The 144179-nt window shown below is 37.1% G+C and overlaps 1 protein-coding gene across 12 annotated transcripts; it reads right to left on the bottom strand.

Moving 5' to 3' along the window:
• Window positions 1–1529: 1529 nt before the first annotated feature.
• Window positions 1530–117712, bottom strand: LRCH1 (leucine rich repeats and calponin homology domain containing 1). Of its 12 annotated transcripts, none has more exons than XR_015801470.1 (21): window positions 117448–117712; window positions 64050–64194; window positions 61043–61169; window positions 55632–55737; window positions 55008–55144; window positions 53727–53854; window positions 51769–51853; window positions 47307–47412; window positions 46128–46240; window positions 44553–44620; window positions 43582–43668; window positions 40648–40684; window positions 39849–39962; window positions 37806–37853; window positions 36504–36576; window positions 30695–30799; window positions 26325–26434; window positions 22855–22992; window positions 21277–21354; window positions 13398–13655; window positions 1530–4153 (listed from the first exon to the last, which is right to left on the bottom strand). XR_015801470.1 is itself a non-coding variant. In XM_088159678.1 (21 exons), the coding sequence occupies exons 1-21, from the start codon at window positions 117695–117697 to the stop codon at window positions 4040–4042; spliced, it is 2259 nt and encodes a 752-aa protein (XP_088015804.1). In that variant the 5' UTR covers window positions 117698–117712; the 3' UTR covers window positions 1530–4039. The 12 variants fall into 12 exon arrangements, 6 of the variants coding, with proteins under 6 accessions (XP_088015804.1, XP_088015802.1, XP_088015801.1 ...); XR_015801469.1 differs by having other exon boundaries at window positions 30695–30802; XR_015801474.1 differs by lacking the exon at window positions 117448–117712 and adding an exon at window positions 69642–69659 and having other exon boundaries at window positions 30695–30802.
• Between the last annotated feature and the right edge of the window lie 26467 nt (window positions 117713–144179).

A 144179-nucleotide genomic window follows, 5' to 3' on the forward strand; every position in this document is an offset into this window, starting at 1 on the left:
TTGAGAATACAGATAAAAGCCTGCTTTGCACAGGCTTACTGTCCCCTGTGCATTATCAAGCAGATGATCTGAAGTATTTAATGGATGATACTTATAGAAAAGACCTGTTAAAAAACATGTGAAGGAAGCTGTCTGTAGTAAAAAGGATTTTTTCTCCACTTGCCTTTGAGTCTTAGAGTGTGAAAGACTTGTACTGTGTATCTTAGATTTGACAGGACTGAGAGGAAACTGCTAAGAGAGCTGAAAAAAGCAATTGCTATCTAGATGATCTGATACCTCATTGCTGAAATCAAGTGTGCTTATTTTACAAAAGATTTTAGTCCTGACAGTTTAGATCTAAAATAGTTCTTGGTGGTGTAATTCTGCCAGCTGCCTTGGACAAGAACACAGATTGTTCCAGTTAGCTGCAAGTAATCACTTGTAAACTCAGCTTTCTCATGGTTCAGCTGGACCTGAATCATTGCTCAAAACTTGACTCACTCTTGCCAGAGTGTAGATGTAGATGTAGAATGTGTTTCCTTTTTTAAGCAATGCTGAATGCTCTCCTGTGTCTCTGGCTCCTGCTGGATTCTAGGTTACAGGGAGGCTGGTGCTGGTGACAGCCTTAAACTATGAATTAACTTGTATCAATCTTGCATCTATTTATTTTATATAATATTTATTTTTATTTATTTGATTTAGATTTATAAATAATAGATATTTTATTTGATATTTTGTATCAGTTTTGCATCTGTTTATTTATTAAGTAAGCTCTGAAAGCTGGAAAGATACAACTGTGTGCATTGCAAGAGCTCTCTAGAAGGAAATTATTGCAGAAAGATCCTCTGCTTCCAAAATGCCATATCAAATGTGAAAAAGTACAGCCCATAAAGTCAAGTCGCCTGTTCACTAAGGCAAAGACACTACATTAGAGGAATTGGAATCTAGGAGGATCCGTACTTGGATGACTTCAGAAACCTGCATGGGCAAGAGAAGGCTGGATGCTGTGACCTGCTCCTAGTTTCTGCAGCCAGGGGCAGAGCAAAGCAGCTGAGCCCAGCCCTGGCTCACACTGGGTTATCCCTGGGGCAAAAGGGGTTACTGTGTTTACTGCTTGGACTCAGTACTATCAAGGAATCTTCAGGTTTTGTTTGCTGAAGTAGAAAGCTGCAGAACAATTTCATTTCAGGAGGAGAAAAGGCTGCCCTGTAGAGAGAAGCGTTAGCAGTAAAATGAACAACTCTCATACACCAACGTGAGCACGAAGTTCCCCCCATCTCCCTGAGCCCAGCCCTGCAGCAGAGGGCAGATAATTCACTGCCACTGCTGCACTGGCAGGAGGCCCTCACAACAGGAGCAGCAGAGCTGCAGGGAGAACACTGCAGGTACCCAATGGCTACCAGCTGGATCTTATGCCTACTTTAGCTGCAAAATTCCTTCATTTGCATCACATCATCATCTTCCCCCATGCCCAAACCCGTAATTTCCAGTGTTACACTTTCCAACTACCATCTCTTTTACAAGAAATCATCAGTCACAGGGATAAGGCATTAAAGGGTTTCTGCAAATAATATAGTTTAATTGTAACTACAGTAAAGACTTTCTATATACATTATGTTCACTGTGGAGGATATTACAGATTTGCCATGCATGTCTTATTGCACATATAAATATTGTACAAAGGATCATGAAGATTCTCTTTTTAGCCGTACAGGTTAAGACTGCATAAAAAAAGCTGTATTACAAAATACTTAGAGCTATTTACAGCCAACTTCAAGCAAATACTGAAAGACACTAGCAGGAGAAAAACAGAATTTTAATTATGAAAAAACAAGATTTGTCAAAATAATAATAATTACAAAGCTTCATGTTGCCATATATACATTGTAAAAAAATACTCAGGAAACCTGCATTTTATCCCTCAAGATGCAGAAATCAATATTCCTATTTTTATACTTGACCCTTGAATGCTTCTAAAATTTGATAAACTCTGACTTGAAAACTTATTTTCTTTACATTGCTCATGCTTTTTGACAAAACAGATATTTGTGCAGCTCTGTAAAATATTAAAATACATTTTCATTTAGTGTTAAAGTGCACAGTACATTTTATAGGAAACAATATGCTAGCTGCCAATCAAATTACAATTTAAGTCAATGTTCCCTCTACAAAATAAATGGTTTTGCTTTGGTTGAAGTAACTGGATATTCCATGCATACTCTCTCACTGTCTGTGAGTCCACCTCCCTCCTTCTCACACGCTGCTGTCACTACCTCCCAGCCCCTCAGCAAGTGGTGGTGTTGAAGTGTCTGCTCTGCCTTCAGACACCATCTGAAGCTCAGCAGATCTGCTACTGAACGTGGAGGGGTTTAAAAGCAGTGCCTGGGAGCGTGTGTGCAGCTGCCTCGAGAGGGGGTGGTGACAAGTATGCATCACTGCCCAAAAGCCTTCATACAATAGTTCTCTCCACATTCTCTTGCTTAAATATCAATCCTCTCACCTCCTTGCCTCTTTTTTTTGCCACTCTACATTTCAAACTCCCTGCTTGTGTGGCCCCAGCCAGCTTCCCTTTTCGCTACATGCAGCTGCCCTGTCCTGCTTGCCCAAACCCCAGCACTGGCTTCTTGTGTGAATGAAAATGGGATGTTCCAGATAGCAGAAGAATCACTGTGCTGGAACTTTTTGATCTAAAATGCATGATGTCTTAGCAATAAATTATGCTTTTAAAAATCTCTGAAAAATGTAAAGTGGTGATAAGGAGAAGAACTTTTATTTCCTATTGCTGACATGGAAGTAGAGGTCTGATGCTGCAAATGTGCACTACAGAACATTGTGCTTAATTCTGTGGATACTTTTAAAGAGAAGCACTGTACCCAGGCAGGTTGGATCTGGAAGATCAGGTCTTTGAGACTGCCTTTGGCTATTTCAGTCATTTTACCTCCTCTTGACAGAATCACTGAAGAAAACAATTTTTTGGCTGTCTGGTGAATTTTGTTAATGATCTTGTGCTATTTTTTATTATTGGTTCTGTAGTGCTGTAATCTTTAAAAAGAAATCAAGTTACAGTGCAAAATTACATTTCAAGACACATGATCCTAATACACATAATTCATTTTGTTGTGGCAAAAGTTAAATGTCTTGTGCATAGTAAAATAAGCAATCAAAAATATTTGTTCACATTTATTTTTCAAGTTTACATATTTCCTTTTGTTTTTTGTTTTTAAACATCTATATACAAATAAAATGGGTGTGCTTTCACTTTCAGCCAATTTAGTCTAGTGAGGGGAGAGGTGTTACTGGAATGTATGTAGGAAACTCAATGGAATGCAGACATTTTTTACCAATGTTCCACAGATTGAAGAAATAAAGAATGCCATTCCAGCTAGCTGTTCTTTTAATAGAAGCACCTATTTTGTTTGCTTTTTATCTTACATATTAGAAAATACAATTTATGGAGATCTAGAGCTACTGCACACCAAGTAGAATAAAAAATAACTAAGTATTTATATTAAAATAAAGTGTTTAACCACAAAAAAAGCAGTAATAAAATACAGTTTCCTAATATACATTTTGCATCCAAAGGATGAATAACAACTCACTAATAAATAATATATATATAAATATTTTATGTCTGGATATTTTTAAAAGGCAATAGCCTGAAGCAACTGCAGAAAAACCTAAGGTGGTAGCAGTCTGATTTACCCTCCCTTCTCCCTCCCCCCAGGTGATTACAGTGATTCTTAGTTTAGTAATACAAAGGTATCTTGCTGCAAGACAGCTGTGTACTCCACACAATTTTAAGTGGCAGAGAAGTGGTTGTTTTAATAAGTACTGTACAAAGTGAGCTATAAAAGCAGTGAAGCGCCAACTTCCTCTAGAAAATGTTTCTGTTCAGTTTCTGCTTTTTAGTTCGACACATACGTACAGTCTGAAAATATGAGTTTAAAATCATAAGAATACTCTTGGAGTACTGAGTTGTTTTCAATGCAGTTTGAAAAAATGGGCAGTTTTTTGATTCTTTCATGGCACAGTGTAGCTGGTAACAGCAGAGAGAGTAGTTTCATGTGAATAAAGCTTGTTTCACTGTGGTTACATCTAGCAATGCTTGAACTGTTATGCTCACTTTTACCAAGCCCTTTTCTTCTAGGATGTGATGTGGTAGGCAGAGCTTCTCCTAGAAAAAGACAAAAAAAGGAGTAAAAATTAGAATATTTAGTACTCACTGCAGAACCTCACTTCACATGATTACATTTGGAACACAAAGCCCAGCAAGCAGGAATCGTTTCCTATTTTTAATTAAAAAGAACTTCCTGTTATTTTGACAGAAAGCCTCTGATTTTGCTCCTGCTACACCTAAGAGTTAGTGAAAGATTTGTTAATATTCTGGGCCCCAGAACCAAGTTGTTCTGTGGTCATTACAGCATGTAAACAGCTAAGAGGGAGGGCCAGCAAGCATACACCAAACTTTCACCGACAAAGCAGGATAACACGGCATTTGCTTTATTATATGTGTGAGATGGGGGATGGAAGGCTGAATTTTTTTAAAAAAAGCAAACCAAAAAACCCCCATTCTCTCACTCAGCTCTAGACAAGTCCCAGGATATGCACATTGAAAATTACACACTAGCACATAAAGGGAAGTGTGTGCAATGGTGTGCATTCAATGGGCAAAGTATTTCATTCCAAGTATTTTCACCTTATTTGAAACACCCAGGAATCAACTTTATTCACCATAAGGACACGGCAGTCATGGCCAGGATGGAACTCACTAGCTGTCCACAGAGGCTGTTACAGCAGAAGACAGTTAAGTCAAATACTGTATCTCCTACAAGGGAGAGCAAGACACCCACCCATGAATAATTAGAGAAAGCCTTAGAGGGGCAGCCTTGTGTCATGACTGGCCCTTTCTTTAAAGAGTTGTTCTCAATGTTACTGGGTATTCTTGTTAAGAAATCAGGCAGCAGGTCTATAATAAATAAATGGAAAAGCCAGACTACATCACATAAACCATAATTACAACTGTGAGACTCACTGCCACAACATGGAAGCCAAAAGCATAAGTGGGATGACAAAAATATACAGGTAAGAGAAAAATCCAAACAGAGCTATTAAACACAAACACATGGAAACAGTGTCTGGCTCACGAAATCCTTCAGTTCTATGTCACTGTTTGAAGCATAAAAAAGGCACCATCTATGTGATCTAACCTGTTCCTTCCCTATACATCCATACCCGACCATCAGCAGACTTGGAATACTGATTTTTTGGAAAGAGAGGGTAGTTTTAATATTCTCATTATTGAATATCTTAGTTATTCAATAAACTTTCAGCTTTTAAAACTACTAATGCATTTGAGAAGATTTTAATTAATTGCCTGTCTTCTATTCAATATTCTTCTTGTGTCTGTAATGTTAACTAAGGGTCAATTCATGGTCCTTTTCCACATTTCCTCATATTGATTACTTCTTCAATTTAAACCTCACTGATCTCTTCCACCTCTTTTCTCATGACACATTCTTTCAACTCTAGTCCCTTCCTAGACTCCTGTGGAGCCTTAAAACTAAGTATAATGGAACTGGTACACACAGGAACAATTCATACAGTCTTTATTACGTTATGAACCTATGTTTAATTGTTTTTATCTCCTTCCACTCTTGTCTAGTCCATGCTCAGGAGACCTCCTCTAGTGGGCCACAGCTCCAGAAAAGTATCAGTTCTAAACAGCTGTTCCACTGCTTCTGATATTTATAACTTTCTTCTGTTAATGAATATTTCCTTAATGCATAATCAACATTTAGCTTGCTTCTTGTGAATTTCCTCACACCCCACTCCAGCCTCAATGAGAGGAAAAACTGCAAAACATACCTATTAACTACTGAACCTGAAGATAAGAGACAAACTTCATTCACAATCATGGCATCTGATACTGGTAATTTTTACTGTAATTTATCTATATTTGTTTACATTTTATATTTACTACTGAAGTTGTTTTAGTCTTTATTATTTTAAGTTTGAAAGATTTCTTTATGATCCAAGAAACAACTTCAAACAGATAATTTTCAAGGAGTTTGGCTGAGTAGGTCTGCAGGAGATGGACAACACACATTTCTCTACATGGAAGCTGCTGTAATATTCTTGCTAAAGCTGAGTTACTATTCCACTGAGTTTGTGGATTCTGATTCACACTGATCAAACTGTGGCAACTACCTCCTATTTCTGCTGGCCACCCTGCCCCTCTCTGCAGCAACTATTTGTCCAGCCAGGCCAAGGAACTACTCCCATCTTGCAGCCATTCCAGGTCATCACTCACATTTCCACTCCAAACCTACCTACCATAAATGGATCATTTAAGACGCTGAGTTCTGCAGTTCATTCTCGTTTGTTTTTCTGACTGAAATGTTGACCTGAAAGCTGTCAGAGATGGTTCCCCCCAACTTCTATTCCTCTGGAAAAAGTGTCTTTTCCAGAAAATCATATCGTTTAGGATGCAAACTCCTAAACTGATACCGATTGGCACCAAAATGGCTACGTAAAAAGGTAGATACATTAATATCAAATAAAAGGGAAAAAAACCCCACCTCAATATTCTTCTACTTCAAAAGTGTGATTTCTACTAGACATTTTGCCAATCTACTGTCCTGGGAGTCAGTTCATCTAAAAATCTACAATGCTCTAATTTTGATCATTTTTACAAAAAAATAATTATATTAATCTTATCTGAGAATACAAATCACACATCCAAAGTGAAATGTTATTCTTTCCACACTTTTCTACTTCTTTCTAGTGTCTTTGTACAGTAAGCTCTTGTTTCACAGATTTGGTGGCCCTTAGCATGCCAGTATTTCATTATTCATCTATGCTAGACAAAAGGCATTTAATAAGAAGGCCTGTGGAATCCAGTATCTGAAAACTAAGAGACTGGCATTACGTGGCTGAAGGGTATGTACTGAACCCAAAACCTCAACTCCTAAGAAAACCTACCTTGCTAGATATTTACTTTTGAAAATATTCCACATTTTGCTATTGAAGTCTGATTTGCTTGAACCACCACAGTTAAGGATGCTTACTTAAGAAAAATTTAAATTCCAAATCCACTATTTTTGTGGCACCTTCTAAGCACTCACTGAGCTGTTCTGTCATGCTCTCTTGCTAAGGTTTTTGCAGTTGTTCGTAAGTACATTTGCACTAAATGCATAAGGGAATGCATGCCCCATTTCCAAAAAAACCCCCATCCAATATGTTTTTTTTCCTGTTTTTATAGCCAAGCATTATCTAATCATTTTAAATGCAGCATAGTAATTTAGTTTGTATGAAGCAACCTCTCTCCACCTGCTGTATTTACAAGATGCATATTCCAATCAAGAAAGCTATTCTAGGTCTGTAAAAAAATAGGACCATACAACTGTGTTATAGGAGTGAAAAGTTTCCCACCATATAACTTTTTAATGTATCATTCTATGTTAGTGCTCAAAACATATACACTTGGCAGCCTTCTCTTATGAGGCACACAGAACTTGGCTAATAATTTATAATTCTGCAGCTAAACACATGGCTACGATGAACTTTCCAAACTTGACAATGAGACAGATGCCATCTCCTAAAAATGACCAACTTCTCTTAATGCACCACAAATCAGTTCTGATATGTAAGCCCCAAACACTATCTTAAAAGCTTTGTAAATGGCTTTCATCAACCCTGTATCACATACTTCTCAAATGTGAGTTTTTGAGTCACATATTTACTTCTCAGACTCAGAAAAGTCAAATCTTGCCAAGGATGGAATCCAAAGCACAAACAAAAGTTTTCCATAACAGCAGTAACATCCCAGGTGTCTCCATACTTAAGTTCAGCTCCTGTCCCTGCTTTTCCATGCTTTGTCTCATTTCCTCACCAGATACAACTGCTCTCTGGAAACCACCGACAGCAGAGCTGTGAAGCTGCAGGCCATGGAGATTTCAAAGCTTTCCTTAAATCCTTGCATTTTGAAGCAAATGCCTGACCAACCAAGAGGAAAACTTGCCCAACTTTGAGGAGACTCAACTTACCCACTTCCCCTCACATTTAAGAAAATTTCTGTCCCAATTACAATAGATTCAAATGCATAACACTTCTGTATAGAAGTGTGAATTCTCTCTCTAAAAACGCCCCTGTTGAAACCATCACTGAACAAACTTCAAAAGATGGAAGAAATGGATACTAATTCTACAGAGCAGCCTAAAACATCTGTGGTGGGAAGGGCTGCCACTCCTCTCATAGCAGCACCAATCTCTCTATTCTCTATCCACTACAAAAATGAAGGTCTGTATGTATTTTTACTGTCTTTTTTCTCTCTAAGAACACAAAGGAACTTATATTACTTGTTGCAAGCAAACCACCTTCTACAGACACACAGCCATTTTGAATGGATAACGATGTTTTCAAACTCATCACGAAGCAAAAGAACGAACTCCTCCTGAAGGAAAAAACGTTAAGAAATGCACAAAAAGGAGGCAGCAGCAGGAGGCTGAATCACAAAGCAGCACAAAGAGACAGTACCACAGGTGTACCCACAAACGTGCATGTATGCATGTGCTTGCCATAGCAAGTTTCTAATCCTAGAACAAAATGTCTGAATTAGGATAGAAGAAAGCCAGGAATACACAGTGACATTAATCCCTCAAGAATATGTGACACACTTCACATACGAATCTATTTTCTTTGACTCTAGATGACTTCAAAGTGAAGACAACTGTTTGAATTAGTTTATGGCAGGGCAAATTCAGATACAGTAAGTACTTATAAAAAAGACATTGATGCTATAGTATCAGATTGGTAAGTGGTAAAATGACTGTATCATGATAAGAGCAGGGCCCAGCTCTCTGTATTTGTTAGTAAAAATACAGAGAAATGGAATCACACAATTTGGCAAGAGCCTCTTTCTTGTATTTCTAGAATATGAGATTTCAGATCTACAGGGGAAAAATATTAATAAAACAATGAATACTGGAATGTGCAATTTCTCACAGCACAAATTAAAAAAATTAAGTCCATATAATGCCCATAATTTCATATTTTTAGCCAAGTATTTTGAAGTGGGAAGTCAATAAAAGAAACTTCAGGGCATTACACTTAAGCAAACTTATGTCCAATATACCCAACCTCTAATTTTTTTAGGTCAAGGCCAATTTTCTTTCTAAAGAGCCGGACAAGAAAGCTGTAGCCAATATTTACTTTTTCATATATCTAAGGCAATTTTAAATGATGTCCTTTTACATATTTTTTTTCCTTTTCCACTATTATTGTTGATATTTGTATATGCCAGTTAGACATCTAGATAGGTGCATCTTCTGCACATTCAATAAACTGGAAATATTTGCAAAACTGTAATTGCCAATGATGGGCTTTGGATTCTTCATTAAATCATGACGTTGAGTCATAAAATGTAAAAATAGACCACATATTTTACAAAATCCCCCAGAGTTTTATTCTAACATGCTTAGAAAATGGTGACCAGAAACTTCAAGGAACAAAAATCTTAATAAAGACAAGACACACATGAAACAGTAAGAGAAAACATAATCTTACAAGGGAAATACCAATTATACCATAAACTTACATATTAAATTCAGAGAAAGTGATGAGTGTTATGTATCATCAAAGCAGAATAGGTCATTACCTTACAATATCTTTCTACTGCTCTTTCTGCATAATACAGCTTATGTTCTAGAAATGAAGGAAATGGCAAAGGTTCACAAAACCAGCTGTACCTTTTTTTTCTCAACCTGCATGTATGACTGTGTTTTTTGCTTTTGTTGGGTTTTGTTTTTTTTTTAAACAGGAGAGAAATTTTAATGAAAAACAATGATATGGCAATTCTTTGGTAACTTATTTATGTATACTGAGTAGAACTGTACTGAATATTTGCTCAGATCTAATTCAGTCCCCATTCACATAAAGTTCAACTTTCAGAACACTTATTAGGAACACAATGGGACCTATATACAGTTTTCAACTATAAAAACTTGTTAATATACAAGAGGCATTTGAAGGACTACTATACTGCATTACACTGAACTTGAAAATATTTCCTTTTTTCTGGATCAAGGAAAAAAGAAGTCAAATACTCCCATCAAAATGCCAGTGCTCGTGATCCAGTGCAAATGCATTTTGCCTGCAAGAATATCCACTACAAGCTATATTTATTATTTTATTGCAGCATGGATGAGATGACCTCCACAGGACATAAGAGTAATTAATATGATAGGCACAGACCACACTGGAAACCAATTTATTAGGAAACCATGGTCTGAAAATGATGATCACTGCAATGTAAAAAAATGAATGGGAAAAGAAACAGAGGAGCAAATATAATTAATGCTATTAATGAATATAGGGGTGAACTAAAGTGCACTTCTTTTAAAAACTCAAGGCAATCAACTTAATTATATGACTGGCTAAGAGCAGTAAGTACCAACTATATCTAACTGGATATCTCAATATTGACATCTCCTCAGAGGTGAGGAACTGAGTTGAACTGTTTGGTTCAGAAGTACTAAAGCCACAGAAGAGTAGCACAGAAACAGGACTCTGAATTTATGAGAAGCTATTAGAGTTAATGATGTTTTAGTTTCCAGTTCACCATTTAGTGTAAGAATTACTGACTTCAGAGATGGAAAGACAGATATTTTTCATATTTGCATTACGTTTTAAATATATTTTGAGAAACTTTATTATATTCAGACTTAGAAAATGTAATGGTAATTTCATTATTTCTTTGCCTGTAATATTTACAGATATTTGGAAGTGTAATCAATAACAACTCCCAAAAAATACCAAACTGGATAAGCTTCACGTATGGTAGCACAGCTGTGCTTGCCAAGAACCAAGTATGTTTGGTGTTTCTCATAATCTGTTTCAAGACAGCTTCACAACTTCTAACTACCAGAAACTGCACATAATGCTACACTTTAAATACCAGACATTGTCATAGCTGAGAACACACAGAAAATGGTCCCTAAGTAACTAAGTGATGACTCTTTGCATGGTAAGCAGATACAAAGTTAGGACTTTGGACAAGTTTGAGAGTTAAGTGTCACTGTGACTAGGGGATGTTCACTTGGTCCACACTGGCACAACAGTTGTTCAGTTTCTAGCCCAGTCTCTACTCTGATAGAGCATTCAAAACCACTGAAGACATGAACTTCCATTTCCACACACTGAAAATGCAAAACACACTGATTACTCCTCTTACCGCCTTCCAGACTACTGGATACAGTGGATAATCAGACATGCTATTAGACAACAGGACAGATGTGTATTATAGGATGGTAGCAAAACCTTTCTCCACATGATTTTCTAATTTGAAAAGATGAAATCGTACATGTTCAGCACCATATAAGGAGGGCACAACACAAAGCAGACAAGAGACCTATTTACCTATTTATGGGAGCAATAACAAAACCCCAGCCCTACAGAACATATCACTTCTGTCTCAAATGCCAACACTGGATTATAGAGAAACATTGATAGATTCTGAACTTACTCAAGCCATATGTCACTCAGTTTCATCAGAAAAGCAAAACAGTTAGAAAAAGACTACAAAAATCAAAACAAAGATCTGCTTGAAGTGAAAACTTAAATGCCAATTTGTGACTGAGTAAACAAATGTCTGGTGCTAAAACTGCAGAAATTAGGAACACATTTAGAAGACAGGTCTGTACAGGATGAGGGCACAGGTCTATAACTATACACCAAATAAAAAGCTTTGAAGCACTCACTGAGCTCTCGCCTGGTCACAGATGACATTCTTAACAATAAAGTTGTTATATGTATGTACTGGAAGCTGCCAGACACCAAAGCCTTTAAAAATTTTGATTTATCCATTGTCTGAAATTGATTTTTCCATTGTAAAATGTGTATCTAATAACATATTTATTACTTTTTATCTATATCTATCTATACCTATATATTTAAGCCACAGAAACCAGGAATAGAACTGCATTTAAAAGTTTTTTAATAAAATTTCACAAGTATCTGTGGAGTGGGGATATTTATAGAGCAGCATTAAATAATAACTGTATGGCCAGAATAATCAGTAACATACAAATTCTTATCCTAGTTATACTCTAAAAGTCTATAGCTAATTTTATTATATACTAGACAGGGGGAAATGAATGCATGTATTTTCAAGACACAAAACTGAGATCCTTTGGTTAGCTAGCCTGAGACTGAGTTACAAATTTAGGCAACAGCATCTAGGCCAATATTGCAACATCAATATAGATTTATACTTGAGGGTTTGTATTTTTCAATCAATTTTCATTTGTATATTTCATATCAATAAGGAAAAAACCCCAAAATTGTTTCATTTTAAGTTTTAGAGTAGATGAACAGAACACAGAACTGGAAGGGAAATGTAAGTCATTAGTCCAGCAGTCTAACCATAGGCAGAGTTCAAACATACCAAAATAGCTCTTGGCTAATGTATGTCTAAGCTGCTCTCTAAAACTTCCTAGGATGGAAAAGTTAGAGTCCTTCCCAGAGGACCTCTTTTCCTAGCTACATTGTCTTTGCTCCATTGGTTACACAAACAAATAAACAAACAAACAAACAGTATCTGCATTTTCACAGGTGATGCAACAGAGAAGATAATGATGGGGCTTCCTTGACGCCACACTAAAGAATAGTGGGTAAAGGGATCTAACAGCTTATTACCAAACTGTCTCACTGTACTGCATGATCTTCATCCTGTAACATTCTAAAGTCCCTTGGATTCTATGGCTTGGTCACACCCACTGCTAATTTACAGTCACCTTTGGGGTCTAACATAGCAAGTGTTTAAAAGGAGTTCAACAGTGTTTTGTGTGACAGAAGAAAAAGATTATTATACCATAGGAAAACGTAACTACTCCAGTATGGAATTTAATCAGAACAGTAGAGACAAACACTACTCTTTCAAGTTACAGTAGTCTTATTAATATATAAGAATCAAAAAATCACAGTAATTTGAAAGACAGTTCTCTAAGTGCTCTTAACATAGTATGTGCAGAGATAATTGGCACCCACTCAGAAAATACTATCACCTGCTGGAAGTACCACCTGAAGCTGCTTCAGTATCTGCAGTGTTCTTGGATTTTCACAAAAAGAAAGAGGCTCAGTTCTATTTAGCTTGTGACAGACATCTAGCCTACATGCAAAAATGGAGTAAGAGGAGCTTCACTGCTTTAACATATTTAACGAGTAGTCTAGGCAACATGAAAGAAAAACTATAAATAAAGATGTACATAAGTTCTTAAACTATAACTACCACTGGAAGACATGGGACTTGCCTTCAAGATGCTACTTCTCTCTCCTATTTCAAGAGATTAATAAAGATATTACAAGGAAGGGAAGCAAGGGAAAGGGAGAAGTTTGTAAGGCAAAGGAAGGAAATTAAGTACCTGTAATTTGTCAGAGACAAAGCAGAAAGTTTGTGCGCACATGCGAACAGGTTATGCTGTTAGCAAATTCCAGTGATAAGTTATATACATCAAGACTATAAAAAGTATATGGAAAAGACAAAAGCCTAATAGATCCCAGGAGCGAAAAGTAGAAGTTGATTGTGGGGGTTTCTCCCCGAGGGCGAGCAGAGTGTCAACAGTCTTTCGAATGTGACGAATATCCGACTGCAGGATGTCATACGGAGAGCAGAGGTCAGCCTATCCCGAAGGGCAGCCATTAGAACAGAAAAAGAGTGCAAAAAATTAAAAATACAAAAATAGAAATATATTGATAAATAAGTTATCACAATATTCTAGCATAAACATGTAGGAATAGTTTTTTCCTAGTATTGCCTTAGTCAGCAGACATCCCAGCTTTCCTTTATTTCCTCTACCGAAGCTATCGTATAACATCAGAAGGTTAAGATAGAACAGCTCAAGCCTTCTAATCCTTCCAAAATTATGCCCAAGTTCACAAGGCTGAGGAAGCACATGTGATCCACTCATTCCAACGAGGTCTGCACACCTTTGTCCATCTGGACCTTATTCAAAAGCTTAACTGGAACCAGCTGAAAAAACTAACTTATAATACAGCGAACAGTGGGTTAGAAAGCTGTTAAAAGCACAAGCAGCAGCAATATGAAGTCTCAAGCAAAAGTACTTACAGAAATCATTAGAAGTATGAAAAAAATCTCTAATATAATAGTCTAAAACTTAGTATTCAAATATCACCTCAAATGATATCCTGGGACAGAAACTTAAAAAGTCATTGTAGCACTAAGTATACTTAATTTTAATAAAATTTCTAAAGTGAAGAATTGGACACTAAATTCCTTACATAGCATTTTTAAAATTACTAGGTTAGATTTCCATATCTTTTTTAGAAAGTATCAATGATTTGATGTGGCAACTTACTCTAAGCTTACTCTAGACTAGCTATACAATATGAAGTGTAATATGTAATAGTATCAATATGTTCACACAGATATTTAACATTTAAATCCAACTAAGCAACACTAGTACTTTGGAAATGCAATCTAAGATATACCATTTCATGTTGCAAATAAGGCCTTACTGAGATAATGAATACTTACTGAACAAAATTACAGGCGAATTACAGGATTACAGGAAAATTACAGTAAGAGTTTGAGAGAACACTGTTCCTGTGGAAGCTTTTCAGTCTCACTTCCTTAATGAACTGACATTACACCAAATAAACCAGGACATGGAAGTTCAATGTCTGTTTTCTGTTAGTGCAATGTTTCAAGATCCAATTTGAAATAAATTAAACTTTAAAATATTTCAAATGTCTTTCTATCCTGAAAAGTGGCAAGTGAAACTGGAAGTCAAAACTGTAGGTAATACAAAATTTCTTTTCCCCCTTTTACCATGACTGATTCTAGCTTTACCAGGAGTCAAAAGCTGCAAAATTTTGTTACTTAGGCCAGCAGATAGAGAGCATGGAACCAACCTGCCTAGCCATAACACGTTTTTTGCAGTAATTTCTCAGAATTTTTTAACTCAAAACTCTAATGTGATAACGAAATTCAATGCAATTCTATTAGTTTTTAGAATATGAAAACTCACAGTACAAAACATGCTGATCTTGCTTAAAAATGGGATAGAACTAGTACAGTATTTGAGAACACCTACATTCACAAACTGCTTACCACAGAGACAAGTTTTAGTAGAAACTGTTCCTGACTACCAACTACATAATATATTGCATTTATACAAAAGACACCAACAAACCCAGTAAATGATGGATTAATTTTGGAACAACATCCAAAACTCAATTCCTACTTATGGCAAACACATACCAAAAGTAAGCATCTAAGATACATTCAACTTGTATTTTAAAAAGAAAACACCAGAACTTTATAACAAGGACTTTTAGAAATTTTTGTCCAAAAAAGCCCCAAAACAATGTCAATAGTCCCTACTGTAGTAAAATGGAGAAGGGAATAATTTCAGAGTTTTGGGACTGAATGCTGGTAATAGGTTGACTTTTTGCAGATACTGATGAAGTTGCTAACTCAATATTAACATACTAAGCAGCATAAAGAGAAGCCAAAACATAAAAAAACAGCCAACACATGCAGAAAACTTTCTACAGAAACTGCCGTGATGTGTTTTAGTTAAATTCAGTAAAACTTGGGGAAGCCTTAGGAATGTCTATTTTTGTGTGTTCTGTGATGATAGATAATTTGGTATTATATTCATACCTTATAATGTAAAATATATATAGTTTATGTATTTTAGATTTTTGTAATGCAACTGTAGATGAAAAATATTTAGCTCTTCTGTAATGGCAGATGTATTTCCACTTATTGCAGTGATATTGTGCAATAAAACTACAAAACTAAAACATGACATCATGAAATAGTGAAAAAGCACATGACTCCCACACAAAGTCTCCAAGATAATCACCCATCCATCCATCTATGGCAAACACCGCCCCTCTCACTTAAGGGACTGAAATTATTGCTAGTAATAACTACAAAGATATACCTATTTAATCATTACATTCATGGACTGACATTTTACATCTATGAAGCTGTATGATTAAATCATACAGCTGTCAATCATGCACAGAGAATAAACACTGTAAGACAGAAATGGGACAGCAAAAGCATAATCAGCTGTTTGTGTGCACAAACCACCCTCATTCTGCATGCCCCTGCAGTGACTTAAAACAGGATTTCAGAACTGACCTCCTCGGACTTGCACTCTGGTAAAAAAAGTCAAGAGTAAGTCCACAGAAGTGCATTAAAGAAAGAAATCCATAGTGCATATGCACTATTCTCAAAACACAAATGAAAAAAACCTCAGAACTCTGGTTTCAGGACTGTGAGTGTATTGAACTCCATACCATAGGCCAAACACTGTCCATTACCAGGTCCAGAGGGAAAAGGTGGAGAAAGGAGTCATACCTGATAAAACTTACTGCAACTTCATGGATGTCTCATGATGAAACTATGGAGAAGTAACTGATTATGTGAAGTGATTAGAAAACAAGCATAAGTGGCAATGATAATATACCTTGCATTAAACTGAAAACATTATCACCAGTTGAACAACTAATAAGTGGATACAAGATAAAACACAGTCACTGCCTGGCTGACTCCTTTGTTTTGCTACACTCTTAGAATACAAAAGCCTCCTGTTTTTTCTGTCTTTATTCTTGTTTTACTTAATTTGCAATTTCCACACTAACTCAAGTCACACTGATTTTTAGAATTATTCTGTCTGACATTGTTACACAGTGGATGTCATTATCAGAGAAGAGATTGAAACACAGTATTAGTTAGGTCCCGTTTGCAGGACTCAAAAGTCACTCAGAAGGGGCACAGCTAAACCTTTCATAGTCTGCATCTTCATAAAACGACTTGAGATCCAAAAAACCATTCCTTATCATCTCCCTCTTTTCTGCTCAATATCTTTACACGATGTAAATGACCGAAAATATAAGAGATATGGCAGAAGTCTCTCATTCCTACCCAAGATATTATTTGTCTCACTAAATCATGCTGCATCACTGCTGATGTGCTGGAACACAGACATTTGGTAAACCTGCTGGAGCCTTTGGCTGTGAAAGATTTCATTTTATCACTGCCTTTTATCAATAGAAATTACCATTCTAGTACTAATCATGACAACTTCAGTCTATCTTTTTTTTTTAAAACTTTATGAAGATCAACACAGTATGTTACGTGGCAAAGTCTTTCTTTCCTTTTTAAAAAGATAAATCTTATTTCCCTCACCTGACCCCGTAAAGGGTCAAAATATGCTCAAGTGCCTAAACTGTTAAGATATTAAATCAGTGTAAGCTGCATACCATAAAAATTCATTCCTGTCTTTGCAAAAAGCTGATTTCGCAGACGTTGAAAATATTTTATTTTCTTTTTCGAAAAATGCTTAGCAGATCCTATTTCTGATATCCCTTATTTGTTCATAACTGAGAACCAGAAAAAATGCACACCAAAACTTTTGTCTTTCAAACATATTGCATGTACAGCTTTGCTTTGGTCTAAATCTTGCTTGTAGTAAAGTATCATTCAACCCACCACAATCCATTATTTTTAACTTTTGAAAGGAGTACTGGTTAACATTACTGAAATTGCATAATACCCTGTAATATGGATTACCAGGAATAACAGCTACCAAGAATAAAAGCTCAAATTTAATTAAGTTATTAATTTGTAGGTTAATATAAGAATGCCAACATCCTTGCTCCTAGTACGAATACTGATTTGGCAATGACAAGTTGAAAAAATCTGCATGAACATTTTTGCCTTTATTTACATACATTGTTACTGGTTTTACGAAAGAGCAGTTGTAAACAAAATACTTCCATAAATTCACATACAAGGTAATGTGCTAATAATTCACTCTTCTGACAATTTTTAATATCTCTGGGATGAGATGTCACTAGGAAGAGTAGAACTGCAACAGAACCATTACATTTGACACTTTAGGGGCCACACTTTCATGCGGAAGAGAAGTAAAAAATCCAGCTTTATTTTTCAAACCCACAAAGTATGAGAGAGGGGGGGTGCAACATGGATGAGCTGAGTAAGCAGTGAGGGTGGTATTATTTGTGGGTTCATGTGACATTAACAATGTAAGTCCAGTGAATGGCATCATCCAAGTACTGCATGTCACTGAAAAATGCAGCAGGACCTCAGCCCTGCTTGCCACACATCTACCGCCACTTGCTTATTCAATCTGTATCAGCCAAAAAGTAGGAATGTTTGTCACTGTTGCTACTATAGAGGAAATTAGGTAATTTGATGGGTTTTAGTTAACAACGTAAAATATTCTTTAGCAATTTTCTAAGAGACAAAGACTGAACCTTTTTGTCATACAACTCCTGAGGGGCACAGCAAACATTTTATGCATCTTCCTGCATTCAGATACTTACCTGACAACATCCCTTTCTCAAATCAAACAAAAATGTTGTGTTGTCTCAAAAAGTTGTCTAAAAGGTTCTCTGATAAAGTGCTACAGCAAAGCCTAGTGGCAAAACTGGACACAAGTTGATTGTCACACAATTCTCTACACTTTTGACAGCCTCCTGGTGCAGCCAGAGCATTGCTATTTAGTTGCTTACTAAGGGTCAGACTCCAAACCTTCCTTTTGCATGTGATCCAGCACGTTCCTTCTGCATGCAATCAGGAGCATCATATGGCTGTTAACAGAAATCAATTTCAATGTGTCCCCCAGTGTATTGAAATTCTCACCTGGCAGATGATAGGTTTTCATAGTCATCTACATACCAGTCATTATAAAGAAACACTGATGTTCCTGAATTTTGTATTTGCAATTCTTTGGTCAAGATGCCAACTCCTGATACTCAGTGTGACACATTTAGATAGCAACTGCATTGTTCTACATTTGTATGAAATATCCCAGGTTCATTCTGGGAAAGTAATTTTGATCCAAGAATTGAATGCTGAAAACCAGAGAAGTAAGAGACCATGCACATCAGCACACCACAGCAATTACTTAGCTATTTTCTTATTTTCATTTTACATAACACAAAATTGTTCCAAACCTGTGGAGTTCAAGAAACAGCACATACTCTATTCCTTAAATAACTGAGAAAAAACCAACACAAATTATGACCATTTTAAATCCTTTTCAAACCAATGCAGCAGAATTTCAAGTCAATTCTCAGGAACGAGACAGGGGTATAAGCACCACAGAAAAGCCCAATACCTACAGGTATAAGGAGTCAAAAGTAGAACCCATCACTCCCACATAAGGTGCTTGTTTTAAAAAAGAAGTCATTCACTGCACTCCTTTTCCTGGTTTCTCCAGAGACAGTTAGGCACTGCACAACTCAATCTGAAGCAGCATGAGCACGCCATCTGTAGTTCTTTAAAAACTTTTGACAGCTGACTGTCATACTCGCTATTATACAATTTTGCATTCCTAATCCATGTCCCTGCAACACACAGCAAAGTTCCAGCATCTACCAGCTAGTTCCACAACACGATGTGTTTTCACATAATATAGCAAATACACATTTGCAAACTACCAATGGTTAATCAAACAGAATATCCTCAGAGTACTTAAAACGTATTCTGAGTTTCCAATTGCAAGCAATTCATTTAATGTTTAAGCAAATGAGTTTTTCCCTTCAAGATAAGTTAATGCTTATTTAGATACATAGATACTTAGTTCACAAATCAGACTCGTAAGATGTGGCTTTGTGCCCAAACCTCCATGCAACTCTTCAACAAAAACTTGAATAAAATTTAAAAAAATCCTAAAGAATTCAACAGTAATTTTGATGGAAGCATTAAAAAACAAGGGTAATAAATAAATAAATAAATAAATAAATATAGAAATGCCAATTCACAAAATACCAAAAAGGTATTTCTCTGGAGAGCTTACTTATAGAAATCCAAAATCAAAAAGAAGGAAAGATTTCTGAAAAATTCCATAACAGCAATGAAGACAGATCTTAGCCTTTTCTTTCCCAAAAGGCAACAGACAGGAAAATCTGACCAGTATTCTATTTATTGATAATTTATGATGCATCAGAAGAATTTTGGGGCAGCTTAACAAATACTCCATGTATAGACGTCCACAACAATGAGATTTTGATATTCTCTGATGTGAAATCTTACCTCTAATATGAAATCATTTTAACATAATAAATTACATAACTAGAAGAACTAAACGAACCATTACAACTTAAGAGACCCAGCCATTACACTGAATTGTCAAACTGACTTTATGATGAACCATTCATTGGAACTGTAAGAAAGTCTCCCCCTCAAAATTCCTACAAATAGCAAAAATGAACTGTCACTTTTGCTGTCCTCCAAATCAAGTACTAAAATACAGATAAAACAAAGAATTCTTTTCCCAATGTGAAATCTTTGCATTACCATCTGCTCCCCAAGGGGATGGTGGTAGAACTCACAGAAAATATATTTTCATTTCAGCATTCTTGAAACAGACTAAAAAGAACTCAGCCTTCATTACACTGTCATATGTAGGCACCAGTGAAAATACATAATGCAATTTTCCTGTGTTCAGTTTAAAATGACCTTATATAACATTTTACCTTCTTTTGAGGCTCATATATTTGAAATTTAACTTTTTCTTAATAGATTCTTCTAAACCATACAGGAGTCTTTGAAATAATCCCAATGCAACTCCAATATTCACTGCATTAGTTATGAAGATGAGAATAAATTAAATGATGAGAGATACTATTTTACATGAAAATCAGAAAACACCAAGCACTGCAATTTCCCTGTTTCCAGCTACTAAAACACTTATAACTAGATTATAGAATCTTACACATACGTGCTTTCCATACTCAACATACAACGCTTTTCTTCAAATCACTGCAGAAATGTTTCAATACAAGAGATGAGTCTGTTATTAGTCACCAATGCAGAGTACTTAACATTGTAAAAAAAGGAAGTATTGCAAAAAAAAGAAAAAATTTAAAAGAATGAAGTTCATATTCTAAAAGCATGAGGTAAAAATGCAGTTATGTTGTGAAATGAAAAAAATTAGCAAGCTTTTCGCTACTTACATAATATATTACCATAATTTCTTATTTATTTTCCATGGCAAAGAAAGAGGTATTAGAGATAATAGTGAATCACTCTTTTGAGACAACACTTGCAATTTTTAAGTGCTATGAAATAAGCCATTTAAATGCACTACATTAGTATTAAACCACACTATTCAGCTCAATTTTTAAATTCTGTGTCTTTATTGCTAAAAACCTGTAGTTCATAAAGTTATCCTTCAACTTATTAATGTGGTTTCATGTTTGAACATCTAGAATTGACAGACTTAATTAAATTACCTCTGGTATCCCCAGTTTTCTACATGCATCCAAAAAGTTTTCCACGTTTCTCCTGCATTTGGCCATGCTAAGTTTAGGCTGTAGAACAGAAAAAAAAATCGTCTATGGTAAAAGAAGTCAGGAATAACAAACTTAACTCCAATTAACAGGTGCACTCCTTTTAAGTTTTTTATGTACCCACCAATTTATAACAGTTATACACAATATTAATGTCTCTGAAGAATCAATATCCTATTACTCTAGAATCTCAAACGCTTCTATAATTTGTCTCACTCAGGACTATTTGCCAAGTACTCACAGAAGTATCATGTTATTAAAAACAAAAACCAAAACCCAAACTCCTCACTATTTTACTTTTTCAATATCAGATGTGAAACAACAGTAATTCACGAATATCCACTTAAACCAAGAATTCACTGTAGTAGTAAGGCATTTAAAAAACTAATTTTCCAGGCTAAAGTAACTTGAAGGCTGTTTCAAGGAAGGGAACATCAATATAAAGTTGAAACAAAATGGAAAAAAAATTAAAATATGTGCATTTTTTTTTTTACAGAAAACACCACAAGACACTTATTTTAAAAAATCGTCATGAGAAGATTTTATCCCAGAAATTCAAGTTTGCATATTTTGGCAATGTCATATTTTTACCAAAGATAGAAATTATTTTATGTCAGGGAACAGCAAAAGAAATTCCACTAGAATATCTGAGTAAATGTATTTTTCTCAAATCTATCTTCTTGGAAGTTCTTACAGATTGCCTCCAAAATCCACATGGTATTCTCAGAATCGAGTATAAGGGTGCACATGGCAAATTTTTACCAAAATGTACATTAAAAAGAGAAAGGCATATAGTCTGAAAATACACAAAACCTCTTCAGAACCAGACTGTTAGCAGAAATCTGAAACAATGATCTATTCAAGAAATAGACATGAAGAGAGAGAACACAACACTCTTTCCCTAAGTTTCAAGAAGCGCACACAGAGTTTATGTTCAGTAATTTTCAGAAATTTAGATTTAGGCAAGCCTATATTAAATCACTACAGTGCAAGTTTCTGTTCTGTATGCAGGTAAAAGGAATCACTTCTACATTTAACTCAACAGGACAAATATGCTAATAAGTGTTTTAAGTGCTTTAGTAATATGATATCTGCTAAGCCACCCACTGCTCACTGAAGCCAACCTCACATTTTTTCCATCAACAAAGGAGGGCCTAGTTTTCTTTTTTAAGGGTGTACTAGAATAAAAACTTGTAATCAAAGCATTTCATACTGTTATGAACAGAAATGCCATTATGAAAATACCTGATCTTGATGCTAGATCAGGAACAAGGCAGGATAATTTTGTTCATTTATAGATGTGCTTGTATATATACATACTTATACCTAGACGATATATATAAATGTATCATATATAAATTAGTGAACATTTGAATTTACAATCATATAAATGTTGCCCTTAACAGCAGAGATCATTCATTGAACACTAACATGGCTTATTAATTCTTATGTTACCCAAATATCACTTGGAATGAAACAGTAATCAAAACCTTTCAATGCAGCAAGAAACATGCAACTTACTACTGCTGGTGAGGGTACATGAATACTCCCGACAGACCGAGGGCGAACGTGATTTACTAAATGGCACAGAACGACACCATCCATCAGAGCTGAGCCCAGGTCTTCAGGCAAACAAATCTTTAGCCTTGTTTCTATGTTCTGCAAAGGAAGAATGCAGGCACACTTTGATATAGAAATGGATGAATGGGGCAAAAAGGGAATTAATAAATACCCTCATCTCCTATGCTGTAGGCACATAGCCAGGTTTAGAGTTTTTACTACAAAAAACCCACTATTCCTTTATATAACTAATTCTTTAGAAACTAAACCACAACATTGTTTATGCTGGTCACCGAACTACATAAAATTCCTTAAAAGAACTCAACACTGCAATGCTGCTGCCACAATATGCATCTATTTTTATATAGAGAGGTATAAAACACATCTGCATGCAATTAGTCATGTGACTCAACTACATGTAGCTCCTTCCTTTCACCGTTCCCCCAAATCTTCTACTTATCCATCTTAAATTTTCTTTATCAGCAGCTCATTGAAACAGAACTACATTGTGTTAATGACTGAACAAGAAGAGAATAAAAGGCAATCTTTCCCTAGTAGCCTAAAAATTACTCAGGAAACAGTAAGAGTGATCAGAAAAATAGGTAAGGGAAGGCAAAACATTCAGATGTAAAAGAGAAATTCTGGATACCTGTTAAGAAAAACAGAAGTCTCAAAGAAAATATTTAATTAAAAAAAACTCACCAAACCAAATAGATTGTTATACGTGATGAGTTTCCTGAATTGTGCTCCAGTCTTGAAAACATTCCAACTCTACACTCAGAGATAATTACTCCCATTATCTTTAAATAGGTATTTCTTAGTTGAACCTCTCTATTAATATGCTCCTTCAACCTATACTGGTTGAATATGATTATCTATTAATAGATAATTATTTTTTAGAATAAAAGAAGTAGGTTGGATGGGATTTTTGGAGGTCACAGTCTAACAAATCTAAAGTGACACCAGAGCCCTGGTTAGTTAAGTTTTGGATATCTGCAAGGACAGAGAGCCCTCAAAATCTCCAAGCAACTTTATCAAGTGTTTCACCGCCCTTATGGCAAAGACTTTTTTCTCCTTATAACTACTTGAAATGTCTTTCTCTGCAATTTGTGCCACTGTTTTTCATGGGTTCACTGGTAATCTTTGAAAAGCCTAGTTTTACACCTTCCCTTTTACTACCCTTCAGCTAGCTGAGGACAGTCATATGATGTTCTAGCACTAAAGCAAGAAATCCAATCTAAAGAAATCCAACTCTGCACTTCTTCCTGGTTTTGGGTGGTATCACCATGAAATAGCCTCCACTGAAGCACTCCGGTATTTCACTATGTTTTCAATTTTTTGTTTTACTAGACACACTGCTCAAGTATTTGCATGTAGGTTTCACAAGCTGCAAATAGGGGAGCATATCATGTTCACTAATATAATGTTTCACTTTCACCTTGGTTTAATTCACAAATCAGAAAACGTTTTTGGTATATATGTACATAAAAGAATACACTTTGAGACTGTTTTTCCAAAACCTGTTACAAGAAGATTTATATAAACTAATAAATTAAAAATTCATTTGTTAGAACACTAATTTCTCTGTTGGGAGGCTATTCAGCATAGATCAGGGTACACTTTTTATTGGAGCACAATGCATCTACAATGTCAACTCAATGCCATTTCATGCTGGAGTTCATGGCTCTGTGGAATCTCACTAAATGCTAACTTACCATTAAACAATTCAAAAGCAAAACTTACTAATAAATATCTATTTATTGATTAAAGTACACACTTAATGACTTATGTGTTCTGGGCTATTTTCCACTAAATGCTCTGGTGGTTACTAATGTCACTCAAGAAACCAGTATACCTAAAGAAGTTTTATTAATTTGAAAAACTCACTCTGTGTTTTCAAACACCGTCAGTCTTCTACCTCACTGACTTGTAATCAAATTTCTCACAAGAAACAAAATAATTTGCATTCCAGGACATGATATTTCAGGGTGAGAGCATGGAAGATGAAGGTCAGCAACATATTAAACCAACATTACTGGTAATACCTAATACTGCATAGAGACATCCTTATCACTTCTCCACAATCATGCCTGATATGGTGAATAACCTTGTTCTACTCTTTATTGTGAGGATTAACTGAAATAATGCACAAGGCAGGAATCTTGCAGAAATTATCTATGATTATTTTTAAGAACTTGGGGACTTGCTACATACTTGTGGCAACTCTTCAAAGAAAAGTTAAAAAGCTTCATTGATGCTGCTGAACAGACTAGGCTCAGAATAACTACAAACTACAGCAGTTTATTACTGCTACTTCCCCATTACCAATAAATTTGTCTCATGTAATTCCTGCATCTTGTCCTTTTGGCATCATTCAAGTTCAGAATTTATAGTATACTACATTCTATCAACTATGTTAAATCTTCAACAAGATCTGTTCTGTTAAAAAAAAATCTGCAATAGGCAAAGTCAGGTTAATTCACACTTAGAACAGGTGAGGGCCTGAGGAAAGACAATGTAAATCTAGAAGTCCATATAGTTCTACATAAAAAAATCTCACCTTTCAAACACTTTTTGGTAAAGAGAAAAAGGTGAATCCTGCTACTTTAAAATTGGGTAATAGTAGATACGTTATTTAAAACAAACTGATAATTTTTCAATTAGTCATTCCATGAACAAATAATCTTGTAATTCAGCTGTGAAGTTAAAATTACCTATCACTATCAGGATTTGCAGTAATAGCCTCTGTTCTGTTACTGGGATATAACTGGAAACCTTGACAGATTCAGGCTTGTGACATTCCTGGCAGCAAAGGTTATCTTTTTTTTTAAGCACAACAAGGTGTCACACAACATTGCTACTGAGGTATTAGTCGTGTAACACAAATCCTATGCATCAAATTTTCCATCAGGCTTCAGCTTTTACATTAAAGACAATGTATCAGGAAACCACCTTCTGAAAATCTATTTCGGATTTTCCACTGATGAAATATTGATTTAATTACTAAGAAAGCTGTATCAAGCATTAGTTACCTACTTTCAGCTTTAACTAATTAATTTCACGGTGTCTTTTACATGCAAAACTGAAGATTTTTCCAGTTGCTTGGAAATAGCTCCAAGACCTCTCTCTCTCTCAAGTGCTCACTTCATCCTATCTGATTAAATTAATTCCACCAGTGCAAGGCATGCTAATTAAATGGATGTTATTCAGGTAACTCCCATTATTATTTCTCATTTTTACAAAATCTTTTCTGAAGTACAGAAATCCAATTGTGATAAAGAACTTCAGCAATAGTCTCATCAATGTGATGTGCAGAAGTAATATTGCCTCATTTAATCTTTCTTATATTTTCCTCCTTAGGCAACTTTCCCAAGGAAAAATTTAAAAAGACATTCCATCAGCATAAATTAATTCTACCAACACTCACATACCTCACGTAGCTGTTCCACAAGCTCTCTTTCTTCTCTCATCTGCTCCATTTTCCTTCGAATTGTGAACTGTGGATCTATTGATTCCAAATTTCTTTGTGGTCTTAAGAACACTGTGATTTTTATAAAGAGAGATTTTAGTTTAAGAACAAACACTTTGATTTATTTATTTCTAAATTAAGCAAAATCCTTATGCATTGCCTCCAGCAAAAACAGTTAGAATTTTTTTTTGTCCTCAGGATGACAAAAAAATCTGATCTTGAATTACAATTAAGAATAGCTGCTTTTTGGATATTGCTCTGGACAGTGTCCTGAGGCATCAATAGTGTGGATAATTTATCATCCAAATCCTAATATCAACAGGCAAGTTTTGTCAGATGATTAAGCACCAGCAGTGTCCCTTAGAGAGTCTGATCTGTACAACACTTTGCATTTAACATGGTAGGAAGCACCTTTTAAGTAGAACTCTCTCCTAACAAGATGCTGTATTGCGTAAAAAGCTGTGACAAGCCTCCTACACAGAACAAAATGCCTACTAGATAAGGTTATGCTAAAAAAAAACCCCAAAACCCCACCAAACAAAGAGGAATGTAGGAAGACTCAGCCATTCACTAAGAGCCTACACGAAGAAGTCATATTGCAAACGAAGCACTGCACAAACTCTTGGCACTTCTCCTTCCCACCAGTCCCGTTGACTCTATCACTTTGCCCACAATACAGTTCCTTGAAAACATTACATGACATTTCTGCAAACATGCACACCCTTCAATTTCTATGATCACTGACTGCTTTGAATGGTTCAGAAGAACAAGATGTACAGCCAAAATTCAACTGTCCCTGTTTGTGACTTTGTTTGCCATCTCACACAAGTGTAGCCACGAGGAATCCCAACTGTGTGCAGGCTAACCTGCATGCAGACTGTTTAAGTAATGAGATGATTGATCTAAGTTACTTCTCTAGCTGAAGGGACAGACAGACCCTATGGCACTTCAGCCAAAAGGCAGAGTTCCTTCCCCTAGTTACTATAAAAAGCTTAAGGCAACAAACTCCTTGTGAATCTTGAGGTTATTCAACTGAAGGATCAAGATAGAATAAACCATGGCCAGTTACTTCAGCAAGGAAACTTGCTTCCTTCCACTACTTGACTCATACAGTCTTAATTTAACTTTCTCAGGGAACTGAAGTTTGCTATTGCTGTTAAATCAGTGATTCCTGGAATGCCATATTAATGCTATTTGTTAAACACAACTGTTTTAAACAGAACATCTAATACTACAGTTCTATATTAGAGTTCTATATTAGTAAACTCTATTCTTCGTAATGTTATCAGAAATCCCAGGGGCAGAATGGGAGAGCATACTGTAGATAATGTGCAGGACTGAGAAATACAGAGAGTGACTGCAGTTCAGTTCCCTTCTCCAGGTAGACAACACATCTTCATCAGTGTCACCATTCACAAGGATCTGATGTGCAGAGATCCACACATCATAAATAAAAACATTCTTCATGCTGACCTGCTACACAATGCATGAGAGTAGCAGACCCATGCCTTCAGATGCAAAAGGCCCACAGTTTTATTGATATTCAATCTTTTGCTTTGTAGAAAGCAAACTGGACATTTGAAATTGAATTCTCTATCCAAAGTAGAGTGTATGAACAGATCCACACTTCCTAACATTTTGTAGAAAAGTGACACATGACTATGACTGTACATACCCAAAAACACAGAGGCTGCTAAAACACTGATATATGGTGGAAAATATCTAAAATGTTGCTTAAGAATAGTATCATTTAAGATGGCTACAATAACAAAAAAATCAAATCCCAAGTTTTTGAAGAGCAGAAACCCTTATCAAGGCCTTCTATTAACTCCAGAACTGTACTGTATTAGCATTTCTGCATTTGCAACTCTCTAAGAATTTACTGGAGACTTTCTAAATTTTTAAGAGGTGAAATAAAAACTCTTATCACATTAATTAAAAACAGTCGCTGTAATTACTATGATTTTCTAGTTCACTGTACAAGTCTAACAGTTGAGTTTTGCTGCTTCTTACAGATGAAATACCTAGATAAAAATCCCTCTTGAAGAGTAAAACCATGGTTTAAAATTCTATTTAAAAGCCACTGTAGCTTTAACAGTAGCAACATTTCAAATAATTATCTACAAAAACAGTAGTACATAATTATGTTCAATTTCCATAGAATTAGAGTATAATTATGGTCTTCATTCACTTTGGCCACATATATCCTTTTTTAGGCCTTTGTGAAGTCAAAGTTCCAAGATTTACTTCCTTCCAATTTCAGATTACAAACATCCCTTAGGGAAAGATATCAGCATTACTTTGTCAATTCCATCAGAAGAAAAAGGCAGGCTAATCTCAGGCAGTGAGAAACTACAATTGGAAGCTTTTCAATAAATAAGTTAAATTGATTAAAAAACAAAATTAAAATACCTCCACACTCTAAACCATTAACTATAAAAGTTTTAGTTATGTACTGAATTTTTTCAAAAAGTGTTCCCAGAGAGGAAGTTGTGACAGTCCTAGTGTTGCTTGCTTCTCAGCATTACACACAATCTCCAGCAAGGGGAGCCCACACCTCACACACACCTGAATGTCTGTCTATTTTTCACTCTTTAGAAGAGTCAGTTTCTGCTTTCTGAATCCATGCTCAAGCCAAGTTATTAAGCAGTACTTGCTCCAATAATTTTTTTTAAAAGTATTTTGCACAAACATCAACAAGTTAGATGAAGTAGTTAATAAAATAGTATGTACTCAACATACCACTGTCAAGGACAAACTTCCTGGTGAAAATTTTCATTTCTGCACTCAATTTCAATGCACATTTGTGCACTATTAATCATACATCAAGGAATTCAGTGTACTGAATACTTAGCGTGACAACATCATCCTTCAGGCAAAACACAAAATAATTTAGCCTGATTCTAAAAATAACGGACAAAAAGAAGGTTGGACAATGACAGGCAGAGTTTAAGTCAGGCAGAAAGTTTATAGTTACATTTCTCTTTTATTGACTCATTCAGTCTAAATTTAAGTAACAGAACTGCAATAGCCCCAATTAAAAAAAATGCACAGTTCCTGCTGTAACACTCCAAGATAATAAACGCTAACATTTGCATTTGGCTTAAGATTTGATTTGACAGGATGTTTCTATCTGTCCCAAACACACAAGCTAGTCTGTGCCACTCCTTTCATTTAGAAGATTAAAACACTAACAAATATAGGTTAACAGAGATGAAATTTTGCACTGATAGAAGCACCTCTTAAGTTTCTCTGTTACAATAGTCATCAGTGAAATGCTAACTTTGCTTCACACTATCATGAACTAAATTCAGTTTTTTCAACTTACCAGTTCTTATATTCCTTATTTCTTACCATTCTAATATTCCACGCTTATTTCCCTTATGGAGCCGATTCCTCATAGGCTATCTTTTATAGTTTTATAACCAAGAACACTGAGGCAAATAGGAAATACTCTCAACTAAAGAACTGAACTAAGAACGAAATGCCCTCTGTGAAGGGGCTTCAGTCCTGAACTCTTGGGTGGTACAAGTGTGACTTTCAGAGTAGCATCTGGATAGTCAGACAGGAAAGTTTCCTTAACAGTAAGCTAAATGTTTGCCTTTATCATTCAGTATTTGTGGTCTTGGTTTCAATCTGATGCTTTTGACAGTACTGCAACCTTTGAATACCTAAACACTTTCCTACTTTAGGGCAACTGACAAAACATGGCCCACTTTGCAAAGTAGTGCTGCCTCAGTGTATTATGACAATAAAACCCTGGAGAAAAACAAAACAAAGGCAGCAATAACAGAAGTCCATTAATGTACCTGACCTTCACTGTGAACAGCTTATTAACAGTTTCTATTGGACACAAATCACTATTTTTGCTTAGCTGATTGTTTCAGCTTTGTTTCTTTATGGATTCCTCTATGCTAGTTGTGCACCTGCACCAATAAATGCAGATGGAAGCAGGATATTTTAATAGTTCAGTAACTTCCAAACAGTAATAAATAAAAAACTGCAGAAGAGAGAGAGGCAAAATTAACTGCTGTTTGAGTACAACTTTTACAACTCTTGAAAATATACCAAGTAAGCCTACACTGAAAATAGTTCTTGGAATTAATATCATGGGAAAAGCAGTTTTGCCAGAGTAGAAAAGAGTGAAACTTCACTCCTTGACTTTTGACACTACATATTCCAGAGCAAATTAAAGTGCATCCTCTGAGGGATTTAGTCTTACAAACATTCCCTGGAGAGTACTGTCTTTTGCCCTTAGCAACAAAGGGCATTCACCACATACTCATATTTCTGAAAACACAAAATTAAGTAAATTATATATGGAACACCTACCATTGTCACTGTCTCCTTCAGATGGGATACTGTAGCTAAAGTTGTCCCATGTTTGTGCCTGTGTAAGTGTGTTGAAGGAGATAGGAGGAAAACTGAGGGATGGGTCTGCTGGAGGGGAGTGATAACCAGTCCAAACACGGTGGTAATAAGGACCGGATTGGGGATAAAAGTGGGCAGCAGCATTTCATATATGGCATTAGGATTGTATGGTAATGGCAAAGATGTAATTCAAAGGTGATTAATACAAAATGCATAAATTTTGAGAAAGAATGAAAGATGGTGCAGAATAAAAAGAACGAAAAGTTAAATGTTAGTACTTGCAAATCATACATTATATGTGCAGTTAAGGCTGTTAAGCTTAGCAAGATCATTGTAACCATAGCACTTAAAACAACTTGTTACAAGTTTTAGGAAAAAGTACCCATAGATTTTACATTATAGCCTGATAAAAACCTTGACTCTGAATCAGAAGGTAAATATACCAGCTGTGAAGTTTCAGGAAGGAAACTTCTACAGAATAAGAATTTTTATATATTTGTGTAACTACATAATAAGACCCTTTCTCACAAAGACAATTTACATCCATATGAAAATATTAGTACAATTTCACAGCTGATTTTGGAAGTAGCAACTACATTATCACTTGGAATCTCATTTTGTGGAAGGATGTGCAGTAAGTGTTATGTACCACAGATGCTTTCCTTCCATTTTAATTCACTTAATAATAAATAGCTAACTTTTTTCCTTGCTAACTTCCCCACAATAAACTCAAATCTAAAACGGGTCCACCACACTGTGTAAGTACTGGTCCTTCACAACAGGCTTCCCAGGGACATGAACAGGCACAGAATACTCCTAAAGGCTAATCCTGAGTTTGTGCAACCAGCTTTGGCAAACTTGCATCACAGTCTTCTAACAAGCACAACATCATTAATTATGTGACTGGGGTCCCTGAACTACACAAAAGCTGCTACAGTCTGCAGACTATTCACCAGATGACTGTAAAAGCATGTCATGCCTACAGTTCATGACCACCCATGAACTCATTATGGGGCTAAACTGGGGCACTAAAACAGCCCCTGTTCTCTCCATCCATTCTGCCTTCTCTCCTTTAACTAGTCACAACACCTCCTCTTACTGATCCTCAGACCCTTCTCCAGAAAGTTTTATTCCTTCCTTATCACATCTACTCTGCACTTCTGTCTCTTTTCCTGATTGTGGCAAGGATTTCTGCTGAAGCTTTCCTCAAACCTCCATTCTACAATGTTTCAGAATTGGATACTGACACCCTTAAAATATCTCCTTCCTGAATCTCTTCAGTATATCATCCATCCTTTCAAAGCTTCACACCGGTTTCCTATTTTCTGACAGAGATTTAAATCTCTCTTCGGCCTTTCACAGTGATGTTGTTCCTTAATGAACTCTTCCTGTGTCTGATCACAATGTTCCTTATCACTCCTGCAAAAAATATTATTAATTCACTCATTCCACAGGCAACATTCATGTTCCTCAGATCAAACTAGACATTATAAACTACCTCCACTCTAAATGCTAAACTATAAACACAAATCAACTTTAGATTGCTGTGTAGATCTAAAAGCAACTAAAACCACTTAGCCACAAAGTGAAGTTTCAGAAAGCACAGAAAGTCCCTCTTTTCCACCATTCCAAACAAATATTCAGAAGGAACTTAATAATGTAGGATTTCTCCTTCCCACAATTTTGGAATCTGTATTAACATGATAATAATTCAGACAGTGTCACATAAAACTTCACCTTAAACTTCTTTTCAGAGTTCCACAGCTCTCTCTTTAGACTTTCCCAAGGCTGGGTCACTGCTTCTGGCTATTGCGATATCAGATCACAATTTAAACTCTGAGCCAATATGGGGTAACAGAACACAGATTTATGGCAAAAGATAAACAGTTTGACTCTGGTAGCAATTGGGATTCTCAACTATTTTCTGAAGTACACAGATAATGCAGTTAGGGAAGAAAATGGAAGGAATAAATATCCAGAGATAGAAAACCAGTAACTAGCACTCAAATGAGAGAAAAATACTGTCAAGTTTCAATGATCATTGTATGTTCCAACTAACTTGAAATACAAGCATGTCTACCACAGATACCAACATTGTGCTTCAAGCTCTCTACAAGTCACCCAAATTGAAGGCACCAGATTCACAGTAATGTTATGCTACATGAACAGTTGCAAGAGAACAACTTCTCACTCCAGAATACAAAGTGCTTTGCGATTTCATGTTTTGTCAGTGCTTGTGTCAGCCTCTGACAGTAGAAGTTTTTTTGTCTGTTTCTGTCATTTTGCTCAGCAAAAACTAAGAAACAGAGACCTAGAAATGGCACAACACAAAAGGAGAAACAACTCTCGATTGCAAGATGTATTAGAAGCTGTTCAGACTTGAAGGTCTGGCATATTAAAGATACCACAAGACCTTGGCAACTCTCAGTTTCAACAATTAGCACCCCTTCGAAGATCTTAATCAATTCATGGATGAAGGAGGGATAATTTAAATTTATTTGCTCTTTTGAGTGATTACTTTTCAGAGAGCTAATGCACTTCCTAAGAGGAAAACTACAGCTCTAAGGAAATGGTTTCTGTTCAATGATATTTTTTAAGGTTTTCAAAATTAATGTGAATTTGGAAGTCCATACCCCCTGAAAATATTTAAAACACAGAAGGAAATAATCTGAAAAATTAAAAAGTCCCCTGTCCTTTTACATTAAATGTAAACTTCTGACCCTTGGAAAAAATCGTTCAAAAAATATAAACACATTCATTACCTTTCAAAACATTTTCTTTGAGTATTTTGGATTCTGTAAGCCATCAGATATGAATTTTCCCAATGTTTTGCCTAGCTTAAAAATGAAAGCATAAAAGGAACTTCAGTCTTGAACACATATCAGTATGTACTAACACAGAAGTTTAAGCCACTATGGTTTATCCTCTGGAAGCACTTACATTTCTGTGTGTACTTCAAAAAACTGGAATCTTTACCAGAAGTCTAGAACAGTTTACTTTCACCTTTCCAAGAGACATAAACCATTACGAAATAATGAGGAGGACAGAAAGTCAAACAAAAAGCAACATTCATTTTAAATAGATGAAAATAAACACGGTGAAAATAAACTCTCAAATTTCAGAAAAAAATATGGTTGTATATATTTTCATTGAAAATTTGCCACTATTTTTTCCACCAAACATGGTAGAAAAAAGATGGACACCTTTTAGTTAGAACACTTCAATGTTCTTTAATGTTGCACTTGGATTTAAGAGATTTATAGAACCAACTAATTCAAAGGTAAGCTCTAACAAAATTAAATAGTTAAAAGGCATTAAGACTATTTAACTTCGTTAGAGCTTACATTTCCAGTAAGGTTAAACATTTCCCCTAAGGCCATTAAGAATTGAAATGAAAAAAATTATTAAAATACACTACAAACTAAGCTGAAAAGCTTTCCTGGGTCACAGAAATGCTGGACCTCTGCACTAGCTCAGGTCTCAGCAGTATATAATTAACAACTACAATTTTCCAGAGATAGAGTGGTTCAAATGCACAAAACTTGTACAAAGTTTTAAAGGAAATATAATGAAGAAACTACAGACCTGCCAAGCAAACCAGCTTTAAAAGGAAGAACATGCAGATTTCACAAACATGCCAGTATTTTCAGTCACATACAACTTCTATTTGTAAATATTTCTTATGTGTTAGCAAAACAGCAGAAGATGAAGCAATACGAAGCTTTACTATGCCTTTGCAAGGTTTCATTTTGCTACGTGGTGCTACATAACTAATATACTGTATTTTTATTTGAAACTGGACAAAGTTCTACTATTGCCAAGTTCCCCTATCTTACCATAGTATAAATTCAAGGTAAATTAGACATGATCAGGTAAGAAATTGTGCATTAATAGGTCTTAGTGCCTGTAGTGTCTCATATGGAAAAGAAAATTAAGTCATATTATCAAGTTTAATGCGACCATAATATGGCCAAAATACACTACAGTACTGGCATGCTCAAAGCTTTTAGAAGATATGAACTTCAATTAGTACAGAGCAGAAAATCAGCAGGTTCTAACCAACTGCCTTTGGTATTCAATGAGGCTATGCACAGCTGCAGTATAATCAGGGGATGAACTGTAGGACTTGTGGAGATGTGCACCTATGGTCTTGAATCATGTGACTTGGAGGTTTTGTTGCAAAGGACTGCAAACATTGCAAACCAGCCTTTCTAGAAATTCTCTCCAAAAAAAGAGTCACTAGGCTATTTTGTCCGGCCCTATTCTAGTCATTAAGTATAAGAAACTTGGGCACAATATGCCAAGATTCAGAAGTGCACATTAAACACTTGAACAAGAAGTCACAGTCTTGCATATTCTTCCACAAAGCAGCTTCCAGTCCCCGCAGCAGATTTCACTGTGGGCTCAGAACACAGCCCACATCCTGTGATAGCAGCAACATGGCCTGGGCCCCTTTGCTTTCACACACTTTTCTTCTGACAGTGATATTGTAATATTGCCACTGGACTATGCAATATCACTCGATGTGTAATTTTCAACAGATCAGCCTGGAAGGACCCATTTGCTCATCATTTAACCCATATTTTAAATTTATGTAGAAATACCAACATTTCTAAATCATCAGGAACAAGACAAACCCAGCATTTAACATTCCAACTAACAAATAAATCCAGCTGATCAGATCTAACTGTATATCCCAACTACATGAGAAACTTAAAATATCTTCCTTCATAAAAACAGCTTTTTAACACTTAAAAGAAACAACAAAAACCAGCTAAATCTATGGGTACAATTTCATAAATATTTTTGCAATGTTTCACCAGCAGTTTCACAAACTGCTGCCATTATTACCAAGTATATTGTTATGTAAACTACAAGCTTGTAGGGGTTTACCATCACTTGACTAAAAGCATTTGTGGCGAATGAGAGAAACCAGAACTATGGTCTTAGTATGCTGAAACATACTGAAAACCTACAGCTACTATTCAGAAGTGACATGGCATGACTTAATATTGACTACCTCAGCACAGAGAAGACAAAAACTGAATTAAATCATTTAGCTAATCCAGTTTTTAAAGGAAGCTGTTATCCAAGCCCTCAAATACATCTCTAAGTTTGGGAGGTTTTTTGTTGTTACTTGCTTTTAGGTTTAGTTTGTTTGTTTTCAAATAAACTGCTGCGTGTATAAAAAGACCGGTGGTTTTGCTGCTACAGTGCATTGCAAATTCATTGAACTCAGTTGCTGGCTGAAATAAGGACTGTAAGCTTTCCATGATGCTTGATGTTTACTCAAGTGTAACTATTAAAAGACTCAATAAAGTGAAAAATTTTCAGACACAAATCTTTTCCAAAATAGCCTAATTATTCATATATATTATTCAACAAAATTTAAACTGCATCACCACATATTGATCAAGCAAAATGACATACTAATTATTTCAATTAGTATGTCAGCACAGATGATACATATGTGTATGCATATAAAATATGTGCAGTTATATCCAAACACATATTTTTAATATACATACAACTTTATAAAACACCCAATTTAATAGTAATGGATGAAAATTGATCCATATATAATGTGCCAAATAAATACTTGTTACAAATTCAAAACTAGAGTGCCTTAAAATGTTCTAAGCTTCTTCTAACTGTTGTACAAAAAATGTTACATTGCTTACTTCTTAAGGGGAAAAAATAGAGATATCTAATACTAATAGAGATGTAAAAAACCCCAAACCAGTACACACAAACTGGTTTCCCACATTACCTGATCGTGGCTTCAGACCAAAAGGGATTGTGGTATTTGTAGTAGGAGACATTGTTGGACTTTTATCCTTATTCTGTGTAATTCAAGAACATACATCAAAGTTAGAATAACAACCAGAATGCATCTCAGCATATCCGACCATGCAAAATGCAAAAATTAACAACACTGCAAGCTATAACTATTCCACCATAATCTGAACACAATATAGTCTCCAACCTATGATCTTTTTTATTGCACCCAATTTCTCTCCTAGAAAAGATGAGTTTCTGACAAAAGATAGCAAGATATTCCCCCAGTTATAAATAAGCTCAATTACTTCTCAGTAATCTTCCATATCATCACTTGGTTCCATCAAACATAGATTTTGTGGCAGAGTACATTTAAAAAAACAAAGCAAAGGCATGTTTTTTCTTAAGATACGTTTGTTTCTTTCACAGAAATAACTACAATTCTGTATGGTATTTTGCATGCAACACTGAATTTCTACATTAAAAACAGAAAAGAGGAAATTAAGCTTACAGCTCAGAGCAGGATCTCCCCTGACACTGAATGAGGCTAAGAGTTTAGTCGTCTTTCAGCAGGAAGAATGGAGCAGCAACATACAGGAGAGGGGAGGTATAATCATCATATCACCAATGGCACCATTGAAAGAGTCCTAAGACCAAACTCCATAATGGGAATCCCATTTAAAAAGTGATTCCACTGGCAGCTGGCAACTACAGAAGTCTCATCACCAAGACTGGTGGATGGTGGCTGGGTGCTCACGAATTTGCAAGATGCTTATGGTGAATGCAATATAGAGAGAGAAGCCCCATCTCTGCACCAAAAAAATATGAAAGTAAATCTCCATAAGGAGCTCCATAGGGTTTTTACACTTTTGATCTTCCAATGAGATTTGCACTAGAAAGCTAGAGGATCAATAGTCAGATTCCTCTCTGAAAACTAATCAGACATGACACAACTGTGCCAAAAGAAATTGCACTAAAATCAATAGGAAATCTTGTTGAACAAAGAAGGCTTAAAGAAAAATTGTGTCTGAATGAAGAAAAAGTGTGTCTGAATGGAGAAAATGTAAAAAAATCAAATGTTCTATACTAAACTGCATAATTCTGAAGCAAGCTGATCAGAAAGTATATTTTTATAACCTAGTAAATCTCTGAGATGACAAGATTAAACCACACGCCAAGCAAACCACAATCATTTCTGATTAAAATCTCAGTCATATGTTCTGTGGAATTCAGTTATGTTTCATTTAGTCTATGAAACATTGACATAAAACATATAAAACAAATGACATCTTACCTCATTGTGAGAGGTTTGCCCACTTGTGTTCCAAACAATTAGATCATTCTGCATTGGAAAGCAAAAAAAAAAAAAAAGAAAAGAAAAATTAAAAAGAAAAGACAAAAACATTTCAGAACCTATATTAGTGATACATTGCAATGGAACATTTTACTAATTATAGTCAGATACACATTAATACCTCATAAATACTTCTACTGATAGCCAAATAACTCTTCTTAAAAAGCACGTGGAAACTATTCACAAAGATCTGTCATTAACTGTTTTGCTTCAATACTAAGGGATTATAACTGCATTTATAAGATTTCAATGTTTGTTGGTTAAAATGCAGCATATTTTTAAATTAAACTATCTCAAAGATTGCATTTGCAAATACAGATTTTCAATACAGATTTGAAGAGAGAAGTATTCTGTAAACAATTAAATTTATAATTGCAACATCACATACCTTTTGTTACCATTTCTGTAGTAGATAGGAAACATGTACACCATATTAATAAATATGAAATAAAATCATTAATTCATCAGCAATATAATTTAACAGAAAGACAACTGGCATAAGTGAAAGTATATTATAATTCAATCCAAAACAATTTCCCTAGGGCAATTATTTTTTAATTGACAAAAAATGGAAACAAAAGAGAGCACTTGGAACACTAGGTCCCAACAGTCACACAGCTTTCCAAAAGTTAGCACAATGGGAAGGAAGACGACACATCCCATTTTGCTTCATGACCTTTCTTGGCCACTTTACAAGACTAAAAAAAAATTCTTCAGCCTTAGACATCTTTCATAATATTAGCTCAACTACTGTATTACCTAGAATAAATAGAGAGAAATCTTACTCATCTGATCCCAGCCAGTTGCACCTGGGAACTTGCATGCTTGGGCTCTTCTATTTTATTTTAGTCAGACTTTTGAATTTATGCTGAATTGAATTCATTTAGCAACATGAGCAGCAACACAAGTGCTTACTGTACTACACAGAGCATAGCATGATTAAAAACTTGCTCTTCCAGTAAGTGTCTCCATTTCAGAGAGAGTGCCTAGTATTTTCACCTGCATAAGACAGTCCAGATCAGACCCCCATAAGTGTTCAGGAAGATTTTTCCTCTCTTGGAGAGGTGAATCTTTACTAAACAGATCATGAAAACACAAAGACCAGTTTGACACTGAATTAGTCTTATCTGTTAATCTCACCAATGAAATAAGAGCTGCTCCAAATAAAATGTCGTAAATCAAATGTAAAATAATATAACAAAGAAAAATAACCAACTCCTTTTTTTTGATGTTTTAAAGAAAAAGTAAAGACAAAGTTAGGTTAACAAAGTCACACATTTATCACAGGAGAATTTGATATTATGATGATGATTATATATAAGAATATTTGAAAAGCGCCAAGATAAACCATAAAACACCCCTATTTCTGGATAGAACAGACAATATTAAGGCACTGCCAATATAGACAGCATCATCTGTAATTTTCTTCTCACAATCTGCTTGCAAAGTGCAGTTACAAAATCCCTATATAGCAAGTTCTGAAGTAACATATGTCCCAAATATTTAATTTTTTTTGTAGTTCTACATTTCTGGATCATTACACTATACAAATCTTAAAATATTTTTTAAACTTTAAAAACTATCATCTCAACCTATATACAGTCTGCTTGCATATTAAATACAATAAAAAACTGCTGTTAACATAAACTTAGAAACTTACATAACTACAAGAATTTTTGGGGTAGGGGGATGAAAACTCAAGTGCTACATTTTCTTTGACTTAACTTTGAGAAGGTATTTTTTCCAGGGGAATACAAGACCTGCAACTACTATCCTTATTGGATATATTTATTATCTAAATTCTTTCTGAAGGGATAAGTCTTAATCAACATGCCATTTACAGTCAAACCTTGAGATTCATGCTAAGGCAAAAAAAATGCCCAAACCCTACCCTGCGTCTAAACCCATTGTCCTCACACACAAACTGACAGAGTGATCCATTCCAAATGTTACCACATTTATTGCATCTGGACACCTCCGTACCTGGCTCAGTGACCATTTTTCACCCTGTTCACAAGTTCTCGCTTCAGGCTTTGCTTTCTCCATAATCAACTCCCTCCTCCTCTGGAATTCCAGTTCTTCTTCAGCATTTTCTCTCTGTAAGATAAATAACTCTTCTGTCTGTACCACTGGAAATAGAAGTTTTTTTTCTTATTTTTGCATAACATTACCTTGAAGTATTTCTTACAAATACTGTGACAAAAAGCAGACAGAGAAGTAAGTAGATATTATATAAGTGCAGTTCCAACACTAACAGCTGGATAATGTAAATGTAAACCAACTACTTCATAAAAAATATCAATTCACCAGACAGGATACACAACAAATAACAAGCAACATATATTACAATGTAAAACTCAAAACCCATACTTTACCTATACTCTCCATAATTATAGTGACAGTACTCTGGAAAAACACTAACTTATATTTTACAAAATATTTTGGGGTTATCCTTAATGAATATACTGTTTTCCTATAACAAAAGGTGGTGATAGGAGGTCAAATGGCAGATGATTCATAGCTGAACTGACATACAGGGATACAGGGTGGGGATACTAAAATGTAAAAGTAACAGAAAAACACAGAAAAATTTTACATATACAGACACAAGCAAACAAATCCCACAAGACTTCCATAAATACGTTAAAGAAGAATTAGTTCTGCCCTTCAGCCTATTTTTTTTTTGCCTTCCCTAATTGGCAGATTATTAAATGATGAAACGTGGCCTCATTTTCTGTCTTTCCCCCCAGAATATTTTGGAATTATATACTAATTAACATACCTGTCCAAGAGAAGACATGTCCATCTGTATTTGACCACTATATATATAAAAACAAAGGCAAATAAGTAATTCATTGTGCAGCAACTTGAACATGATGCATCTAACAATTTTTTTTCTAAAGAAGGTATATAAACACACGTTACTGTAGACTCCTGAAATTCTAAAACTGTTGCTGGCTCTGTGGCATACAGACTCACAGCATTGCTCTCTGAAATATCCATGCTTAATCTGCAAGGTTTGAAATAAAAACATTATACTGGGCTATAGCTTTAGTAATCACTCTGTTCAATATTTAATTTCTGACAAATATATACATGAAATACTTTTATAATTATCATTTTAGCTTGTACAGTGTCACCTCTTAAGAGCTTTTGGAAACGCCTCCTGATGCTTCAGTTCAGTCTGAATTATCATTCATGGTTTTATCTCCAAAACAATGACTTACACGCCTGAGTAATGGCTTGTATCAAAACAAAAGGACTTATTTACTACCAACAACCATGTCGTTACCTAGAAGCCTGCAGATTTCTGTATCTAACCTCTAGAACTCAGTGTTCAAATGGAAGCCACAGCCCTGCATAGACATTTCCACTTAATTTACACTGGCTGAAAATAAAACGGTGAAACAGAAAACAAAAGAAAGCAGAAAATATAGGAAAGCAAATATAGAAATACAACGGAAACATTAAAAATATTAAAAAAGGGTCAATCTGAAATCTTTCTTCTAAGAAATAAAACGCTGTCTTTGTGCAATAGATTATGCAGATTTTAAATTCTGCACAACACTAAACCAACCATAACGAGACAAGCATTTTACAAGTTTAATAATCACATCCACTAGCAAAAACAGCTTGAAAAATTCCAGTCAGTGCACTTTAGGTGTACTATCATCACCAGTTACTTCAGCCCCAACACTGTTTTCTCTTAAAGGGTCTTCAGTGTGAGATAAGGATGGTCCTGGATAGAGTTAGTTCTTCCAACCAGGTTACCTTGACTAGGCCACCAGGATGTACAAAGGAAACTAGAAAAAGTTAAACCTATAGCATGTCAAACGTTGTAAGTTAAAAACAAATGCCAGTCTTGTGCATTTTAAACTAAGGAGCAACAGAAGCATTTAAATTCCTATCTGGATAAACACAAAACCGCTTGAGTATGAAAAAACATTTCTCACACTGTTTATGTAAAGCAACTATATTTAAAAATGCCACAAAATCCAGTAATTATTTTAAAAAAGAAATTATGAGGAACCCATGGCTCAGAGGACTGAAAGTCTATAGCATCATTTGACAAGTACTGGGCACTCAGATGTATCTTGCTGCTTAGGTCTAGATGTTAATAAACAGGAGGTATATATTGAAAAGCCTATATGGCACTCAGAAACTTAAATATATATGCTCATATTTTAAGGTTAAAAAAAGAAAGTGCAGCCACAAACCCCCCAACATGCTGTAAAAAACAACAAGAGAGAAATACAGACATATTTGACACGATTAGCCACTTCTAAAAGTGATTTTGGAAATTTACTGTAGTGTTACTAATGAAAGTATATCTGTATGCAAACAAAAACCAGATTTTCTCTATTTTACTGACCCTCTTAATTTAATAAAAGTACCTAAGTATGTAGGAAATATTCGGGAAATGTCTGGAAACACAACAAACAAAATGACAGAATTCATCAGGCTAAAAACTAAAATATTTTTGCTCGTGTTTTTTCCAAAATAAAAATTTTCCTTTTTTAACTACAACATTCTTCTGCCAAAGTAATAAGCCTCATATGAGACGCAGAAGCAATGGTACTAGGAAGCTAAAGGAACTAAAGAGATTTCCTAATTATCTATTTCCTAATTTTACAACATTTTATTAAGCAAAAATATTTTAGTGTATGATTTTAGTGTATTTTAGTGTATGATTCAAGAACTCAAGTATTTTTTACATGACGCAAAAAGAAGTCTGCAAAATGTCTCTCTAGAAATACTAAGAGGAATCAAATTCTGTCCTAAAAGTACAAAAGTCTGCTAGGTGAAAAAGCAGTATAAAGTAGGCATTTAAATTAAAGAACAGTGTAGTCACAAAAGCAAGCGGCTATCAAGGGAGGAAAGAGAACTCAAGGCTGAAGTGACAAGGAGGTTTCTACTCTTCAGAGAAATGAAGCTGTAAACCAGCTACCTCATAGAAGTAAGAATTAAACTGAGTTTTGAAATGATCTTAATTTCTGAAGGTGATTACACTAAAGAAAAGCAATAGCAAGCATCTGGACAGACAGAACTACAGGCACTGCTATTTTCACACTTTGGCAGCAGGGCAAGCACTTGTTTTCTTTTAAATGCTTCTTTTGTTTAGCCACAGTTCCAGAGCCATTCTATGTGACTCTAGCCACTTAAAATGGGCATCTAAATTATAAAAACTTGCCTTCCATATTCAGGGGAAATCTAAATAATTTGATTTGCCTCTTCTTCTCTCTCCTTTGGATTTCAGAAAACTAAAGAAACTCCACCATTAATTCAGGCACCTCCTTTATGTGCTTCATTGAATTGGCAAGAAGATGGGCCAGAAGCCCTTCTCATCCCAACAACATACACCAAGCATAAGTAAGAGGAAAATTTATAGCCCCTAAAAGAAATCTGAGAATCCTAGACAAAACTTCAGATAATCACATTAGTGTACATGAGACGAATGGTTAAGGGGTGTCCCCAGCTCTGATTTTAGGTTTCTTTTATCACTTCTTAATTTACTGGGAATCTTGTCTAGATACTCGAGAGCGAATGCGAGTTTCCTTCTTAACTACCTTGCACACACTGGTATGCTAACAAAGCACTTGGTAACTCCATAGAGCTTTCAGGTGTCAGTTAAAAGAGAACTCTAACCTAATACACAAAAAACTTGAAAATATATTACATTATTATAATATTATTATATCAGCTATTGTAAGCATACCTGTTGGAATCTTGCAATAAATCTACAGCTTCTCTTAGTTGTTCTATCATTGCTATATCAATAGTTTGCTCTTCTGATAAATTTATTCTATAACAGAAAACAAAAACATTCAAAAGAACGTACAACAGCAATTATCAAAGGTAGTCTGAATTTCAACATGAGAGCTTCACCTTCCAGCTGGCATGCAAACGTTATGGGGGAAAAACAGTCTCTGCACACTAGGATGTGCTGAATTTATGGAAAGAGTTGCTTCTGAGAAAAACTCTCCAACACTTTGTCCTTAACAAAGCTCCCCAGCCTAATACATACATAAAAAAACGTGATGAAGAAAAACTTTTAGCCTTCAATTAAACAGAATGACTTCTAAAATTGAAAATTTATTTGCCAATATCTGACAAAGGCACTCATCCCATGTATTGTTTCAGTATGAATAGTAAACACAATGTATTTTTATAAGGGCCAGCTTGCTTTCTTTTGCTTTTCAACATTTATCATTCTTTTTGTGTAGTAGAAATATAACCTCCCACTAGTTCTGCCAGTAAGGCTCTTTCAGAAAGTACTCATTCTTTCCTCCCTTCAGTTTTGGGTCTTTTTTCAATATCTTACAGGACTACACTGCTCTGATGAGTGACAACTTCACAGTACAGTCATGTTGAAGTCCCTTTCCTTATACACTTACCTCAACAACTGATGTTCACCTGTTCTATTCTGGAATTAATACCTATAAACTAATGATTGCTTCAAGGTTAAAATTATGACAAGTGATTAAAAAAAAGATATGTTTTTGAATTAAATTGTAACATCCGCTCTATTCAGCAATAAAATGTAAAACACTGAGCACATAGAAAGTGCAAGGTTATGCTATTGTCATGCCTCCAAACCTACAAAATTATTAAACAGCAAAGTCATACCAGTCCTGGTCAAACTAAATGACATAGCTAATTATTAATAGATACATAAAAAATACTCACATTTCGTCTGCTTGCCATTGCGTGTCCTCTTCTATTCTCAATAATTCATCACACTCTGCTGCTCTGCTCTGTAAGCAGACAGAAGTGACAATGAGAACTGAACTTTGCAATTAAGCAGGCAGATAAATTTTGCTTTCTGACTCAGCACTGACCTAATTTATGTAACATTTTAGGTTGGCTGTTTGAAGCAGTCCAACACTTCTGCTCCATTCCTCACTCTACCCCCTTGTAAGATACTGATTACAAGATCTTCTATTCAGAAGATTTTATTGAGGTCAACAGCCCTTACCCTCCTTTAACTGTAAAAAGAAAGTCAAGCAGCATAAGAATTCTTTGTTCTATGTCCCAGATTCCATCTGTGACTTTCTGGCATATAGAAACAATGCTTCAATTAACCATGATCCCAACTCTCCTCCTACTTGCTCTCCTCCTGCAGCCAGATTTGTTTACAAAGCAAGGAAATTCCAAACATGTAAACAGTGGCAATCATGTACTTCATGCATAATCATTAACAGGATTCATATTTGACAATTTTGACAGTCATGAATCATTTCTTTTTTGTTTCAATTTGTTCCCTTTAAAAGTTGCATACAGGAATTCATCAGTCAGCCAGTTATTTTGGGTTCAATGTAATCATAAAATGGATCCCCCACACCTGTAAAAAGGAAGTACTACTAATTTGAAAACCTGAACCTCTTTTATGCTTCCACTTGGTGTTTTGCAACTCTTTCATCTCAGACAAGCAGAAGCACTGAAGTATTTCAGCCAGTAAAGACAGAAGCTCTCAGAATGAATGTGTATTTGTACTTGTAGAGAGGGAACAGCAGAAAACAGAGGCTTGGCCTCTTTTGTGTCATGTGTTTGGCACATCAGTTGCATCATCCTGTACCAATAAATTCTACCCAATTCTGCTGTATGTGACACTGAAGAGTGTACCAGCTTCTCTAACACTCTCCAATGATGGCTCATTTCCCAGTGACAATCCCTAGTAGAATGAATAAAGCCATTCTTTTTCATCTTTCTTCACCTTACAGGAATAAAGACCATGATGTTTTCCTAAAACAAGAGTACATACCATAAGATAAAAATGCAATACTTATTCTAGAAGGGGATTTGATATAATTTGTCTTTAAGGATCTCTCAACTGCTACTATAATGTTTAAAAAATAAAGAAAATGTATTTTACTACCATAGCATTACTTCAAAATCACTTTAGCCACCACAGCTAGCACAAAGTCATCTCACATTTTAGCAATGTAGCAAACACAGTATATTGCTCAATTCAAAATATAAAGCAAATAGTACAGAACAAACCTGACATTTCTCTTAAAGCTTTAAACATAGTTAAAGGATAACTTTCACATATCCTAAATAGAGTTCTGGGTAAACTGTCCTCGATCAATTGTAATACTTTTAAACCACCTCCTTATTTTTGCTTTCTGTATGTTTTTAGAATAATGAATATCAGCTGCAGTCTCTTATTCCTTAAAATATCTGCTGTTTATCATTCCTGTTTACTCTGCACTTATGAAAGTAGAGGAAATATTTTCCCACTTAACATTGTCACAAACTTGCCTTAATATAGCTCATAAATTCAGTAGTAAGAGTATCCGATTCATCAAACTGGTTTCCTGTTTCTCGTGACTGATCATTGATAAACGCATGTGAAGATCCTTGATGGAATTCCACTAGGAACAGCAATGAAAAAAAAAAGATAGAAGAATGATTTCAAAAACGAAGTTTGAGTTCACATTAAACATTTCAAACAGGTTAAGATCTTTTCATTGTAAACAGTGATGCCAATTAATTTCTAAGTTGCAATGAATCCATTCTTGGGCATATACAATTGTATATCAGAAGCACCACAGCTGGCATTGATGGAGCCAGTTTTGAACTACACAAAGTCTGTCTTGCTAGCGCCAATACAAGAACACAGCTGGACAACTCAATGTCTTAAAACACTGCACAGAAGTCTTAGGCAGTGACTTGCAATTGAACGCAATTTCAGAGTTACGCTGCTGTAACAAACCATCAAACAGCCACAAAGTTATTCAGAGCCTGTCCCAATCTCTTGCCTATATATACTATTTCCAAGGATATAATCCTATGATTTACCCTCTCCAGTTTGCTAATAAACATTGTAGGACATAATCCTGTTATTTCCCTTCATATTCTACCAAATTCTGGTGAGTATCTCAATGGAAGTTCATTAAGGTGAGTAACACCGAGGGTGTGCCATGTCGTTTCCATATGCAATTTGCTGACTTCATCCTGCCATTTATTAGTAGTATGTGCAGAACTTGGAGAACCATTGTTTATCAGCATGTAGTGTAATTTAGAAAAGTATAAGTTACTTTTAAAAATTGGATAAAATTTGACCTCTCACAAATACAAATATTTACAGAGGTGATGCTGACTGACTAAAAAAGCTCTACATACACACTAACTCCAGTTATAGAAGTAGACTCGATTATTACACTTTGATATTAGTTTCTGGATAGCACAGCTCAAACTTTTTCCTTCCCCCAGTCAGAATCAGATCTTATTAACTCTTGAGATAAGGTACAGCAGGCTTTTTGGAATTGCAATGGAAAAATACTAGACAGACTCAATTCAGTATAATAAAGATTTTCTAAGTAGCAATTTTTTCATTTTTACACAACTGCATATGCATGCCCAAAGCCAAAGTAGGTAGGCATGGAATCAACAGCAGAATTTCTCTGTATTTAACTTCCTTGTTTTTGACATTCCAACCTTTTCTTGAGTTAGCATGGTGACCTGAATCATCCTTTATTATATGATCTTCTTCCACAATATCTGACATTGGAACATTAAAGCTGATAGTATCTTCATCAGATGGCTAGGAAAAAAAAATAAGAGAAACACTAGTCCCAGCTCAAACCAAGAATGATAAAAATGTACATGTTAACAAGAGTGCTCACTAAAGAGCTGCAAATTAGCATGAGAGAGGATACCAGAGCATCTAACATGACCACATCCTGTTGTAAAAAGTTGTAGTCATGCTGAATGCATCCTCACAGGAGGTTTGCCAAGTAGAACAATTCACATGTCCTCTTTTCCTGTCCTACTCACTGCACTAGTCCTCTCCTGGCACTGACACCACTGCACTGTGCTGCTCTCTGTGCTTTCCCAGGGGCATCTGAAAATGGGGCCCCCTTGTAGCCACCAAACACTGTGGAAGAAACACTGAGCCTGATATCACAGCCCTTTTTTTCTTTCCCTCCATGACTCTTCCTCCCTGTTGTACCATGCAGCTTTTGAACTGAATGCCTACAGCAAGCAACATCAACATCAAGCAACGCAACACCTTTAATTATATTAACTGACAGAGCTGGGAAAAAAAAGTATGGACACTAAAGTACACTAGCTTTTTCTGACTTAAAAGCTCATCCATTTTTTCAGCTGTATCAGCTGGTACACTAAAACACAAGACTTGTATCTACAAGCCCATCCTGTCTATGGCTTTACAGATAGCAGCTGCACAAGGCAACACAGACACAATTCTGTCCTAGGCCACTACAGCTCTGTTTCTCTGCAGGGCCAGCAGTGACCTGCTCAAGTGGGATCTGCTCACATCCCCTCCTGAGGTGAGCTAGAGTAAAACCACAGTTTGCAGGAGAGGCCAAGTTTTTATTCTTGCTCCCCTGAGACAGAGAACTTACCACTATAACAGTCTCAGAACTTGGCAAATATACTTTCCAGTAAACCCATAGATGTTGCTCATTCTTTAAATGCTACGTGTTTCTATAACTTGCTACTCTGTGCTACATTTTCCATACATGTATTCTGAAATTATAACTGCTATAATACATATAGCACTTGGTTCCATATCCTTGAAGAATATATATTTTTAAGGAAATTATATTCCCCATTTTATCAGTTCAGACCACTGTAACAAAAAGGATCTGCAATGAAATGTGTTACATACAATTAGTTGTTTAACTCTAGCTAGCGTCTAGTAGAAGTTTGCCATTCCCGCTACTTTTATATGCTCCTAATCTACGTAGAAAGCATTTTTTCTAACTCTTGAAGCTAAAGTTCGTGTTAAAGGATGGAGCAAATCCACCTTGCTCTTAAAAATTCTATCAAAGATACATGTGGTCATTCCTACTTTCCAAGAATACCTTGGATTCAAAACAAATTGTAAACATAGACCATGATGAATGTTCTTTCTGATTAATAAACTGCATGTTATTAACTCTATAAATTCACTGGCTGTATTCTTTGGCTTAAGGAGAAAAAATTCAAAAGGGCGTTCATGGGCTTCATAAAGCCTTTTCAAAATGAATTTTAAATTTTAAAATTAATGATATTTTAAAATGAAACCAAGAGAAAATAAATGACACTTCAAATACCACAGAAGTCTTTTAGATCTGAAGCAATGACAACCCAACAGCTTAAAACTAAAAAAAAACCAAAAAGGATAGGTAGAATATAAATTCATTCAGACAACCAAGGCTACAGTGAAGTTCCTTCTCTTTCAGGCTGTATCTCATATGACATTTAAATAGTAAATTTCATTATTTTAGATCAAAGTTCATGTTGTGTTAATTTTTCAACTATGCTTTGAAAATATTACAGTAAAATGTCTCTACACACATTATTAGAAGTTCTGGATCTGAAACCGGTATAATTTTTTTTTTCTCAACAGAGAAACACACACTTCAAGGAAAGTATGTTGGAGTGTTAGCATAAAAAAGGAACAAACCATTCAATTTGGAAACAAAAAAATATTCCTTTAACAGGCTGTATCTCACTTTCAGGACCTACGGAATTCTGCAATTAATTTTCCAGGTGTTTCCTACCACTATACTATGAAACAAAAACTATCCAAAGCAGTCTTGGATAATACAAAAGTATTGCTCCTTCACAGGTGGAATAATGTATCCAACTTCATTCTTCCACAGTTTTATTTTTTCATTCAGACAGCAATAGAAGACAACAGACATGTAATATTCAAAAATACCTAACATTATTCTAAGACAGAATTGAGATTATGCACCTTGAAAGACTCTTTCTATATATTTCTGCTGGTACTAATATATCACTCACATGGGAAATAAAGCACAGATACTATTCTAATATTCCAATGAATTTTAACAAAAGAAAAAAATAAGGCCAAATGAAAGGGGGAAATTAATCAAAATGCTGTGTTTTTCCTAAAAGATGAGGTAGATGGTACATTGCCTTAAGGCAGAATTTGCCTTCAAGTTGCAAGGATCAATTTTACAGTAACACAAGATATCTTTCACTTGAAATACCTGAGATGGCTATAGCTGGGAAAACTGATGCTGTAAGGACCCTACCAAGTCTGAGAGAGATACGTAAACAGCTCATTTCATCAAGTACTCCCTCCTCTGTGTAGTCATTCAAAGTCAATTAGCAAGCTTCCTAAAACTTACATTACTGTTCAAACAAATGATCCATTTATGCTATTAAGTTACACATGAAAAATGACATTGTAGTATTTTCTGCAAAAAAAATAGAAACCCAATAGCCACTACACTCCAAACTAAACAGTAGTTTATATTCATAAAGAAAACGCCCAGAAAAGTGTTTTAATGATTGTTTTATAACTGATCATTTAATGTTTATCCAATGTTTGGTATGTAATTTTCTGACTGTAATTAACAACAGATGTGAACCTGTATTTGCATCATGCTAATATTTCTTGCACAATTCCCATATGTTACACAGGTATTAAAGGTCACATCAAAAGGAAAGTGAGTGGTAAATTTACTACCAAATCCATTTGGGATTACTGATCTTGGCATCTATTTCTCCTTAAAAGTAGTAGCAGTCAGGTGGGGATAGAATGAGTAAATTGTTCTCATATAAAAAAAGCTTTGTGCTATGAAAAATGTATTGGTTCACTCTTGGTAGTTTTCAAAATATTTTTGCAGCATTTCAATTGCTATATTTTGATTACAGGCAACAAGATCTATTTTCTAAAGGTGATATTTATAGCTAAAGAGAAAATTCTGGGATAACAGTTTCATTAACAAGCCAACAGAGCTTCAGGAAGTGTAAGACCAGAAAAACAGTTTGCAAACATTTCTGAACAGACTGAATGCTCTTAGAGGTAAACCATTACAGATTTGGCTAGAAATCATAATTATTCTGCTTCACTTCCATCTACCATGAAACTTGCCCAAACACTCGGAAATTCACATGGGTTTTTTTAAAGTACTATTGTATATAAAGGATCAGTCAGTGAGTAAGTGGATTCATGTTCAATTTGCTTTTGAGTAACTATAAATTCAGTACCTAAGCTTGATTCTTCCTATCTTTGTTTCAAAAGAAACAAAATCCCTTTTCCTCAAAGAAGAAAAACAGTAAAGAATCAGTATAAAACTATTTTAAGTAGCAAGAAGGTCATCCTTTTATTGTGAGGCATTTCCCATTAGGTCAGAGCACAAAACCCATTATTGTGCATTTCAGAAAGATCATCATCACACACTTATACTGCTAATTATTTACTTATTTATCATTATCTATCCAGTTCAACTCCACGTAGATTTAGTGCCCTGTTCAGTTAAGCAGTGCCTCAGAAAAAAAATCTTTGTGAATCAGTTCTAACTGCATAGGACAACACTAGTCCCACAAAGCTATCCTTTGTCTTTGCTCAGCCAGACAGCAAAGTTCAGGAAAAGATCTGAAGGTTTATTTTCAGCACTGTCTAGCTGCCAGAACATCTAAACACGTTAAAATCTGTGAAGTTTCTACACTACAGCAATCTGCCATAACCCATATTGGGGCTGGGCACTGTAAACTCCCAACAGGAAAGAGTAATCAGGCAAATAGAAAAACATGTGAGAAGTCATCAGCTTGTAACCTGTTAACACGTTTACTTTGTTGAAAACAGAAGACTTGAATTCTGGTTTGTTTCTCATTCTCTAGACTATGTAAACTGCCAGAAAACTGTAGAGAATTTTCACTATTGGCAAGTCTGTAACCATTTGAAAATAAGTATCTCACAACCCACTCCAGTAAAAAAAAAAAAAAAATTAAAAATTAAAAAAAAACCCAGACTCCTTTTATCTTTGTTTTAGCCATTTCTTAGCGTAAAATTCACGTCAAGGATATGATTGCAGAGTTTTTAAGCCTAAAAATCTTTTCACATTATTACTGAACTTAAAACAGTCAAAGTAAGATTGCTGGGGGAGGAGTTTGACACAAAAGGCAGGTAACTCACCTCTGTTGCTGACAAACGTTTATCACCATTATCACTACCAACACCTGAATCTGAGTCCTTTTTACTCGGATAGATGTCATCAATGCTAGATGTGAATAATAAAAATTAAAAGTCAGTAAAAAGCTACCATAACATTCACATTCCATTCCAATTCTTTTCTGCTTTCACCTAACTCTGAGCAAATGTCAAACAATTCTCAATGGCAGAAGGTGGAATAGCCTAATACAGTAAAACACTAAACATTTATAATCTGGTGATGGTAAAACAGATCAGATTGAATAGCTAGTTAGCCTAAGGATTAATGAAACAACAGAAATCATCTGCTATCAGCTTGCTTTTGTCTATACAGTAAGAAAAACTGCTTAGTTACTACCTAAGCAGCACAGGACTAAATTAACCATGGAGAAGAAACCAAAATAGTAAAACTCAAAGTGGAGTCAACTGATTTAATTGTAACCATTGATCCATTAAAACAGAACTCATATCTCCCTCAGGCTTGAAGTAATTATTAACACAGAAACCCTCTTTGGGTGCCTTAAAATAGACTTTGGAATTTAGGTTTTTGATAAAATTACTATAATAACAGCAAATGCTCTCTATTCTGGTTTCATTACCCAGTATGACCTCTACTCATTTTAAAGTGCACTATTAGATGCAATACTCTTACCACTTAACTTTTCTTTTTTTTAATATACCTTATTATCCCTTTATTTGCTATCCTGAAAGCTGTGATACTGAAATCAGATTGACACAGCAATTTAAGAAAGGAGCTTTATCAGTCTTCACATGAATAAGGTATCTGATTCATTAATCCTACTCTTAAAATTACCTCTCATGAGTCAACACTTGAGATTGTTTTACAGAAATTGCCTTTGGAAATCTACTCTGTACCATCCCCTTACCATAACCAGTATTCTTCATTATGAACAAAATACCAGACAGGACATGACATTCCTGTCAATTTTCTTGTATACTAAAAGAACAAACCAGAAAACCAGTAGGTGTTTCCCAAATGGGACATGTACTCCTCATCCTGGATTCTTCTTGACTTTGACATTTATCTGATAGGAATTCACAAAGAGATCTCCAAAGGTACTTGGAGGAAAAAAAATTGATTCAAACCTTATTGAGATGACTGAAAGGGGGATTCTGTAAAAGCTCTTGGGTTTTTTTTCCTCCCAGGTTTTAGCACTAACATCTCTACTATTATTCATAACACTTTGTTTTCATCAAGTATTTCTCTTCAAAGATATCATACTTTCTCTGATTGGTTATATTACATTGCCCGGGCTAGCAAAGAAAGACTGGGCTAAAAGCTGATTTCCAATCAGGTATGGAGATTCTCATAGAAAGGGGCTGCTTTGTATCTGGCTCCTGTCCTTAAACCATGGTACAAGATGCCATTTCCTACAAGTCTGATGCAAAACACAGAATATTTTGCCTCATTTTACTAACAAATCAGCACACTTAATTTTAAAAGCTTCTCGACATTCGTGCAGTTCTCTTCATTTGACAAATGACTTTGGATGAATCAAAAAAGATGAAGATGTCACAAATGTGTAAACATACAAATCACATATAAATCATAAATCACAAAACAACACATGAAATTAAAATTTATTTAATGCATAGATAGATAGATCAAGCCAACACCTATGTAACTACCATCTGATTATTTCCAATGTATTCCAGGAGTCCACTAGAAAGAGCTGAGATTTAAACTAAGGTTCACTTTTAAACTCTTAACTCATGTGCTGCTAATTTTAATCAGAATTGATTTTTTACTTTCTGAACTGTTATGGGGATTTTATTAGAATAATAGCAAATGAAATCTCTGTGCAAAAAAAGTACACTCTGAATAACATCTAAAGAAACAAAACTGTGGAACCCAGAGATAAATACTATTTTATTGTTTGTAAGTGTTACATGGAAAAACCAAGTGAGACATTCATACATACCTCTCTTCCACAGGTTGTGGCAAATGCTGTGGTTCTATGGCATTAAGATACAGTGAGTCTGCTGTTTTAATCTGACAGGCTTGTACAGTCAGATATTTGAATATATGCACCCTACCCTTTGTACAAATCTGTGGAACAAGAAAAAAATTAGGTTTATAATTAGAAAAAAAAAGTAATTTATTCCAAGTGTCACTTAGTGCAAACCTCCCTGAAGTTCAACTAATATTATAAATTTCACCTAAAAGAAAATAGATTCTTTTTTAAAATTACTAATACTTCAACTATCTACTCAACTATTTGTATGTACCAGTATAAATACCCTCAGAGATTAAGACAGAAAACAAGAAAATAACGGATTCTGCTTTAAAAAATCTATTACTAACTAGAAATTGAGTAATTATTTTTCAAAATTAGTGTCATGACATTTAATCAACCAATGTACTCTTTATATACTAAAAACAATGTGACCAAGAAGTGTCCAAGCACATTCACGATGCAATTCATCTTCATTTTAGAATTTTCTTTTTCTTTAGGTGCACACTTCAATTTGCTTTGTACTTTTTAGATTAAAGGCAGCATCACTATTGATTATGAAAACCATTTCTCTAATGTAATAAAAATTAAGTATTTCAACTGCTGTTGATCTAGAAAAATTATAGCTTTCAGAGATGCAGTTTGAATCTACTGTCCACTAAGTAAACAACAAAATTGTCCTTAAGCAGCCAACACAGGTTGCATTCATTTATCTTTATTACTCAGTGCGGTCTACAGTTCCAAACAGGAATTTTATTTCTTTGTGTATCACAATCTATAAACTTACAATATAAAGTAAGATAAACACATGGATTGTTTTAGACCATCTGCATATTTTTTAAGTTAAAGCTGGCAAATCACTGTAGAACGTTCTAGAACTGGATTCCTTTTAACAGAAAGAAAAATTACCCAGGAAGTTTATCACTATTCTTTTCCAAAATTATACACATATTGCAACATGAGCTTTCATATGCAGACAGAAGTCACAAAAATAAACAGCTAATAGAATGGACATCTTCTAGATGTGTGTTGGTTTAAGTGCCATACAAATTCATACTGAGAAAAGAGGATATTTTTATGTCTTATTTAGAAACATCCTATGTCTTATTTAGATATCAACAACTATAAACAGTCTGTGATGACTGAAATTCAGAAGCCTGCAATTGCAGAAGGTGACATTTTATACTCTAAAATGTGTTAGCAGCCATCCAATATTAAGGTATAACTTAAATTATAGCTGTTACTTACTTGTGCTGGTGGAGATTGCAAAGGATTATTCTCAAGCAGTAATACTTGTAACTGCACCATCTTTCTAAAACAAATTGGAATCACAAGCACTTTATTGCAGGAAAAGTCAAACTTTACCAAGGGAAGCTGTACTAGTTCTAAAAGTAATAAAAAGAAGAGAAGGTGTTACATCTCTTTTGATTTTTGGCATAAAATAATAACATATTTCTGAATAACCCTTCTTTTGCATTCAGGAAAAATACAAACTCAGGGAGGAAGATCAACATTTACTCTATTTTATACTGCGAAATAGAAGAGTGTTGTTGTTATACAAGTGACAATAAATTCTAAAATAAATACTTCGAAATTTTTTTTCCTGAATCTCAGCTGACAGTTCCCATACTGCATTCAGACACTTCTTCAACTTAAAAGTTGCCTAAAATCATAAAGATACATTGAAGAAACCTCACACACTGTTCTTCAGTGGATACCATTGAATGTTATATTCTGCAGACCCAAATGGAATAAATTTGAACACAAGGTAATAGCTGCTTTTTCATCATATATATTTATATGATTAAAAATACTTTCAAAATTATAATAAGAAGAACGACTGTAAATCTTTTTTTGTTCACTTGCTTTTACCTTGGGGTAAAACTTCAAGGTAATTTCTTCTGACATTCAGTTCTTTTAAAGATTTCAGCTGGCCTATCTGCTGTGGCAAAGCTGTGATTTCATTACAGCTGACATCCTACAGTAAAAGAGTAATAACAAATAATAATGAACTTTCAGCTCCTACATGCTCCATAATACAAACATAGCTAATTTGCTATATCATTGTGCCATTTTATTAACCTGAAAAAAATGCAACAATCTATGCCCTGTAGTCACAACAAAAAATAAAGATACATGGGAAATTATTTGCACATTACTTAAAACCAGACCAAACTCTTATTTGAAGAACAAAGTAATTTTGAAAGTTAATTTAATTTCTATAGAAATATTCAAAACTATTTACTTAAGAAGTTCTATTTTTTTCTCTTTTCTTCACATGAAGAATTCAGTACAGTGATTATATAAGCAAATATGTTAGGATGAAAGGTAAAAATCCTAGTGTGTGGATCTTAGTTTTTAAAAAGGTTCTTGTTCTTCTAGATAGCGTTTAAGCAAAATAAAATAATAATTCTAATAATGCTCAGTAAAGGCATATATTTGATCATCATAGCACATAGTAGGCCATAATGAAAAGGGACAGCTTGTTTAGCATTACTTAATCATTTCAAGCAAGAAACTGCTATGAATGCATATGAAGGATCAACTTCTTGGATTAAGTCAGTCTGCAAGGAGAATTGTTAAATACTGGCTGCCATTTTTGATGCCAAATGGACACTGAAACGTCTGCTTACATCCCAGGCAACCTGTGAATTTGAGCAATGTCCCAGTTATGCTGTCATTTCTGTACTAAAAGAAAGAAAGAGTATTTCACAGTATGAAAGCTAAATGGAGTAATGCCCAATTTTCCTGAAAAACCAACAGAATAGCCCTATTCTCTCAACTGTTTGAAATGGATCTATAAAGTATCTGGGAACTCTTAGACTAGAAAAGTTTGAGAAGCCAGATTTCCAAGTCATGTCTTTGAAAGTGCTTGCTTTAATACCAGTCAAAAGCATTATATTAACTCCCTATATTTGAGCCTAAAATCTAGTTAACAAAAAAAGATGGTAAAACCAAACCATGATCTAGCAATGCTGTTCTCTGTATCTGACAAGTTTCTTCTTGTAACAAAGTCTTATTGTCACTAAGACTTCTTTCCCTTCTCAAAACAGAGTCAGGAAATTACTGTAGCTTTTAGACAAGGAAATTAAAAATCCCAGCTAATGAGTGCATTTTTGCCTAAGTTGTCACAAAGTTTGGTTAATTGCACTGCTCCCTGATAATTTATTTTTAAAGCTTTACTGTCCTATTTTCAACTTACAGTCTTTAAATTACTTCATAATTAGATACTTGATTTTTAGAGCACAGAATTTAAAGTCACCTTGCGGTAAAGAAACTCTAGACCAAGTGTACTTAGGTGTACCTAAGAAAAGGATTATTCTCAAGCAGCAATACTTGTAACTGCACCATCTTTCTAAAACAAATTGGAATCACAAGCACTTTATTGCAGGAAAAGAGACACAATTCTAGAGGAAGCACCAAAAAAAGAAAAAGAAACCTGGCAGTGTGTAACCTCAAAAGCAAAGTCCACCTCCACTTACAGTCTTTCAAAACATCCTCAATAAGACTGATCTGTTGTGACAGCCTGTCAGTATTCACAAAATCTCTAGAGACAGCAGTATCCTTTATCCCACTAAGCACTGTAGCCCAACTTGCCTTTTTCTATTACTTTGTTTGAATAGCCATGGAAAACAAAGACCTGTAACATTAATTCGCAGTTATGCTCAACTTATTATTAGACTTCATGAGTGTGTAGGTGACAGAGACAGTGTTAAACTTTGCCATTACTTTGGTAGTAATGGTCCTATGGCTTCCAAGACAGCAATTTTTAAAGGAATTATGCAACCAGCAGTTTGGAACTCAGCTTCAGGGACATTTCCAGATAACTGAAGTGCAAACACTCGAGTTCCATGGGGAACTAGTATTTGCTGAGGTCAGATGTCTTGTATTAATTCTATTTTGTTCTCACCAGATAGGCCATGTCCTGTCATTACAAGGTAATTTGTCAAAATTAGAGAAATGTAAGGTTTTTACTTAACATTTATTAAATTAAGGAAATTTAACGTTAATTTCTGTGGCATGAAAGCAAAATCATTAACTGTTTCCCTTTGTTTATGGCCTTAAACCAATAAAATTCAGCATGTATGTTCAGCAAGATAAACAGAAGAAACATTAAGGTACTCTGACTCCATATAAACCTATTTCTTCAGACACACATGGAAGTTTATGCAAGCCATTCAAATTGAGGCAAACTTCCTCCTTACATAACTTTAAACTCGGGACTCCTGACTGAGCCATGATTCCTAAAAGCACCTGTGTTCAGTCAGAACTTGTGACACAGAAACCATACTGAACAGTGAAAAGAAACTACACGGTACATGAGCACATGGATCCTTTTAGGAAACAGCAGGCAGAAAGTCCCACATGGTCAGGCTGCTGTCTCTGATGAGATGAATGAGGTAAAGGACATAAATCCCAGGTGAGAAATTTGAAGGTTTCCAACATGAGATAGGAGCATCCCAGAGATGGAGAGGGCTGTCATCTGAAGAAGGCAGAAGTGCAATACTGCTTGATAGGATGGAGAACAGAATTTTACTGTACATCTGATAGTTTTGGGTACAAGTACTGAACCATCTCTGCCTAATTACTTTTCCTTGGCAGAAATTAAGTTCCAGATTATCTTCACACTAATTTTGTGCTCTCCTGGCTGACAGTAGAGGTGTGATTAAATTAAACATTTTTTGTGCAGCAAATAAAAGTAAATTTCCCAACCAAATTTTTTGCCAAATAATAGCAACGTATTTTGCAGGGAGAAAAATGTATGTTACAAGCACCAAAGTAAGTTAGCTGTCAGAAGCCTAAATTTAAAAGAATATCTGAAAGTTTTCTGCATGCCATATCGGTGTTAATTCTATGCCACAGGTATGAAATTCATAAAAATACATACCTGTAATAGGAAAACCATTACCCACCCCATTTTGGAGGATAGAAGGGAAAATGTAGAGTTTATTGAAAAGCTCTAATTTGCAGCAAATTATGCTTGTATCATTCCACAGTGACTACAGGGGTAAATTTTGAATTAAAAAGGTAGATAAAAAGAACCCTTTGCTATGCACACCCAGATCTCACTGCATGCAGCTTGTGAAATATTTGGGGAACTTGAGGTTGCTCCGAAATGTCCTATTGATAGGAGAACTGCATGGAGCCAGGTGGCATCTCAGGGTCAATCTCCTGACCCAGGCCAGCAACAGCACAGTGTACACACCAAAACAGCACTCCCTGCCAGGGGGCTGGGTGATGCTGCTGCTTGAATCTCAAGCTATTCAGGCTGGCATTGCCCTCACACAGCTGAATTTTTTTGTGTAACAACTGCAATATGACTTAATGTTTTTTGTTTGTTTCTTTTACTCATTTTAGAACAATGATCACCTTGTTATCTAAAGTGCTTTATATTATACATGTCAACACAGAACTCCACTCTCAATGCTACCACTATTTGCTTTTCCCAATACATCATAGTTATGTCATTTCCAGTTAAATAGTGCAACTCATTTCACTAGAAATGTACCAAACACACATGGTGGCATCAAACTGTGTCATCTGAACAGACTCACGCTCAATTTAAGAAAAACTTGTTTTTCATTCAGCCCCCCTTCCCAATGCCTAAATCACAAAGAACAAGCATCAGACCTTCTTCAATTTTCATACATCTTCTAGGCTACCAAAGTGACATGTAGCTAGAGCTCTCGTATTAAATACTTTAAGAGCAAGAATTGTTTTACTCTTCATGACAAACAGTAACATTGAAACTATAATATAACTAGAAAGCAATATTAAAATCCAGAATTCCAGAATTCAAATACATGATATGCTTGAACTAAACCAACCCAATATGCTTTGGGTATAATCAACATTGTTTTCAAGCTTTTAGTTTTAGTAAAAAGTTTTTATTAAATTTAACTTAAATTATTTATAAAACTGGAACCATCATTTTTTATCATGTCTATTTTAAGCACAACAAAAACAGCACTATAACCTAACATATTTTTAAGAATAATTAAATCAGAACCATCTGTGTAAATCTCACTAAACCCATCATACACACACAAAAAATTAAAATATTTGTTAAGATAAATTAATAATGCTCACCAAACAAAACAAACTTGATAGTCTTGAACTCAGTCATAACTCAGAAAGGAAAAGCTAACTACTACCCCTGCCATCCTCATCAACAGCCATATCCATTATCATGTATAACAGAAGCCTGATACCACAGCATGCTGTTCAAGAATATGAGAAGGAAAAAGGCCCACAGTTGCCACTTCATACCACCTATGAAGAATCAATAGCAGGGTTGGGGCCTCAAGCAAGGTTATTAATTTCTGTAACATAATTTACTGTAGGAACTACTATTATAAAAACAAGAATATGATAAGAAGACACTTTCAGGTACAGAAACAATGTCCAAGGTAACTGCTGTCAGTGGAGATACCAGCAGCTGGAAGGAAGTTTAAATCAGTTTTTTACTATGCATAAACTAGCAGTGTCACAATGCAGTTTATTTGCAAATTTATATCTCAAAAGGTCAAAATCAATAGAAATAATCAAAACACTTATCATAAAGAATTCAGAGTCTCAGCTTACAATATATAGCAGAGGAAGATAAAGGGAGATAAAGGGAAGCGTATTCTTATCTATATTTTCCACAAATGTGCAATTAAATCAATTTTATGCTATAGTACCAAATAAGTTTTGCTTTTTCAGACCATCACTGACTTGACAATATATTCTAAATGATCTTCTGCTCGTAGAATCAGTATTCGTGTGGACAGCTTTGAAAACAAGAGCATAATCGTTTTGTAGATCTATTTAGACGGGTGTTCCAGGAAAGGAAGGTTGCATGACAAATGTAGTAAAATAAAATGAAAATAAACTGATAAGACCATCAGTATCAGGAGTGGAATGCAGAGTGGTAAGCAGACAGCAAAAACACAGAGAGGAAGCAACAGGGGGATACAACCTTACAGAGCCAGAACTTAAGAACTTGATACAGTGAAACAGGGAGCCAGGGCAGGCAGTGAGCAAAAATGGTGAAGATTAGGAACTTTGAGTTTTGAATGCACTGAGGGCAGTGATGTTATTTAAAAGAGTCCTGAAGAACATAAAGGAAATTCTTATTTTGTTGCTAGCTAACACACTTGAGAAGTTAAAAAAGTAAGTTTTGCAAACTACATTATACTATTAAGCAGTTGTTCAAATATTTGTGAAAAGTGAATTTTACTGCTTCTATTTAAACTCAAAAGAAGTCAAAATAAAAAGTGAAAAAAAGATCAGTAACATACCAATTCCATTAACTGTTTTAGCTGACCTATCTCTTCTGGAAGAGAACCTAGCTTATTGTTACTTGCAATTAAGACTCTTAGAGGAAGACCACACAGGCAAGCTGGCAAAGAAGAAAGCTGATTTCGACTGCAACAAAACAAAACAAAAATATTAAAACCATCAGTGATGTACTACTGTTCTACTGTATATTCACAGAAACTCTGAGAGCTGCAAAATTTCTTCATTTTCATGGGTCATATTTTATGCAAATAAAATTGAAATTTTCAAATGGCAATCATTAAGAAGACATTTGCACATCAAAAATACCTGATTATTGACTAAAAATATTGAGGAATTTGCCACTCTGGAAAAAATGCATTGTATCAGTTTAACAACATTGTAACTAATCTGTTAATCACACATAGAACAGCTGTTCCCCTTCTTAATGAATACAGGAAAGTCAACTGAGACAGTATTTTGCAAGTATTTAAACATTCCTGTGATTTTACATGCCATTAAAATGAATGCCTTTTGTTACAGCTCAAAGACAAATATATAAATCACAGACAAAATGGTTATTTTCTCGATTAATTTAAAGCACATTTATAGTTGAAGATAACTTGGTACATCTTGTTCTCTGGTTCTGTGCTATTAACCCAGGTAAATACAGCAAAAATTTCCGTAACTACCAGTGGTTCATTTTTTCCCAAGATTCATAAGCTAGAGCTTAAAGATGACAAATGTCATGACCCTTTGTGATGTCCACAAGACTAAAATCAGTGAGTTGTAGCTCAATTCCCAGAAGAAATTTTATGCTCATCAGAATAACATAGTATTTACTCTCTCCTAGAATATTTAAAAGTTTTCTTAAAATATAATTTTTATGATTTCTAGTGACTACTAACCTGTAGTAAAACAATGAACAATAACTTAAAGTGGCACCCCAGTATAAACCATTTTAATTAGCTCCTGTCTACATGTTAAGGCTTCAGAAAGCAAAGATAGATGACTGAACTCTGCAAGCACATAGCAAAAAAACTGTCCTGTGTAATTTCAGTAGGAGTTGCAATATTGAGGTGAAACAAAAACAAACAAAAACCAAATTCCACAAGTTGCAATTTCTTCACCTGCCAATCCAGCAGTGTGCTACAAAGCTGCATAGAGAGACACATATTCATGCTCCACACAACAGTCTCAAAATATTGTACAAAGGAGACCACCATCATATCTGTTGCACACACCAGGATACAGACAGATATCAATATCCCAAAGAAAATAAAAATTAGAAGTCCAATTACTAATCAGCAGCAGGTGAAAAATACCTATTGTGGACGCAGTTTTCTTAATTCTAGTGTCCTTACAGAAGGCAAAAACACAACTTTTTCAAAAAATTACTTGGAAATAGTTTTTCAAGTTCTAAAGAACTCAAATTGAGGAACCTTAGACTCTAAAACAGTAACCCTATGCCAGAGATCAGACACAGATAAAAAAGTAAGTAAAAACAACTTTCAGACTCCACAGAACTCAGAAGTAACCCACTAAGAGATAAGGAACAAAACATAACCAGGGCAAGTGAGTAATAAATCATCATTAGATTCAAAGGAATTTCTTTAAATAAAACATGAACAGTATCCACCAAGGCCCAAAGACTATATATAGATCTCTTGGCATCACTTTCTAATGCTAGTCAACATATGGGCTCTGCTGGTAACAGGCAGAAATATATGCATTTTAAAACTATTATGTATTTCTTGCCAAGAAACAACGTGGTTAGAAAGTCAAGAATGTATTTCCTTGTTCAGACTGTTCACTACGTCCAACTAACACAGGGAAGGGAACATTCAAGTGAAGAGGGGATTTTAAACTGAGAAATGTCAGTTACTTAATCAAATGAAAAAATTCCTTTTATTTTGTCCAATTTACTGTCATATGTGATATAAAATCTATTATGGTTTTGTGATGACTCAGACAAATTCTATCACTACCTAGAGTCCTAATTCACGGTTTCATTAAGTTCTAACCAAGTTAATTCTAATTCCTAAATTTACCAATGTTTTATGTATATTCAATAACTTAATCCAGTATTAAGTTTTTTTATGTATATCTAACAGACACTAATTCAAAATCTCAAGTCCTATTTCTTGTATGTATGCAGATACTCAGGACACACTATTCCACTTCAATTTTTAAGAGCCAAAATAGTGTTCTACACTGGCCAAAACTGTAGTACAGTAGCAATACAGACTTGAAAAAGATCTTAAGTGTTGATAAAACTGATGATCAAACCTTCATTCCCTGAATTTAAAAGGCCAAGAGCCACTTCATCGTCTACTCAGACCTCATTCTTGCAAAGACCAGACTGTTACATCTTCACTATTACAATTTTTATACCTTTAACTGCAAAGAAAATTCCACACCTTGTTCCAACTGAAAAAGGGCTCACCTGCCCTCCATCAAGAGCACATATGCATTCAGCTGCACTTGAACTAACAGCAATTCTCTGTACTGATTATTATTCACATAGATTTTGCCTGGAAAGGAGGCAAAGATGTCTAATTTTTTGCCACTTACTCCTAAAAAAGACTGTAGCTAGATTTCTTTCATAATATGACTATGCTAGTGATAGATACAGTTCACACCCTTCCATTCCATTCCCCATAGTGAAAAATATAGATCCTCTGTCCCTCTATTTTTAACTAAAAAATGTATGTCAAGCTTTACAAAATTTGTCATCAGAAGTGAATTAAAAGAATACAACTGTGTGGATGTGATGAGCATTCTGGATTTGTTAAAAGATTAAGGGACAGAACTGGATTAATGTTGCTTGGTTTTCTTTTAATAATTATTTTTAAATTTAGGCATTGACGATGCTTCATACAGAACTGTCTCTGCAGCCAATGAGCTTTTGCATTACCCTTTCCAGTAACATGAAAAAATGCAGTCAATTGTTCCAGAACCTTAAAAAGTACAAACACAAAAAGCTTTACATATTTGCAAATAAACAAAAAGTGGCAAAGATAAACTTACCTCAAATTTAAGTAAGTTAGCATTTGCAAGTTTACTATGGCATCTGGTATAACTTTAATACAATTGTGGTATAGATTTAGTGTTTCCAGTGACACAAAATGGCACAACTCCGTAGGAACTTCAGTTAACCGATTCTTGGATAAATCTGAAAACAGGAAAAAGAGAGAATGTACATTTTTGAACCATTACAGAAGCTGCACTTTATTAAAATAAGTGAATAAATGTAATTTACAGGGAGACCGCAAACTAGATCAGTATCTTTATCATGCAAAGTAAAGCTAGTGCAAACTTGGACAGTTTTGAAATGGAACAGGCTGCATATAAAAGAGCAAACATTCAATTAGGATTTATTTGGTCTAATAAAAAGTAATTATTTGCAGGACTCAATATGCTGAGGAAATAGTTGCAAGAAAATTCCAAAGCTCATATAATACACCCAAAGATCTAGCCAATACACAGGCATCTGCAAACAATGACAGCATTGAGAGAAAACAAGCAACCAGGATTATATCTTTAATTTCTTTAAATAAATAAATAATTCAGGTAGTTCTTCCAACTGACTTGCATTTCCTGGCTCTAAACCATTTATAAATAAATGCTACCTAAAGAAACTGTGAAGGTCTTCAAAAATGGATTTTATATAAATACGTACAAGACAACAATGATGGATTACAATCCTCTAAGCCACTACTTGTACCCACAGGACAAAAGCTTTTGACTTTTGATTAGTTATTCATTCTTCATTTCCCATTTTAAGCACACAGACACAAAGGAAAATAAGGAGGAAAAAATGTTACTGAGCTTTGTTACTTAAGTACCATTGTATGAAGAACGAGGCATCCTAATACTGATGTGAGCTCAAGTCATAAAATATTAGTGCATGCCAGTATTCAAGTGCATCAACTGAGTTCAAATCACTGTTTAAGTAGTGTTGCAGAACAAACATCTTATCCTCAGAAATGAAACAAATGCAACCTACCATGTCACCAGTCAGATAACCTGACCTGAAGAATGGTCCTGTTAAGTGGCAGGAACAGGAATGTCCCTATGCAAAAAGTGAAATGTCTGATGGTAAGGGAAAAATATAACTTAATGATCTCCTCACTTCACTGCTGCTATTTTAAGCCTAGTGCCTCATCATTCAAAGCTTATTTCAAAGCTTATTTAAACTTAATAGGGAAAAGCAGCCAAAGTATGGATTATTTCCACAGTCCTGATGATCTGTCTCCTATCTTTAGGGCCATAAATCATATTTTTGTTTTTTGTGAACAAATAGGTAGAAGTCTGAAAAATTTTTTAACTTCCTTTGAAGTTCGTGGTGCAGAAACACAGCTTGAATTCAAACCTATCACCAGTCAGAAGGTCTTATTACTTTTGTTCTTGTCTCCTGCAATGCAAGCTGAAATTCAGCACATTCTATTCTTGTCAGCCTCCACTTTGCTTCATCTCATTGCTTCCAACAAGAAGTTGGTTTCATTATTCCATCCCCTACCAAGACAATTGTGATGGCTTACAGGCACAGTAACTGAGAGCAGCTCTGCTGACCCTAATGGTACCGTGATTGAATTGAGCACCTCGACCAAAATTATTCACTTCTAAGTTACTATACAACAGCAACTCTGATTGCTCTGCTTTCTCTTACCAGGTTTTGCTGGTGGTTAGATGTGGCATCACCTTAGCTTCTTTTCCCTTCATTTCTTACATCAAACATAAAGCAATTCCTGCTGACTCTTACTACTGTTTCAAAGCAGAAGAAAGCTCTTCATTGTTCCTCTGGTTTAGTGCTTTAATTCTCTACTGTTTTCTGTTTATCCTGAGAGCACTTGTTTACCAGCATGGCATTCCAAAAGAATTCTGCTGCCTTTCTAGCTATGTTTATTATCAGATATTAACAGAAGACTGCCATGTTGTAACTTTTTGAATCATGCAGAGGCTATTCATATTTTACAATTCAATTGCAAAAAAACCCTCACTTTTTAAAAATCATTCTTTTCTGTGGTGACATTGCCAGGAACATCCTGCTCACTTTCTCCTTTGAAGTGGAAGGATCAGCAAAATCCAGGTGAGTGAAGTGAACTCTCTGTCAAGGGTGAAAACAACCTTTATAGCACTAGATGGAGAGTAACAACCCATCCTTCACCTGATCCCTCTCCACTGAGGCACAAATCAAAACCTGTGAACCCTAAAATGTTACTTCTTCTCAAGCTCCTAAAAGAAGCAGTCTGCCACCTTAACTCCCTCTTCATGCCTGTTCTCATTTATCTTCACATCAAATAAAAGACTGCTGCCACAATATTTGACTCACTCTTGAAAAATGCTAGTATCTCAAAAAAGCAAAATGGCAACTAGATAGACCCTGCTCCTAAAACAGAATTACTAACACAGTTAAATGCCTTTAAAATATTTTTTTTCATTATTTATTGCTATCTTTTCTTCTCAAGGTTTAAACTCTGTTAAACTGATGAATGAAAAACAAAAACCACACAGATCATAACAGACAAATCCCTTCCTGTCATCCATAGGACCATGGGTTATAGGACACACTACGTGCACAACAAAGGAAGTCAATTATTTGTTGCTATCTAGTTATCACAGCATGATAATTTCAACACTTGTATCTACTGTTCCTTCCTAAATAATTATTATGATGACAACAAAAATAATTTTAAAAAATATAATCTATTCATAGTATAAGGCAGAGGAATAAAAACTGCACATTTTATTTAAACTGTTGTAACATAACAGAAAAAGCAGAAGTTTGTCACTATAATTTACTGATAGAAGGTATCATTAATAGGAAATCTGAATGTCTTTGTGGAACACAGTACTGGAATGGAATCTGATATACAGAATGCCCATCACATTTTTAACTAGTGGTGAAACTTTTGCCAAAAAATAGACCTCCCTGATCATATGGAAGTTAAAGAAGAAAACAGATTGCTTTTATACAATCCTAGATAGAATGTGAGCCTCTGAACACGATGCAGCTGTGAAGAAGGTTTAGCAGCTTTCTGCAAACTCCACACAGGAAAGCACATGTTGCAAGAAACTAAAAAGAAAACAGCCTGCATAACAGTTTTATATCTTTACACCTAACAGGTTTTGTACTTTATAAGCCCATACAAATATGTAGAGAAACCTCTGAAGTTTACATAATTATTTTTATAATACTTTATGTGAAGGTATTTTTGCCTCAAATTTCTGCATCTTACAGTAAGTCTGTATAGAACTCCGAGTTAACCTTAAATACAAGTTCTGGAATAAAACACAAAGGTTAAGACCTTAGGAAACAGCAGAACCTTTTGAACATACTGAGAAAAAACAGTATGCACATATCTTGGTTTTGTCACCATTCATAAACTTTCTGAAAAATATTTTGCAAACACATTCTTGGGTGATTTACGGAAAAGGAAGACTGCAGAAATTACACTTTTCAACAACTAGTGAAAATACTTTTAAAGTAAAGAAACAACTAGCTGGCAAACCTTTAGTTTCTTCCTGCAATTCTTTAACTTTACACTTCCCAAATTACTAAGCTACACATCCCCCTTACATCACTAACTTGAAGAATAACACTTCATGGTAATTACTAATAATGAAGTTACTGTACAAACTGGCTTTTGCTGCAGAAATGAAAATGAACAGAGGAATGAACTTCCTGGTGTTTAAAAGAATTTGGAACAACTTGCTTATACTACACAACACAAGAGAGATCTAAAAAATTTATGAATCTATGATAACACAATGACATTTCATGGCTGCCCAAGGCAGTACAGGTAGGTTTCACCTGAGGTCATTATTTCCTGTAACTTCCATTATGAAATAGCTGACACAAATATGAAACAATGGGGCAGGGGGAGTCCACGCAATGGAGTGAGCTTCCTGTTACAAATTAAATACACCATTCATTCATTATTTGTGACATCAAGATATTTTCAAACTACATCTGGCTTTACTTCATCTTTCCCTGCCAAGAACAAGTTTGTTAGAACTCCAAAATAAAGTAACAGAACACAAAAAAATAAGCAAGCCAGTTTAGAAAAATATTAGGTGGATTCTTGATCTTTAAAAGAGTCAGCAGAATTCTGGCACAATGACATGGCTTTTGTATGAGAAATGTTACTATGTTGGAAGCCAGACAGGAACTACACAAAATAAGCACTTCCTTAGCTAGGAGCTAACAATAAAAAGCAAAAAAGTTCACACTGGCAAATAAGCATTTAACAGAAGACTCCAAGCCTTGTTTGGTGACAGACACACTGCATGGCCAGGAATCACGCTGCTATTACAGCAATAATTACTGGCCCCCATCCCTGCAGCAAAACCTTTTCATTCCTACAGCTCTGACAACCTCCCTCACAATGAAGAGCCACCACCGAGTAGGATCTTCCTGACTTCACACTTTACAGCCAGATAACCAAGTGCCACTATGCATATATATACACTGTATATAAAAAACTGCACTGCAGAAACCAAAATAGTTTTGTCAAAATATCCAAAATAATATTCGAAGTCAGATAGTTACATTTCTTTTACTAAAGCTACTGAAGTGCTCCAATTTTAATACTTTCCAGTGATTAATGTATCATTAAATATCATTTACTAAATTAAAATTGCACGCTATTCATGGGAGAACTAAACAACTTAAGAATTTAAATTTTAAAAGTAATTCCTTAAACAAATATGTACATGCACAACTACATCATAAATCTTGACAAAGAAATCAGTTTATTAAAAAGAAGTGATTTGCAAATTTCAGATGTTAGTCAAATTCGTTATAAATTTATGTTTCTAGCACTCAAACTTGCAATAGACAAAAACTGAAATTGTGCTATAAGCATCAATCCACCGTTGAATAGGAAAAAATAAAAATTACCTATCTATATATATATGAAATCTGTATTTGCTATGAAGTTCTGAAATCGAGAAATTGAAAGGGAAAAAAGTCGCCCAAACAATCTTAATTCCAGCCCACTAAGTTCCTTTTTTTTCTGCAAGATTCAGCAATTACTGAAAAAAAGACAGAAATCATATTTGACAAGGAATTCAAATAATTCACAGTAAAAGCCTAAAAAAAGTAAGTTCAACCCTAATTTCATCATGCAAATAAGAACGTTAGAAAATACATAAAGAAGTCTATAAAGGCATAACCACATGGAGCTCCTCCTTTTATACTGTAAGCTCCCCACAGTTTTATGAGGCTTTGAGGAAGCTTGCATTTCCTCATTAGCAAGGTACAACTTCATTGGGAACTGAAGCCACAACACGGCACTGTAACTTGGACGCCTTTTAGAATATCTCCTTAAAGCTGCTTCAGATCTTTGGCAACGCTGTTGCCCACTTTGGCAAAGAAGGCAAGTCATCTAAAGTCAGTACAATTGCACCTATGAGAATCAATCAAATGCCAATGCTCTCTAAGGAAGCAATTACTTTGGTTTAGCCTTCCCCCCAAATGGTAGGAAAATCCACCATTCCAGAGACAAATGCTATCCATTAGTCATGAAAACATTAACAGAACTATGAAGTGCTATGTACTTTTAAGACATGCCCTACAAGTTGCCATTATCTCCATACTCATGGCACGATCCCTACCTGCCTTCTCCCTTCACCAGAATTTATGAATAATATCCTGGGTGTACAGCTAGCTTTTACTGCAGTCAGCAGCTTCTAGGACTGTGATGCTACATGAGTGAAAAAGAAGCAGCAGAGACCTCCACTGCCTCTGGCATCAAATGCATTCTGCTTTACTCATGAAAATTATGCCAAAAAAATGCATGGCATTTCTTCACTAAGAAACATTTCTATTTCAGTTATTTAGCAAACAGAATAACAAATAACAGAAGACAAAGACCATTCAGTAAAGTAAAAAAAATTCTGCTTTTCTATTAGATAAAAACATGACATAGTAATGCACAGGCTCAAAGTTTTTTTTTTCTGAAAATACAACTTATATCAGATTGAAAAAAGGGTACCTCTAATGTTCATTCCTAGCAAAGCCATCATTACCGATCCCACAGTATGCAACAAGAGCATCTGAACATTGACCAACACTGAGTCCAGATGTACAGCTGCTGACTCAAAATATGTAGAAAGTGCATCTGTCTCACGCAGAAAGACATAAAAACATACAGATCTTGCAAGACAAGTATTTTGAAGAGATTATGAAGCCATCTCATACACTTGGTAAGCACTACTTTTAGCACTGTCAGCATGTTGTCCATTTCCATCTGTCTCCTATTCATTAATTTAAGAACCGACATTAAAAATCTCCACCTCAAAGCCACAGATAAATTAAGATTACACTAGAGATTTTAGGAAATTGCAAAGTGATCATACATATACTTTTGTATCCACTTTTCTTTTAATCATTAGATTTAACACATCAAAAATTTTTCCTTTACCACTATAATAAGTGGGCAAGTTAAAGGGCTAATATAGAGAGGAACTAAATGGGAGATTTAGAGAAAAGGGGAGAAAAATCCCGACTGAATAAAAACAGGCTGAGAGCAGTAAATTGTAGAGCCTGGCAGAGATGTCACCACTAGAGGGGGCCCCGATTTCACAGACTCGGCCACCACCCTGCAAGGGTGTTTCTCCTTTTGCTTCTTTCAGAGCCCATCCCCAGCGGATGAAGGGGGCAGAAACAGGAAGATTCACATTAACACCACCCCGGACACTCCTGTGAACCTGTCACATACCACAGCTTTCAAAAGATTACAAATGTGGCTGTTCAGTTGCAACCCTTACTGCAGGAAACAAACACGTACACTGATTTCCAATAGGGCTAAGTCCTTAAAAACAAAGTCTGAAAGTCACATTGAACTACTTTTCCCCAACCTTCACTCAGATGATGCAAGAATGTAAGGCATCCTTGAACGCTCTGTAGTACAGCAATAGCAACGTTTGGCCAAAATGATGATACATTTGACAAAGACCCTGCCTGCATCCCACCCCAGCAATCCTTTTTTATTCTATTCCATCCATCACTCCACAATGGAATACACAGCTTACTTTTCCATGGTGACCTGCAATAAAGTACAGCCAAATGTAAGAAACATGCATCCTACATTTTTTTCTCAGGTAGTGCACTAACTAGCCCCGAGCAAACCAGCAGCATAAATTGGCTCTCCCAGTGATCCCAAAATTTTGTGCAAGCATCACTGTTTCCTCTGTGTGAAGTAAGAGGGGAAGGAGGGAGCAAAATGCTAGCTCTGTGGCACACTCCAGTTCCAAGGAGACAAAATGAAATTTCTCTGCAAGAAACATGTTCAAAGGAGTATCACAAGTCTAAAGGAATAAAAACAAAAATGAAGGTTACTATAGTACTCTGCTTCATTATTGTACCTTCTTTTAGATGACAACATATAACATTTAAATTTCTCATTTATCTTCTATTTCTTCCTCTTTAGGACAACAATGGTTTGGGGTTAAGATTATGAGAAAAAAACCCAAAAAACTGTTGGGAGATTAATCTGGTGTGAAAGTGCATAAGACTCCCTAAAAATATACAGTAAAACGACAGGATTACGCCTGCAGACCTCCATGTGGGTGCAAACAGACGTGGACTGTAGTGGATTGACCCTGGCCAGCCACCAGGTGCCCACGCAGTGGCTCCATCACTCCCATCCTCAGCAGGACAGAGGGAGAGAACACAAAACAAAAGCTCCTAGATGGAGATAAGAACAGGAGAGATCACTCACCATCATGGGCAAAAAACAGACTCAGCTTGAGGAATGTGATTTAATTAATTAATTAATAAGAGAGGAGGGTAATGAGAAAAAATAACAACTAAAATCACCTTTCCCCTTACAACCCTTTTCCAGACTAAGCCTCTCTAAGGATTCTCCTATTTCTCTTCCAGCTTCCACGTCCCTCAGTGATGCAAGGAACAGGGAATGGGAGTTGTGGTCAATCCATAAACACTTAGTTTCTGCCACTCCTTCCTCCCCTTACTCCTCCCCTACTCTAGGACAGGTTCACCCCATGGGATACAGTCCTTCATTAACTTCTCCAACACAGGTCCTTCCCACAGGCTGTAGTACTTAAAGAACTGCTCTTGTGTGGGACCTCTTGCCACGTGAACCCCATACAGGCACCCAAACACTTGTATTATGAGATGGAAAAAAAGTATCCGGCAACGAACATGTTCTATCAACTCAACAACCATTAATAACATCTGGTATGAAACCCACTTCATGGCCCATGAATAATTCCTTCTCCCACGCCTTCCGCACAAGAGGGAGGATACAAGTAATTAATTTTCACTCCTCAACAAACAACCAGCCCTAAGAAGGATCAATGGATTGTATCCTGCTAGTATTGTACACATCAACCCGAGCAGCACAAATATTTCAGGTGTTTTCTCAGACACAGCAGCAGTAAGAAGAAATCTTCATTCAACTCTAGAAACTTTAAAAACTGCCATCTATCTCCCGTTTTTAGCCTTTATAGTAGGTTGATTCAGGGCACTGGAGAAAATAACTGAAGTGTTTACATCATACACTATCCAGCTGAATCCCTTTACGGTATGGAACTATATTTCCATCATCTGTCTGAACTGCTCCTACTGGCACGTGAAAGAAAATTTCACAGTGAAGACCCACAAACAAGGGCAGGGCTTACACTATTTGTTTCCAAAGAGAAGGCAGGGAATCTCGATACTTGAAAAGTCTTCAAGATTAGTTTCTGCCACCAGAGATACACTTTAATTATTAGCATGGAATGATGAGAGATCAGCTAAACTGCAGGCTATAAGGGGGACTTCCAGGTATATTAGACATGTCTAATAGAACTAAGACTTGTATTATGAAATTCTTTTCTGAAGTAAGAACAGTGACCACTACTTTCACCAAATTCAAAAGAAAAGTTGAAAAACACATAAATTTCATTTGCATGTATATAATTGTGCAGGCACACAAGCTTATTTCAGTCAATCATCTTCTACCTATTGGAGAACTGGAAAATATATTAAACAAACCCAGGAATTACATTCTATCCCAAAGAAGGCAGTGGATCCCTGAACATATATCTTCTAGTACAAATCTCTTGTTTCAGCCACAGAGATCTTCTTAAAGCTGTCTACTTTAGAAGTCAACACCTTTCATCTTCATGGGGGAATTCCACATGATATTCTCAAAACCAGCAGGATGTAATCTAACGGTCTAGAACCTTTTCCAATCCACAGACAGCATTAAGAAGAAAAGCTGAATGCAATGTCCAGGTTTGTTTTTCACTCCATTCTCTCTTTTAATAACTATTATTTATTTTTTATTGTCAGTGTGAAGAGAGGACACTGTTTATGCTATGCATTATCTGCTTCAGTGACCTGCTCAAAGAGGAGTTACCTCACACCTACCATCTGGTGTAAGCAGCACATAAACCAATCTCTGTGAAGTAGCTCACTTGCCTGCACTTTGAGGATGATTATTTTTCACACCTGACAGATTTAAACACTACATTTGCTTATTTTAAATTAATTTTACACATGAACAGTCTTACTGTTCAGCAAGAAAATTTGCTACAATCATGGAAACAAACAAAAGTTATATTGATCTTTGAGTATATCAAAGGCATGAGGGTAAAGACATGAGAAAGCTACCTGATGCTAATTTACAGTGGCCTGGAAAGCAGAGTATTACTCATCTAATCACTTCCCTTTCTGTCTGCCCATCTCCCACAGATGTCAGGGTTAATCTCCCTTATCTACATTATTCATGTCCTTCTCCCACAAGGGTTCTTGAAGTCAGCTCAACATAATTGTAACATTTTATCAGCACAAATCTGTTTTGTACCATGAAAGCTGACTTACACTATTGAGCATTACCTTAAACAATGAGGTAATTATATGGCTGTTACACAGGAGGTACAACATCTGAAAGAATGGCTAAGAAGTATTTCAGACTTCTAAACAGAACAGAAATCCATGAAAACATTATCAGAAAGTAAGGTACCAAGAAAAAAATCCTGGAATAAACAAATTAAGTTGCAATAAATAATCAAAAATCAGATATCTATTCCTAGACAGAGGGGAAAAAATAAGAAAAAAAAACTTCCTTGAACTGAAAGCAAAATGAGTGCAGTATATATTTTATCCATCCTTAAAAAAACCCCAAACAAACTAAAAACCACATAGCTGGAACCACTAGAGCTACAGACTTGTAATTTCTGCACTAAGATTTCTATCCTATGTAACTGTTCCCATGGCTTTTAAGTTTAAGACTATGTTTCTCAACCTTCTAATTTTTCTTTCCTTCATAATCAAAGAACCTTGCCTTCTTTGGGGAAAACAAAACTACAACAGACATCCAGTATGCTGCTTGTCAGTCAGGGAGCAGCTGGATGGGTAACTTCTTTTTTTAACTTGTTTTAACAAGTCATAGTTTAAAACAGGATTTTAATCTAACATCTTTACAAGATCAGACACATCAGATACACAGACTCCAAAAAGACTTGGGAGGGGGAAGTTAAATTCACATATACAACCTCTACTTAATAAACAACCAATGCCTGTGACTGGGCAGGCAGAAACCACTTAATGTTTGCCATCATTCTTGCTGGGGGATACAAGTGGGAGTAAGCCAGCAGGCACCAACAGCACTTGTGGGCAGCCTGAAATCAGAGGTGTCAGTGCTATTGCTGTGTAACAACTGCATGGCAACGTGTATTTTGGACAGACAAAAGAAAGTCTTCTTCTGGTCCAATTTCTTCCATTTGGTGGGTTTTTTTGGGAGGGTACACTTCATAGATAGTCTTCTGAAATGCACAAAATAAATAAATGCTCATCAGTATAGCTTACTAAACCTGGCCTACAATGTCTGCTTCTGGTGTAAATTAATTTCTATTTCCTTATTAATTTTCCTTTCAAACTATCTTTCATGAGGTCAAAGTTCCACTTTACAGGCTAAGTATTATCATGATATTATTCTGTAGGACTGATTTTAGGCTGAGTACTCCTTCTGAAGGAATTCTGTTGTGCTTTTACTTTTGGTCGTATCTTACCTCAGACTTTCCTCTTAGTTCGACGGCTTGTGTGCCCTCACTGTGTAAACACTGGGATATCACAGACACAGAAGAGGTTGCATAGAAAGCAGGGAAGAGACAGGAAGGTGTTAATTCACGATGCCATCCCTAATAATAATTAAAACAAAATGTAATGAACTACAGACTCAGAAGTCTTATCCTGAAAAGGCTACAAAAGTTCGTTTATTTATGCCCAAATGAGACCCCTGCAAGTTGATAATGAGGAGTCCTGTGAAGAGCTGATGGACAGCACTCAATTATTACAGCCTGATGGGTAGACAAAGTCTAAGCAAGATTTAACAGATCTCAGATTTAATAAGTCCAGTAACTGCAGTGTTATAACACTGTTATATTAAAAAAAAAATACAAAACCAAAACCCTTTAACTCAATCTGCTTTCTTCATGGTGATAAACTACAAAAATGCTTTAATTAAACAGTTGGGGTTCAATTACCCTTGTCTGAAGACGAACGTCTTCATTGTACAAGCTGTGAACCCGCTAAAATTAGTGACAACGTTTTGATACATATGTTGCTGCAAATTCAGGTCAGGTTTTGTGAAAAACAGAATTAGGCCTAGAATGTGAAAGACCTGGGAAATACACTTTAAACTGTGGCAGCAGAAAGTGCAAAAGATTTTTTGGGCGGGGAGGTTAAGAACTTTTTGGCTTGATTTGTTTATCAAGCATATACATTTTAAAATCTTTACTATGAGATGAACTGTTAAGTTTTCCACCAGAGGAGGTGCTGAACCTGGTTGTTCAGAATGCTGAACCTGCTAACCTTATACTACCACTACTATGACTCAAAAGCTAAACATCTACTGATATCATTAATTCCAAATGTGCAATTTTGAGTTAATTCAATTTTTAAGACAATGCAATGCAAACCTCACTGATTTAATAACATACTTTTAACTGTACCCTCTAAACATTCTGACTAAATAACTGATATTTCAAATGTACTCCCAACAAGTTCATTAATATACAGGTAAAGAGATCCACTGGTGATTTAGACAATTTTGTGACTTTTCAGATAACATTAAAAGTCATCCTGTCAGGATTTTGAATCTTACCAAATCTATTCTCATGACTCAGTATCTCAGTGTCAAGTAGTTCAGTCATGCCCAGGAAGAAGAGGTTACTGCTACTGAGAAAACAATGGTTTTAATCAAAGAAGTGCCTGGCATTCTCACATTCCAATTTCTTTTCTGCGTTCAAGAAACAACAGGCTCACATTTTTATCTAACTCACTCCCAATTCAGCATCCTTTCACCCAGAAAAAGAAAAAAAGAACAGGAAAAAAGAAAGCCAAGACTTCTCTAGAGGCTCTAAAATTTTTACTTGGACTTATTCCAAAACTGGGTAATCCTTGTGAATGACATATACCCTCCTCAGCTCACATTCCCTCTCCCTCTGCATCATCAAAACATTCAGATAAGAAATTCATTCTTTTGGGAAGAACTTCTAAAGAGATTCACCAGCAAATGTGCAATTATAAATGCATTTTCCTTCAGAAAAAAAAAAAAAAAGCTCTGATTATGCAGAAATTATGAATCATTTCAACCACCAGTTTTTTCTCTGCAGAGATGACAATACCACATACCCCCAATGTGTTTCCTATGCTTACTTAATGGAAGACTCATCTCTGAAGTTTGTTTATTCCAGATTAGCAGATAGCAGAAAATCAACTCTAACACAAAAAGCTTCTAATGTGGCTTGTGCTGAGCTCTCTGCCAGCACACCTGCAGATATACTGAAGGTGTTATTCCAGACTATTATTCCAGTTATATACTCTGTGCAAGATAGGAGACAACTGTTGTGCTATAAGCTGTCAGTTGCTCTGTTTTCTGTACATAACAGGATTTGATTTCACAGAAAGCTAATTTTAACCCTTGACTGAGGACAGAAATATCCATTTTATACCATGCTCTTGTAACAAGTTAAAGCAAAAGTAAAGTAAAAGGTTAAAAGCTTCTAGAACTTTGTTAAGAGTTCAATTGTTAAAAGGTTAATTTACGCTTTAAAATCAAGCATCTCAAAATTTTAAAATGCCAGGAAGCTTAAGTTATATTCTGTCAAGGTCTGCTGTATCATCTGAAATCTTTTGTCAGATGCAATTGTGAATAATGAATTCTCCCATAGCTTTTCCCAATGCCTGACATGCAGGAGGCTTTTTTCTTGATTCTACTTGATTCACTTGCTACACAACCACCCACATGGATATGTAACACTAAGGACAAAGACTGCCCTTCTAAGAGTTCCTCCCCACACTTTTTCCCAGTGCTATTAATGAGAACATTATTTTCTCCCAGTCATTCTTCTAAAAACCTAATAAGGAAGCTGGCTTCTTCTAGTTTCCTCTTGCTGCTGTTTTCCTGACCATCCATGTCCTCCACTGCAGCTGTTCCAAGTTTCAAGTCATCTTCCTTGAACATGAATGTGACAGAAACTGTAGAAGTTTTATTTGCCATGCATAAAATCATGAAGAATTTCTAATCTGCATTGAAACACATCTTTTGATAAAGTCTCAAGACAAATCAGATGGTTACAATTTGTCACACTGGTGGCTTGTGACCACCTTTACAAGTATCATATCGAGGCTTTCTTCCTTTACTAATTATCAGCAATGAAATCATAACTTAGAGCAGCCACTTCATTTTGTGACCCTTTAAATTTTCTTCTGAAGCATTCTTCACAGAGCAACGAATGTCTCAAGTGCTAAATGTACCTTGAGTGTCATAAATCAGTGCTCTCACTATAAAGAAGTCAAAGTGCTCAAGAAACGCAACACTAGGTAGGGAAAAAATAAACCCCCAAATCCTGACACTAGGAAATACTTTGTTTCTATAAAGAAGTTTCAGGTCACAGAACTAAGTTACCTACTTAGCTGAAATTAAAGAAAAAATAAAACAACCAACACCATAAAAATAAAGAAGGGAAAAAATACCATCAACACTTTTGTTCACAAGTAGGCTGTAAACCACAGCATTTTCTGCTACAAGTTTGTAACAACAAAGTGTTAGGCAAGTATCTGCAAGCATATCTGCCATTACAAATCTCAGCTGTAATTCCAAAGATAAAAGCTATGATCCTTCAGTAAACTATGCCAATAGCCAGTAGATTATCAGTAGATTATTTGAAAACACATGTATTGCCATTTGTCACTGTTGCCCGAGGTCTGCTTTTCTCAAACATCTGAGGAGAATCTTGCCCACGCGCTTCCTTCCCGCCAATACATCAGCCATATCTTAATAATGAAACAAAAAAACAGGTTCTTGACATTTTCCACTAAGAAAGCCCATTTCAGAGGTTAAATAAACCTCCGAAAAAGAAGAAAAATTTATTTAGGCTTACTTTAAGGTTTGTTTTAGATTAAAGGTCTAAAGCAATGTTTATTGAAACAAATCTCTTTCACAACATAAAAAACGCCTGAACTAAGTATGAACAGATTAAACTTACTTTAATAAAGTATGCATATGTTATTAAGAAATACTTTTTTATATAAAGCATATATAATTTATAAATACACTTCATAAATTAATAATGCATACTACATTCATGGGTCAGTCTGCTGATGTGAAATGACACCAGCAACTGCTCATCAACAACTCAGAGGTATGCACTAGCATTTCCATTTCATGTTGCACCTTTTCCAATGTGACAGAATCCATGCAAACAACCTCAGCAACTCCCATCAGTGAAGACTCCTTTTTTATCTCACAATTAATTTTTTATTGGAAAACAAGAAAAGATGCTTCAAAGAGGCAAGGTAACTTGCAAGTCTGGACATTATAGCCAAATTCCAAGAGCATTATTCATTAACTATATACACACTGGATTTATAAGCAAATACTTTTCGAAGAGGAAAACAAATACTAGCATGCACAGAGGAAGGAGGGAACTTAGCCTTTCCTTCAGGCATGATGGGTGGCATTCATTAGTGACTGTGGCACAGAAACTGGGTAATGTGTGCACATCTGCAGTTCCCAAACACAGCAGCTGTAGAAGGGGACACTGCCAGGAGCATCTGGCACAGACCTGGACCATCATCCCCTTCATCAGGCAACACTGTAACAAAAAATACAGCCTAGTCCTGCTGGAGTCCTGTTTGCATACCTTGGAGACAAAGTAGGAACAGTGAACAACAGCACCCAAGGTGGAAAACTCTTACTTACTTAGTTCCAGTCAACAAGTGATCTTCAGCACCATGATACTTAAAAACATTTCAGGGCCATGAATCAAAGAATTACTCAGAGTTATAAACAGATCAATGAGATCATTGCCCTCGACAGAAAGGAAGGGAAGGCAGAGCCAGAGTTCTGCTGTCTTTCTTTCAGCAGGTGAATAGTCAATGTAGACTGTCTTTGTTTTTCCAAGCACATAAAAGCAGAGATGATTTTTCCCAATTTTTTCCAAATATAAAAGTTAAAAGATAATAACAGAGACAGAGCATTTCTCCTCTAACTGTAGTTCTACTTCAGATAAGCAGTGAATACAGACTACTTGCTTCTGCTACAGTAGGTTGAGTTTATCCTTCTGTATTATTTCATGATAATGAAGAGGAAAAATAAAAATTGGTCTTTGCCATCCATTCATCAGCTCTTGAATGCTTACAGACAATGTCAAAGATGAAAGCAGAATTTGTCTTCTAGGATAATTTATTAGTCATAGGATAGTCTAGGATCACTGGGTAAAATGCATCTGGTTTAGGTAAAACCTGAACAAATTAAGAATCCAACACAGATACGTGCTTTAGAGGAAATAAAATCCTTCTACAAATAAGACTGCATTATTTTAAGGAGATATTAAAAAGGTTGGTCTAAGGTGCGGGGGTTTTTTTTAAGCATTGTAATTATTATACTTGTTCCTCAGGGGATATTATCATAGTCTCAATGCACCCAAATGGCTTCGGATTTTTTAAAACAGAAATAAATTTCAATTCAGACATTGCATGACTACTACAAGAAAAAATTGTCATTGACTGGAACAAGAAAACAGGGGAGAAGGAAATTTCAATCCTTGCACATGCTACACTCCTAAATAAGCATGGATAAAAAAACCCCTCTCAAAAGCACCAATGTCACTAACATACTAACTCTTTAGATTATAATAGTCTAAGTATTATTATTATACATGTAATATTGTATGTGTTTAAGCGATGGCATGAAAAAAATCTCCTTAAGCATGGAAGCAATTACTTGAAGTCTCTTAATACATATTTCATTTCTTTTGGCATATGAACATAAAGCAACTGATAAAAAGCATATCACTGAGTTGCCTCAAGCTGCTTCTAGATGTAGTCAGGGGAATTTATTGCCATCAGGAGCAGTCTACATTTTTTAAATTGTTTCTGCATTCTCTGTATACAGATTGTCAAATTATTTGCATGTGGTAGACTCATGTCATTTCCAGCTGCTCTTTGGTCCTTACTGTTTTGCACCAACATATAACAACTTTCAGTACAGCTTATTGAAACTTGGCCACTGAGCAACAGTATCTTCCAAAAACCACAAACAAACATGCAAAACCTCTCTCCCAGTCATTAAAAGGTAAAACAAACAAGAAATATAGCCTTTCCTTAACAGCCAAAGCAAACAACTCAGTAGCTTTCATTCATTGTGCTTTAGCAGCTTTCACTGCCCAATTCTGACAGGCCAAAAGCCCCTTTTAGGCCTCAAAGTTTGCTTAAAACTAATTAAGCAATGGTGTAAAGTGCCTTTTGAGACTTCTGTGAGTCCTTCATATATTTTCAGTAAGTCACATACTGATTTTACAAAGTCTTACAACAAAAAACTTGTATCTAATAAATGAATTTCAGTTTCTGTACATAAGACTGCACTACAAAAGCGGCCAGTGAAAGTTTATCAGAGCTCTTCAAAATTTATTTCCAGACTTTCATATAAATGTTTTAGTTATTCCTAGAAGTCTTCTGGTCTTAAGTACTTTCAAGAAAGTCCAGCTGTACAACTATAAATTCTTTGCCTTCACGTGAGTTTCCAGTGTTGACTTTGAAACATGACTAATCTTGCACTGACTTAGGAAAATAGTGTTTAAATAACTTATATACTGATTATACATCATAATTTTTCAGAGTCCTAAGTTCAGTGAGCTATAAAGTTCCTGTAACTGCACTGCAATGATCAATGAACTGTAAAGTTCACTAAAAAGTTAACCAAATCACTGTCTAGGTACTGTACACAGGAGAAGGATCACACAGATTGACAGGTAATCTATACAATACTCAGATTATTAATTCAATAAAAAAATCATGAAGCAACGGAGAAAACACTCTTGATTTTAGACTCTGCTCTAAATTATTCTCTTTACAGCATGATAGAGATAAATTGGTGATTATCCTCTTTGGAGGAAATGGATGAGGTAAAAAATATTCTATTCAGCAATCTAGTATATACTTGAGTCAGAAAGAAAGCATTGTGATTTCACATTGCCTCTCAGAATTAAAAGTTTCTTAAATTCAATTAAACCACCAATAGTATTTCTCTTCCAAATTTCTACACAAATCCTCTCTGATTTGCTTTGGCTACATTCTTTGGCTGAACCCTCTTGACCAAGGTTATATGACTCCTAATAGTATTCTGCCATGGCAAATTCCCAAATACACAAGCCAGACACTTGGATTCCCTAAGATTTTCCTACCAGCTACCTGAACCATTATTAATACAATGAGTTAATTCCATTTTAATTTCTCACACAATTTTGGCCTATTTTCTACAGAGAATTACCCATCCTATCAGCAAGAAAAATAGTATTTTAAAAATTTTAATTGAATTATTTGAATTATTTTTTTTATTTTCTTAACAGGAGTTTTAGGTATGTGCAATATTAAAACAAACAAAAACACCAAATGACTGAAGTAGTTTGGAAAGGCCAAGGAATTGTAAAGTTCAAGGTATCCTCTTCAAACATAATGTGTAGGGCTCACAGGACTTCTTCTTCATAACTACTTTGTAATTTGGTCTGGAACTCTGGTATGTCCCTGACATTCAGGGACACACATATGAGAGCAAGAGGTCATAGGACTTCATCATGCTCTTGGGTCTACACAAAATCTATATTTTGATATACATGTGACAGCCAATTACAGCACTCCATTTTCTATTTCATACCAGCACTGCTCTGATTCCTCTTCAAGACAGTTTAACTCACCAGTGATTACTCAGATATCTTCAACAGAGCCATATAGTCCATGAATATTCCCCAAGAACACGGCAAACTAATCTAAGTCTGAAAACCAGAACATTTGCCCAAAATAAAAAAAAAAAATCAAGAAAAAATAACCAGCACCTTTTCTTCCAGCTTTTACCAGTAAAAGTAAAGCTTCACAAACATGCTATTTTATGGCTCTAGAAACAGCTAAATCATAGGCAGATCAAAGTGGCTGTCTATATGAACACAATGTACAAAATTCAGGAGGAGTTTAAATGTCTTCACTGTAAATCACAATCAGTAGATTGTGACTACCAGTAGACACAGATGAAAACAAGACCATTATGATATGTCGTTTTCAACTTCTGTAGTTATTGTCCAAATCTATTCAAAGTGGAGAGTTTGAGGGAAAAGTGTTGACTATGCTACTATTAGCAATACTGCAAATACATTTATTCCCAGACAACTGAACTATCTCAAATGTTGTTTTGAATGCTTAAGCACGAGAACTATAGCAAACACTTATGGCAAATCAACTCAAAACAAGTAAAGAAGACATGCTCCTGACAACTGCTTAAATTCAGTAGAGACAAAATGAAAAAAAGAGAGAAAAACCACATCCAGAACTCCATAAGACACAACGGAAGTTTAGCTTTATTTTACACTGTTGTTTTCACGGTACTACAATTAATTTATTAAAGTGTGCTGTGTACATCCAAAGTATACTGCATTTTACTCTACATTGAACAAAGAACTTCTTAAATAAAAACTAATGTACTATTATTCCCTCCAGAAAACAAACTTCAGTGTCCCTACCTTGCTGTCAGGAAGCGAGAAGTTGTTTAGATATAATACTCTCTACAGCTAAACACAGTTGAATGAATTCACATTACATTGACATCAAACATGCCCAACCATCTAAACTGCTTTAACCGGGAGTCCCAAAAAGAATGTCTGAGTTACTATAAACGTCTATGTAAAATAAAGTTAAACAGAACTGAAGTTCAAATTAACATCACAGAAACCTAACACAATTTTCTCTGCAGAAGTATCTAAATCAAGAAATAAAAAACACTTCAAAATAATGTTATGAGAAGAATCTGCAGGTATTGCTTTTTCTTACCATTCCATCTTAGTGTGATCTCACAATTGAGAAGTTCTCACTAACATGATTTTCAACAATATCTTTCACCACTATATCAAAGAGGTTGTTTATCCTCCATGAATTTAGTTCCAGAATTTTTAAAAGTTAGGACTGTCCCAACATTCCCCTTATTTTAAATCATTCAAATTGGTAAGAGGCTATCATGTCCATAGAGTAAAAGAGCAGAGCACAAGGCCTTTGGCTTTATTCCTCTAGCACTACAAGATGAAAAAAGGACATTAGAAGAAGGAATGTGAAGAAGGTATGATAAAGTCATCAGGGTCAGATCAAAGCAGCTTTATAAGCTTTTATCTTTCTAAATGAGCTCAGCTTTTAACATTTATTTTGCAAGGTGTAATTCTAGCCTGACTAAAGGGAGAAATTGAGAGCAGCTGTTCAGGCGTACATACATAGATTTCTCTATATTCTTGGTAAGTCAATAACGCTGCTTGCATTCTGTTAGTCAAACAGTGGCGTGCCAGATCATGAGCTAGTTAACCATTGCAGCCTCACAGGTGATAATACTACGCTTCTCACGCCTGTACAGACAAAGGTTAAAAGAAGTGTTGTCAAACAACATGAACACTGCACAACCAGTGCTACATGGGAAGATGAATGAAGCATAAAAATAATGCATATGGTGGGTAGAAAACTGATTTAACACATCAAATAACGAGATTTAAGGCATGGGAAAATAAAATCTTCATCCAATGCAGCATATTAGGGTGACATACAAAGTCCCCAAGAAATGCAGAGTACTGATATAAGATTTGCAGTATTTGAGGTGTGTTTAATACTTTCCCAAACCCTAGAAAGAGCCATTCAGTAAGCAAAGCTGGATGACACTTTTGCCCCCTTTTTCTTCACTCTATGCCACTTCAGAGGATAGAGATTTCAAGTTAAATAAGATTATCAAAGAGCAGCACTCAGCAGTGCTCATTATGAATTGTAAAAGTAATTAAAACATTTGGAAAAGCAAGCAAGGAACAATACATAAACAGACTATGTAAATGTAAACGAATATGTCACCAAATAAATCCACAGAGTGATGGATCTATTCTGAAGACTGTATATGGTTCTAGCAGACTGTACCAAAAGAATATGGCTCCCCAAAATACAAAAAAAAAGGCCAAAGAAGAGAAAAAAAACAATGAAAAGGAAGATTGAGTTGTTTAAGATTGTTTGGGATGGAGACAACCTGCTGGAAGAGATATAAGAGTCAAAATCAGGAATGGAACCAACTTAATCAGTGGGGAATGGTAATTCAACTGTGTCTCTGTAATATAAGACAAAAAAAAAAACCCAACAAAACAGAACAAGGCATGGGATTCCTTACAAGAGTCTACTGGAATTCAAAAAAGAACTAACAAATTTGCTGAAAGAAATAGCCACCAAGGACTTAAAGGTGACACTTCTGCCTCATGAAGACCCTCAACTGCAAATTTTTTAAAACAGGCCGTATGCTCTGGGGGTAAGAACACATGCCTGGCTAATCAGTTCCCTTCTCCAGCACACATGCTGAGCCACTGGGACAGGGCTGCAAAAATTCAGAGAAATGGCTTTGATAAAACTGCCAATAGACAGTCATACATTATGACTAATGACTCCAGTTCACTGATTTACCATAGTCCCTTTGCTGCACAACAATGGACAGCAAAGCCATTAGTCTGTTTTATAGCCCAAATCACACTTTTGTCATTTCACTGTGCTATCTGCACTGCAAACCTGCTATACAGCACTTTCTACTTCAATGTCAGTTATTTTAAGGTTAAAGTAGGTATTTAATATACCTCAATATACTTCAAGACTTTAAAGCCTAAGATCTGTATGCAGAATCTGCTTGATATCTGCTTGATAATTTAAGATGACAGACAAATGAAAATAAGACTTTTGAAGGAAAATGGTTGAAGCCCCTCTGTCACTGTAATGATGGCTTACAAGTTTGAATGGAATATATATGAACTCTCCTAAAAACAGACTGGAAAAGAGCTTCTTCACATGCCAGCAATATACTCATTTAATAAGATAATAAACAATATTGTTTTAGGGGCATATCAGTATAAAAAACCCCACAACCTCTACGAAAGAGTTGTTAACTTTATATGAATAATGAACGTGTGTTACTCAAAGAACAAAATCATCTCTTTTCTGAAAGGTTATTAAATCTAGATATAGACACACACAGAAGATGTGTAACATGCACAAGATTACAGGAAAAGTTGTCAATAGACCTAAGGTTTACATGAACTATGCTTTCCTATAATAATCATCCACATCATACAGTATTTCATACAGAAGCCAGTAAATTGCACAATATTGGTTTTACCAGCAGACAACTAGAAACACAAAAAAAGGAAATGTAGCCCACCTGCCTTCCTTCACAAAAACTGGCAGATCCCTGTTAGAATTATTTTTATCAACAGATAAAGGGCAGGCAGCAAAAAGTGCTAAGACAGACACTTTTCTGATAGGCGACACATGTGACAATAAATGAATCACAGCATCATTTAGTTCAGAAAAGAACTCTGAGATCAAGTCCAACCTATGACCAAACATCACCCTGTCAACTAGACCATGGCACTAAGGACCACATTCAGTCTTTCCTTACATAGCTCCAGGGATGATGTCTCCATCACCTCCTAGAGCATCCATTCAAATATCTCATCACCTTTTCCATGAAGAAATTCTTTCTGATATCCAACCTAAAACTCCCCTGCCACAGCTTAAGACTGTGTCCTCTTGTCCTGTCACTGGATGCCAGAGACAAGAGGCCAACCTGGCTGCACTCTCCTTTCAGGCGTTTATAAGGAGTGATAAGGTCCCACCTGAGCCTCCTCTTCTCCAGGCCGAACACCCCCAGCTCTCCCAGCCTGTCCTCGTAAGGCTCATGAAGTTATAGGCTGAAATTCCCAGCTTTGTGAGATTTCAGAATAGGAGAGAAGTTGAGACAAAGAATATACATAGCATCTCAACTTGTCAGCCAGAGACTCAAGCATTCTCCAAAACTCTCCATAAATTATATGTAATAAAGCAAAACATGCTTTATTAAATTAATACAGCAATTACACTTAAGAAGGTGATGAACCTGAACCTGCATCTTAACACCTTTGTGGGCACTTGTTTACAAGCACAATGGTGACAGTGAGCTTAACACAGGAAACTGAGCTCCTATGAAGAACCAAAGGTACACTGAATTTATTATGCCAAATATTTGACTCAATTACACTATTTCACAGCAACCACATTAATAATATATTCACCATTCTGCAAATATGAGAGAGTTCAAGTGTAACTATTCCCATTTGCTTCACCCTTTGGCATGAACATTATGAAAATTCTGTCTAAGAAAACCATGACCTAAATAAAATAAACTGGTTAGACAGAAAAACAGTTGCTTAGTAATTTTGGGTAAAATCAATCCCTTGCAACAATTTTTTTTTAGCAGCAGGTGACAAAAATGCAAACCTCACGATGGATCTATGAAAGGTGATGAATTTTTGTAAAGCTTTTAAAGAAAACCGGGCTGGTAAAAACTTAAATTAAAATCAAGCACAGCTTTCAGCAAGGTCACCCACCTACTGACAAGATCTGAAATAATAAATAAATAATAATTTAAATTCAATTATTGTCAAATTTATTTTTATGTAAAATGTTGCCTAGCTTGTATCTATGATATTAATTTTTATACAGAATTACTTTAATGCAGGCTGACAGAGTAAAACTAATTCTACCTGGAATGGAACTTGATCAACCTGAAAAAAAGTAAGTGCAAACTAGACCTCAAGTGACTTTTTACTGAAAAAACACATGATGTTGCCTAAGAGATGCAGCAAGAATGTATGTCACATATAAAGACTGATTTTAATAAATGTCAAAACATTTAAAGATATGTGCCTAGATACTTTAGGAGACCAAATTCCACCTTCAGCGATTTCAAAGTCTAAAATCACTAACAAAGCTAGTGCTTTGAAGAAGTCCACCTACATACATAAGCAATTACCATATAAATAACAGTCCAAAAGGCTTTCAAATCAGAGGAAACTCAATTTAACTCAGCAGGTCAAAACACTGCATATTAAGGCACAGGGCAAGAGAAAGCCCATTAGATTATTTCGGTAATTCATTACCAAACTACAACATTGAAAGGTCAAAAAAGCAGCGTGCTTGATTACAACGTTCTCAAATCAGTTTGCTGTAAAAATGCATTTCTAGAAGAGCAAAGTAGTCTAAACCATTTTAACAGAGGCAGAATCATGTCCCAGATTTTACACTACTGAAATCCTGGATATAAAATAATCACAAGATCAGCGCTTAAAGGGTCATCTTGAAAAGAAGGACAAACATGTGTGCTTTGTTTATAATGGAGGAGAGGAAGAACCACATTGTGGCAAGAGAGAATCACCAAAGCCTGACCAGAGGATGGAGAAATCACCCCACATCCTTCTCAATCCATCACACCCTCCTCAATGCCTTGGGGAGCAGCCTCCCCACAGAGTGTCATGGGCAGCCACACTCCAGTCAGCACAGAGGCAGTTGAGAGGGCAGGAAGTGGAGGAGTCCATGGCTTGGTGGGCTGTGTGACTTGGGATGGAGAACACACTTTACTGCCAGCCTACAGCTTAGCAGATTGAGTGGCCCTGCCATAAAGCTATGACATCCATACTGCCAGGAAGAGGTGTGTGAACTCACAATCCTGGAAGAGCAAGCACTGCTTGCAACCCACACAGCCCATGGAGCCTGGGCACCAATAACTGTATGCGGCAAGAAGGAGATCAGAACTTCTCGTGAAAAGTTATGAGAAGTGTTTAGATATTTGTAGATGTAATTTCTCTAATGGTCTGACACTCTGGTTTATCTGTTGTATTCTTCATATCAATACCAAGTATACAGTTTCCTGATTGCAGTTTACATTGTATTAATAAGTCAGTAAATTGCATTTCGTAGTTTACACAATCTGAGCATTTTTTCCCTGCAACAGTCAGCAATATGAGTCTTTGAATATATCAATCTTTACATTAATTTCTATTGTTTCTTAGCAGCTATGCATAGCTAATACAGACCAAACAAGCTTTTTTGCAGGAAAAAAGAAAAAACCCAAAACATTTCCTCCAAGATTATTCATTATTCAGCTACATCCATTTAACTTAATAAGACACATCTTTCAACTAGACTCACACTGAGAAATGCAACCCAAAAGAGGCATTCAATACCTTTTTGAACTCTCCAAATTCATTCACCTCTGATGAAATTCAAGGTGGACCTCTCCATCAGTTGAGTCTTTTAAAATCTTATGCTAGCCTGTTTTCACAGCATGACATTACATTCAGCATAATCAGAAATCTCATACATAAGCATGTTAGTTAAAAAGAGTTCTAAAAGGAAAGGAAATATATATTGAAAATGACTAGACAGCAACCATGAAACTTCACACTGCAGAGAAACAGCTCATATACAAACAAACAAACTGGAACAGTTCAAAACACCTGCATTTTAACAACTTAATTCCAAGCTGGTTTTACAGCCTCAAGTTCTCAGGTTTGTTCAACACTGCTGAGTAAGGCAGCAAAATTTTTACCTCTAGGGAACTAAACACAAGGTCAGTCTCAGAAATACAGGTCTTGCCTCAGCAAGTTTACCTTAGCAAAACAGAAATACTTGTCCTCACTGTTTTGCCAGCACTGCCCACGCACAGTTACCATGGTTAAAAAAAATTGAGCCCATGCCACTCCTACTACTATTTTTCTCTTTTAACTATGAAAGCAAAGCCTCAGTCTGGCCAGATGGCTTCAGGTCTCCTGAATCAAAACGTCTCTGCCGTGAAGAACTACTTCATTATACACATAATATCAGAAGATAACATAACTTCTGCTTGTAGAAGAAGAACATATGATACTCAACAATACCTTTACCCAACTATCACCTTCACAAATGGAAGCTAGGCATTGTAAGCAAGGCAGACTGATGCACAACTCCCACCTCCCAGATCACACAAGGCTTTGTTTCTCACAGTCATCTACCTCAGAAGTGCCTGGCAGGAACAGAGTGAGTTTTAAAACTACATGAGAAAAAAAAAGAAAAAGAAAAATCATGACTCACAGGAACAAATGCAGATCTAAAGAAAGAGAGAGAAGGTGACCATGTAGTTACAGAAGTTTTTGGTGGTTTGTCCTGTGTGGTCCATCTTACAATCAAAATAAAAGCATCAGAAGAATAAATAAGCCCAAATTTAAACTGGCTTTGTATCTTCTGGTACAAGCACAGTGCTCAACCCCACCTAACATTCCATCAGGCAGTTTCTTTGAAACGCACAACTTTTAACAAAAAGCTGTTTAATAATTTCTCTGATGAAAAAATTTTAAATGGCTGAGACTTGAAAAACAACCCAACTCCGTTCTGAATTTCCTTTCTGCACTTCTAAAACTACAATCCTACAAACTCAGCTCTTTCAAAATCCTTCCAGAAAAAGCTACACCTGAATTTCTAACATGAAGACCAAAGGGCAAGGAGACAAAAATCATTCAAGACAGATGTAAGGAAGTATTTCCAAGTTTTACATCAGACTGGTAAAACTAAAGAAACAAACAGAAAGTGAGCAGCTACCATATACTAATACCAGTTTACACATCTGTATTTTGAAATAACAACTCGAGTAAAGAATTAGTTGGAAAACCCTGCAGAAAGTCATTTATATTGCACAAAAAGTGCAGTGTTTAATGATATGTTATACATATAACCACTTTTCAAATCCACAAGAAAAAAAAAAAAATAGGTGTAGAATCCATTAAAACATATCTGTAGTATGATTTACAGTTGGGGTATGAATTGCTCACCTATAAATCTTTTTCCTTCAGCTCTTTCCAACTAGTGCAACTGGCCCCCAGCAAACTTTTTATGAACATTCACCAAACAGTCTCAATGCCAGTGCTAGCTAAAAAAATCCAGCCAAACACAATCCATTTCTTCAAGGTCAAATATAGCTGTACAACAAAAATACAAAATACTTAAGGCTTTGAAATTCTAGGATTTGTGTGAGGTAAAACAAGTTGATGAGAGTCAAGATTTAGCTTTTTTGTGTTTGACACTATTCCAAGTATAAAAAACTCTCATTTCCTGAGGAATGTAATTAAGTTGTAGAATTCTTGTACCACAGTAGAACAACTTCAGTTAAGAGAACTATAAACAAAACTGAATGAATTATTTTTAAAAAGTAAATATAGTAGCATAAAGATTCATCAGCCTTTTTAAAACTGTTAGAAATACAATGATGCTAAATATTAAACAAGAATCAAATCCATTAGTGAATTGCATTTTCAGCCCTGAAACTTAAGAGAACTGCTCCTGCCAGTTGCAGTTTTCAAAACAGTTTTCAATGGAGGAAAAAACAAAACAAAACAATGAAAAGCAGAAACAAAAAGAAATATTTACTGTAAGGGAATTCCTAACAATCATTATACATGGCAAAACAGATTTGTTGTTATGAACAAAGTTCTTTAAAATTAATTTCTTAAAAGTCTGAAATGGTCAGTAGCTATTCTGAAAAATAATTTTTTGCAATTCCTTCAAAATTCCCTGTTTTATCACCTCATTAGAGAGACAAGTCAAAGAATCTGTGGTATGCCACTGAAATGTACAATTTACATACCAAAAGATTAGTTTCTAAAGTGTCTTTAGAAGGCTACTAAAACATAACTTTTGATCAAATTCAATTAGGCTTTTTAAAATTCTGGCACACACAAAAATAAAACCAACTGAATACAAAAATAAAGCTTAGATTTTTGTTCTGGTAAATTCTGATTCTGAAATTCCATCTGAACCAACGGACTTCTCTTTTGTTAAGTAAAAAGGATAACATGATAACCATATGACTATTCCAAACACATGGGAAATGTTACATAATGGATTGCTGAAACAGGAAAACTAGAGTCACCCATTCATCAGAAGTTTAAATGTTTTCAGAGTACAACTGAACAATCTACAAGCTACCCACATCATTTATTTCTGAGAGGTCAATGTGATTGTTTGTTCTATTTTCGATTGTCTTAGCACTAAGTATTCAATAAAGAAAACATGTTGAAGAGAGTGAACGTACACTGTACACAATAAAATGCAGTATAGGCAACATACCCACAGGAAATGCTGATGGGAAACAAATTGCCTAATTCTTGGAATTTTGTAACTACCTCTGCAAACATACTATCAAGCCAGTAAGACAGACTGGCTAAGTAAGTCCATCAATGATACTCTCTTGGTTACACCAACAGGGTTGCCTCTACACTCGTTCATATTCATTACACCCAGATTTTGTTGTACTAAGTTATTCAGTAACCTCCTCATATAAAGGAACATACTCAACTCAGAGGATACACAAATTTTGCACCCCATGTTAAATTTCTAACTTCTTCTATCTGATAAAATATCACACTCTACACTTCAGGGACTTCTTTTTCTGTTCGACATTTATTAAAAAATTTGGAAGATCTTGACAGGGCTTTATGGCAACAGTTATGTTAGTATAATATGTTAGTATTGCAATGCTGTGGACTTGCAAAAAAATGAGTAAATAAAGATTGATAGCACATAATAGGAGAGAGCATTACTGGAGAAAACTTAGTTTTGAAAAACTTCCAGTCCTTCCTGGCTGGAAAAGTGGCCCCACATAATAAATAAAAACAGTGTCTTCCTTTAATGCAACACCACATAGCACGCTTCTGATGTGCCTTATTTTTTTAATTTTGTTGGCTGCAATTCCAACAGGCAACTGAAAATCAAGATTATTTAATAGCTGAAAAAGGATGACCTACCATAACACCTTAATGTTAAATACTACTGTTCTGAAAACAAAGGGTGACCCATCCTAACAGAAATGAGATTAGACTTTGGGCTTACATACCTGCCGGAAGATGAGAAATTCCAGAGGGGAAAATCTAAGGCAAGGCTGTAAGTCATGAGCTGTGTGCTCATGAAGCAGAGTCCATGAGAGACAGTGTGACTGCATGAACTACAGGAAGGCTAAATTGCAATCTCAGGTAAAAGCATGCTCTGGTGAGTGCATCCTTTAGGAAAAGAAAAGCTCGAATTGTCCATGGCTGTCAGTGCCATAACACAGCTGTACAAAAACCTGGTCAAAAGTCAAGTCCATTTTTCTAAAAAGTGGGGGGGTTTTTGGGTTTTTTTGGGGTTTCTTTTGTTTTGTTTTTTTTTTTTTTTTAATATAGCAACAGTGCCAGCTTGACCTAAATTTTCATTTCCTCATTGTCTTTTTGGGCCCTCTTTTTTTCAGCCAGCTGGCCGGATAGCAGTCACTTCCATGGCAGCACCACAGCTTGCCTTTCATCAGCCATTTCCTAATGTAAGGCTTATGTTTTGGGTGCTGACAACAATCACTGCATTTACTGCTTTATTATTGAGACTATGGCTTATACATTGGTCTTTTTAAGTCCTAAGAATTCTGCAGTTTTTACTACTAGTCAATTTTCACACTCTTTATAAAGGAAGAAAAAGTGGTTGAACTTCTCAACAACATCAAGCAATATATTAACAGCTTCAGAAGGGATAGGTGATACAATTCCCTCACTTTTTTGTTCAGTCACACACAGAGGCTTTCAAGGTCATTACTAGCACTGGGGAGTACATCCTTTTCACCCAGGAATCAGGACAGTATGCAATACAAACCTAGGTAAATGATCATGCTTCTTGTAGGTAAAATGTACCCAAACAATGCAGTTGCATCCCATAAAGACTGCCGGGAACACTGATAATTTCACTTTCTTTGCTTTAAACTGCAAGTGGCAAGTAACTGTAAAATTTGCCATCCCTGTTAGAAGTAGACTTAAATTAGTAGGATGCAAGGAAGACATTATGTATCTTGGCAGTCAGATACTTCTACAATGTTTCTAGATTACAGTTACCCTCTGTCAAATCCATAACAAACAATGTTTTATGTCTTAACTAGAGCTGGTATAACTCGTGTCTTGCAAGAGTACTTGGCAAAGTTGTAACACTTTTGTTTATTACAGAGCATCTAAAACTAGAGGGAGCACTCTGATGCCACACACATGACCCTGTCACAAAATTAATTCCTATTCACCAAATGAATATGGAGATGACAAACGAGTTAAACTCTCTTCACTACTGTACAAGAACACAACACTCAGTCAGCTAAGGGAAAGTAAACAGTAAAGTGGAGCAGGACAGCCTTACATTTCAAGCTAGAGAAGGAGCAGATGACTAAGAACCAAGTATTTTAAGAATTCAGAACCAGCTTTCTAAGAACACTGGTTGGCATAAAGCTGGCATAAAACAAACTGTTCAGGATTCTGAGATTAAAATCACGTTATAGCAGCTCTCTACTTCAGTCATGGTGTTTATTAACACAACTGACCACAGATCTACCCACCAGCTTTTGTTAAAATAAAACTAGAACATTATAAACAGCAAAGTTTTCTGAAGCTCCCACTACACTACTTCTAATCACACCCTGTAGTATGCAGACAAGCTTCTCTCACACAAGCAGCGCCGCCCATTTTCAGTTATGTTGGCAATAAAATTAATTACAGGAAATTATACAACTGCTGTGTGCTCCTCTTCAAACCAATATTTAGAGTTGCCCCTGAAAAATCCAACTAGAAAACCATGAAAACCATTAAGAAAACCCATCTCCAAATATATCTTGCAGATTTTCTTTCCCCTGACATAAATGGTGCTTCATAAACCAGGTGTATAGCAGGTCAGTCCTTTGGATGGCTGAGTTAATCACAGGTAATTGGCTTCCTTGTGGTAAAAGGGACAACTGAACTGGGATAGCTAGGAAGACAGGCGTACCCAATAGAATATTTATTTCCCGAAGTTTACACTGGAAACCAAGTTTTATATTAACACCACCTCAGGAAACACTGGAAAATAAGGGTTAGGACTTAAAACACACTCACGTTTACACCTTTACCAGTGTTTGTGTTATAACAGTTTTGCATAGGTTTTCATATGCTTTGGCATAAAAGTAATTCAACCTCTCTCCCCCACTATTACTTTCTACTTGTTTCTAATAAATACTTTTATATCAAGAACAGAGGACTACTTAAAAAAACAAACTAAAATACTTAGTTGATGTGCTAAAAACCACACTGTACATATAAATGAGTAACAGTGTTTATTCATTGCTATAAAGTTATTAGGACTCTGCAGGCATTAAAATCCAAAAGTGAAAGTACCCTAACTTTGGGAGGTGATAATCACCCAAAGGACACACCAAATTCCAGAACAGTTCAGGGTGTTCATTTTTTGAATACCAAGCCTCCAACACTGAAAATTTTGTTCTGCACTGATATGGAAAAATTGCCTTGAGGGCAGCATCAAACCCTGCAAAGGATCCCTCACAGAAAAATAACTGAAGCAAAAAGCTTATTTGTTAGGGATAGGCAAATAAGGACACTGAGAGACTCACAGAAGCCCTCCTCTTCTGGCTTGGGGAATGAGAGTCATTGCTCCCTAGCACCTTTCCAAGCATAGGAAGGTGGAGCAGTAATTCCAAAGGGCAGAGAGACAAGTTGTAGATAACACATTTCACCACAAACCCACAAAAATGAATAGAAGGGAGCAGTACTACACTGAATGCCTACGCAAGCACAGACACCACAGACAGATCCATCCTGTTCCTAAGGATCAATATAAGAGATAAAAACCCTCCACTATTGTCTCGATTAGCTTTTGTCCATCCACTGTCTCTCACTCATTCTACTTGCTGGCTACTCCAGGCTGAAGCCTGGTAGATGATCATGCACAAATCCCATAGACATTCACAAGACAGAGGAATAGGAAGAGAAAAAGGACTTTTGAAAAGAGTTTCATAGGTAAAGCCATGGTAATAGGGCAACACGGCCTCACCACGCAAATGTACCCAGCCTGCTTTAAAATGTAACTGTCCCCTTTTATCCCTTTCTCTCCTCATATTCCTTCCTCCCCACTTCACTTGGATCATTTTCCACTTCTGATTCTTGCCTTAAGTAACTGATATCAGACCTGTACAATCTCAAAATTCTGTTACTCCGTCCCCAGTGACACTCTAATACATCTTATGCACCTTTTTCAACAGTCACCCCTCCCTAGTTTGTCTGTCATTCCAAAGAGTTTCTTCCAGTGAATCACCTCAGCAGGTTTTGCAACAGGGATAATGGCTTCACTGGTCAACTTTGCTAGCTTTAGGAGCAGCTTAACAGATTAAGTGGCCTAGTTTTCCACCTTATGGCTATTCCTCTGGTCATTATGGGACTATCTAATTATCCAGTTATCACAGTTACCAGATATCATTACACATAGCTCAAAAAGCAACAAGCTTTTGAGACAACTTAGTTACTATTTCACCAACATTTTACTTTGTTATTGTATTATAACGCCCTATTTTTATTTAAAAACATTTAAACATGATTTAACAAATAAGCAAGATTAAACACATATTTTCAATGTAATGTAGTCATTGAAAAATAAGAGGCCAGAAGAAAAACTTCATGACTGCTTAATGTAGCTGCAAATTATATCAAACTGTTAAAACAGCTGCAGGTGAGGGCAAGGCTTCTCTTTCCCACTACAGTACAACCCATTTTTCTCCCACTCCTAGATCCAAAATTTTGGCCATCTTGCCCTATTCATTCCAGCACTTGTTCTTGTATCTTGCTAACACATTTTAATGAGTCCTGAGATATTACACTTGGTTTTACACCCTCTTTATTACACTTGCTCTCATATTTCTAGTACATAAAAATTGCTGCTATGTCTATTTTACAAGGAATTGGAGACACCATAACTTCTTTGAAATTAGCTTTTCAAAGATACCACACATCACTTGAAGCAAGTGCAGTGGGAGTTGTATTATCCATATTTAATAAGTAACACAAGCCAGCAAAACCAGACTAACAGAGAAAAGCCAGATTTGTGTTTCTTACCCTAGATGTATGTTCTAAGATGACATCTTATTTTACTAAGGGAAAATTTTCAGGCACAGAGGATTCTGAGGAGGAAAAAGATGCACAGTAATATTGGTGAAAGCAACAGAGAAAGAGTGAAAAAGAGAGGGACTCTCCATCTTTACCACACACACTTCTAAAAACCAGGAGAGGAAGCCAGCTTTTGCCTGAAGAATCCCAGATACTTTCAGTTTATTTTGTTTTGCTGAAGACTGAAGAGTTCCATTGCCCAGCATTTATTAAATGTAAATGTTAAGATTCAACAAATATGCCTACATTGGCAAAGTTCAGATTCCTGGCTTGTGCTGGTGCATTAACAACAGTAAGAGTGCAGACCATAAGCTAGTAGCAGTATAAAAGATACTTTTGGCATGTCTAATGATATATGGCCTTTAAGGTCTTTTTACCTATGATCCTATAAAAGGACAGAATAAAATGCTATGATTTTATGATTGGTTCCAACATTTTCACATTATTTTTAAATAAGGCACTATTTCTTTCAGAATTAAAAAGTGATTTGCAGTGCTTTATATAGAATCAAAGGCTAGGCATTCATTTAAATAGCCAAATGCTTTCTTCTCTGCTTTTCTAGTGTGCTCTTACATAGCAACTATATTCAATAATAAAAAAGGCTCCGTTCTGCTGAGAATTTAAATATCACACAGTAATTGCATGTCAAAAAATGGGTTTATGTTAGCATTTACTAACAATATCATCCAGAAACTACGTCTATACTGTGGTGATTCTATTTAATTATAGCCAACCACAGGCTACTAATTTGCTAAGTTATTTATAGGTTTTCTTATCTTTTTTTATTGCATGGCTTTATTTGCTTTTCCCCCTTTTCCCAACAGTCACATCTTCATTCACATTCATTTCAGACAATTCTGCAAGGAACACATAAGTACTGCCGGTGTCAGGGACCTCAGCATAACCCTTAAGAATCTACATTCTTTCCTTTCTTTTTTTCAAACCCTTGCAAATTAAGCACTTCAACTATAAAGTCACAGAAGAACTCTAATATGGCACCAAAAAATATACAAGCCAGAAGAGGAATTAAAACTTATTTCTAATTCTCAATTAAAAATTAATCTGCAATATTTCTAAGTAAATTGTAATAATATACTATACTTTTAAATTAAGACAGAGTAGTTCTAAATTGTAATATAAACCAGATATTTAAATCAAGGATCTTTTCTGAGTCTAGAATATTCATATAAAGTGCAGAAAAAATAACCCAGAGAGCTGAAGTTGTTACATAAAAAAAATTTCCTCTCTAGATTCTCTGGACTAGATTGCTTAGCTCTCCTTTATAAAACTGCTTAACATAGAGAATTCTGTTCTGCTTCTGATTATTGCTTGCATTTTCAGCAGTAATAAGAGAAAGAGGACATTCTTCAGAAAATTCTCAGGTTTCATGTCAAGGATCTGCAAATAGTTTTAATGGGATGCCACTTTCAAGCTTTTATGTAATTAATGTTTTACAGTTTGGAAACTACTGTTCTAGAGAAACTGTCCAAAGTGAAAAATCAGTACAAGACCTCTTCCATCTCCAATTCCAACAGATTTTAAACACAGAAAGTCTCTGATGGAATTTTCAGCAATGCAAGTTCAAAGGGAAAGATTTTCTACACCTTTGTTTCAATAAGAAATTGTAAGTAACATCTGAGTAATTTCTTACACACACTTGAATATTACATTGTTAAACACTTTTCCTAACTTAATCTATTCTTTTAAGTCTAGGCACATCATGCATCTTGATTTGACAAAGACACAGGGATGTCGTGGCTGTTACAGTGGTCCCCATTTCTGCAGTTCCAAAGCATCAGGACTGTCTAAAGAGACTTTAGGCATTTACTGCCACCACAGTTAGGGGCACACGTGGTGCAGCATTATATTGCTCTTCTCAGACCCTACGCAATCTTGGAAATCATGATTAAAACTTATATGGACATATCCACAGAAAGCATAAAATCATGAGTGAAGAGAAGGGTAAATTTTTTTTTTCTTGCTGAACTGTAGCTGGACATACTTAGAAAGACAACTGCAAAAGGACACAAAATTGAAAAGAGTAGGATAGAATTATGAAGTGCTAACACTCTTCTACCACTTACTTTACCTGTAAAAACAGAAGAGTGATTTTAAACCAATAATCAGTTGCACCCTTTACATAAGATTGCTACACATTATATAGTTACATAACAAAGTAGTTAATGCTACATTACCGGAACATAATAAAGTGTTTAGATATGAAGAAATTACTGTAAAAATAACAAAGTGTGCATTGTGAATAGCTACCAAAATCAGAATGAATGGTATATACTGTTTCTCTGAATAAATTCTGAATAATCATGAAAACTTTAAACTGATCCTGAAAAGCTCCAATGATTACACTAATTACCTCTAATATTGAAATTATAGACATAAAAATGTGCCTTTTTTTTCTTCCAGCTACAAGAAAATGAAAGTCCAAATTTGTAGTCCATATGTCTGAAATGTGTACATATGTTTACATCATGTCCCACATGTCTATGAACATGGGCTTGCACATACCTGCAAATAAGAGAATACAATGCACAAAGACTGGAGCAGTTCTTTATTCAAATCCATCCTTGCTTGACAAACTGCATCATACAAAACTCTGGTTAGCAATAATTTCAATAGCCAATATGATTTTAAATGTTTTGCCTGCATATACTTATGAAACCCTAAATAGATGGGTCTTTATGTGAGTAGTTACCCTAGGGAACAGTCTTTCAGGAAATACATTCTCCTGGCTTACCTGTAGTTTTATCTGGCAAAAAAGATACCAACCAAGTTATCTTACCTACCCTACCAAGGCTTAGAGAGGCCTGTATCTGATGAAGCACTACTAAGAAGGAAAGTGAAGTTCTTAAGAGAATGCCCTTTCCAAGCTGTTACACTTCAGATTTTGCTTTTCTGCAAAAACAGAAGTTGAGCTCGAACTTCTCTTCCTCTCATTTTCACTTGGTGACAGAGGGAGGCCAGACAGCATCTGCACTCAACTTTTCAGTGGGCAAACTGGTTTAGTCACTATAAAATGAGGTTAAAGCAGGAGGGGAGAAAAAAATTTCCAAGTGGTATTCTAAAATTCAGTACTGCCATCTTACTCTCATATAAAGTACAGCTCTATTCATTCTGCCACTCCAAGTTAGCTACTAAAACACTGTGCAAAACAATAAATTCATGCTACATAACTTACAGATTTTCCAAACTAGTAAACTGCATGAAAATGGCTAAAAGTAAAGGCAGTTCAGCGCTTACATAACAGTTTTATAAGACCGGAAGTCAAAGCTTCATTAACAACAACAACCAAAAAAAAAGTTGCAGTCTAAAAAATTACCTTTGACCACAGTAGAAATCCAGTGGAAAGCCCCTAAAAATTTATAGATAAAATAGTCAAACATTATTATATTTAAACACTAACTTCCTCCAGTTAATTTATTGCCAGGTACACTGACTTCTAAACATTTTAAATGAAAATTGAGGAACACAGAGCAATCCCCCAAAGAAAGTATGTACATGCTACTGAACTGTAGAAACACAGCATAGTGGGATATAAGCTCAGTTATTATACTCACTGTACTTCCTTTTTCTTTAAAACTTACAGCTTACTACATTTATGAGAAGCATACAAGAGACAGCTTCAGATTTAATCACACTCAAGTTCAAAACCATTCAATGCACCAAGGACCATAAAACCATAACTCTATTTGCTACTGTTTTGCCTAATAGTTACTCCTTGTTTCTTTACCTTTAGCTATAAAGGCTAATAGAAAGAACAAAACTCCAAACAATAACCAACCAAAAAAGGGGCTAAACATTCAGAGGGCTAATATTATTCAAATGTTATTTAGAAATTTGTCACTTCCCAGTACACCTACTGCCTGCTCCATTCCTCATCAATTTCTCCAGCTATAACAGGAAAATTCTCACTAGTTGAAATCTACTATTCTGAAAGTTTATAGCCCTTGATGGTTGTTACGGGAATAAATTTTAAAAAAACCTCAAAAATACTGTTAAAAGCTGGCTTAATGTTTTATGAGGAAGAAACATTGGTAATCATGTTACAAAGTAGAAAATAAATAAATGGAAGAGAGTTTTGTGAGAAAAACATTCTAAGGCATAATTTGATTAAATGTTACTGTTCTTCAAGAAAATATTGTACCAAAAAAAACCCAAAAACCAAACAACAAACGTAACAAGCAACAAATTCAACGTAACAATAGTGATGCCAAATAGCACAGTCTTCAGTGGATTTCATTACACACTAATACATGGCTGAATCATGAAAGTATTAATATGGTATCCTCTTGCCACAGATGAGTTCTCCTGCAGATTTTCATCTGATTAGATACAGAAAACAGACTCCTTTTAACAGCTACAGTTTCTGGTGATTTCTTGAAGAAACTAAAGAGAAGAAACCAAAGAGAAGAAACCTAAGAAAAACAGGTCATGTATTATAAATTCCGTTCCTCCACCTGTGTGGAAGGAGACTATTCACATCTTAAAACCATATTTAATGAAGGTATATGGTAGACACATTGCATACAATGAAAATGTATTGGCAGTTAACATAAATATCAGGAACCATTTTCTAACATTCAGATCCTGGAATAATTTTGTGTACCTTCCTGCTCCAAGACAGTCAAAGAATGAAAACCATAACATGCAAGACCATACACACTATCTAGTGAGCAAGAATAACCATATTCCAACATCTCTAACTGCATTACAGTCACATTATTTACAGACTTTTACAGTCATGGTGACACAGACAAACTCCTGCTGAACTAACTAAACTTAGATGCTGAGAACAGGCTAAGCAGCAGCATGACAGGAGACCTTGCCCAGAAGGTAGGTTGAACAAGCCTGTGCTGAGGTTTATGCACATGAAAGAAGACTGGTAAACTCCCTTACACTGCTATAACCTAGTCTGAAGTACCATTTGTTTGAGAACATTAGAACAGAGAAAGTCCCACATACATCAGTCAGAAGGGATTTTGCCAGGAACTTCACTCATGCCCACATTTCGTGCTACCTGTATTTGCATACCAAATTTTCAAAACAAACAAACCCACCCACAACTTATTTTGCTTTGCTTGCATGTGCAGCTTTTCCTTTAGCTAATAAATTCGCTATCTTGACCCACACTTTTAACCCTTCTGAATCATTTCTCCATTGCAGTGTGGGGGAGTGAGTGAGCAGCTGTGTGGGTCTTAGCTGCCTACTGAGCTTAACTCAGCACAAATAAGTAAAATTTACTGCCATACAATGTTAAACAGTTTAGTAATTCTAAACACAGGCATTCCACAGCTGCCATCAGAACTTAATGGGGAAAAAAACCACCACACGCTAGCTCAACATAAGCAAGCCTGTGTCTCTGAATGTTTTTACTGAGAACTCCAGTCTTGAGTGCTGCAAGTGCCTCACTACCATCTTTCTAATGGAGAAACCCCGACGTACACAGAATAGGATTTAAAACGAAGACACATTCCCTTTTAAAGTGTTGTAAAAGCACTTCCAAAATGCACTAACCTAGGTCCTCTCTTCAGTATTTCCCTAACAGACTAACAATAAGAGTCTACATTTGGTTATACAAAAGCAAAACACGTCAGAATTTGTGTCAATACACAACTGGAGCAAAACTCTACAAGCAGGTCTGTGGACAAATACATCAGCAAACAAAAGGTGTCTGAATAGTGTATTTTGCATAGCTGCAATGCAAGATTGTAAAACAAATCTAATCACCTTGGATATTTTTTCACCACAAAAATGCTGGGAATTCATAACAGAAGGAATACCTGGGACTTCAAGATACTTGGGAATGCCTCGGCTAAATGAAATATGCTTCGCTGGCAAGAATAGGGTGAACAAGTTTAGACTTGACCCAGCTTTGCACTGGTGGTTGGACTAGATCACCTACAGAGGTGCCTTAATCAGCATCTTAGGTCCCTTCATAGTCTATCCTGTTATCCTATAAAACTTGGATACAAAGTTAGAATAAAGCTTTTATTAAATTAACGGCATATTTTAACTGATACGTACCATTGATTTACAGAAAAATTTCTCTTAAAGAAGCTGTTTTTGTGAAGTTGTCATTAGCTTAATCAAAAGTTTTTAAAAGGACAACTCAAATGCCAGTGGAATCAAAATTATCACAAGTGAGAGAAAAACACATATAAGAGATCCAAACCAAGTGAACAACACAGCTCTGCCATACAAGAAAGGCAGTTGAAGGGTTATGTTTTAGATCACAAAACGACCTGGAACCTACACTGCAATTACTTACAGTATTTTAAATGTAATAGGTAAAAATCCAAACCACCTACTACTCTATTGCCTTAAATTTGATCACCTAGACATCTGTACCATCAATTCACCTTAAATAGTAAGACTGCTTAGAATGCAATTCCTTTTATGCCACTGACACTTCTAAAGCTGGTCCTTCTGTATCCATAGCACCAGTACATAAAAAATTCTGATGTCATCTGCATTCCACCAAGGGTGGAGGCAGACAAACACTTTCTCAAAATGATTTCCACATTCATAAAACCAAAACATCCTGTTTCTATAAATGGAATTGACAAGCAATCCATTCTAGGATAGATCCTCAGGAAGGAATGCTTAATTATAAAGCAATTTTACCTGTATTTGATTTAAAACCTTCCTCAGTATTATGCATACCCTTCATTTTTATGTTCCTAATTCATATTGCAAAATACAAAAGGAGATGCAAGTGAAAAATTATCACAAGAAGAAAAGTCCTCTTTAATATCTTTAAAAAGACAGTCATAAGCTAGGATTTGTACACTATTGAAACATATATTCTACAACCTCATGCAAATATACTATCTACTAGAAGAGATTTTTTATTTGCTCACACCAGAAATCAGTCATTTTTATGTGGTTGTAGAATGTTAATCCAATATCTACCCAGAGAAAATTAACAATACCCTCAAGGAAATCATTAAGTGTCTCATACAAGAAATTAGTTTTATTTCTTCACAACTCAGCATCAGCCAGGATTTTCGAGACTTTCCTCCCTAGAATACAAAGACATTGCTGATAAAATCTGTGAGTGATTGCTGGTAATGGTGTTATAAGTAACAGCAAGGCCAAGTTATAGATGCACAGGGACCTGGAGTACATGGTAGGTCAGACACAATCAAGGTCATATTTAACTCTGTCATACGAAAATGTAAAAATACAACAAGGAAGAATGTGATCATAGAATCACAGTCTTGGCAAGTGATAGCATAAGCCTGGAACAATGACAATCATGAGCTCCCACCAAGTCTAAGGCGCAAGCTACTAAAATGAGAGTTGGGTGCATTAACAGTGACTATTGAGAAATAAGCTGAACACACATTACCCCAAGAACGGTATTTACAAAGCAACTCACAAATTGCTATGTCCAGTTGTTAATAACAAAATAGAAGGCAATAAAACTGTTAAAGCACCCAAAAACCTGTAAGGTTTTGTGAAACTGCAAGATTTGGGATCTGAAATCATATTTCACAGCAGAACACCAAAGGTTCATCTGTTTAGGACTGTCTAAGAAACCCTTGTTTAGTACAGCAATGTAAGATGGGAGTAGCCTCAATTGTCCCCCACTGCTTTGAGGGGGTTTCCACCCCAAGAACAGGCACAGCAAGCGAAATCACATGCCAGCTCCTTAATGCTACAATTCAAAGCCAGTCCCAGTAATTTAAATCCATCATCATCACCATTTAGGTCACCACTCTATTTACACGGACAGCAGCTTTCAGCAGGAAGCTAGATGGACAACTGCAGTGGGATCCTAAATTACTGTAAATGGAATTATCCCTCATTAATCAAATACCTAAGTTTATTAAATTCAAAAATAAAAAATAATGTATAAACAACTGCAGAGGAGTAAAAGCCTGCTACAGCATATTGGCTGATCTAGGGAAGAAAAAGAGAATAAATGACCAGAACTTGAAGCTAAAATACAAAATTGCTGTGTAATCTCTTTTATTTGTTTCCAAAAGAAATATATAATCAATCATACTATTATCACTGGCATACTTTAAAATTGAGACAGTAGACATGAGCCATAGATTTCTGATCTAGATACACAGACTCAGCCAGGAAAACTGATGGCCAGCATTAGGCAGAGGGACAAACTGTATCAAAACAAAAGTCTCTTTTATAAAGACAAATCAATTGCATCAACATGTTTCAGCAAGGATAGTCCACTAGCATCAGAATGTAAACAGCAGTACAAAAATAAGGCAAGACATCTGGTAAAGAAAACAGGACTGACTAAATACTCTTGTGAGTATTAGAGAAATTCCTCTAAAAGCAAGCAGCTTCTGTTAATCAAGCAAAAAACCCTGGCAGCATACTACCTTTTTTTCTTTTTTGCAAGACTTCTTCCCAATGATTTATTTACACTCTTCCACAGGAAAAACAAAATTGTTATGTTCACATAGCCTTAATTTAATAACTTAATCATAATAATTACCAATAAAGTAATATATTCCTCCCTATGTTCTGGTTTTTTTTCCACACATATTCATTGGGTTATCCTCATGCTATCACTATTTCATGCACCAAGGAAGGGTTTAGAAACATATGAAAAAGTAGAACTCTATCATGCATAAAGTGGAGCAGGTAAAATATTTTTTTATATATGATATACTCAATATATTTAGCACACATGATGACATAATGGAAATGCACTAAGACTAAGCACAAGCAATACTTGCTTCTTTCCAAGCTGAATTAATTACAAGCAGAAGAACACCTTCTGACTGTAAATAATTTTATTTCTATGATGAGAGCATTGAAAAACAACATAGTTTTGTTAAAAGATAAAGAAGAAAAAAATTTGGACTAATTCCTTCAAACACTGTTAACCAACAATGTAATTTATCTTCAATAAGTACCTTAATAAAAATAAATTTCAAAAATAGCAAACATTTTATAAGACTATTTGGCTAAAAGCTACAAGCAAGAAATGTAACCAGCATATAGTACATAGCCATCAAAACACAAACAAAAGAATCTGTTTCATAGGGACACCTGTACTTAGGAAAACTTAGGCAAGGTTTCTGCTTAGTCCAGTAAACAAAATTCAAGCTTTCTGCAGACTGAGCACAGGTATTCTACAGAAGCTGATCTGGAATTACTCTTTTTCATAAATTTTTTAGAACAAGAGGATTTGTATTTTAGAAACTGTAATTCTGGAGGTAAATAGCTCTCCGAGATGCCTGTGCTTTACTCCCTCCATACCAATACCATGATTTATTTCTTCATTTTAGAGCCTTAGCACCAATAACGAAATCTGATAATTGTCTCTGAGAAGGTATTCACTAGACCAATCATCTCAAATTTGTGTGATCACAAATTAGATCAGAACTCATTTTATTTTGGCCATATTTCTAGATTACTGTGTTAATAACACCTTACACTGCAAAGCTAGAACACAAAAAACCCGATACTGATTTCCTGGATGATTTAAAAATGAGGGTTCTGTGGATGTTTATGAGCTATGTCCAGAAAAACTCTGATTCTCATGAAGAATTTATCCATATTGACTTCACACACACACAAAAAAAGTTTTTAAAAAGCGGTTGTTTAATTAATTCCATTCCTGAAAACTTTACTTTCTTGCAGCACCATGTATTATTCCTATTTAGTCTGATAAAAAAATTGGGGAAAAGCCAACAGATTTGTGAAGCACATGGAGGGAAGCAACCACCAGCCTTTTTTGCAAGTTTTCAGACCTTTTATTGGTATTAGCTCTTTTCAGATTTAAATAGCCTATTCACTCTTCTCCTGACTATTTCAAACTCCTGGTTTAAAACTCCATCCAAAGTATTTAGAAATCACTCCAAAACTTTCACTTATAATAAGCATACATTCACATCTAGTAACTGGTATATTTGTTTCATGGGGAAGGGCAGTGTAAGGGTTGGGGTGGATTTTTTTTCCCTTTTAAAGGTAAACCCTGCAACACTGGATAGAAGCACAAGGAGACTTCACAGACTCCTTCTATTGCCTACATGTACATTGTCAACTGCAATGTTTGAGTTTCACTGTTCCCACAGCAATACCCTGATTTATTTCTTCATTTTAGAGCCTTTCCCTGTAGAGGCTAAACCTCACAGTCTCTTACTTCCCTCTAAAAAGTACTTGTAGAAAAGCCTCTTTTTCTTCAGGCTACCAATGCTTCATAGATAAACATGGCTTAAATTTTTCTGATAAATGGGATGCTGGTGGGATTCCACAGCCACATCTCCCACAGCTCTACATTTCAGTGCATAGCTAAAATGCTTCAGTGAGACTACCAATTACTGCAGTTCTGTTACTGCCGCACAGAACTGCTCAACACCAAACGGAGCTATGAGATTCCAGAAGCCATTTTTAGCCCAGGGCACTAGGCCAAAAATAACCTTTTCAGTTCTCTAGGAAGCCAAATGTACAAAGATATGAAAACTGGCAGAAGGAGTAAAGGACTTCTTGCCAAAATACTCATTTTTTTTTTTTTTATTGTGCAAAGTTACTACTCTTTCATATTAACTGATTCTTAACTGATTGCAAATCTACAGTGATTCTCTTTTTAAGACTATTTCTGAGTTGTGTGTCTGTGCCAGATGCTACTATAAAGTGAGTTTCTGCATTGTGTTAATACATTTAAAACCACTCCCAGGACTTAAGACCTTAATGGAAGCTTTAAGTCTTTACTGCTATCTCAACATCTTCCAGAACAAAACTAATTCAATTCAACATTCATTCTTCAAGATACCATACACTGACATTTAAAAAAACATACAAAAAGAAACCCCAAAAAATACCAGAGAACCAAAGTTGGATTCCATTCACAGTGTTGTGCCTGATCTGTTCTGAGATATAGATTAAGCCATTCAAAATTCCTGCTTCTCAGCTTTTCCATTCTATATAACCAGGATAACCTACATCATTATAGAACAATAAAATAATTCACTGAGCAAAGTTTGCACAGTAATTCTTTAATGCAAACATAGACCAAGATCTATGCGAGGAACAACAAAGCAGAAATCTTAAAGTCATTATATTAATGACTTAAAGACTTAAGCTCTTAAAGTAATTACATTAACAATCAATATAATTACATAAAAGGCTTTCAAATTACAAGAAATTCAAAAGACTACTTTCACCACCCTTAGAAGTTCCTGACTGGTTGGCTGAATGTCAAAGTCACACACAGCACATTTCAACAGAGCAGTAACAGCAGCAATACCATGATACAAAAGTGTCTCATGGTCTACACCATGACAGTGTCTGTCTTATCTCTAAATTCCCTTACAAAATGTTAGCAAATTGAAGATACTGGTTATTTTAAATTAAATTATATTTTCTTTCCAATCATAAGACCAACACCACTTGCATGAAAGATTTTTTGTGGAGAATCTGCCAGATTACCTTCACTTTTTATGGTGAATTTGAGACAGCACATGGGAGAAAAAAAAAAAAAAAGAAAGTAGTTCTGAAGACGGGGGAGAAACTTTCCAATTTCTTTACTGAAAAAACAAGTTAAGACTCTGCAGCCTTTTTTGTCTCCCCCAAATAAAACCTCAGAAAAATAACATATGAAATGACACATTGCCAAATTAACATAATAGTTTTCCATACCATTTGAAAGTTCAGATAGAAAATGGAAACATCCATTATAATATGGCTACAATTCAATTTTAATTTCTGCACATTATGACTAAGAAGCTACATCATTGTATTGATGCTGCATGGTACTGATGGGTCTGAAAACAAGACAAAGTATGGAAACATTTCATGGATGGCACAAGGATATTCTTGGTTGTACATCTTCCTTCAAGCACACTAGTAAGCAGGGGAAAATAAAATACCACGTCTAGCAAACCTTGCAAGTGACAGGACGTGTGAGCGAGGAAAAAACCAAGTCAGTAACACAAGACAATCTGAACGGCTGCTAAGTGGAACACAAGCAAGGATAGGCATTCAGCCAGACTAGAATTCAAACCTTGGAAAGGGGATCACAGACAAAACTCAACGAGTAGGGAATCTACGCTGTACAAAGTGGAAGGCAAAAGGACAGTTTTCTTGAACTGGGATGAACTCAAAAAGCAACAACAAAACAAGCAAACAAGAAGCCCTAGCAACACAACAAAATGAGCATAGGAAATCTCGGGTTAAGTTGTTCCACTTGATCAATCACAGCTGTATTTAGCAACCAGGGCATCCTTGTCTTGCCCCAACTGCTGAGAAAGCTCCTTTCAGCTCTGACCAGACACCCATTCCAGAAATCTTCATAACTGTCTGCATTTTTTTAATTATATAACATATGAATGACACTATGTTCTTCCTTCTTCCCCACTGAATAGACAGACAGTTTTGTTGATAATGCCCTCGCCCTGCCTTAAAAAGACTGAATTGAATGAATTCAGCTAAGCCCCACTATTCTCAAAATACAGTAATATTCCAGCAGCAATGGTACTACCTGTCTATAGTTCAATAAGCCCTATTTCTCCTGCCATTAGGTTTTTAAATAGTTAAAAGTTCAAATAGTAAAAAAAGCCATTTTAATAATAAAAGCCTTGCTTACCATGATAACAATTTCACTGTCTTTAAAATCTGATGTAAGGTTCTTACTATACATAAACTGTTGCACCTGCATTTTTGGTACCTTGCCTTACCCTGTAAAGGTTATCTAGTGGTGTATTCTGCTCCACTTCTTTTCTTACCTTAACCTCTGATTCAATTTTCTTTTTCTACCCAATTTCTTGCCCATTTTACAAAATCTCTCCATCAGTTTCAGTGATTTATCTTTGCACACACATTTTATGAACTTGTTTCTTTCTGTTCACCAAAACAACAGATCCACTTTCTTACCCATGCTTTTCTCTTCACAGTTAAGTGTGGTGGGATTTTTCCCCCATCTTATTTACTTTTCATTTTTACGTTTTGCCTGTCTAATGCAATGCTACAAAGGAGAGGTGTCATTGCAAATAGCACAGCCAAAGATGAAGACTCCAGATGATAAAAAACCTCATGTCTGTTCATACACGATAAATTGAAGTGAAAGTGGCATTTGCAGTCACTTTACTTTGAAAACATACTGCTTTAGAATATAAACTACTATTATAGTACTATTTTAGTATTCTTTACAGTTTAAAGAAATCAAGTCACACACTATGTTTGTATATTCTTCCAAGATGTAATTTGCTGAATTTTATTTCTTTAATTCAAAAAACTATGTCTTAAATCCTCCACACACATATTAATGCCAGCTGCTCCAGCAATGTCACCTCCTACCAGAAATAAGTATTTATCAGGCTACAATAGTAGAAAACACTTAGTTTATACAGTTAAATCCAAAACCTAGAAATTAAATCTGCTACTGATCTTGTATTTTAAAGGACCATGGTCCTGAAAGGAAATAAAAATATTACAACTACTACACTTTGCACCAAGGAATAAAATCACCCATCTACAGTAATCAACATAAAAATCTCATCCATTCAGCAGCACAGGTCCTGCTAACATGGTGCCCAGATATTTTGCCCTTGTTCTGCTTCTCATAAAGACCACTATTCTGAAATTTAAAACCTCCACCTACTTCCAGTAATTTCTCTAACCATTCCTAGAAGAATCGCTTCACATAATCATCATGAACTTATCAGCTAGCTTTTAACTAAATCCACACAAGCTCAGCTGAACATGAAACACTTCATGCAGCTTCAAAAGCAAGTGCAAACCTCAGGCTCCAAATTATGCACAAAACTAACCCCCACTTGGCTCTGCCACGATCATCATCTCACAAGTTTTGACATTTTGTTTTTTCCTTTAAGAATATTTCTCCTTCAGTCTGGGATAGGAGGACAAAAGACTGTTATTGTTATTTCTATTTTTAAATAGTTAGGAGGTTTACAGGCATTAGGGTGTTCTGCACCATACAAGGAAAAAAAGAATAAAAAGCTGGCCAGCAAGGCACCCTTAGAGAAAGACGCTGGGGAGAAAGCATTATAATTTCATAAATTAACTCCTCCCACAAACACACATCTACACACAAATTCAGCAGAAAGTAATTATTCCTCCAGAAGCTTAACTCCTCAGTACCATTCCAAAGAACTGCTCTGATGTGTGTATAATACATTGCACAGCGTGGTCAGCAGGGAACAGTCAGAAGTAAGGAGTTCCCAGTTTTGACAGTGATCCGCTCGCCAAACACAGGGATAACATTTCTGGCTCTTTCAGGTTTTCACATCCAAGGACGGTAAATGGATACACTAGCCATAATTCTGGTCTCAGTAGAACAAGTTAAAGATATCTCTGGTTTGAGAAGTTCCATTTCAATTATTTAAGTCATATCGATTTTAACTGTGAATTAGCAACCTAACCAGCTTGGGAACGTTCACAAACCCAGTAAATGCTTACTAAGAGTCAGCAAGAACACAGCAGGCAGAATGATGAGCTGTCAGCCTGTGCCTGGAGGAGTTGCTCATCCTTCCTAGAATGGTCATTCTAATACACAAAACACCACTCTCTCCATCTTGGTTGATCTTGCAACTCTGCAAGCAGCAAAAACACGGGGTTTTCCTTATGCAGACAAACGGATGCTAAGCTTCCCAAACTTCAATTCAAAAATTAGTATTTTAAGGTATTAATTTGAAACTATTATTTGTAGCATAAAGTGTAATGTATCTTGGAGCCAAACTATTTTCTCCATGTTTATCTGATTCTCTAGGCAAACAATTCTAATCAATATGAACATAACTGGCATTTTTCCTCAATTTTACAGATTTCAGATAATTATCCCAAGCCATTACACATATTTCCTTTCTTTGACTTCATATATTTTCTTTCAATAGTTCAAAAGTTCTCATTTCTGACACTTCTGCCCTTAACAGTATCTTCTTTTTATCTATTTCCTTATTCAAACCTATATTGCATTGGAATTTGCCCCTTTCCTCTTCCAAGCCACAGCTCTACTGTGCAGATATCTATTTCTCTTTGTCATAGCTGATTCTGCCCCAGCCTCTTCCCCTCACAGAAGTATTCAGTGTTTTCAAAACTCTGTGTACAGTAACTGTGTTAAAATTCATACAGTCTCTCCTGTTTAAAAGATGTCTAAACCAAGATGCCTTTTCTGAAGACACAATAGTAACAAACCAGGGAAGGGCCAAAAGGAGGCTCACAAACAATGCAGGGATATTTGGCTTCTACCTCCCACCAGGCCAGCGATTACAGGTTAATGGATCTGCAAAACTGCCTGTCTAAAAGCATTTCAAAGGCAACCTGTAGCACCTTGACTTTCATAACAGCACTTCTGGAGCTCTCAGTCAGTCTTTGCTAAGTAGATTGGCCAAGGATGCAGAAAGTGACAATATTTCTACAAAAGCCTTCAGCCTTTATTCATTTACATGCACAGCATGTCCAAACATGGCAATTCTAGGCAGAGCCGTTTAAAAAACCGCCACCCTAAAGGGAAGTTCACTTTGGGGGTAAAGGTTCAATCCACAGCAGAGCCTACTCCTGCTGAAACTGAGGGGTTTCACCCTTCCTCCCACCCGATGGTTTTTAGGCTGGTATCTCTCCTACCCCTTAGCCCCTGCACTAGTTTTGAAGCCTCTCTACAAAGCAAGCAAGTCAAAAAGAAAAAACAAACAAATACAAGGGAAAGACACAAACACACAGAGTCAGTGGTAGAAAGCCATTAATCTGCTCAAGCCACATTCTGAAACAGTAACCAGGCAATTGTGTACTCATAATTTGTTCCATGCAACAAAAACAGTCTGAGCTAATTCACTTTATTTTGTGCTGAGGAGAGTCTAACAGCACCTGCAAAGTCACTGGCTACATTTCAGCTATGGAGGCATAAATCTCCAGACAAAAGAGGTAACTTTCAAAAGCACCACTGAACTAGATTCTACAGCAAGAGAACTAATAGACTCATTTCAATAGAAGTCAATAGCCTTGGCGTTTATAAGATCCACAAGAAAGGATATAGTCAGGCTTCAGGAAGAATAAAAGGTCCAAGAAGGTTTAAATGGTATTCTACAGTTAAAAGTTGCTATGCACATCAATGTTTCTAAAAGCACTCTTTTAGTTTGATAAAAAACTAAAGCATTGCTTATGAATAAAAACAGGAGCTAAGATATGTTGGCACAGAGATGTCCAGACAGACCACACAATCAGGTAGTGTCAGAAACTGTTAAATACATAATAATGTTACATATACTGCTGGATACGTAATAATGAACACAAAATTGATTTATCTTCATTTTTTAGCCATAAGAATTACATCTCCTAAGCTGCAGGGTAAAATTCAATTCATTGGTGATAATAAGCAAACATATTTATACTCTCTCACTGTCCTAATATACTTAAGATATTATTTGAGTAAAAAAACAGTAAGTAAGGTTAGAAATCTTCAAATAAACAGAGGAAGGCTGTAGGAAGGGACTGACTTTTGAAATTAAAAAGAAAGAGAGTACTATTCATTTTCTTAGTCTTATAAAGACATTATTTATTGATATGAGTTTAGATTAAATGAGTAAAATGAAAGCATGTCAGCCTTATCCAAAAAACCCACAATTTAATCAAAATATGAAGTCAAAATGATAAATTATTCAAAGTAATTATCAGAGAGAATTTTTAAAAGGAGTGGAGCATATCGAATATCTTATTCTCTCGTGGCCAAATAACAATCAAATTCTAAATAAGTGTCCATACAGTGGTCAGATTTGATATTTGGAAGTGTGCAGTAGCAGAAACAAACCAGTCTGGATGTGACATCCTGACCAGTACAACCTGCACTTAGAACAGATGGAAACAATTGCACATCTGCTGCAATTAGAAGAATTCTCAGATGTGAAGGAAGAATTACATTAATAAAGCAGGTGGAGAAAATAAAGACTAAATTCTGGCAATATAATGTACACAGAATGCTCTAGGTTGGATTGAACCTTTAAATGTCATCTAATTAAATTCCCCTGTATGGAGCAGCAAGATCGTTGACTAGATAAAGTTGCTCTGAGCCCCATGTGCATCACATTTAATTTTAAAAAAAGGTGGGGAAACAAGAAATACTTGTTGTTGTTATCAGCAAAGAGAATGAAAGGAACATTTTTCACCCATACCAGCATCAATGCTCACAGCAATACTGTGATTTTTCAACCATCTTGAAAGCAAATCCATAGTTATACAGTCAAAAAAACTATTTTGAACATGCTGACAGGCAAAGGTGTCTTCAACACAGCATTGTCTGACAAGTGCAGTCCACTTAGAAACACTTTTTAAAACAGCAGGTAGGAGAGAGAGCATTTTATTGCACAAAAAAATACACATTCCTTCAAAAATTTCATAGTGTCCAAACTAGCATTCAAATACTTCAATTTGGATTATTTTCTAATAATCTAGCATATAATTTAAATAATTTATTTTCTTCTCTGCCAGGTAACTACCAGCAGCAGCAAGTAATCCCTCCTCACTTGCCTAACTCATCCAATAAAAATGGATGAAGCAGATATTCAACAGAAAAGGTTCAGAGACTCTGTCTTCAGAAATACAATACAGAAGGAAGCTGAAGTAATACAGTAGGCAGCCATGGCTACATCGCTGGGACCTTTGCTTGCTCTTTTATAAAGTAAAACGCTTCCAGCATTCCCAGTGGTTTGGAGGAATATAATTGCATACTATTACTTAAGACCTATGTGATTACTGTGCCACTGCCTTCTGCATAACCCAGCCTGTAATAAAAGTGATAAGAATAGCATTTATTATTTTTGAAATGCTTTTTGCATTGCATCCACACTGTGGTTTAAAATGTCTGACTAAATTCAAGGCACTTTACATAGAGGTTTTAATTTTTTCTAACAGTACTGAACACCATGAAAACTCCATTCTGTGTGCAGAGATACCGCCTGGAAGTTCCATCTGACCAGGTCACTCAGCACTTGAGCAGAACTCTCAAAGATTGAGGAAGAAAAGTTCAAGTGCATTTCCGTAACCAAGATGTATTTAATGCAAAGAAAAGTCACAGAAGAAAAAGCATAACAAGAAGCCACAGGAATAGAAAGTGACAAGTACAGTTCAGCCTCTGGAGTTACTACAGAATGTAACGGCAGTAAGAACTAGAAAAATCAAACTATCCCATCCCAGCTGCTAAAGGCAAACAAGCCATGTCCCTTTCATAAGTGCATCAATTGCTCTATAAAATCTGACTTCTAACTTCAGGAAAAAATAAATGCATGAACAGAGATTAAAGTTCATCACTTTTTTCTTCCTCAGACCTACAAAACACACTCATAACCTTCCTAGAAAACAAGTTTGATAACATTTTATTTGAGAGTAACTGTAGCCCATCACTTTCAGAATCCAAAAATATTTTCAGTCTGTAATACTAAAAACACTGTCAAATGCAGACATGTTTTCAGTTTTTTGGAAATTCCCTGCTCCTCAGACCTCTACACTCAACCCTCTTCACTAATCTCCTCTACATCAAGGAGTGTCTCCATTTTTCAGTGAGACTAGAAATCCCCTCCTCCCTTCAAAAAACCAGTGCAAGGCTACCCCTACCCCAAAACCCAATGTTTCAGGACTTCAGAGACATGTCAGCACATCAGATCCAAAACTACAAGTCACTCATTTCAAGGATCTATTCCAAGTAGTACAAGAAAGTTTTATACTATGAACATTTATGAAGAGGAAGCAGGAGAGAAAATTCCCATCAAGAGTTTGTCCCAAAAGTTTCAGAAATCTGGCCTTAACCCAAGCATCTCTTCTGCTTATATATCTGTTATGTAATGTAACAAATGAAAAAAACCATGGATTTTTGGAAATACATCAACACAACACTTTCAAGGCAGTTCCCATTAAACAGTTACAACGAACTGTTACAAACAAAACCTTAAAGCAACTATAGATTAACACAGTGTTCTTCTAAAAACGGACAATGATAAAAGGGCTGCTGCTGTCACAAGATTAAGACATGGGTTGACCTACACTGCTGTTTACATCAAACAAAAAGAGAAAGAAAACAAAATTCTACATTCGATTTCGTATTGGATGTTTTCCATGTAAACTCTGACAAAAGCACAACAATGCTTGAAGATAAAGATTACTTTTTTCCCTAGAAAAATCAGTAGAACAAGCAAGCATGTAACAAGCAGGTGCTACCTATCCATACGACACACAGCTCATGCCTATACAGCACATACTTACACAATACACAAATACTAACATGCAATCACTGCCAATCAAACTTTTTTCTTCCCAGTATATAATCTCCTCAGTACACAAGTTTTCCAACATTCTAGTTCAATATTAGGTCAAACTAAAGAAGCTCAATTTCTGGATTTCCAAACTATTCATCTTGTATTGCAGCATGTCTGCTAGATTTCAACTTTAAATGAGGAAAAAGAAATGAGATAAAAAATGCCTTGCTTGGGATGACAAGCTGAAAATCATTCTAACCATATACAGTTCCCCTACCATGCCTATCCCTTTCACATCTGCTACTGAGTCAGCTAATGGTTAGTATGGTAATTCATGCTATCAATTCATTACAGTTTCATTCATCAAGCTTCCTTCACTTTTTTTTATTGATATAACGATATAGGTGCTCACACAGACCAATGTGAAATCCACTCAGCAGCAGCCATCAAGTAACAAAGTTAACAACAACACATGACACCTACCACACATTTGAGGCACTAACTCTAGGACAGACTCAATAAGCAGACAGTGCAAGTGTCTCCACATACAGGAAGGCACAAATGCCCCCATGTAGCTGAGAATTTAGATTCATGTTATCACATGTCTGCATGCAGGTATAGCACCTGCTGTTTTGTGGGACAAGAACAAGTGACTACACGTCTCGTGCTCTGCTGCCACAACACAGCTATCTCCAGCAGGCAAATGGGGACACAAGGGCATGTGGAGGCCGTACACTGAAGACCTTAGCAATACACTAATACATTCCTCTAATGTGGGTTTGCACCATTCTACCTAGTGACACCACGTAAAGAAGGTATTAGGTTCCATCACCTAATAAACAGCGAGAGGAAAACTGACATGACCCTTTGAGGTGGGTCTGCCTCCTAGGTGAGAAATAAGTGTGCCTTTTTCAAGTTGGAAGAAAGGTGTGAGAGCAAGTTAACACAAACTGAATACTTGTCCCCTTACCACTCCTGCCTGCAGAGTTGTCAGGCCTGTCCCCTCGGCAGATTTATGTAATGATGGTGTCCCCCACCGTAGAATGCATAGAGTGCCTGTGAAGACAGGGATTTCTCTCTACAGGGATTTGCCCTGGAAGATAGCGTTGCATAGTGCTGGCACTTGTGGCTATATGACTGTAAGGACACTAAGGGGGGATGTCACCCCAGCACTGAACAAGTGGCATTTGTGAGAAGGTGGCATGCTCCCTGGGGCAGCTGCACAGCAAAGTCTTCCTATGGACATGCCTCCATCTATGGTATGCAAATAGATGACAGGTTCAGAAGTACATGAGTATCTCAATGCGGTTACACATGGACTTGCATGCGGTCCGTGCCAGGTGGGTTCACCCACGAGCAACAGGACAGAAGGAGCAGGTATCCACCCTGGCACTGAGTGCACATTCCTCCCGCGGCTGAATCAAAGGTGGGCTGGTTGCCACAGCAAAGCTCAGCAGTCGGGGAAGAGTGGCACAGAGACGCACATTCCCCAGAGGGAGAAGAGGACAGGTGCGAGCAAGAATTCCCCACACATTCCCCCAGTGTGCCACGGGAGAGGCAGCTCTGTCTCACCAAACGCCGAGCGGGGGGATGGAGGGGAGCGTGCACAGATCCAGCCATATGGAAGCAAACACCTACCTCATACACCAAGGCGGGGGGAATAAAGAAAGCACGGGGTCCACGGAGAGATGGGGGTGGGCTCGGCTTCCGTGTGTGGACGGGCGACGGGGGAAGGCGAACGAAAGGGTGGGGAGTGGGCGTTCGCCTCACAGGGAGCCTGGGGGGCACCAGAGTGCCTGAGGAGGCTCCCTGGCGATTCGACAAACCCACCTTCCCCGCTCGCCGGCCGCCCCCTCCCTGCGCGCCCCCGGCCGCTTGCCCGGGCTCACCTGCCCGCACCGTGTCGGAGAGGTCGTGGCTTAGGGCGGCGGCGCTGCGCGGGAACTCCTTCAGCTTCCTACCGCTCAGGTTGAGCCCCCCGGAGTGAGCCGCCTCCTCCAGCGCCCGCTCCAGACCGCGGTTCAGCGGCGCCTGCAGACCCAGCGCCCCGCTGCCGCTGCCGCCGCCGCCGCCCACCCCGGCCGCTGCCGCCAGAGCAGTAGAGGGGAAGGGCTGCGACTCGCCTCCCAGCGTCGCCATCTTTCCCTCGCCGCTGGGGGTACCCGAGAGGGCCGCCGGACCTGCCTCCCTCCCTCCCTTCTCCTCGCCCTCCTTCCTCCTCCTCCTCCTCCCGCTCGCGGCGGCGGCGCGGGCAGGGGGCGGAGGCGCGAGGCTCGGGCGAGGCGCACCCACTGCGCATGCTCCGCCCCTCCCGGCACCGCTCCCCGCCGCGGCGCCACCTAGCGGCGGCGCGGCGCTCCCGGCGCTGGAAGTGCCAGTGGGAAGGCGGAGAGGGGGCGGCTCTCCATTGTTTCCTTGCCACAGCATTCCTTGTAAAGCCAGCTCGCGACTCGCCGCCTGCTTGGGCCATTTCTGCCGGCACTCGGCGGAGCTGTCCCGCAGCAGGGCCCAGGGGCTGCATGGGTGGCGATGGGCGGCAGGGCGGTGTGAGCCTGCAGGTGTGCCGGCAGCAGCGTGTGCGGGCTCGGCTTTCCTCATTGGGAAGTTAAAAGCTGCAGCGGCTGTTCCACCGAGCGAGGCCTTGGGGAGCATCTGCCCTGCAGAAGGGCTTTCTGTGCCGTGCTGCTCCCGCAGGGGCCGGTTCACACCTGGCTGTGGCTCCTATGCACAGCCTGTTCCAGACAGACCCCCGAAGGATTTGTAGTGGCAAATCAAGCATAGGATCCCCCATCCGTTCAGTTTCCGGTGGGATGACCTTTCCGAGCGGGTGAGGGTGCTGGGTTGGTTTATTTCCCCCTTCTTCTCTGCGGCTTGGCAAAGCTGAGCCCAGGAGATGGAGAGGAGCAAGGTCGGGTGTTCTCGTAGGGGTTACAGGGTTCAAAGATAAAACAGGGATTATACATCATCACCCCTAACCTGTGCTTTACAGACCATTACATTTCACTCACTTATCCTGAGCGGTCATCAATGGTTAACATTAAACCAAAGCCTTCCCAGCTCCAGGAAGTTCAACTGCTGAGTGCTACAGGGACAAGGAAGATCTAACTGGCACAAGGAAATAACCCCAAGTTTATGAAGAACAGGAGGCACCACAGCGAGTTTAGCAGTCACAACCAGAAACAGCACTGGGTGAAAAAGGTGTATTAGAGGTGGACCTTTTCACTTAAAAATACCATAGCATCCATTAAAAACTTGGTCTATATCATTATGATATGTTCTCAGTATCAGCATTTTTCATTTATGTTTTATATGCATTGTATCATTGCAAAAGTGTCAGCAAGCAGCATAGAAGTGTTTTTAAAGAGATGCCTTACTACTGCCAGTTCTGCATGTTTGATGCAGAGATGTTAGGTTTTGGCATGGCTAAGTCAGTGTACTACCAGTTCAAGAAAATTTTGGATGCACCAGAGAGTAAATCTGGAGAAAATTCCTTGGAACAGGCCCTAGCCGAAGTTAACCAACAGTTACCACAACATTTGTGCCCAGATATCACATTGCTTTTGACAAAGCTTGTTGGTGGGTTATGAAGATCGTATTACCCACAAATTTCCACTAGTCACAGCATGTTTTGGTTTTGTTAAAATGCTTAATTCCAGTTTGCATGCAATCTTTCCATTGCTGCTGGAAAGTATAAAGAAATAGATAAATAGCTACATCTTCTCAGCAATTTAAAGAAAAGTGTTGATAAACAGCAATAAAAACATTCAATTCAAGTTGAATGAACTGTGAATAAGAACTAACTGCTAGGCTCCCCCTATATTTTAAATGAAATTTCTTAAATGCAAGTTTAATGAACTAAGTACTATATTCTTATACACTTAAATAAATCTGAAATACTATAGGTTTTATAACTCAGAAACTTACTTTGCATGGGAGATTTCCTGTACATTAAATTACCCAACATCATGGCATTTTATTTGGAAATTTTAAATATAGAACTAAGCATTCAGGCAACATAGACAAAAAAATTCCTCTTCCAGCATCAGGTCTTTACAGTCAGGAATCAGGCTGTCTTCTGGTGAGGCTTATGAAGTTTTTACCAGTGGAACACCATGTCCCTTCCTCCCCCACTTCTGTAGTTAGGCAAAATTATTTCTAAGGTTGATTTGTATTTAAAAAATAAAAAAAAAGTTTTTTTCTTTTCATTGACTTCACACCATAACACTAACCCTGGGAATTGATTCACAGCATGTTGCTGAAGGGAGATTAGCAGTGATACCTTTCTCAGCTTTATCTGAAGGGCAGCTCCTTTGCAGGAGATACCCAAAGCCCACAGTAGCCTCCAGGTTACCCTGCTTGCAAGCAGACACTGTGTGCCCACCCTGGCTGCCCCGCTGGGCTCACATGAAGGGCCTGTGGCTGGCAAAGACAGACAAGTCAGGCACAGCCTTCCCTCTTAAGTCATGCAACATCAGGACAGCTAGGATTACAGAAAGGCTGGGGCTATGCAGGCACTTGGCCTAGCAGGGGTTAAAGATGTAGGTTTTACTTTATAGTAGTGCAAGGGCACACCAATAATCAGAGATCAAGACTGATTTAAACTGCTTTTGGATCTGAGCAGCTGAGATGCAATGCAAGCATGACCTGTGCTTATCAGACACCGAGTTGAAACTTCTAGAAGTAACACTATGAAAACGGTCCATGTTACCAAGACTGTGGAAAGCAAAAAAAAGCCTGCATAGTACTGAGGCTGTACATTGCCTTCACTTTCTCTCCTCTCTGCCTGAGCACTGTGCCAGATCTAACTCTGTTCCTATAGATACAAAGGATTAGAAACTGGAAGCACTACAGAAAACAACAAGATCAATCACACCAGCACTAGTTTCCCATCTATGCAGATGCATTTGGAAGGTCACTCTCCATGTATTGACTTTGGTCAGATCACTAAGTGGGCACATCCTGGCACAGCAACTAAATTAAGCTAGTGGCAAGCTGTCACTGCAAGCAGCCCTTCCATTCCTTGCCTCCACCAGTTCCTATGTGACAGTATTTGCATCTGTTTGATTCTTCAGTAAGACCTAGAACAGCTTAAAAGGAGCTGCTAGGAGCAGGTCTAGGAGGAAAACAGTGGATACTCTTAAGCAAGCTGATATGAGTGTAGCAGAGGAGAGAAGAATGCAGAAGGAAGTCTTATGGATGGTATCAGAAGAGAGGTGACCGTTCTGACAGTTGGGTCACGCATAATGGTTGTGACAAGAAAACTCACATCAGAGGTGCACAGAAAGTACCACAGCTAAGGGAGACATGAGCCCTAGAGTTTTGGAGTGAATTTCTATTACTCTAAATTGGCAGAAAAAAAGCAAATGGCAAGGCCTATGTGGCTTGTGAAGATCAGAATTGGGTGGGGACTGAGGTGCAGGGAGCTGGCCCCTCACAAAATAGCATGAGACCTCAGTGTTAAACCTGTCCTTCATTAGATATGGAACTTTCACAGCATGGAGCAGGTGAGCCTCATTTTTCTTCAGCATGAAGACTTTCACCTCATGCTCCATGTACTCTAAGATAATGCTGAAGAAGGAATTGTGAAGAAGCAAGTAGCTCAGACACAGTCGGTACACCAATGCTTTCTTCATGTGAATATCACAGGTGGACAAGCTGTCCGGTCTGGAGACGGAAACAACACACACATTAAGTAAAACATCAAACAGAAAGTGTATGCCACTCAACCTGCAAAGCTGCCTCTGTTTGGTGCCACACAAAACAGAAGCTACAACTCAGGACACATTATACATCCTTGGTAGCTTGACGAAGAGCACCAGGACAAAGAAAATTACTAGAGGAATCTCAAGAGAAAAAGTACACAGACTGAACCATCAGGTGGCACAGAATGAAAGATGCTCCTTTCAATTAGAGCACAGACTCCCTACCCTGCTCACAGCATTCCTGGGATGAGCAGTTCATAGCAGACACACCAGAAGAATTAGTAGCCTACACAGAGCAGACACAAGGAGAATGAGTAGCCTACGCAGAACAGACAATGCGTTGCAGCTTCCTTGCAGCAAAGCTGGTGAAAGGAGTTTGAAAGGCAAGGAAGCGGTATCAGGAAATAGCTCAGAAAAATCCATCTATAGAACACCTACCTCTCAGAATACTCAGGAAAGAAGAAAAAAAAACAACGGTGAGGGGAAGAAGAGAACAGTTAATTGATAGGAGACAAGAGATCAAGAGCAGTGTATATATAAAGCAGGAGCTCAGAAAGTAGATAAGCAGGATAGTCACTGCTCAGAAGACAAACAAGATTCATCCTTACATAGACTCAAGCAAGCTCACTATATAAGGGAACAGAATTATTTCATTGCTACAGAAAAATCAGCACTTCTTGTTGCCTGCCACTGATTGTGACAAGCATTAGGAGCTCGAGAAAGCATCTCCCTTGCTGTGTCCTGTGTCCTGAGACCTAGCAGGTGGGCAGGCTCAAAACACACCCTGAGTAATGGTTGGTGGGACTCAATTGCCACAGGATGGATCTCAATACCACCACGTACACTGGGCAAATCGGCAAGGTTCACTGCCACTGTCATGGTAGTGATGCTCTGTACAGACACTGATGCAAGAGGACAGAAGCTGTAAGAGATCATGACCACAAGCTCAGTTCTTAGCTAACAGGTCATGAAAATAGACCTAAATGCAAACTAAAACCAAAATGAAACTTAGTATCACTGAAACCCTGGAAATGACTAAAGAGTTAAAGGCAATGCATTTACATGCCCATACTTGAAATACAAATTTAGCTCACATTATTAGTTGTAAACTTGCAGAGTTTCTTTCAAGTTTTTCCGACAGCCTTGAAATATGCAATGTGATGGAGCAATAACTATAGCCATTCTTACTGTATCAACTGCAGCAGCGGTTCAGAGGATTGTAAATGTGATGGGAGCCTTGCTCTTGAAAAACGAAGACCTGATAGGTGTTTGAACTATGGAGAGCAAAACAAAGACATACTTAAGCTGGGAAAGGATTGTCTTCCAGGAGTTTGCCTTTATGAAAATTTGAAACAGCATCTGGTAGGGGAAGAAGCCTTCAGAGTAAGATATAACCTGTCTTCTAACAAAAATCCAGAAGGCAATTGGTTATTGTCAATAGCAATGAGACAACATCCATGGAGACACATTGCTGGCAGCCTCACAATGCCTCCAGTGTATGCTGTTGAAATAAAACAGTTTATATGTCTTTTACAAAAAAACTACGCAAACCTGATTTCCTACCCACGTCAGACTATTAGCACAGACACAGGAAACGAAAATAGAAATAGCAAGTCCTCAGTCTATTACAAAATTCAGAAAACCCAAGGAGATAGAAGACATCAACCAGCCAGCTGAATTCAGGTTTCTAAGTGGAGCACTCAAGGCAAAGACTTTGTGAGACCTGTGTTAATGATTATGAGAAAGACAGCAGGTAGAATGCTTCATATTCCTTTAAAAAACAGCAAAAACACTGGGACCAAAGAGAACTACTGCCTGGTAAATAATTGGTATGTAGAAGGGGAAAGTGAAGGCCTAAAGGCCAAAAGCAGCAATGGAAATGAAAGAACAGCTCAACCCTACATGCAAGTCCAAACATATGCCCTGTAAACCACACAGAACATCTCTCTGGTGTAAAGAAGTTTTTGAGATACCTGGGAACTCAGTAAGAGCTGTGAACCAACACAAACTTGGTGGTTGCAAACCACTCAGCTGACTTAAGTCAGGTAAGTGATTTCAGTTGACCAGCACTGTGTTTAGGCCTCGTCCTCACTCCTTCCAGCCATTTTGCCAATACCAGTGAAGAGGCAGCAATAAATTTGGAGGGGAAATTGCAAAGAGGGCACCTGCCACTGAGAAAAAATACACCATGTGTGCAGTTCTTGAATGGAGAATTGTACCCAAAAACATGTTAGTAGCCAGATACGCTTTGATAATGTGCAAAAATGTGGATCCATTGTGACCACCAGCACCTCTCTGTCCAGAAAGTGTTCTACCCCTAAGAGGTATCTTTGTTTTCCAAATATGTGTCCACTGAAACAAGAATTATTTGCAATTAACAGCACCATCAGAATAAGACTTTTACTAGCAAAGAGTAACCTCTTCCTTGGTTGTCCTTATAGCCCCCAAACATCAATAAGGATGGCAAGATGCAATATTTTATGAAGAGTAAGTCATGTACTCTCAGGTTTAGTCACTTGGTTTTAATCACCTTCCATGGAAGTGAAACTATGTGTTTTATAGACAGATTTTGGCCCATATGGGAATGTTGCCTTGCTACATGGCCATGAAAAGTGCTTCAAGAACTGTGGCTGCATGGCTACAGAGAAAATGCATGTCTTGGAGCACCCTTGATTCTTTTCTATATCATATATGATGCCATAGCAGCTGATGCATGTCTTGCAGGTGATCAAAAATAAATTAAATCCGCATTTGCTATGCTGCAAGTGGAACACGTCTTGAAAATCACTGGCAAAGAATCAAGATCAAAGTTTACCATTTAATTGCAATTTATGTCCTCATCCCTTCCATAAAGATCAAGGCATTCAGCAATTCATATTAAACTTCCCAAAACCAATAATTTTGCATAACTTGCAAGAAATATATAATTTTCTGGTTTCTTTGACAGAAAAGCATCAAGTTATCCTGTTTCATCATAACCCTCTAACACATCTAAAATAACTGTAATAACTCTTTACCAAGTAAGTTTGTAAGCAATATTTTAGGGGCATTCTATTCACAGTTAGTTACAAACACACCACTCGGTTTAGCGCAGTCTTAATTTCTTCCAGCACATAACAAAGCCTACAGCCTGTAGTCACTTGACATTAGCTCCCAGTTTGTGAGCTGGATCAATGGAGCCCAGCATGGGCTGAGCTGGGGTGCATTGGAAATGTGGAGGCAGGGACCTGAGGAGGTGAGATGGCTCTTCTAGGTGTGGCTTAGCTGCTACACCTGCAGCAGGGAGCACTTTCCTGAATTGCATCAAAAGCTTGCAGCCTCTGTGAGGTGAGCAGAATCCTCACACCACAGACCCTTGGTGTCTTCTAGTGAAGTCTGGATCTTGCAGTCACAGTATGGGGATGTGAACATTCCACCACTCCCAAGTCTTGTGTGCTAGGTACGAGTGGGTGACCAGACATGGCAGGAACTGCGTGGGAACCACAGGCAGAACCAGTGCTCAGATGAACCATGCTAGAGAGGTAGCACGCCTCACTGCAGCCTCCCTCAAAATTCCATGTAACTTGTCCCTTGTCCCTGTCACTTTTTAAATCACACCATTTGCCGAAGTCTTTGCAAAGATGACACTAAGTGACAGATTGCTGTTTAGGGCAAGTTCCTCTTATTTTTATTTAAAAAGTGCAAGAAGACAATTACTGGTCAGAATTCTTTGCATTATAAGAATCAAATCATATTTCATATATACAGGCCTGTATGTTTGGTGACTGAGTGCATACCATGAAATAAGAGGCATATTATCAAGGATCTCGATGGAAATAATAGATTCCTCTTGGGAAGAAATAGTGTGCAGTGTTCCTAGTAAGACTGTCTGCAAAAGTGCTCAAAAATGGTTCACGTGGGATAAGTCCTGGTTCTTGCAGTGCTGGGCAGACAACACCCCTCCCTTTACCTCCTCCTTTTTCCAGATATGTGGCGGCTGCTGCCTGGGGGTTGGTCAGACCCTGGCTTCCACCCGACTTCCCGGATGGAGAGGTCCCACAAGGAACAGCCTGTCCCAGAGTCTAGGCAGTCTCAGCCACAAAGGTACCAATATGCATGCAAGGCCTGCGTTTCAGGCGATCAGCTCTTATAGCGATTTCAGCTCTAAGTGATTTCAGCTTAGCTTGCAAGGTACCTCGGCCAACGCTGGGAAGAGAGACCGGGAAGTGCTGTGTAGAGATTCCACAGAGTTCTTTATTGCCTTCTTCTGCGAAGGGTTCCAGTGGCAGCGGCAATCTGCTGAACTGGGTGAAAGCAGGGGTTTTTATAGGGAATGCATGGCTTGGCAGAAGGACCAATGGTTTGGGGCTGAGGAAATATGACCAATAGTTTTACAAGGAGATAAAGCGGGGGTCTGAAGCGGGGAGAAGGGTTTCTTAGCCTACTCACCATGACTAGGCAATTCTTATCTAGGGCATAGCTCTCCAGGGAAGCCTTGCAGGGGGCCCTGCTTCCTCCACACAGATACACACTGTCACACTGGGCAACGCACAGCCAGCAAAATAACTTTCCTTCTCACTGGCACGTAGAGTTACAGCCTGCTCTTGGATATGGAGAAATAAAGGCAACCCTGTTAGCTGGAGACTTTCATATCCTGCATGTAGTGAAAGCCAAGAAAGTGCCCAGGTATGGGTGGTGGTCTGTCCACTTTCTCCCAAATGTTTGTCTCTTAGGAGATGCTAGAAGATCCTTGCATGCTGCAGAATCTGTCTCTAAGGGACATCCCTACATTCTCAGTGTGCACCCATTTAAGGACAACTACATGAATGTCCTTTTCTGTTCTCTCCAGCTTTGTTTGAGCCATCTCCTTTGTCTTCAAGTGCCTTCAAGTGCTTTCTTAATGTCTCACACTATTTTTAACAATAGGAGCTGAACATTGAAACAGCAAAGCTAAGTGAAATGCATGTAGAGAGTAGGGGAAGGAAAAGCAATTCTTCACCCATCCCCCCATCTGTGCAATCTGTACATCTCTGTTAATATGTAAAACACAGAGCAGCCTGTACAACCTACATTACATGTAGCAGTTAAAGTAGGGATGTTTTTTCCATGTGTTGCCTATGGCACTGAAAACACTGCTGTTACTACAACACTCAAGCAGCAATAATACAGATTATTCATCTTTAGTGATTCTAACAAATTAATGAGAAATAGCAGACCCTGAAAAAAAGCCTTTCAGGGATCTTGCTGCCTTTCCCTGAACTCATTTGGGCATATATTTGGGCAAGGGTATACTTTTATCGGATTCATGAGAGCCTAGACAGCTGTTTAGAAGGAATGAAAGTAGCTAACAAAGTGAAACAAATGTTCTTAGTACTTTGAAGAAAATAAAAGTAAGAAGGAAAGTGCTAATCAGGGAAAGCATCCATTCAAGTATTTCCATGACAGGTAGGGGATAGAGATTATTTTTACAGAAAAAGAATGGAACTAGGAACTAGATGTTGAGACCAGTACTTTACTGGTTGGTTGGTGGTTTTTTTTGGTTGTCTGTTTTTTTCACAAAAAAATTCTGAATTTTCCATCCTTGCAAAAAAAAGCAATTGATTTTTCCAAGATATAAAGCTAGGAAATTATTAGGATGATTGCTACTATAATGCTTCAATATTGTAGAAGCTTCTACAATGCTACTATAATATATTGTGCTCTGATGAGATACCATTCTCTGTAATTATAGGCCACAAAAAAGAGGCATGCTTCATAAACAATTTCAAAGGTTTTATAAATTGCCTTTCTTTTTGTATATGCAACGCAGTTCAAGTTCACACAAACCAGCAGCAAGCTCCTCACATCTTTCAGCTATTGTCACTTGTTCTTCAGGCCAGCGAGTCCTTCTGCAGCTGAATCTCTTACAGGACAAGTCACGGGGCTCCACATCTCTCTCAGCAAGCATTGCCCACCAGCACTGCAGCATGGGGAGCTTTTGGTCCAGTCCTTCAGTGAGTTTGGCTGGTTCACAGCAAACTTCTAAATGCCTGAAGGACCCTCTCAAACTGCCTTTCTGTGGATGTTTATGCCAAGTGTGCCTAATTTTGGACACTGCAGTTTGTTAAAACTAGGATTTGAGATACTCCCATTCACATGAAACTCGTAAAAAGCCTTCCTCGAGCTCTGTTGGAGGTACATACCCTAGGCCCTTATTCACAGCAACACTGCATCTTTCATTCACAGACAGCATCTCCAAATTACCTGAGTTTTGTCAGGTCATGGATATTTAACCAGAGAAGTGAAGAAGATTGATTTCAAGACAAGCATATATTTAAAGCCTAATTACCATGTGCACCTCATATTTGCAACATATCTGCAATAAAACCTCTGAAAATTGACCAGCGCTCATATTTATAACAGAACACCACCCACTATTAAGTCAAAAGCCTTAATAAATCTAAATATATTACAGTACTTTTATCAACTAACTATATAAATTCCTCAAGCATGAAATCAGGCTTGCTTTACAATAACTCATTTTCACTAAACCATATTGACGGCAATAATTATATTTGTATATGTCAGTTCCTTTGAAGCCCCATGTCATTTTTCTGTCATTTTGCCTACAACTGATGTAAGCTAACAAGCCTATAATTAGTGGCTTGTCACACCCTCTGAGTTCTGGCACAGACTCGGTATTTTCCCAGTCTTCTGGAATTTTCTGATTCCAAGGTGTTTTTTGAACATCTTTAACTGCTGATGTGTTGTAAGTCATGTGTCATTCTGCCAGAATACAAGCACACCCTGCTGTATTCTGAAGAGTATTTTTCTGAAATATTTCTGCCTGTTCTTCATCACTGAGATTTTTTTCTGCATTTTCTAGTGATGGGCCTAAACCATTATCATTGTTCCTAGTAATTGAATGATTTCATATTATCCTTGGCTGTCATTTGCAGATTTTTATTTACTTATTTTCAGCACATGATGACTTCTTACTTCTTTGGATTGTTCTTTTTTTCACTATAGAAGTTGTCTTTTCAACAACTGATTTTCTTCTGCCACTGAATCATAAATGAGGTTTAGTCCTTCATTGACAAAGAGGAAAATGTGACACTTTTCTAACTAAATAAACATCTCTAAAATAAATTTCCGTATTTATTTTTATTTTTCTATTTCTATTTCATTTCCCATACATTTTTTTTCTAATTTATCCTGCGTCAGGAATGTAATTTTCAGGATAACCAGTACACATACACCACTGGTGACATGTGTGCAGCTCTTGCCCATATTAAACATAGATCATGGTCAGTGACCCTGAGGCAACCAAAGCTTTCCATGGTAGCCATTAATTCTATTTTATGAACAGAGACTGTAATGCAAATCCTGAGCCAACAGCTAAATTAAAGTTATAGAGATTCTATGAATTCCAGGAGTTCCTGCCTTTTGAATATCTGTTTTTTACAACAATATCTGGTTTTACAACAAACCTGCATGTTCTTCTAAAATAATGCTATGGGGAGAAGGTAGGAATGCAGAGAATTTTTTTGCCTATTCTTCCTTTTTTTAAAACACCTTAAAAATACTGATTCCTCGCCCCCTGATTTTGCCTTCAGTGGAATGGTCAGTACCAGGGCTGGAGCTGACTGGCTCAGCAAGTGCCAGAGGACTGTAGGATATTTCAAAGTGTTTTTGCAGATGATTGTCTTCTCATTGGCCCTATCCTTGAGAGAACAGGCAAGGGTCAAATCTGTCTGTGGATTAATCAAAGTCTATGGCCTCCTCATGGTTTTCCCTTCAGCTTTGCAGAGATCCTGTATAAGCAGCCACGTTTTCCTCCCAGTGCTTCTCAAATTTGACCTCTCCTGCTCCCAGCCTGTCCAAACTCAACTTTTCCCATTCCTGCTTCTCATTCCCAGTTCCAGCCTCCTACATTTTCTCACCCAGCCCAAATCTATCCTCATTATCCCATTCTGCCCTTTCTCTATCCTTGTCCAAAATTGCTCACGTGTGTGCAAGCTCTAGCTCTGATTTTTCCTATATTTAAACCAAACTTATCTCTCCTTACTACCACCTGCCAGAAAAAAAAGGAACATTAAGAGGCCAGGAAAAACAGAACCCAAGGCCGTGACAGCCCAGAGCTGCAATTACACAGTCCAGAAGGAATGGTGTCCAGCTCAGACAGACTTTTCAAGGTATTTAGCACACAGCTGCAGCAGAGATTTACAAAGCATAGTAGCTGCATTTTTTCTACCCTAAAAGGTCTACAACTTGGCCATATTTGAGTTCATTTTTCTGGAGATACAAAGTATACAAAACTCATCTACAGTTAGTTTCTTGTCCCTCCTATAAGCATAGGGACCAACTGGAGTTTCCAAATGAAAGACAGAAATTAACACCATAAAATAACACATATTTTCTAGCCACGTTCTTGGAAGGGACTGAACTGTTTTATTTATGCACTTAAATTTCAGCTAAATGAGCAGATGCCCAGCAGGGAAACTTTTATTCCCTATTGTTACCATTTGGCAAAGTTATAAGCATAGGGAACAGGAGTTCATCATGGAAAGCATTGGACAAACAATAGATGCTGACACTATTAATACAAATATTTTTATTTTTAGATTTCCTATAAAATCTTCATTAAATATGCAAAGAATTTGATATACTATTCTTCACTACAATTACATGAACATCTGACTGAAACCTCTGGCAATCAATGAGAACTAATAGCATCAAGAAAGTGCAAACCAATTGCTGAAATGGATACAATTTGAGGAGATTTTGGAGGCAGCTTTATAATAACAATGTGTTATGAAATTAGATCTACTGGTTAAAAACACTGTAGGGGTGGAGGAACTGGGCGGGGGAAAGAGCAAAATTGTACCAGAAAGCTAAGGAAGTAAAGCCTCAACATCTATTAGTTGAGTTTATGTGTCCCTCCCCACTACAGTAACCAAGAATTTATTTTAACTGCATATAAGAAAACAAATAACAATGAGAATACTATAAAGTTATGAACAAAGGATTAAGCAGGGAATAGAAGATAAGAGAGACTTGAAGAAATTGTCAGTTTGGGACAGTGCATTGTACCCTAAGATTTATATTAATTACACAAGTGGACAGACAGCAGTGAGAAGAGAAGGGATGGAAAAGTCCCTTTTCTGTGGTCCAGTAATCACTAAGTAATAAGAGCATTAAGACAGCACATATGCACTGATACAGTTCTCTTGTGTGCTCAAGGGCATCAGAGCTGGGATCCTTCAGCCAGCTGAGAATTGCACCAAGCATGGCCAAGTGCAGCCTTCACCACATGTTGTGCAGACTTAGGTTACTCTTGTCCTCATTTTGGTTACTGTATTTATCTTAGAAATTGAGCTACCTTTTGCCATTTGCCTCACATCATAATATATGAGTTCTTCATAGCAACAGAGTGAGCTTGGACAGTCTTATTTAATAGACAGGAATCTGGAAGAGCAAGACCAAGATATTGCAGTAGGAGGCCTTAAGCAGGAATTGGGCAATAATTTCTGTTTTTTGCTCCCTCTGACATGAAATTACTTGCCCAAAGACACAGAATAAGTGGCAGAATCCAAGTTTAGAATGTCCTACCCTAGGGTTGTAGTGACCATCTTCCCTTAAAGCATAGGCAGTTAGTGGCATCCTGACACTGCATTTCCTCATTGAATGACAGTGTTTGAGACTGTTCAGATCCAGGAATATTTGGGAAGAAACCTCTCCTCAGAGTCTTGATTCATCAAAACCAAAATCTTTTCCATGGAAAAGAAAAGAGCATGGCAAGAAAATTTGCAGTTCAGACCCACCCAAGGATCAAAGTCATTTGGCCTAAGGTGGCTGCTGCTGTAGCCTGGTGATTGCAGGCACCTCAGCTGTTTTTGTCACTTCAGCACTTCTATTCAAGGTCAGTTCAGAGCATCTTCATTGCACTTAGGGCTCTGAATGCAGCATAGATATATGCTCTAAAAGTGGGTCATAGCTTTCAAGATGATGAAAGCTAAATCATACAGCAATTATGCTCAGGATCTAATCTGTTGCACTAAGACTCTCAGTGCACTTTGACTCTTAAAATAAGAACCTTTAAGTAGAGTATGCAATACTAGTTCAAAGCAATTGTGCTTTACCTAGTCCCAGTGTGATTACTTTTAGGTAAAACTTTAGAAAACCATTCAATCTGCAGCTCTTAGCAAAGGCCAAGTGTCTAGTTTGAAAAATAATAATAATAACAGGGGACAAGTCTGTGGTGATACTCAGTTTTGCTGAACATGTCTCTGTAGATCAGACCCCTGCAGAGCTGCTGCTTACCTGGATTGCAAGACAAGCCCAAGTGTTAGGTGCTGCTCATCCACTACCTGGCTACCCCAGTGATACAAAGATGTGAGAGCCCACAATATCCCTCCCTGCAATGACAACTCCTTTCTCACTGCAATTCCACTTTCAGAACTCCTGTGCCAGCAGTGCACATCTGTGAGCTTCTGCAGAAAATGAGAGGTGGGCTTTTAACACAACAGAACTTCAGGGCACACAGTTTATAACATACAAGAGGGAGACATTTAGTGACACCAGTTTAGCTCTGAGTCATTACTGCCAAAACACATGGAAAAAAATGTTTAACTCTTCTATTTCCATAATATATAATTCCACTGTCTGGGCCTTTGAACAGTAATGTAGGTTATGAATAAGATAAATTCAAAACAATAGAAATATGAACCTGGGTACTGATAATCTTTGTTAGTTTTTAACTAACAAAGGAACAACAGCATATAATTCTTCAATGAAAATGACTCAGAGCTGCTTGTTTCCAACAAGGCACCTTACATGATATAATAGAAACAGATGTTCCAACATTCAGTACCTTGCAAAAGCTGAGTTATGTTCATGCTTCGATATAGCTGAATGCATTAGAATTTGAAAACTATGGCAGAAATTTGTCAATTTAAAAGCAGTCATCTTCTATCATCCTTTGAATGCTTGGATACATATATATATATGTTTAATTAATGTTGTTATTGCAAAATTATAAGATGTGACTGATTGAGCTCATCTTTACACATTTCCACTGATAAAAATTTCCTTAAAATAAAAAGTGTCAGATGCTTTGAGAAAAATATCCAATTTTTGTTTGCCTCCAATGGTACTGTGGGTTAGCACAAGCAAGAAATATACAGAAGAAATAATGTTCATGCTGCTGTTGGCCAGCAATATTGCTTCCAGCTTTGAGACTAGAACATTATTTCCATATTCCTCTCTAGACAAAAGACAATTGTGGTTCAATAACCCTCACTAATAAAGAATTTAATTACTTTATTTTTTTTGCAGAGCAGACAGTAGTATGGGAAAAGTCCATAAAAGGATTATTTTCATTATAGCAAATTTTTCAAGGTCCAAGATAGACATAAACTTGCTTTTTGTGATGATCTCCATATTGCATTAAAGTATTACTTTAAAATATAAGCTAAAGACATTCCAGAAGAAATGGTCTCTGTGGTTCATGGATCATTGAAACCTTAAGTGTAGCAAATATTCATGGTACATAAAGTACCTCTGCACCAGGATCAGATGCAAGCTTTAAGGAAGGAAGTTATAAATATAAAGAGAACTAAAGGGCTTAGGTAAGAAGTAGAATTTTTGTTGAGATTCCACTACCGTGCAATGCATCTATGGAGAATTTGAAACACACCACATGAATCAAGTATTGCCAGAAAGGACCAAAGCAGCTTCAAGTCCTTCAGCCTTCCTATACCTTGCAGTTTCATAGAGCTCTCTAAATCCTTATCTTTCTTACACCAATACGTGGGCTAGATTTGCACGTCTCCAACATGTGGCAACAGATTGGTGTTTTATTCCCTTTGGAGTGCTGTGAGGCAGGTCAGCTGTAAGGAAAACAGGATACTCTGCCCTCTGCACAGCTGAACGTGATCCATGGTGCACATCTTATCCCCTGGGATTAGGGTGCTCAGGACAGCTCTCAAGGCAGGAGCTACAGGACTGAGAAGCAAATAAGGTGTTCTTGGGAGGAAAGAGCCTGTCCACCTTCAGCTTTACAGCAACTGTTGTAGGGTTCTATCAATACTGGGAGTGACTGGAGTTCAATGATGTTTTCCAAAATCATTACCTCAGGTACTTCTCATCTACAGCTTCTCAAGGTTCATTTGATATCTTATAAGGAGGAAGAGAATCAAACCAACCCTTAGGTAGACATAGCACGATATGATCTGCTCCTGTATTTAATACAAGTCACAGCAAACATCACCAAGGGACAGGGGAATTCTGGTAACTTTCCAGCCTTAAAAGCCTCTAATGTTTGCTTTTAGCTGCAGTGCTGAAAAAAGCCATTACAATGACAGAGTGACTTGAAGAGCAGCTCCTTACAGTGTCAGTGACAGCTTACTAAGTCCTATTTATTCTGCCTCTCCCTAGAGTTATCTACACAGCCATGCAGTGAGCCACTCAGGGAAATGGATTGGATTTTATAGTCTGGGGTTTTTTCTCTTTGTTTTTGAGGTGAGGAAGTCAGACTGGACATTTAGACTGGACAAGAATATAGGAAAAAAATTTAGGGAAGAACTAAAAGCAGGCTGGGCAAGAGGGCAGCTGCTGGCTTAAGACTTCTACACGTGTCAATGCCACATGAGAGATCAGCATTGCTAGCTGGAATACTTAGTAGCTCCTCTAACAGATTAATTTTATCGTCAGAGTTTAGAAATTTTTTTTAGTCTGGATTTTTATAGCACATTAAAATCTCCAAATGAGTGGTTAAACTGCTTTATCTTAGCATTTTATATACAAGACACAAAGAAGGAGAGGAATGGTCTGTTTTGATTAACAACTAATTTGATGTTTCTTGGACCAAAGGCATTGATCTGTAGCAAACATTGCTGCATTTATAATTCATAAGCACAGGGAGTGCCAAGTCCCACTAGGAGGACAGAGGTAAGATTAATTATGTGCCTTTGCTGTAAGTTTCCATATGGCACCGTATTTTGTTTAGGTTGTTTTCTGGTAAGTTTATTCTTTACTGTCAATTTTCTTAGTCTGCAGTGTACACTTCTGCCATAAGGAAATTACTTGTATATTTCATCTTAACCTTTTATAACCTATTTGTGTTCCTGACCATCACCTCAAGTGTATCTAATCCTTAGTTTTCTCTTTGGCATCAATTTCCCAAGCAATTTCCAGTTTTTATTTTCAAACAGAAATGACCCTTCTTAGAATAGCTTCAGCTGGCTGAGTTTTGGCTAAAGACTGCCTCTGCCTGAACACTGCCCTGCAAACATTTGCTAGCACACAGGAGAAGCATCACCTCCCTTCCAGCAAGGATGCCTGAGACAGACCATGAAAGGCTTTCTGAAATTTGTTCACCCTTCCCTCTTTTGATTTTTTAAAAATGCAGTAAGTACAAAAGAGAACCGGTTGCTTGGTTTATTGAAACATTTCTGAACTCTAGTAGTTTACAAGTACACACGAGAGCTACTGCCAGCCAGCAGCTCTAGCTTTCCCCCAGGGCCTTGTGCCTGTGGCAGGAGCAGCCCTGCAGGAGCTCCTACAGTGAACAGTGAGCTGGAGGGGGTGAGCAGTGATGCCTGGTGTCATGGCTACATTTCAGCCTCAGGGGTCTCCCTCCAGAAGATTTGTTGCCAGGCTTCAGTATGTTCCCAGGTCCAAGTATCAAGATCACTTCCAGCAGCAAGTTGCCCCTTATAGGCAATGATTAGCTGGGAAATCAAAGGTAGTTCCTGCAGTTCCTTGGCACTGGCAAAAAGAGTGCACTTCTTGCACTGTATGTTTTGCATATATATATATATGTTATAATATGTTTATATATAATTTGTATATTCCATAGCAATAAAGACTCTGAACTGAGAAACTTGAACTTAACTGGATCAAAATAGTTGGACTCAATGGTCTTAGAGGTCTTTTTCACTCAAAACAATTCTATGATTAAAAAAAACTTTTCTCAAGCTGCATTTTGAACTTGATTTATTATCTTTTTTTGTTAAGTCTTTTTGAATAGGAAATGGAAACAGGACTCAAAAAACAACATCTATATATTGGTTCATGGTTCAGTGAAGAATGTTGTGGTATGACAGATAATTTTGCCTTTTCCTTGCCCTTTGCCCTGCCTCTTTAAGCCAACCACAAGTTAATTCAACAAGCTGAGATGTACTGATCTGCTTATTAAATCATTATAAGCACATGTTGAAACAATTTCAGCTGCAGCTGAAGCTGAATCAAGGGTTCACACATAAATTTTGAAGTCTGCTATAGGAATGTATCATTGTCTGCTTGTTGAAACCACCTAAATTTTGCAAGGTAATGTGGAAACATATTCTTGTCTTCTTAGCAGCCCACAGAAAGTGGAAATTGGGCCACTGATAGAGACTAGATACCATATACAAAGGTTGGGCCATCTCATATTGCGTAATTATGTATGCAAGTGACAGATCCAGAGGAGTCACAGATGTCTAAAACTGGCCTTTGTTATCCAAACCCAGAGTGGCAGTGCTGGAGACAACTGCTCAATTCCAACTCATCCTGTAGAATCCCAGCCTATAAAAGAGACTGTCTGCAATGTCAGAATTTCCTTGGCTGACTGAAGTTCTGCATCTCTACAAGAGCAGCAGCAGCACCAATGCATTTTGGCTGTGCTGAACTGGTGCTGGAGAACACCTGCCATCCTGGAGTAGGGATGTCTTCCAAGCCCTGTGAGCAGCTGGGTTGGGAAGTCCTGCTGGCATGAGCTTGGAGGGCAGCCTTTCACATTAAATGTAATGAGACGTTGATTTCTTTAAAACCTGGCAGAGTACTTCAGGTCCTGCATTGAACTGGGCCCTGAGTGACCATTCTCCTCATTGCACTTGCTCTCTACTTTCTCAACCTGGTGCATATGCCAGACTGGTAAACTGCCTATAAGATTGTTCTCTAAAACAATTCAGACAAAACTAGCTTCAGTAGCTTAAAAAATATAAATAGGCCTTTGCTATTAAGGCCCGATTCGCTTCATCTGAAAGAGGATTGATTGGGAGTGAATGTACAAGCAAACAAACCATCTGTCGAGAGATGGCAGGGACATGGCAGGAACATAGAAGCAGACAGATCTCTGTTTACACTAAATGCAAGGCAGAAGCTTTTGATGGCTCTTTGTTGCAAAACTAGGGCCATGTATACCTCTTCCCCTGGGAGTGTGCGACAGACTGGGGACATATCAGTGCCATCTAATCTGACACCTTTATGGAGAAATGTCTATATCTGAAATGGCATCTCTATAAGCAAAGGAGAAAATAAGACATTTCTAAGACACAGATGATATAATTTTATATGCTACCATCTGCTCTGTCCCAATTCTCTCTCTCTTTCTATGTCTCTCACCATCTCTTTAGCTCTGCCTAACAGGGTAGCCAGAGCTTCACATTTTCCCTGCTTGCATACAGTGAACAATATTGACCAGGGAAAGAACATTAAATACATCCTGAAACAGCTTTCTTATACCTGCTGCCCATCAGAAAGGTCCAGGTATTTACTGATAACTTCCACCTATTCTACCTCACTATTCTTGTAGTCCCTTCACCCTCTCCAGTTTTTTATCTTGCTGGATCCTGCCTCTTCAGCACCTGCTGATGTTTAGTGAGAACCAGCTGTGTTTTCAACAGCAACTCACAACCTGGTTTTCATCTTTCAAGAGCATCTGTTATCACCCCTTTCCAGATTATGCCCCCCATGCCCGCTTTATATTGCCTATCTTGCAAAGTGTACTGAGGAAATTAGAAGTGAATGTCATGCCTTTGCCTGTTAGGTTCAACACATTCATTCAGGGTCTCTTGTAAATGAGAAATGAGAGGAGAGATGAGATGGGTTTGAAGACCCAGGCAATGCCAGGCTGTTTCTAAAATGGCTTGAAAAAATGCATGTGTGCACATATATATATACCAAGGGCTTGATATATTGCTGTCCCTATTTTGGTTCACTCTTCAACCTGTTGATTAATTTTAAGAGCCCATTAGGGAACTCACAAAAAGAGAGGCCCAAAAAGAGCCTGATTTTCCTGTCACCTGATACACTTATCTCAAGATCTGCTCGGCTCTACAAATCCTCCCCAAGCCCCAGTCCCAGTGGGGGCACCCACATGCCCAACAACTCTGCAATACTTTTACCCCAACAAGAACCCTATTTCCTGTCAATCCTGCACCACCCAGCTCATACCCACAGCTCTTGGGGCTCTGCATTCTCTGTCCCACAGGTGGTAAAGGGAGAAGAGGGCAACCACAGTGTCACAACCAGCTTATCCTCCTTGCAAGCTGAGGAAAATATCTAAGAGGTGTTTTCAGCTCCTTTCCTTCTTCCCAAATGAGTTGATGAAGGGGAAGAGGAGTAGTGAGGACCAAAAATGACAGGACAGAGAGGAAGATTTCTTTGGGTTTCCAGTGGGTTTCTGTTCTCCCTCCTCAAGGCAGCTTGGGGAACAGCACTTCCTCCCCAACCAAAGCCAGCCAAAGAACAGAGCAGGGTAGTGGAAAGCTGTGGAAAGGGCCTTTCCTGAGAATGAGAAAAAGGTGTTCGAAACTAAGTGATCCTCAGAGCTATATGAACATTTTCTCTTCTCCTCCAGTGAGCACTGGCACCCTGTGGGCTTGGATCAGGCAGAAAAGGTGCCTTTTACAGAAATATCTGTGAAATGATTGGAAAAGCTGAGGTCTTCATTGAGGCAATGGTGTGTGGCTTGCATGCACTCAGCGAGTACAGCTTTCTAGTGGCAAGGGGTGGGGGATGTAGTCCTCCCCAGAAACTTTTTAGAGCCAGCCTTCCAGATGAGCTCCATTGTACGGGGGCAGGGCACCAACTTAATGGGGTGATGCCAGGGTCCTGAGAACCCCCTCAGTCCTTTGCCACAGCCAACACCTCCATGCAGTTGTCCTGAGCTTGTGCAGCTCAGAGCTGACACTTTGAGTATCACAGAGGCCATGGTTGCCATCAGGGTAGTCACTGAGATAAAGGCTCCCTGCTCCCCTTGCCCTTATCCTCCATCAACTGCACACTCCCTCCTGAGCTGCTTCTCCCGTGCTGCATGCTCCCAGAGGCTCATAGCTCCCTGGTGCTGGCAGATTTTGATCTGGCTCTTCCAGTTTTGTTACATTCCCATCAGAAGCACAATAATCGCAGCAGGTGCTGTAGCACAATCTGTCACATGGATTGGCAAACTGTGGGTCCTCACACCCTGCTGGGCAGAGGCTGCATCTGTCTTATCTCAGGGCAGAGAAAGCCACTCTGGGTCTCACCACTGCTATGCAATTCCTTTGCATACAGCTTTCATCTTCTTTGGGCCATATCCTGGTGGCTACATTTAAGCAAAACTCTGAAGCTGATGGGAGTTTTCCCTGTAGAAAGTGGGATTTTTCCATAACTTTCCACCCATTTCAAAGCAGACATTTATCTACCCCAGGCTGATCCAGACTGGTCAGGTTAGGGAACCCTGACTCTTCATGTCCCTGTAAAAAACATTCCTGCATACCTTCTAATCCCAGAAATAAAGGTTCTTCCTTCACCCCTGGGGGTATGGGAGCAATCTTACAAAACTAACAGAGAAAAAGAAGGATTGTCTTTCTTTCTCTCTTCTCTCTTTTCATTTTTTTTTCCAAATAAAGAAGTATGGACTTGTTGGCAATCATGGAGTTTCCTGGACATACAGATTAAGGCTATGCTGGCTGCTGGGATAGAAGTCAGGATTAGGAAATGCTGGAAGGTTTCCAGGCAATTTTCTTGGAGAAAAACCCAGCATGACTGCAGCACTGCTCATTTGTTAGAAAAGATCAGCTCTGCAGGTGTCATCCCACAGGAATTGGGTAGGAAATGTAGGTCCTTCACCAAAAGGATGAAGGCAAAAATTGCCTACTTAATGAGAGTGAAACATGCATTGAAAATGGCTGGAGATGCATTACCACAACTTCTCCATCCCAGGGAAATACATGACATCTCAAAAATAGTTCCAGTATGTGCAGGCTGCATCTGTACAAGGTGGTGGTGCATCTCCATGATGTAGCCTGACAGGAAGAGCTGCTGAATTTCAAGGGTGGTGAACAGAGGGAGAAATTACTCTGTGGCAATTTGTTACAACAGTAAATATAATTCCTCCTCACCCTACCTAGCACATATAATCACCTTGTTCCTTCTAGCTCAGGGTGAGAGAAGAGGCCATGGTTGCCATCTAAGGGAGGGGTTTTTGTGTTCCTGCTGATGAATCTACCAGAACACCTCTTATATTTTGCTAAGACTCACACAGAGCCCATTTGCATTTTGTGCAGAGGAGTTTGTTTCAACATATCAGAAGTGCTCTACAGCCCCCAGGAACCCAATAGTGCCTCAAAGACCCTCCTCCAGAGGAGCTCCAGGTCTGCAAAGCAGTCCCTACATGACACGCTGGCATGGCTTCTTCCCCACCCCCCTCACAGCTCCTGATTCACTTGCTCACAAGCAGATTCATGTTTTCCTGCTATTTTTGCACATAACAGTCATCCCGGTTTGTGCTGGGGTGCATGATGCACACTAACCTGACCTGACATCCTTCCTCACATATGTGCATATTTGACAAGACCTTGGGTCAATGCAGGCAAAATCACACAGGCTGGTCTTTTGAGTGCCAGGCATGCATTCATCTACGGGGACCTTCTATTAGGATAAGCTCATGTGTGTATTCACAAGCCATTATGTGATGCTCTGTTATGTCTGGATGAACAAGACATTCAAATTAACTTAAATGAATTTATCCATATGGCACTGCAAATCCTAGTCACAGGAAGGAAACAATGCATAGAAATATCACGTCCAAATTTTTCAGTGGTGACCCCTGACGCTGGGTGCCCAGCATCCAAGTTATTCCTCACAGGTTTGATACATCGTTGTTTCCCTATTCTGTTTGCATTGAGGACATTGCTATTTACTGTATTTTGAATATAAAGCTCCAATTAATTTCAGTAGAACTTCTGCTTGCAGAAAAGGGAGGAATATTAAATAGATCTGCAGTGCAGAGAGAGAGGATATTTTAGTTCCTTTCATGCATCCGAGTTAGAAAATAACACTGTAGTTGGTTGGTGCCTTAAACTCCCAGAGATTTCAAAGTAAGCTGCTCAATACCCAGGCAGAAAACTTCCCACAAGTGAAGGGGGGTTCTCCTGGTGTGGGAATCATTGGCTAAGCCTGACATGGGAAAGAAAAACTAGCACACTACAAGTGAGCTAGAGTAGAAATATAGAAAGTGCTCCGTGACTGGAGTAAACAGGCAGGGTTGCTCAGCACTGGCAGCTGCAGCAGAGAGATAGTGGGGGGCTGAGCTGAGGGCATAGGAACAGAGTACAACAGTCCATCTCATGTAGAGGTTTGTAGAGATGATCAAACATTTTTTGCCTTTATGGGTAATGAGCATGGAAGCATTTATCAAATGTCTTTTTCTTTAGATCTCCAGTGTCCCTTGCTGGATATATCAGGGACTAATTCAGACATTTTTCAAATGATGCAATTGAAATGGCTTTGGACTTCTATATGGCTAGAAGATGAACATGCATTTCCAAACTCCCTTATTGTTGACCACTGCATTAGTGCAATTTATTTGAACTGGAAACTTTGTCTGGAGCAGTTGGGACGTGCTTTTAAACACTATCATCTTAAGACTAGCTTCACCTTGGCCTTACAAAGCACCCTCTGTGTGCTTAGTTGTGGAAATCTCCACCATAATGAGTAGTCGGATCTGTTTTTGTCTTCAAACCTCATTTCAGGAAGTAATCTGGGGCTTTTCGTGCCTGCTCCCACACACAGCAGGACATTCTTACCCTCCTTTGAGAGGTAGAAAATCAGAGGAAAGCAACATTTTGGTGATAAGCATATGCTGGCAGGAACACTGCTATAAAACTTGCAACAAAGACTTTAAGAAGCCAGTGTCATAGCAATTAGATTCACAGCACCTATCAAATTATAATTCCAGCAGCACTGAGGGTGAGAGAGCTCGTCACACAGAGGCAGCACCTCTTCCCACCTCTCCAAACATTTTTTTGCTGGTGCAGTTTGATAGGTTATAGAAAGACACCTTGAATATGGCCAAAGTCACTCCTTTAGTAAGTTAAGACAAATATTTACAAGTATTTTGCATTAGTTGCGTACAAATATCCTTCTATCCATCTAAGAATCTGCCTTTAGTACTGTCATTGAACATGAATCGGCCATGAAAGTTCAGGAGCCTGGGGGATGGCACTTCCTGCTGAAGGGGCAATGGGCTGGGCACGGGAAAGCAGCCTTGGCAGTGCAGGAAGAGACGTGATGTAAACTGTAACAAGCGTGGATGCAGAAACAGCAGCATGAGAAGGACAGCTGCTCCAGTGCCACTTGCAAGGGGTGTTTAATGCCCTCGGCCTTCTCCCTGACTCTCCAACCCCTCCAGCAGCCTGATGGGGCCAGGAGGGGACTGCCCACTGCTCCTGGGGCCCAGCGGGGCAGGCAATAGTGCAAAGAGCCGAAGAAGAGGGTGAGTCATCTGCCATAGCAGGGAAGGAGGAGCTGGTGAAGGCACCGCGGATTGCTGCAATGCCACAGCAGCTGGTGACATGCCTTCTCCTTTCGGGCTACCTTGGCATAATTCTGCAACTAGCTGTTTCTTTGCAGCTACAGCCTAGGAAGAAGTCCAAGCAAAGAACAGTAGAAACAAAAGAGCAAGTGCAAAGCAAATGGGAGGGGCTTAGGAGCAGTGCAAACCCCTAGCATGTCACTCCACCAGAAAAGAGAAGGGAGCAAGAGGGGAGGAATCGAGAAAAGCATAAAGAAGTCACAAGGAGTTGGGACACTTCTGCACGAAACATGTTGCCCAGATGAATTAAAGGGTACATCAGCAGGTTTCGACTTCTGAGAAGTTTCTTGAGTTTAGCAACATTGTCAGGATTGGGGTTTAAAACCATATTTATCAGATCCTTGAGCAGTAGGAAAATGCTTTGAAAATCATGAAACGTTTTTCTTTGTTTCTTTTTTTTTTTTTTTAATTTTAATAAATGGTAGGTTCTTTCAATTTGCCTGCTGGTTTCTGAGCCTTTAGGGCCTATTTAATTTGCATATTCATGTTGTCTTATGCAATAGTTCAAGCCTTTTAAAATTATCTTTTTTAACAAAAGCTCAGATTTTCCCAGAATCAAATTCCAAGTAATGGCAAAATGCCAAAGATTGTCATGGTAGTGATAAATTAACAAGCTAAATTTAATAAGAATTTTCTGATAAAGGGCAAATAATTGAGAGACTGATTACAGCAATCCTTTTTATATGCTGTTGACCAAAATGCCATTGTATGTTCTTTTTATGTGCCCTAAGTGTGGCCTGACTATATTAATGTATGCATAGATCCCTAGTGTTCTGACATTTGAGAGTTAATCATATGCAGAAGTAGAATTACAATAATCTGGTGAACTTGTCATATGGACTTTTCCTTTAAATTACTTTATTTATATTTCTATTTATTTTTAATATAATTTGTTCTCTCCTTGAGAATCCCCATGAGAAGGTATCAGATCGGAGCCTTTGTACAGGGAATGTTGTGCGAACTTAGTCTGCGTGTCTTACAGACCTCTGGGAAATATCTTTTGATAAGCAAGAAACCATTCTTCAGTGGTTTTAATTTTTGTTTTATTTTTCAGCTGAAAATCTTTTTTTCCCCACAAAGCAAAGCAAACCTTTTTGTTCAACTAGAGGACAAATGTCTTCCCCAGTGCATCCTTTGAGAATGCTGAAGAAGTCAGCCAGTTCCAGATTTTGTGGTGTCTTAAAGGCAACCATGGGCACAGCCCACTGATTTAGAGAGGAATCAGAGAGCTAGGAAGGAGTAGGGGACTAATGTTGTGTGACATGATACCCACTGGCCCTAATTATCAACTTCAAAGCAGTTCATGGGTAGTGGAGTTATTGCTTTCCGGCAGACAGATGCTTCTGACTTATCTCAGCCTGGCCACAGCCCCAATTGATGTCGGCATCATTTTTACAGACTGCAAGTGAACTAAAAATAATGTCAGGGAGCAGGGAAGAAAAGACGGTGGGAGAAAGGCCAGTGGAGCCATCAGCATTAGTGGGAGGATGGCCAGAACCGGAGGGCAAACTGGAGCACATTGAAATCCTTTGGGTAAGGGAGGAGAAACTCCCTCCTACACTGCCCTAGGCGGGAGGGAGGGCTGGCAACACCCAAAAGAAAGGACGCACAGGAGACTGGGAGTATGACACAAATTTTTAGGGTGGTGCCTGGGGGTTAGCAGTGAACAGGACCAAATGTCACACCAGAAAGTGTGACACTCTCAAACTGGGCTGGCATTAAAGGAGGCAGCTGAGTTACACAGTCTGTTTGCAAATTGAGTGAGATGAATAAGCCTGGACTGGAGGGGGAAAGAAGATTTAAATAATTTGTGGTAGGATGAAAGCTTTTCCTCACAAAAGTTCAGAACATAAAGGCAAAATACAGCCTAGTGCTAAGAGTCACTGGGAAAGAAACTGTCCATCCAAGCTTCAGTCTAACAGGGAGTCTTTAATATCAGCGAGAAGAAACTTTCTCTAGTGCGTTTTCTTTCTTTTTTGTTTGTTTGTTTGTTTAAAAAGAGGGAGACTTTTATACACTTTGTTCTTCAGTGATGTCTTCCAGTATCACACAAGAAGATAAGCAGATTCTAATCCAGGGATATTGTAGATCAAAGTGGTGCCGCAGCTGCTGTATCATATCAGATATGCCTCTTGTAGCGGGACTCAGGTTTTCCCTTTTCAGACAAATTTCCATCAATAAAAAAGCAGATCAAGAAAAACAAAAAATGGAGGAAAGTGCTGTTATTAAAAAAAAACTTCCTATTTGAGCTCACGTGCCAAGAGACATCCAGCAATCAGCATGGGAGAGTGAAGCCTCCCCTTACCTTTAGAGACATAAGCAGTGCCATTTCTCTGCA

The sequence above is a fragment of the Sturnus vulgaris genome, chromosome 2, assembly GCF_052056855.1.
Source record: "Sturnus vulgaris isolate bStuVul1 chromosome 2, bStuVul1.hap1, whole genome shotgun sequence".
Classification (NCBI taxonomy): domain Eukaryota; kingdom Metazoa; phylum Chordata; class Aves; order Passeriformes; family Sturnidae; genus Sturnus; species Sturnus vulgaris.

Excerpts from the sequence above, each read along its gene's own strand:
- LRCH1 (XM_088159678.1), bottom strand. The coding sequence starts at position 117,697 with ATGGCGACGCTGGGAGGCGAGTCGCAGCCCTTCCCCTCTACTGCTCTG. Across the intron at positions 61,170-64,049 it reads CTAACTTACTTAAATTTGAG|TCGAAATCAGCTTTCTTCTT; the intron begins GTAAGTTTATCT and ends GTTTTGTTGCAG. Across the intron at positions 40,876-43,581 it reads TTATTGCAAGATTCCAACAG|ATTAAGCATGGATATTTCAG; the intron begins GTATGCTTACAA and ends CAAACCTTGCAG.